This window comes from Trichomycterus rosablanca, chromosome 7, assembly GCF_030014385.1.
Source record: "Trichomycterus rosablanca isolate fTriRos1 chromosome 7, fTriRos1.hap1, whole genome shotgun sequence".
In the NCBI taxonomy this organism is placed as follows: domain Eukaryota; kingdom Metazoa; phylum Chordata; class Actinopteri; order Siluriformes; family Trichomycteridae; genus Trichomycterus; species Trichomycterus rosablanca.
In genome coordinates, this window is record NC_085994.1 from 40,425,343 (window position 1) to 40,569,521 (window position 144,179).

The following is a 144,179-nucleotide window of genomic DNA, read 5'->3' on the forward strand; positions in this document are numbered from 1 at the left end:
TAATCTCCATGTGTCATTCTGCTCAGTTTCCCACTCGTTTGGCTGCCCAGATAAACAGGCTCACCCCAAACGGAGGAAGCCAGCAACAGAAACGAGAGCACGTTGTGACCCGCCTGGCACCTCGAAAAAAAAAAAGAAAAAAAAAACACGTCTATGGTGGCATGTGACGTCGGTTGAAGCCTCCTCATGTACATCTCTTCTTCCCTTCTGCCTTTTTTTAGAGACTCCGGAAAACCAAAAGCCCGCCTGCGTTGCACAATGTGGCTCAGGCATGAGCCGAGGAGCAGAGCTGTGTGGTTGAAGCTGACAGGGTGAAGCAGATGGAGGGAGGCAGGGGCACCAAGAGGGAGAAATTCAGACGAAAACTGTTGATACTCATGTCCAACCGGCGCTTTATACTCGTGCCAGGTTGATGCTCCTGCTATTTGTACTGTTTTTCCATGGAACCAAGGATCTTATAGACCTGTCGGAGCTGCCCAAAACATCCTGATCCCAAGATGAACGACGTGAGACTAGTAAGATAAAAATGAGACAATCAAGCTTGCATGCACTAAAGTACCATTTCTATCCACTTCTTCAACTTAGGAGTGTTTGTTTTATAAATTTCTGGACATTATTACGGAATGGAAGAACTTTCCAGAATGTCCCGCTTCCTTTCTTACATTCCAGACTCCGCACTGTGGCCCAAATTATTCTGCCACACAAACACAGGCAGCTTCAGTGACATTTCAAACATGCTTAGATTTGTTTTTCAGGTTTATAAAAATACAAAAGACACGACGTCGAACCGAGGGTCAGGAGGAGGCACGATGCCACAGCGGGTCAGTTTCGGACTGCGAATGCATCGTGACGCCAGGCCTCATTCGTAGGTGCCAGTTGCACCCGAGTTCAGGACCAAGGACAGCTTCCAGCGCTGTACCAAGGTCAGGTAGTCCACACTGATGTGAAGTGATGCCCACGACTGACCCGCGAGTAAAAACACTGGTGCTTCTTCATCAGAAGAACTTCTGCCATAGTGATGTGAAGGCTCTTATAGCCACAAACAGTGTGTGTGTGCATGTGTAGGTGATATTAAAACCGGTTTGTCAGCAGTATGGTGTATAATACGGTGTGTATAATACGGTGTTGTGTGCTGCTTCACTGTAGTGGTTTCAGTCCTACACAATCGTCAGTGTGACCGTAAAGCCACAGATTTGAATCTGACGCTCCGCTTCTCGCCTCCACTTTATGGAAAGTGATGAATTTGCATACACAGTCTTCACCAAGTGCAGTGTGAGCAATTAGACCTTAAGCTCACACAATGGAGCCACAGACCGAACAAACCACAACATCAGGAAGGAAAAATAACGTTGGACTTGTGTCCTGGACCAGCGATGAAGGTTTTATTTACACGACCGTACAAAATGTCCCGAAACGTCCCAACGAGCTTCGTTACTGATTTGTTACTGAGTGTGTGTAGGAGGACAGTAAAAACACAGAAACTGGGTTCATGTTCAGCGTTTGCATGGTGAATTCAATCTGTCAGGTCTGAATACAACCTCAGATCAGAAAAAGTTGGGACAACAATGTTTAATTTGCTTTGACTTTTATTTTCAGTGCAGATGTTTCATGTTCTGTCTGGTCGACTTCATTTCAGCTCTTGTTAAACATCCAGTCCTGCATTTCAGACCTGAAACACATTCCAAAAAAGTTGGGACAGGGGTAATTTAGGGCATTATTCACAAAAGCCTTTGAGAAGCAAAAGATCCAGAAACACTGCATTTATTTATTTGGATTTTCCGTAACAGTAACGATGTTTTCTGATTCTGGGTTGTACTATTGGTGTATTATTGAAAAGAGTGCATCATGGCATGATGGTGTGAATAAGCCACACTTATTCTTAACAGTACAATTACTCTTATCCAACCGCTTATTCAATCAGGGTGGTGGGGGAGCCTATCCCAGCTTTTCAATGGGCACAAGGCACACAGTAACACCCTGAACGAGGCACCAGTCCATCACAGGGCAGACACACACACACACACACACACACATTCACCTATAGGGCAATTCAGTGTCTCCAATTGACCTCACTGCATGTTTTTGGACTGTGGGAGGAAACCGGAACTCCCGGAGGAAACCCACGCAGACACGGGGATTGAACCCAGGACCTTCTTGCTGTGAGGCAACGGTGCTACCCATCGAGCCACCACCCACAGTACAATAAAATATATAAAGTCAGTAAAACGCTGCAGTGAACGTTGTGGCAGAGTTGAATGCGATGGTGCTTTTGTGCACAAAGCGACCTCCATAAAGACTGGTTTTATTCAACCGGAGACCTTTGGGATGCATAGTAACACAGACTGCAAGGCCTTACCACCCAGCATCAGTGCCAAACCTTACAAATTCCCACAGACAAACTTCTCAGATGAGTGAATTCTGTTATAGCCACAAATAACTGGACTAAACCCACTTTGTTTAATCATTACCTTTATTAAAATAAAGTACATTTGTAAGTTTACACCTTCAGTCGATACAAAAATCATTTCTTTCACATTTCACATTAGAGCAAATACAAATACGACTAAATTAAAACTGACAGAATACAGGAAATGATGTTCACAGATCTAGTACATGATCCGGGTGGTGCAGAGGTAAACTATGCTCGCTTACTGCTGCTGAGACCTGTATGCCCAGGGTTTGAATCTCAGCTGTGCTATTGACCGATTGGGCGTTTGCATGGACATGATTGATGTACTTGACAGTGCACTCACAGTGCTGGTCCCAAGCCCGGATACAAGAGCAGAGGAAACTGGATCATGCAGTGAACAGCACTGGGGTTCTAAACTCTCAGAATCTGAATCTTAGCTCTGCTACCGGTTGGCTGGGCGCCCCCAGCGGGTACAATTGGCAGTGCAGACAGTGCAGCAGACAAATGGGTGGAAAAAGACAGGACTAAAAGGGGGCGGGGTCTTCGACGCTGTGTGAGAACCCTGGTTAAAGTACGGGTCGGTGGACCACAGGCGTGTCGGAGGGAGGGCGTGTCAGGCGAATATACCCTCCTCTGGTCTCCAGCAGATTAGACTAATTGGCTGCGATAAATTGGGAGACAAATAATACAAAAATAATAGCCTTCATGTCGGCTGGCATCAATGAGTCTTGAATGCCATCATTCGTGGCTCGTCCCTCCACTGACCAGCGCCGGTGTCGCCCAGCAGTAATGGTTCAAGTCTCTCTGTCTGCTCAGATCTTCTGCATTCAACACGTAAACTACGAGGAACCACCATCAGCCCGACGTGTAATATATAGATATATCGTTATGCATGATGGGTGGTCCTAATGTTTTGGCTCATCTGCGCACATATAAATACAATAGGATAAATTCACAGTTGGCACATATTCAGTCAAATCCACAGTGGTGCCCCGTCCCACTGGGTACACGGGCACCAGAACGGCAGAACGATTGGTTTCATTCGTCACATTTAGTCATAACCGCATGTCCGTTTGTTAAACCATGCCGGAGAGGATGACGGCGGCCGGGTGGTATGAGTACGGCAGGTGAGGGGGGGTGTGCAGGGTGGCGGCGGTGCCTGTCGGGTGGGCGCTCTGACTGTACGCCGGTGCCACAGAGAAATAATCCAGAGGCTGATCACATCCCATCAGCTTCGACTGATCCGAGTACAGGTCCAGTTCTGCACCGGCGCCGCTTTTCCTCCCCTTCCTGTTCTTACTGGAAACTTTTCTGTTCCGCGTCTGGATTCCTTCCTTCTTCATCGTCAGGGGCCGGTTCACCTGCAGGAGTGGCGAGGGGCGAGAGGCAAGGGGTGAGGGTCCAAAATCTGAGTCCAAACTGCTCTACACAAATATACACACACATACACACACAGCTATACACATATACACACATTGATACACACACAGCTACACACACTGATATACACATACATTGATATACACACGTACACACAGCTACATACACACATATACACACGTACACACAGATACATATACACATATACACACACAGATACACACATTGATACACACACAGCTACACACACTGATATACACATACATTGATATACACACGTACACACAGATACATACACACATATACACACGTACACACAGATACATATACACATATACACACACAGATACACACATTGATACACACACAGCTACACACACTGATATACACACACATACATTGATATACACACGTACACACAGATACATACACACATATACACACGTACACACAGATACATATACACATATACACACACAGATACACACATTGATACACACACAGCTACACACACTGATATACACACACACACATTGATATACACACGTACACACACAGATACATATACACATATACACACACAGATACACACATACACACAGATTTAGATACACACACTGATATACACACACAGATACACACACATATATACAGACAGATACACATACAGACACACAGACACACACACAGATACACACACTGCTTTATACAGAGATACACACACAGACACACAGATACACACACAGATACACACAGATACACACACTGCTTTATACAGACAGATACACACACAGACACACAGATACACACACTGCTTTATACAGACAGATACACACACAGACACACAGATACACAACAGATACACACAGATACACACACTGCTTTATACAGAGATACACACACAGACACACAGATACACACACAGATTCACACACAGATACACACAGATACACACACAGACACACACACAGATACACACAGATACACACACAGATACACACACAGATACACACACAGATACACACACAGATACACACAGATACACACACAGATACACACACAGATACACACACAGATACACACAGATACACACACAGATACACACACAGATACACACAGATACACACACAGATACACACACAGATACACACAGATACACACACAGATACACACAGATACACACACAGATACACACACAGATACACACAGATACACACACAGACACACACACAGATACACACACTGATACACACACACACACTGATATACACACCGATACACACACAGCTCTACACAAATATACACACAGATACACACACACACACACACACACAGATACACACACACACAGAAACACCTCTCCCTGTGTGTAGTATGTGAATGAGAGGAGCTCTTACATTGTGTAGTTTGAAGTAGAGACCGCAGGCGTTACACACGGGCTCCCCGCTGGCGTTGCGTCTCCACAGCGTGGTGGTGCTGGTCTGACAGTTGGCACACTGGGTGCCCGCCCGCTTACTGACCACCTGCAGAGAGGAAATGGACAGAAAAAAGGAAAACATTATTACTGGATTCTATCAATCGGAAGGTTGTGGGTTAAATCCTGGCTCTGGCATATAGATACACACACACACACAGTGGCTGACGCTGTGCTCTGACCCCAGCCCAAATGGCTATAGACAAAATGTACGCATAATGTACGGTGATGTATGTTCGCTTTCTGAACTTCCAGCTTCTACACATTTAGACGTCTGATCTCCTCACCTGTTGCTGTAGTTCCTATCCACTACAGAATTTTGTACATAGTGATATTATTATTGTTATACAGTATACTGTATAGTGTTATACAGTACGTCACACTACATTATGCAGCTATGAGGTCCACAGCATCACCGGTGCTGCTTATAACTAGCTTATAACTCTCTAGCCGTACCAGTCTCTTCCTGGGCCGGATCAGCGGTCGGTTTTGTCCATTCATTTTGTGGTAGAGTCCGCAGGCGTTGCAGAGGTAGTGACCTGTCCCATCACGCCTCCACAGGGGGGTCGCAGTGGCCCCACAGTTCACACACTCACGGGTTTCTAGGACCAAAAAAAGAAAAGTGTGAAGCAACACATTATTTAATCCAGATACAGTCTGTTACTGAAGGTCCTGAAGTTCTGACCTGTGGGAGAGAAGCTCATCTTGGTCCTGAGGTCTCTTGGTGAGAATGGTGGTGAGTAGAAGCCGGCGGTGCTGAACTCCTGAGGCAGGCTGCTGTACGAGCTGTAGTGTCCCACAGGCTGGGCAGGAGGGTGTGTGAGCCCCTGCGGGAGGGTGTGGTCGTGTACACACACACCACTGATACCGTGATTGATGGCGTAGGCTCCCCCTGTGCCCTCTGTGCCAGTTTCGGGACTGGCACGCTCCCCCTTCACGTCCTCTTTACAGTTCAGGCTGGAGAGCTGGAACTCGGAGCGGGGGGCTTTGATGGACGACACGGGGAGCGACGGCTGGAAGGGAGACGAGGGGCAGGGGGCGTGGGGCAGCACCGGGGTCCGGTTAAAGCTGGTACTGTGCCAGGTGGAGGGGGTTGATGGGTAAGGGGTGGGGAGAGAGTGGGTGCTGGTGCCCTCCAACCATGGCAGAGCGCTCAGAAAGGGAGAAGAGTAGAGCTGTCGTACTGCAAAGGTCAGGGGAGACGCGGGACACGAGATTAATCATCCAACTAAAATAATCATACACAAGCAAACAGAACAAACTGTTCTTATAGCAAACTGTTCTTATAGCAAACTGTTCTTATAGCAACCTGACTGTTCTTACAGTAAACTGTTCTTTCAGTAAACTGTTCCTACAATAAACTGTTCTTATAGTAAACTGGGGGCTTGGGGGTTCTTGGTGATAGAAACTTGTGGTGATCAGGGATGTTGGGTTGCTGTCGTTCTGCCTCTCTTGCCCGATCACTCAGGTTTGATGATGGTGGGGAGGTGGGCGCTGATGTCCTGTGAAAGCCTTCATGACCTTGTTACCTGCTCGCTCTGCCTTTTAGTTATGCTGTAATAATTAGGGCTGCCGGAGTCTAAAACTCTCTGTAAAACTGATATTTTACTGAACTAGCATTGTACATTATTGACTGCAGTGCCAACGATGCTGCTCCTGCCTGATGTGACGGGTCTGGAGTAATTGCACCAAGAATGACAAGAACTCACTACAGACTATACTGAAGACTAGGCCGAATAATAACTCTATTATTATTTATTTATTTATTTATTTATTTATTTATTGCCAGTTATAACTTTTAGTTCATTTAATTCTGTGTTTGTATGATTTGTGTAAATCCTATTTATTTAAAGTTTCCTCCAGGCCACCCAAGAAGGATGGGCCCTGCTGAGTCTGGTTCCTCTCAAGGTTTCTTCCTGTAATTTAAGGGAGTTTTTCCTGCCACTGTCGCCCTCGGCTTGCTCAACAGGGGTTTTTGTATCTGTTGGTCCTGGATTTTGTAAAGTTGCTTTGAGACAATGTCTATTGTAAAAAGCGCTATATAAATAAAGTTGACTTGACTTGACTAAACTGTTCTTATAGTAAACTGTCCTTACAGCAAACTGTTCTTACATTAAACTGTTCTTATAGTAAACTGTTCTTACGTTAAACCGTTCTTACGTTAAACCGTTCTTATAGTAAACTGTTCTTATAGTAAACTGTTCTTATAGTAAACTGTTCTTACAGCAAACTGTTCTTACAGTAAACTGTTCTTATAGTAAACTGTTCTTACAGTAAACTGTTCTTATAGTAATCTGTTCTTACGTTAAACCGTTCTTATAGTAAACTGTTCTTATAGTAAACTGTTCTTATGGTAAACTGTTCTTATATTAAACTGTTCTTACAGCAACCAGAATGTTCTTATAGCAACCAGAATGTTCTTGTAGCAAAAATGACTGTTCTTACAGCAAACTGCTCTTATATTAAATTGTTCTTACAGCAAACAAACTGTTCTTATAGTAAACTGTTCTTATAGTAAACTGTTCTTATACTTAAACAAACTGTTCTTACAGCAAATTACTCTGACACTGTTCCTGTTAGATGAGGACAGAAATAAACCCCTGATGCTAAAACAGTGGTTACGTTTCTGCTGTAGCGATCAGAAGGTTGTGAGTTTGAACCCCAGGAGTGTCAGAAAGCCACACGTGGACAGGTTTAGTCCTATTTTACTGCTCGGTTCATAGTTGACCGTGTGTTCCTCCTGGGTTGGTAGGGGTGCTGTGTGTACGTGGACTGACCTGGACTGTGTCGGTACCCAGCGGTGCCTCGGCTCTGGACGGCGCTGGAGAAGAGAGAGGGCAGCCCACCGAATTCGGCCTCCATGCCGGAGAAAGCTGATTCCTCCTCAGAGTGGGAGACGTAGCTGGAGTCTGACGGGTACACGGGCACCGCCTCACCCGGCATCAGAGACGATGCCCAACGGGAGTCCATCGTAGCCTCCATGAACAAAGTGCTTCAGCTTTAGTCCCTCAGTGGTCAAGAAAAGCTTAAAAACAGAGAGAATTGTTTTAATTCTACAATAATGAAGCACAGAGAGAAATTAGTGTTAAAATGAGTGTTCAAGTAACACATAGATAATATTTATTATTTATTATTATAATTAATAATATTATAATATTTAATATTTATTATTATTTCATTATTTAAGAGCAGATAGGGTCCCACAGTTTTTTTTTCAACCAAGAGACGTTGGTGGTCGTGTATAAAATGAAACTTAATGTATTTAATTTGAAATATATATATATATATATATATATATATATATATATATATATATATATATATATATATATACAATTTGATAATTTTTTTCAGGATTAAATTCCAATTATATTAAAATAAATATTTAGACCCTGGTAACATTGTGAACTCTTCGCACCTGCTGTAGGAACCACGGCTATATGGGGTCTGAGACAGATTTAAGTATTCTCCGCTTACCTGGTATAGGTACCTGGGCTGTAGTTTCCCGGCGGTTGAGAGTCTCGGGTGTGACGGCGGCTGAAGTGAAGACGAATGTGAGGAGATCCTTCGGGTGACTGAGGGTATCGAGGGCCGGCGGGTAAAGAGAGGGGGGCATGGTGAGGGAGCAAAGTTTTAGGAAATGCTGTTGTGTGGGACACGCCCCCGACCCTGAGTGCTTGAGGAAGTGACCGCCCCCGGAACTAAGCTTATATACGTATATATATACATACAGTGTATCACAAAAGTGAGTACACCCCTCACATTTCTGCAAATATTTCATTATATCTTTTCATGGGACAACACTATAGACATGAAACTTGGATATAACTTAGAGTAGTCAGTGTACAGCTTGTATAGCAGTGTAGATTTACTGTCTTCTGAAAATAACTCAACACACAGCCATTAATGTCTAAATAGCTGGCAACATAAGTGAGTACACCCCACAGTGAACATGTCCAAATTGTGCCCAAATGTGTCATTGTCCCTCCCTGGTGTCATGTGTCAAGGTTCCAGGTGTAAATGGGGAGCAGGGCTGTTAAATTTGGTGTTTTGGGTACAATTCTCTCATACTGGCCACTGGATATTCAACATGGCACCTCATGGCAAAGAACTCTCTGAGGATGTGAGAAATAGAATTGTTGCTCTCCACAAAGATGGCCTGGGCTATAAGAAGATTGCTAACACCCTGAAACTGAGCTACAGCATGGTGGCCAAGGTCATACAGCGGTTTTCCAGGACAGGTTCCACTCGGAACAGGCTTCGCCAGGGTCGACCAAAGAAGTTGAGTCCACGTGTTCGGCATCATATCCAGAGGTTGGCTTTAAAAAATAGACACATGAGTGCTGCCAGCATTGCTGCAGAGGTTGAAGACGTGGGAGGTCAGCCTGTCAGTGCTCAGACCATACGCCGCACACTGCATCGACTCGGTCTGCATGGTCGTCATCTCAGAAGGAAGCTGACGCACAAGAAAGCCCGCAAACAGTTTGCTGAAGACAAGCAGTCCAAGAACATGGATTACGGGAATGCCCTGTGGTCTGACGAGACCAAGATAAACTTGTTTGGCTCAGATGGTGTCCAGCATGTGTGGCGGCGCCCTGGTGACAAGTACCAAGACAACTGTATCTTGCCTACAGTCAAGCATGGTGGTGGTAGCATCATGGTCTTGGGCTGCATGAGTGTTGCTGGCACTGGGGAGCTGCGGTTCATTGAGGGAAACATGAATTCCAACATGTACTGTGACATTCTGAAGCAGAGCATGATCCCCTCCCTTCGAAAACTGGCAGTTTTCCAACAGGATAACGACCCCAAACACAACCTCCAAGATGACAACTGCCTTGCTGAGGAAGCTGAAGGTAAAGGTGATGGACTAAACCCAATTGAGCACCTGTGGCGCATCCTCAAGTGGAAGGTGGAGGAGTTCAAGGTGTCTAACATCCACCAGCTCCGTGATGTCATCATGGAGGAGTGGAAGAGGATTCCAGTAGCAACCTGTGCAGCTCTGGTGAATTCCATGCCCAGGAGGGTTAAGGCAGTGCTGGATAATAATGGTGGTCACACAAAATATTGACACTTTGGGCACAATTTGGACATGTTCACTGTGGGGTGTACTCACTTATGTTGCAGCTATTTAGACATTAATGGCTGTGTGTTGAGTTATTTTCAGAAGACAGTAAATCTACACTGCTATACAAGCTGTACACTGACTACTCTACTAAGTTATATCCAAGTTTCATGTCTATAGTGTTGTCCCATGAAAATATATAATAAAATATTTGCAGAAATGTGAGGGGTGTACTCACTTTTGTGATACACTGTATATATATACAGCAAATGATTCTTTAGAATTTGACTCTCTCTCTCTTACTTTCTCTCTATCTGAGATGGGCGGCACGGTGGCTCACAGCAAGAAGGTCCTGGGTTCGATCCCCAGGTGGGGCGGTCCGGGTCCTTTCTGTGTGGAGTTTGCATGTTCTCCCCGTGTCTGCGTGGGTTTCCTCCGGGTGCTCCGGTTTCCTCCCACAGTCCAAAGACGTGCAAGTGAGTTGAATTTGAGAGACTAAATTGTCCATGACTGTGTTCAGTATAACCTTGTGAACTGATAAATCTTGTGTAATGAGTAACTACCGTTCCTGTCATGAATGTAACCCAAGTGTAAAACATGACGTTAAAATCCTAATAAACAAATAAACTCTCTATCTATGACACATTTAGGACTTTATTTGATGTATTTGTGTGTTTTTAATGTATTTGGTATTTATTTTTTGTTGGCTTTCAGCTCTTCTGTAAACGATTTATGTAAATCCGGATCATTTCAGTAACTAATTTTAACTCATCAAGAAGCTGTAACACAGGACATGGTGTGAAGTTCAATTCCCTCTTTATGGTCACCACTTTCACTTGTATCTTATGGTACGTTTAATTCTTTATTTAATCTATCAAAACAAAAGCCACTGTTTTAACTTTAGGAACCCAAAAACTGTTCACCCTGAGCTAATCAAATTATTAAAGTCATTAAGTAACAATAAAAGATGCAAAACACCCACTTTCTATGTAACTGAAGCAGTTATGTTGATGGATGGGATGCAAATAATAAGAAAGATAGCATTTATGAGGAGCGATAGAGTCGTGTCACACCTACACACCTCTGAAAGTTAACAGTGTGGCTGTGTGTGGATAATTTGTTTATCAAAGTGAACTGTTCTGGCTTTTGTTCATTCAGTTCTCAGGGAAATTACAGCTGCAGACAAACTGAACCACAGACACAACCTGAAATATAATAATAATAAAAATACTACTACTAATAATAATAATGATATAATAATAATAATAATAATAATAACTAGAGAGTGCATTTCCGGAGAAAATGCGAGTGTGATTGCCGTGTGCCAGTCGGGCAGGCGTGCGTATCCCAATGTTTTATCCAACTCGGGGTGTCATCAGTGGGCTTTACGATTTAGAGTTGGAACGGAGTCAATATCTTGAACTCTCAAAAAATAAATGGAAGTGAATAAGGCCGAAAAACGGGCGTGGCAGGTGGGTGTGGGTTCGAATCCCCATGCTGTACCCAAGTCGGGGTGTCATCAGTGGGCTTTATGATTTAGAGTTGGAACGGCGTCGATATCTCGAACTTTCAAAAAATGAATGGAAGTGAATGGAGCCGAAAAACGGGCGTGGCAGGTGGGTGTGGGTTCGAATCCCTATGCTGTATCTGAGTCGGGGTTACATCAGTTGGCTTTACAATTTAGAGTTGGAACGGCGTTGATATCTCGAACTTTCAAAAAATGAATGGAAGTGAATGGGGACAAAAAACGTGCGTGGCAGGTGGGTGTGGGTTCGAATCCCCATGCTGTACCCAAGTCGGGGTTACATCAGGGGGCTTTACAATTTAGAGTTGGAACGGCGTTGATATCTCAAATTTCCAAAAAATGAATGGAAGTGAATAGGACCAAAAACCGGGCGTGGCAGGTGGGCGTGGGTTCGAATCCCCATGCTGTATCTGAGTCGGGGTTACATCAGTGGGCTTTACGATTTAGAGTTGGAACGGTGTCGATATCTCAAATTTTCAAAAAATGAATGGAAGTGAATGGAGCCGAAAAATGGGCGTGGCAGGTGGGCGTGGGTTCGAATCCCCATGCTGTACCTGAGTCGGGGTTACATCAGTGGGCTTTACGATTTAGAGTTGGAACGGCGTCGATATCTCGAACTTTCAAAAAATGAATGGAAGTGAAAGGGACCAAAAACCGGGCGTGGCAGGTGGGCGTGAGTTCGAATCCCCATGCTGTATCTGAGTCGGCGTTACATCAGTGGGCTTTACGATTTAGAGTTGGAACGGCGTCGATATCTCGAACTTTCAAAAAATGAATGGAAGTGAATGGGACCAAAAACCGGGCGTGGCAGGTGGGCGTGGGTTCGAATCCCCATGATGTTCCCATGTTGGGGTTACATCAGTGGGCTTTACGATATAGTGTTGGAACGGTGTTGATATCTAAAACTTTCAAAAAATGAATGGAAGTGAATGGAGCTGAAAAACCGGGCGTGGCAGGTGGGTGTGGGTTCGAATCCCCATGCTGTACCCAAATCGGGGTGTCATCAGGGGGCTTTACGATTTAGAGTTGGAACGACGTTGATATCTCGAACTTTCAAAAAATGAATGGAAGTGAATGGAGCCGAAAAATGGGCGTGGCAGGTGGGCGTGGGTTTGAATCCCCATGCTGTACCCAAGTCGGGGTGTCATCAGGGGGCTTTACGATTTAGAGTTGGAACGGTGTTGATATCTCGAACTTTCAAAAAATGAATAGAAGTGAATGGAGCCGAAAACCGGGCGTGGCAGTTGGGCGTGGGTTCGAATCCCCATGCTGTACCTGAGTCGGGGTTACATCAGTGGGCTTTACGATTTAGAGTTGGAACGGCGTCGATATCTCAAACTTTCAAAAAATGAATGGAAGTGAATGGGACTCTTATAGGTTAAATAAACGTTATAGAAATAACCATTCAACAACCATTCAAAGAAAATGAATGGAAGTCAATGGGACCAAAAATCGGTACAAAAGCGGGCGTGGCGGGTGAACGGACGGGTGGATCAAAAAACTTTTTTTCAATAAGTGACGCCAATAACGGGCCGGATGATCTAGAGTTGGAACGGCGTCGATATCTCAAAATTTTTTTGAAAATGAATGGAAGTCTATGGGAAAAAAAACGCTACAAAAGCGGGCGTGGCGGGCGAACGGGCGGGTGGATCCGAAAGCTGTATACAAGCCCGCGTCGCACCAACAGGCCGGACGATTTGGCGTTGGAACGGCGTCGATATCTCGAAAACTGCGGGGCGAGATAGCCGGCGACGAAAGTGGTGGAATAATAAAAAGAAAAAAAATAATAATAATATGACTAACGGATAACAATAGTGTGCTTGCATTCTGCAATCACACTAATAACAATTATGATAATGATAATAATAATGATGATAATAATAAAAAGTATGATAATAATAATAATAATAATAATAATAATAATAATAATAATAATGATAATGATAATGCTAATAATAATAATAATAATAATAATAACAATTATGATAATAATAATAATAATGATGATAATAATAAAAAGTATGATAATAATAATAATAATAATAATGATAATAAAAATGATAATAATAATAATAATGATAATATAATAATAATAATAATGATATAATAATAAAAATGATAATATAATAATAATAATGATAGTAATAATAATAATAATAATAATAATAATGATAATATTAATAATAATAATAATAACAATAAAAATGATAATAATAATAATAATGATAAAGATAATATAATAATAATAATAATGATAATAATAATAATAATGATGATAATAATAATAACAGTAATAATAATAATAATAAAAATCATATTAATAATAATAAGACTGAAATAATAACAGTACTGTAAAACTGATAATAATAATAAATAATAATATAATACTGAAACTTTTTATTACTGATTATTGTCATTAATATGATATGTGTATATCATATTAAATATTATAATTAATTAATTATTAGTAGTAGTAGTTGTAGTCTTACAACCTGTTCATTACATTATATTGTATTATATTATACGTAGTTTTATTATTAATTATTAATATTATTAACAATATACAGTATAACACTTTTCATGTCTTTATAATCATTTATTTCCAGTCCAAACTAGAACGGAGACGTCTCATTCATGGTGGTGAGATTGTAGATCTTGTTTGTAAACGTATCATTATCTTTTAAACCCACATGTTTCTCAAGAAACTGCTTATGTAAATGAGGCCCTGTCAAAACAAAGCCCAGGTGATCCCATATCAAACGTTAAGATCTTTTAAACTGGAACTGGGTTAGGAAGTTTCCTGCAAAAATCACACCAAAAAACACCGCGAGGTGAAAATATCCCAACAGCTAAAAAATCCAGAGATCAGACGAATCGCAGAGGTTCATCATACAGTCCTGTCGTTACTCCCTATAGTACTGAGTGTAAATAACACCAAGAGAATGAGGACTACTGACAAAAACTAAAAACAAAACATCACAAAGGTAAAACCGTGATGGACCAGCATCAAGTCTCAGTGTTCATTATACAAATAAACACCACAGGAAAACAATCAAGGATTTCAAGGATTTTCAACAACAAACACTACTTAACATGTAAAAACCCATTTTCCATGTAACAAACACCACTTTATATATAATAAACACCACTTTACATATAATAAACACCACTTTATATATAATAAACACCACTTTACATATAATAAACGCCACTTTATATGTAATTTATATGTAATAAACACCACTTTATATGTAGTAAACACCATTTTATATGTAACAAACACCACTTTATATGTAATAAATACACTTTATATGTAACAAATACCACTTTACATGTAATAAACACCACTTTATATGTAATAAACACTATTTTATATGTAATAAACACCACTTAATATGTAATAAACACCATTTTATATGTAATAAACACCACTTTATACGTAACAAACACTACTTTATATGTAACAAACACCACTTTATATGTAATAAACACCATTTTATATGTAATAAACACCACTTTATACGTAACAAACACTACTTTATATATAACAAACACCACTTTATATGTAATAAACACCATTTTATATGTAATAAACACCCCTTTATATGTAACAAACACCACTTTATATGTAATTTATATGTATGTAACAAACACCACTTTATATGTAACAAACACCACTTTATATATAATAAACACCATTTTATATCTAATAAACACACTTTATATGTAACTAACAACACTTTATATGTAACAAACAACACTTTATATGTAACAAACACCATTTTCTATGTAATAAACACCACTTTATATGTAACAAACACCACTTTATATGTAATAAACACCATTTTATATGTAATAAACACCACTTTATACGTAACAAACACTACTTTATATATAACAAACACCACTTTATATGTAATAAACACCATTTTATATGTAATAAACACCCCTTTATATGTAACAAACACCACTTTATATGTAATTTATATGTATGTAACAAACACCACTTTATATGTAACAAACACCACTTTATATATAATAAACACCATTTTATATCTAATAAACACACTTTATATGTAACTAACAACACTTTATATGTAACAAACAACACTTTATATGTAACAAACACCATTTTCTATGTAATAAACACCACTTTATATGTAATAAATACTACTTTATATGTAACAAACACACTTTATATGTAATAAACACTACTTTATATGTAACAAACAGCACTTTATATGTAATAAACACCACTTTATATGTAATAAACACCACTTTATATGTAATAAACATTATTTTATATGTAACAAACACACTTTATATGTAATAAACACCACTTTATATGTAATAAACACCCCTTTCTGTGTAAAAACACCACTTTATATGTAATAAACACTACTTTATATGTAACAAACACCACTTTCTGTGTAAAAACACCACTTTATATGTAATAAACACTACTTTCTATGGAACTGAAGCAGTTAGGTTGATAAATAAGACACAAACATCAGGAAAGATAGCATTTATGAGGAGCGATAGAGTCGTGTCACACCTACACACCTCTCACAGTTAACAGTGTGGCTGCATGTGGATCATTTGTTTATCAAGGTGAACTGTTCCACTGGCTTTTGTTCATTCAGTTCTCAGGGAAATTACAGCTGCAGACAAACTGAACAACCGAACCACACACACAACCTGAAATAACCTGGAATAAGACTGAAACCTTTTATTTCTGATTATTGTCTGAGATGATTGAGAGCTGCACCGCCGTTAGAACCGGTTTATTATACAGTACATATAGGCGTGATTGATCATGTCTAAGGGGCGGGATGTGATGGGATGTGATACATTGGGGCCCTGTTCAGGGTATTCCCGCCGTTCACCCAGTGTGTCCTGTGGAACCGGAATCGCCTCGACTCTTACCAAGATGAAGCAGTTAATGAAAATAACATTAAAAACACAACAAATTATTATTTTTAGTTCAAGCTGGAATAAACCATGTAACCACTGGGGCTAATGAGTTCTGTATCTGACAGTGTGTTTAATTACTGAGATTGTATTGGAGTGTGGGTTGTAGAGGTTCCCTGGAACTGCTTTTTATGGGTCCCTTCATGACCCCAACAAAACACGTAAGAGGACAAATGAACTGCACAGGATCCCTAAAGCTGTAATGAACTACATTTCTCAGAACCTCCGTGTTCATGAATCTTCAAAAACACAAACTGTCCACAAAGGGAGGAAAGTCCATCCTGCTGCTAATCTTCTTAGAGCTAGGTGCCCTGCGAAGATCACACCAAGAGCACAATAAATGATCCAATTAGAACAGCAAAGGACCTGCTTATGTCTTTAGAACTTCTAAAAGTCTGAGTTTCACAAAATAAAACAGGCTCTACACATCAAGAGCAAACGTTTATCCCGACTGTGAAGTATAGTGGAGGGATTGTTCATTGTTTAAATGGCTTGCAGTCATTATGGAGACACTTTTCTGGTTATTTTTGGAACTGGAACTTTAAAATTATTCTTCTGCATTAAAAATTCAGCGTCAACGTTTCACAAGACCCAAAATCAGACTCCTGATGCTCTTATTGGTGGCATTAACATGATAAAATCGAGAGACTCTATTCATAGTAACTGGCACAACCAAATTGGTCACGGTTTGCATGTCACAGATAATCGAGGGCCGTTTCCTCCCTGGCTTTTGAACAATGGGATGTTTTTCCAGTGTTGCTAACCACAGGACAGACATGGACCATGAACAGTTCGAGCTCTCTGTCTGACTTGCACGCCTCTGAACTTATTTTTAGACATTCAGATGTGGACTTTTGTGTTTCAGCTTTAACTCACAGACTGATGATCTTACATACTCCTCAATACATATATTGTATTCATGATATTGTATATAATTGTTAACCCTTGTTGTCCAGAAGGTTCCAGTTTTGCTTGTCTGTAAGTTAAAGCTGATTAAGGATTAGTGGGTCCTCCAGGGTTGCAAAGCCAGTCGACCGCTGACGTTTCCACTGGTGATGTTGTTTCCTCCTTAAGTCATGAACACTGACTGTAGCTGAGGATGGGGGAACCGGCAGTTCTTCAAGTGGGATCTTTAATTTGATTCTGGGATCTTTTGTAAATCTCAGTGAGCAGAGCGGTCACCCCTGAGCAGATTCATCACAGGTCCAAGTTTTTCCATTTGCCGATAATCGCTTTGGTTCAGTGGAGTCCTAGAAGTCAGGTGACCTGACTTTGAAACTATAGGGAGGGGAGGAATTACATTTGGTGGTATAGGTGTTGGATAACTTTGCTTGAAAAATTTGTTAGTTAAGGATCTGAAATAATTGTGTGTTGATATACAGTAACAATCAGAAACTGACCAGTGACGTTTTCACACCAGTGTATGTAAACAGATGCACTTTTATTAAATCCTTATATGTGAAGTATACCAGTTGTAGCCTAGTGGTTAAGGTACTGGACCAGTGAACAGAGGGTTCCTGGTTCAAGCCCCACCACTGCCAGGTTGCTGCTGTTGGGCCCTTGAGCAAGGCCCTTAACCCTCACTTGCTCAAACTGTATACTGTAACTGTAATGTAAGTCGCTTTGGATAAAGGCGTCCGCTAAATGCTGAAAATGTAAATTACAAATACTTTTGCAAAAAGAGTAAATAAACAGATAAATTACGCTCAGGTGGCCTATCATACCCGAGCTGTAGAGAGCTGTGCTATTGACCAGCCGAGCATCTACACAGACATGACTGACTACGTCTGAGGAAGGGAGACAAAGCCCTGCGATGAACTGGTGCCCAGTCCAGGGTATTTATTCCTGGTGGAACCAAACGTGCTGTGACTATGACAAGAATAAAGCAGCTGATAAAAAAGAAATAATAATAATAATAACAACAACAAAGAAGCAAACCATGAATACAATTTAGTGTTTTTAAAAAGTTTATTGAACATATTAATGAAATGTCGTGCATCACTTTGCCTTCAATAGTTTTATCTTTCTTACAACAAAAACAGTAATTGTTAGTTTGAAGTTAGTTTGCTGTTGTTATTATGGACACTTGGGTGGCAAAGCGGGAAAACATGCAGGCTCTGGGGTTCAAACCTCAGTCAGGTGTCTACACAGACAGGATTGGCTTTGTCTGAAAGGGTAGATAAGTGGAACAGCCTAGTCAGTGGAAGGTGCACTAGTCAGTGCACTTGCTGTGCCGGCCCCAAGCCCGGATGCAATGAGAAGACATAAAAACTGAGCCAAATTAGGTTTGTGGACCAGAATGATACTGAAAACATGGGAGTAAAAAAATATATAAATATTATTATTATTATTAAATTGGTGATAAAATTTTTACTTAAAAAGTAAAGTAGTTGGTGCCATGATTGCAAAAGCGCTTCCTAAAGTGTCTCCTGCAGTTACCAGAGGAATGGATGTGATTCCACAGCACCCTGCTGGGTACAACAGAATTTATAGAAGGTTTCGGGACAAACACACACGGTCAAATAAATATCATCAAGAAGCATCAAGAGCACAGAACTGAAAGAAACACTTTACACTGAGCCACTGGGAATATATAGATGACATAATTATCTATATATTTACATAGATTCTAAAGAAAAAGCCCTGCACCCAGCGGTTCCCAGTGAAACCGCACCCACCACGACCCTGATCAGGATAAATCAATTGATGAAAATGAAATGTCATGATTAATCACGTGTGAATTAAACACACTGATGATTTAAAGTCGGGGACGTTAAGCAGCTTTGCGCCGGCGGTTTAGTGGAACCTCCGTGCGTGTTGTTGGATCAGGCTGGGATCCACCAGGCTCTCGAGCAGAGGTCGATCCACAGAGAACTCGCAGGGGGCCTGCAGGCGCTGGCGGGACGCTTTCCCTCCGCGCTGTGGGATGGGGAGCTCCGAGTGATGGGCTGGGAGCGGCTCTGTAAAGAAGTACGGGTGCAGAAGCGCCTTTAAAGAGAGAGAAAAGCATATGGGAGAGTGACAGTTAAAATATATATACTGCCTAAAAGTATGTGGACACACTCTTACTTACTGGGTTCAGGTGTATAGTTACAGTGTATCACAAAAGTGAGTACACCCCTCACATTTCTGCAAATATTTTATTATATCTTTTCATGGGACAACACTATAGACATGAAACTTGGATATAAGTTAGAGTAGTCAGTGTACAGCTTGTATAGCAGTGTAGATTTACTGTCTTCTGAAAATAACTCAACACACAGCCATTAATGTCTAAATAGCTGCAACATAAGTGAGTACACCCCACAGTGAACATGTCCAAATTGTGCCCAAAGTGTCAATATTTTGTGTGACCACCATTATTATCCAGCACTGCCTTAACCCTCCTGGGCATGGAATTCACCAGAGCTGCACAGGTCGCTACTGGAATCCTCTTCCACTCCTCCATGATGACATCACGGAGCTGGTGGATGTTAGACACCTTGAACTCCTCCACCTTCCACTTGAGGATGCGCCACAGGTGCTCAATTGGGTTTAGTCCATCACCTTTACCTTCAGCTTCCTCAGCAAGGCAGTTGTCATCTTGGAGGTTGTGTTTGGGGTCGTTATCCTGTTGGAAAACTGCCATGAGGCCCAGTTTTCGAAGGGAGGGGATCATGCTCTGTTTCAGAATGTCACAGTACATGTTGGAATTCATGTTTCCCTCAATGAACTGCAGCTCCCCAGTGCCAGCAAAACTCATGCAGCCCAAGACCATGATGCTACCACCACCATGCTTGACTGTAGGCAAGATACAGTTGTCTTGGTACTTCTCACCAGGGCGCCGCCACACATGCTGGACACCATCTGAGCCAAACAAGTTTATCTTGGTCTCGTCAGACCACAGGGCATTCCAGTAATCCATGTTCTTGGACTGCTTGTCTTCAGCAAACTGTTTGCGGGCTTTCTTGTGCGTCAGCTTCCTTCTGGGATGACGACCATGCAGACCGAGTTGATGCAGTGTGCGGCGTATGGTCTGAGCATTGACAGGCTGACCTCCCACGTCTTCAACCTCTGCAGCAATGCTGGCAGCACTCATGTGTCTATTTTTTAAAGCCAACCTCTGGATATGACGCCGAACACGTGGACTCGACTTTTTTGGTCGACCCTGGCGAAGCCTGTTCCGAGTGGAACCTGTCCTGGAAAACCGCTGTATGACCTTGGCCACCATGCTGTAGCTCAGTTTCAGGGTGTTAGCAATCTTCTTATAGCCCAGGCCATCTTTGTGGAGAGCAACAATTCTATTTCTCACATCCTCAGAGAGTTCTTTGCCATGAGGTGCCATGTTGAATATCCAGTGGCCAGTATGAGAGAATTGTACCCAAAACACCAAATTTAACAGCCCTGCTCCCCATTTACACCTGGGACCTTGACACATGACACCAGGGAGGGACAACGACACATTTGGGCACAATTTGGACATGTTCACTGTGGGGTGTACTCACTTATGTTGCAGCTATTTAGACATTAATGGCTGTGTGTTGAGTTATTTTCAGAAGACAGTAAATCTACACTGCTATACAAGCTGTACACTGACTACTCTAAGTTATATCCAAGTTTCATGTCTATAGTGTTGTCCCATGAAAAGATATAATGAAATATTTGCAGAAATGTGAGGGGTGTACTCACTTTTGTGATACACTGTATAGTAAATCCAAGTTTCTCTGTACCCTGTTTAACAGCTTTAGGAAGAACTGGAAGGGCAATTTGTAAAGATGAAATGAGGGCAGTTGTAGCTCAGCGGTTAAGGTACTGGACTAGTAATCAGAAGGCTGCAAGTTCAATCCCCACCACTGCCAAGTTGCACTGTTGGGCCTGCATGGGCGCTTTGAATAAAAGCGTCTGCTAAATGCGACAAATGTAAATATAAAAGTGAATGTCACCAACAGAACAAGCTTATAACCAGGTGTCCACATACTTTAGGTGATTATAGTGTATTATACATGTTAATTAAGCATCATAATTATTCCAATACAGTTACAGGTATGTACAGCAATAATGTACGCTGCTCCTTCGTACCTGAAATACAGTCAAGTCGAGACACGGTTGGGGGAAGTGTGTGTGTGTGTGTGTGTGTGTGTGTGAACACCATTTACACATGGTGAATTCTGAATGCTTCAATCAGGCTTTTATTAAACAGGGTCTGGCATCCCTGGCAATCACTGGACGCAGTGTAGTAACACACCCCAGACAAAACGGCAACCCCCCCTCAGACACAGCCAATCATGTCTGTATGCCGTATGTAGACACCTGACCGGCCGGTAGCACAGCTAGGGATTAGAACCCCAGATCCCAGTGACAGAAGGGCAGTTGTAGCCTAGTGGTAAAAGTACTGGACTAGTAATCAGAAGGTTGCCGATTGGCCACTGCCAGGTTGCCACTGTTGGGCCCTTGAGCAAGGCCCTTAACCATCAATTGCTTAGACTGTATATGGTCACAACTGTAAGTCACTTTGGATAAAAGCGTCTGCTAAATGCCGAAATGTAAACGTAATTTACCGCCGCGCCCACCCGAGCGCCTAGAACTATAAATGTACATTTATTTAAAACAATAGAATGACTTCTAACTTCATGAAGTTCTGACAGAATCACATAAGCGAGTCTGCACCAGATCTTCCACTCTAAACGTGTCTGCGCCTGTTTAACTGAACCCAGCAGTTTCGTTCTGAGCTCTTCCAGGAGAACCAGGTGGAAACATACCTGTCTGGCACTGATCCTCTGCTTGGAAGGATAAACGAGAAATTTCTTCAGCAGGTCGACGGCCTGAGGTGACGTGTCGGGGACGATCTCCTCCAGAGGGATGGGCGGGTTGTCCTTAAATGTGATCTTATTGTAATCTGGCAGCTCTGTGATCTCCTGTAAATCAACAATAATCGAAGTCTTGACCATGTTTGCTCTGTATTTACTGATTCACAAAAGGTCCGTCTGTAGATTAACCATAACTAGCAATGAAACATCCCTACTGACAACATCCTGACTCGTTCAATCTTAAATAAAAATGTGATATCAGACAGCTGCCCACCTGAACTTTCGAAATTAGACCTCTAACAAACTCACGGTCAAGTGTCCATATACTTTTGGCCATATAGTGTAAAATTTCACCCTGCCCACCGAGCAAAGCTGAAGAAGGAAGGAGCTTACCGGCCACATTTTCTGGTTCGGAGTACCCAGGACTCGGAGCACACAGCACAGCTGCTCGATGTCATTCTCTCCAGGAAAGAGAGGAGAGTTATTTAACAGCTCCCCAAAGATACAACCCACCGCCCTGCAACCGACACACACACACACACACACACACACACACACACACAGGTCAGAAGTTAGTAACAATCTGCAGCAACCAGCACAAGGCGCTTAGATTCACGGTCATACCACTGCTGCCATCTAGTGCCATCCACTTGTATATTTTTTTGACTTATTTTAAACGTTTTATAATGTTTAGTGTTGCAGTGGGTCTAGTGCCCCTTGATCACTGGCAAGGAATACACCCTGGAATATATACAGAATATAATCTTGGGTCTGGAACGAGGTATGAATTGAGAATTAGAATACCAGAGATCCACTCCTTCATCATATTTCCTCGCACCATACAGTAGCTCTGGGGCTCGGTACCATCTGCAAGACAAAACAATAATAAATAATAAAACAGTTTAACAATAATAACGGATGAATTTTAGGTCTCATACCAAGTCACATTCACTTCCACTGAGAGCCCCGATAGTTATGCTGTTTCGACCAACCACCCCCTCACAGACACAGCCAATCTTGTCTGTGTAGTTATGTTATTTATTAGGATTTTAACTCAAGTTTTTAATGTCATGGACAATTTTGTGTCCGACTACCCACCAAGCCACCCACGTCTGTTTAGCCTGATTAGCCAATAGCACAGCTGAAACTCAAACCTTGAATCCCTGGATCTCAGCAGTAAAGAAAAAAGCCGAAAGCCGAAAGCAAAAAATGCATTCGTCATTGAGTAATGAGATATCAATAACTGTACTAGTAAATGAACCTGATATTCACCTTGTAGCCACCTGATGACTGTAAAGCCTCTCTCCGTCGTTGGAAAAAAGCCTGGCCAGACCAAAATCTGCTATTTTCAAATGACCGGTCGAGCTTATTAGAAGGTTTGCAGGCTTAAGGTCCTACATAAACAAACAACAACTTTATGTTGTAAGAATTTAAGAGACGATTTACATGAATTGATACACACACACACACACACACACAGAGTAATTAATACACAGCAGTCAATTTTCTTTACATATGATCCATGGGAAAAATTATTCCCAATTGTTTTACATTCTGATTGTCACCATATTTACATTTAAATCTGACATAGATATGCACAAACGATGAGTTACGGTAACTCACCCTGTGCATGATGGAGTTCTCATGACAGAAGGCGACTCCTTTAAGCAACATCATCATATAACCCTTGACCTGAGACTCAGTCAGGGGTCTCTGAGAGTTACGTATCACCTCTGACAGATCTGAAAGCATGTACTCAAAAACCAGGACGAAGCCTGTGCCATGCGGGAACACGTCCTTCAGCTTTACTACCTAAAGGAAGAACATATTGTGTTAAGACTGTCTGGTAATATGTCAGCAGTAATGTTTTATGTCACAGACAACATTGGGACCGATAGGACATTAATTAAACACATTATAAACATAAATGTAAATATAAAGACTTACACAAAGTTCATCAGCTGATTATTATTATAACAAGAATTAAAGAAAATGTAAGAGACACAGTTTCCGTGATGGGACGGTCTGTAGAATTAAATCATTATAGCTTTCACCAGACTCACATACGGATTGTCTTCAATTTCCTGAAGTGCTTTGATTTCTCTTAAAGCTTGGTTGGGAATCCCATCTTCCAGTTTTCGAAGGGCCACTTTCTTCAGAGCCACCGTCTCTCCAGTCTGAGAGTAAAACAGTAAGATTACCAGGGAGAAACAGTGTATGTACATTTACATTTACAGCATTCAGCAGACGCTTTTATCCAAAGCGACTTACAGCACTGTGACAGTATACAGTCTAAGCCATCCATCCATCCATCCATCCATCCATCCATCCATCCATCCATCCATCCATCCATCCATCCATCCATCCATCCATCCATCCATCCATCCATCCATCCATCCATCCATCCATCCATCCATCCATCCATCCATCCATCCATCCATCCATCCATCCATCCATCCATCCATCCATCCATCCATCCATCCATCCATCCATCCAAATCCAAATACCTCCACAATGAAATAAATACTAATCAGTATAATTTTTTCAGTGTATAATTATTTGCATTCTAATGTTTTTTTTCTTTATTAATTTTGTATCATTCTTTTATCTTTATTAAACCTTTACAATTTTTATACTAAACAATCAAGGTGTTTTAACTGTTCTGTGCAATACCCCTCCAACATTTCTCCATGCACCAGACACTTTATTATTGTCATAGATACTATATTTATATTCTTATTTATAATTTAGCTAGTTTTTGAAGTTTATAAGTGATGTACTTTTTATATAATTTACCATAATAAAGCATATACTGGCTTGCTCCATATAGCATCTCATTGTACTTGAACAGTTATAGGTGTATGAAAACTTTTGACTCACTGCACATCTAGCACGATCCGTGTGATATAGTATAGTTAATAAATATGTTATATATTCTATATCATCTTTACCTCGATGTGTTTGGCTTTAAAAACAATTCCATGAGCTCCTTCGCCGATCCTGCCCAGAATATTGTACTGATCCATCACATCAACCAAAACAAGCCGTCTAAGATTAGCCAGCTAGGCTAACCTAGCTACACGGCTAGCTCAGAAAGCTATTCAAATAAAGAAATAAACGTGTTAAAATGTCGTCAAAACGTCGTTTTCTGTTGATATTTACGCAAACCTCGGCAAAAATGTGTTAAATTATGACAAGCAGTATTAGCTTAGCAGCTAGCGCAAATGCAGTTTCCATGGAAACAAGGGACTATGGGAAGCCAAAATGTACGATATCAGCAAATCTGTGGTGATTAGCCTGTATTAGCCGTGCCATCACTAGCAACCATTAATGCAATAAAACTATCATTTTCATTTAGTATCAAAAGTTAAATGTGTGTAATATGAAGAAGTAAGTCACTCAAGTAAATGTATCTCGTATTATTTATACATACAGTGAATGTAAATGAGCATTTAAACCATATTTGGTAGATTCACTTCATTCAGTGCATATAACCAATTAAAATATACACATATTGTTATTTAACTTCGTATTCACAAATATACACAGAAAAGTGTGTGTTTATTGGCACAAATAAATAAGTTTACTAACTAAAACTCATGTACGAGTTGCCATGGTGATGGTGGACGCTGGCGCATCTGGCTGCCGCTACCGTTATCGTATTTTATCATATTTTATTGTATTTTTATCGTATTTTCTTTTCATTTTTATCTTTGTACATACTCATGTTATTGCTACCGCTCCTGTTGCTTTATTTCTTTTTCATCGGATAATCTCAGCGCCTGTTGGATACTAAAAGACTGTGTGTGTGTGTGTGTTGGATCATTTTAAAAGACGCGGACGCTGGTACGTTTTCTTCACATCCTAAAACGGTCTGGATTACAATTTACAGTTACGTGGTGAACGGTGGGTGAGTTTTCCTGCGATCGGCACAATGTTGAACTATTCTGCTGACCAGCTGATGAAGTTCAACAATTACACTACTCCATCGTGTATTCTAGTCATCAAACAGCTTGGACTCCTTCGCCGGCCTCGTTATATTCACAGGGGCTCCCGGAGAAAGCTTGTCCCAGTGAGAGTAAGGAACTGCTCGGATGGTAGAGTGGGGTTTTCTAGGCATGCGCCGTATACTCCCAATGGAGTATCTCCGTGTAGTCTCGAACCGCGTTACACCTGGCTGGTACCTGTGGTTCCTGATCAGCCCGCTACACACCTCCAGCCACGGCAGAGACTCCGAGCCAGAAACAGAGGAGTTAATACTGTCAATCTCAGAGCACTGGAACACACACCGTTACTGCAGTCTCATTCTGTGTCAGTCCATATGGCACTGATAAATGCGCGCTCTGTCCATAATAAGACGTTTATTTTAAATGACTTTTTCACTTCTCATGGTTTGGACCTGTTGTTTTGAACTGAGACATGGGCTACAGGTGGTGAATCGGCTAGCGACTCCGCTCCCTTCTTGGAACTTTGCCCAGTAGACTGCGGTTTCTTCAGTTTACCTCGGAATACGGGTAGAGGCGGAGGAGTTGCGGTGGTTTTTAAACAGCGTCTGAGATGCCAAATGCTGAATATTGGGACTTTTAAAAGTTTTGAAGCACTGGTTTTTAAATCTCACTCTGTTCTTCCATTACTCTGTGCAGTAGTATACAGACCTCCAAAACCAAACAGCGACTTTATCACTGAGTTTGCTGAATTCCTTGCTATGATTGTACCTATGTCTGACAGCATTCTGCTTCTTGGTGATTTTAATATTCATGTCTGCTGCCCTGATAAATATCAGGTGAATGATTTTAATCAGCTACTGGACTCTTTTGGTTTTATTCAACATATTCACAAGCCCACCCATATGCAAGGTCACACACTTGATTTAGTGTTTTCATCTGGTTTTGATATTGACAAACTAGATATTGAGGAGGCTAGTTTCTCTGATCATATGCCAGTAGTCTTTAGCTCAACTTTAACTGCGCATTTCCCTGCTCCTGTTTTAGGGCACTGGTCAAGGATTATCACTTCGTCCACATCTAACGATTTTTCCAGAGCCTTTTCTGACATGTTAAAATTGCCCAACTATGGTCAGACTCATGCTAATGTGGATGAGTTAGTTACTTTTTTTAATTATAACTGTTCAGCTGTTCTGGATTCTCTTGCCCCAATGAAATTTAAACGCTTAAAACCAAAAGTTCAGCCCTGGTTAAATGCATCCACACAGGAAATTAGACAGGCTTGTAGAAGAGCGGAACGGAAATGGAGAAAGGACAGATTGCAAGTAAGTTTGGATATTTTTAAAGGTTGCCTGGAAGACTATCAGCTAGCTGTTAAGTCTGCTAGAGAGGCATACTTTTCAAGCATAATTGCCAAAAATTATAACAGACCTAAAGTACTGTTCAGTACAATAAATTCTTTACTTAAATCATCACCCGAAGTTGGAAATGTTCCTTCTTCTAGAGTATGTGAAGAGTTTTTAAACTTTTTTGTGGAAAAAACTGAAACAATTAGGTCTGGCATTACTTACTTGGGTATAGATTCTCCACTTCCACCGCCGTGCCCAGGTATGTTTGAAAAGTTTGAGGCTGTTTCAATCTCCGAATTAACAGATTTAGTGCTGAAAACAAAGCCAACAACCTCCCCACTTGATGTGATGCCCCCACAGATAGTTAGGGAGACATTTGATATATTAGGACCTTTTGTCCTGGATATCATTAATACTTCCCTTGCCACTGGTACTGTTCCAGCATGCTTTAAACATGCTGTAGTTACACCTCTGCTCAAAAAGCATAATCTTGATGCTACAGTGGTTAGTAACTATAGGCCGATTTCTAAATTACCATTCTTGGCTAAATTGCTGGAAAAGGTTGTATATTCTCAGCTTTTACCATTTTTGAGTAGAGATGGTATTTTTGAGATTTTTCAATCTGGCTTTAAGTCTATGCACAGCACTGAATCTGCTCTTCTGAAGGTGACAAATGACTTGCTACTTACTGTTGATGAGGGAAATTGTGCCATCCTCATTTTATTGGACCTTAGTTCTGCTTTTGATACTGTTGACCATGACATACTTGTTGGTCGCCTGGAAAAGTGGGTGGGGTTACAGGGAGAGGCCCTGAATTGGTTCATATCTTATTTTAAGAATAGAACCTCTTCAGTGAATATTAGCAGCTATTTCTCTTCTTCTGCTGATGTCTCTTGTGGTGTTCCACAAGGGTCCATACTAGGGCCCCTCCTTTTTTCTCTCTATATGCTGCCATTGGGTCAAATAATTAGGAAGCACAATGTCAGCTTTCACCTGTATGCTGATGACATACAGCTTTATCTTCCCATTAGACCGAATGACAATGGCTCGTTAACATCTCTTAGCAGTTGTCTTGAGGACATAAAGAGGTGGATGGCTGACAATTTTCTTCAGCTGAATGAAAGCAAGTCAGAGGTTATCGTTTTTGGGGGTCCTCATCACATCAATAGTGTCTCCAATAACCTTGGTCACTTGTCTACATGTGTCAAAACATCTGTGAGAAATCTTGGTGTTATCTTTGACTCTGACCTCCGATTTGATAAACAAATCAACTCTGTGGTAAGGAATAGCTTCTTCCAGCTCAGAAATATTGCGAAGATTAAGCCTTTTCTCTGCTATTCTGACCTGGAAAAAGTTATTCATGCATTCATTTCTGCAAGAATTGACTACTGTAATTCTCTGTATTTTGGGATTAGTCAGTCTCTGTTGCGGCGCTTGCAGGTAGTCCAGAATGCAGCAGCAAGGTTACTGACTAATACCAAGAAAAGAAACCATATTACACCAGTCCTCGCCTCACTACATTGGCTGCCTGTTCAGCACAGGATTCAGTTTAAAGTGCTTTTATTTGTTTTTAAAGCGCTTAATGGTCAAGCCCTGGCTTATCTCAGTGGTATGCTTTCTCCCGCAACCGCACAGCGATCTTTAAGATCAGCCACTCAGAATTTGTTGACTGTTCCTAGGGCTGGTTTGAAGCTAAAAGGTGATCGTGCATTTGCAGTTTATGCTCCGAGGCTATGGAACACTCTACCTCCTAATATTCCACAAGCACCTTCGGCCGCTGTTTTTAAATCACTCCTAAAAACATTCCTTTATAAGCTGGCATTTGAACAGTGAGGAGCTGTGTTAATTTTAATTGTTTAGTCTATTTGTATTTGTTTTATTTTGTCTCTTACTCTGTATTTTTATTTGGTTCTTACTTTTTTAACATAATGTTGTGTTATGTATGCTTATTCGATGTACAGCACTTTGCTCAACGTAAGTTGTTTTAAGAGTGCTTAATAAATAAAATTTACTTACTTACTTACTAAAACTGACATGGGAAATGTTTTTAACATGTTAATAACATTAGTCATTGTTGGCAATTACAGCCTGATACTGACTAGTCAGAAATAATTCACATTTTGCTTGGTTTTAATTTTTTGCAGATTTCTCTTTACTAAGAGTCTGTAATTCTGATGGATCTTTCTGACGTATTATGTGTAATGTCTCCACAAAAAGAAAAGTTTATTAAATAAGTAAGTAACAAATGTTTGGGAAAACTTGGCAAACCACAAGCAGCCAGTTTCCTGAAAAGAATTAAGAATTACATTTAAATCCAAAATGTTTTTACTGTTAATACAGCTATAAAAGTCTTCTTTCGTTCCTATCATATGTTAAATAAACATTATAGACTACATCAGTCTGTTTCTCAACATTTTGCTGAGATCTTCAATCCACAGCTATGTAAATAACCCCCCACATCTCTCCTCCTGGCAAGGTTGCACTACAATCCTTTTTATCCTTTTTCTGCTAGGTATATCATTGGTACATACCTCATACCTCATTTGTACATAAATTCCATATATACCGTATACATCTGTTTACCATGTTATATACTGTATATACATTCCTCTATCATGTCCAAATTGTACTGGTTATTCTGTGAAAATATGCATATGTTTATGTAAATACTTTTTATCTTTCGTAGAGTGTCAAACTAAATTTCGTTGTACGCAAGTATAATGACAATAAAGGTTCTTCTTCTTCTTCATAGCACCTTAATTTTAATCTGCACCTTAATCTGTATATTGTTAATCTGTAGATCTTGTTTATACCGCTGCTATTTGCCCACTGTAAATAATGTATTTCATAGATACTGCATATCCTGCACTTTCTGCTTATTGCACTTCTGGTTAGATGCTAAACTGCATTTCGTTGCCTTGTGCTTGTACATGTGTAATGACAAAGTTGAATCTAGTCTAATCTAATCTAAAATTGTATGCAATGGGCACCCCTGGGCCCTGGCACAATGACATGTGATGGTGTTTTTGACAATAAGTAAGCGGCAAACAAGTTCTTTAAAAAGCCCTGGTAAGTTTAGTAAACATACTGTATAGTTAGTTATATTTCCTATGTGTCCAGACTTCAGGGACACCCTGCAGAACACAGTAAAGCACACTACTATTGAACCCTGGAGCTGTAAAACTACTGCTTCTTTATAAAGTATTTCACATGACTGGTCAACTTTTTTGGTTGAATGCATTTAGACATGCTATTAAAATATTCCAATGATACAATGTTGGTACATGTCCACTATTCTCTAAAATTATGGCTTTGTTATACTTATCAAAGAGCACAAGTGTAGGTGTTAGTCACACCTAATGTGAACAGGTGAATACAATTAATCATGATGAGTCCTGACCCAAATCCCATTGAAGCCCCATGCAATGAAGTGAAATGCTGATTGGAAGGCAGGTCTTATTTATCAGTGCCTCACCACACTAATGTTCTCTCTAAATGGGCACAAATTGCCACAGATAACTTTAAAAACTTGTAGCCTCCTAAGAAAAGTGCAGGTTAAATCAATGGTGGGAAGAAACAGCGACTCCAAAATGCCTGGAACCATTTTTGTTTTAATTCATCCTGTTGTTGAAGCACTGGGAGCAATAAATACTCCTGAACACTAATGTGTTCACATCTAAAATGTATTAGTGGTGAGGGATCCTGTCCTCTCTGACCAGACAGGGTTAGGGTTTCCTGCGTCTTTCGGTTTTGATGGATTAAAACATTGAGGTAGACGTACGGAATAAACGGCAGCCGAGAGTATACCAGGAGCCCAACTCGAGAAACCAGTGTTCATTCTTCTCTAAAATGATTTATTATCCTTGGTAAGTAGCCTTGTGTAGATAAACATGTTTAAAATCCTAATGCAGTTTCTATTTCTGATTAAAAAGACATTTAATTTTCTTGCTGGTCTTTATAATGTACAATATCAGCAACACAAAAAAGAAAAAGAAAAACAGCAGGCAACACCACCAACACACAGACAGATTTCCATTACTTTTATATGTCAAGACACAAAAGCAATCAATAGATGACAACATGTAAAAACATTTGTTACAGATAATTATATAAAAAGGCGGAGTTTTTTTGTTTGTTTTACTTCTTGCTACGTGAAATAACTAATTTACAACTGAGTTTAAACGCTGGCGGTGCCAATAACCCATTCACAATTTTTTTCAACCGACAGAAAAGCAAACCAATGTTTCTCATTTCCATTCCAACACAGACCCCTCCAGTTGGTGTAAACGACCATTTGAGAGACCGGGGCATCAAACAAGGCATCACGTTCCTGATCCAGGATCGGTTTCGGGCCTCCTCGTTCTACCAAAGACAGCGAGCGAGGGAGGCCGTCCTCGTGAAATCATCCATGTGTATGTACCCTGCACCTCAGACCCATCTGCAAAATCAACATCTACAAGATGAATGAAAATGCGTCTCGTCGTTCGTCCCACTATGAGAAAAATCCCAGTTTTGCCTTTACCAGCTCACAAACAAGCACAGAAAAAAAAAAATCCACAGAAACTTTAGAAAGTAAAAGCTTACATAAGCTATGGACTAGTAAAGTTTAACAAGAGGGAAAAAAGAACCGAAATAGAACAAATATTTTCCTGCAACAGGCTCCTTTAAATGATCAACAATATACAAGTTGGGAGAAAATGAACACAAATGCAAAAAAACAAACAACAAAAAAAAACTAGATTCGGTTTCTTCTCAAGTTTGTTTCGAGCGGGTACTTTCTCCAGAGTACAAAAAAGTTTACTTCAATCTTCGAACCACCGTGTGAAAGTATCCTTAAGGTGGGATGTAGAAAACTCGGCGGCGAAAACTCGAGCGGCCGCAGGATCCCACGTGACGGACTACAGGAATGAGCAGGAGACGAGTTTTAAAACGGCGCAAATGCGAACACACGAGGAGGGGAAAAGGGTTGGATTAAAAAAAAAATAATAATAATAATGAACAAAAGAAAAAATATATAGAAAAATAAACCACACACAGCGAGCTTCTGCGTCACCTCTTACTATTTTCTCCCTCTTTCTTTGTACACGACGTATTTCAATGCAATTCTGAAAAGTCTCCCCGTCTCTGCAAGGATCGGAGTCTCTACATCTTCAGTACAAAATAGTACAGTTCTGAAATCTGTCCCTCTCTCCGCTATGTATGAAGACACAGTGATGTAATAACAGGCTACTGGACTGGATTAAATGTACAATTACAGATGTCTTTAAAATGAAAAGTTTTCTTCTGAAGCGTCACCAAGTGCTGCGTTGTTGCTTCCCCCCCCCACACACACATACACACACCTTTCGTCAGGTTTTCCAGGTGAAACTTCGTTGTCTGCTCTGCCTCCGTTCTGTCCACCTCCTCCTTCCGTCTGCGCCCGGGTGAAATTTACAGATGCGTACAAAAAAAACGGGAAAAGAAAAGCCTCGGACAGAAAAGCTAATCGGTTTCTCTTTTTCTATTGCTTGTATCGAAATAAGGTAAAAGAATACAAAGGATAACTGAACTACTGAAACGATACAGCCGACTGAATGAACGCCGCCGTCGGAAACATCACACACATTTCCAGGAAAAAAAGGAAAGAAAAGCAAACGAAAAAAAAAAGTAATAAAAATAAAATGTGCTTATTTTTAAACAGGTGTCTGAAGAAACATTTATAATACGTTTTTCTCTGAACACAGTTGAAGAGATAAGGCGTCCATGGCACCAGAATGTCCAGTGATGATCGGGAAAAGGGCACGAGTAAGATTACCTAGATTTTTTTTCCTTTTTCTGCCGTCATTTCATATAAGTAGGAAGTGATGGGGGTGTGATTTCATAAGGCCGGGGAGGGCATTCAGCAGAAAGAGGAGTTCAGTCAGGGGACGTGGTCTCGGAGGGGAAGGGGGGGACATGGCAAGATCTCTCACTGGTCGGCTCTGGCCTTTTTTGGACCGATACCTTTCCTACAACGACAAGAAAGACACCCAAACATTTTTAGGTCATTCAAAACCTACCATACACACACACACGACATTTTCTCCCAATCTAGCTTAGTCGATCTGTCTTCCACTGCTGGTGGATCCCTGATTGCAGTCAAGTAGAACCCTATTTTTATATATATATATATTTTCTACCTTTTTAGAGCGTCCAATTGCCCGATTGCGTCACGCTTCCTCTCCACCAATGCCGATCCCCGCTCTGATTGAGGAGAACGAAGCTAACCCACGCCCCCCTCCGACACGTGGGCAGCAGCCGTATGCATCTCATCACCTACACTTTGACGAGTGCAGTGCAGCTCAGCGTCGTGTACGGAGAGACACACCCTGAGAGCGCTCTTTTCCCGTCTCTGTGCAGGCGCCATCAATCAGCCATGAGAGAGCGACCCCATCCGGCTTAGTCCCGCCCATATCTGAACAACAGGCCGATCGTTGTTCATGTGGCCGCTCAGCCTCAGCCGGCAGGCTGAGCCGAGATTCGACACGATGTATTCGAGATCCAGCTCCGGTTCCAGCGTGCGTTTTTACCGCTGCGCCACCTGAGCGGCCCGACCCTATTTCTCCAGGCGCCTCTCGATCTGCTAATCAGGGTCCTTGCACAGCGTTTGAAGACCCCACCCACATAGTCCAGTCATTCCGCCCTAGCAGAGACGTGTCTGCTGCAGGCACTGCCCATTACGCCCGCTAGTTCAGAATCTCGGCACTGGTCTCGCCACCTGGGCGCCTGCCATGTTTACTTCTACAGCAGGAAAGCTGGATAACACCCAATAGGAGCTTACAAATCAAATCCACTGATAAACAAGCACCAAATGTAACGTATAATTCATAGACATGATGTACAAATACTCACACATCAGGAGACGGGACTGGTCTCTTCGCCGCAGGTTTCGCGGCAGATCCGTCTTTACTGGTTTCTAAAGAGACCAACAAGACGTTACATCGATAAACAGTCCAGTCCAATAACCAGACATTAAATTTGAATTCACGCTCTTACTTACCTTGCAGCCACCTGACTTGCGTGGCGGGGCCGTAGCCCTTCTCGTTGCGGGCGGCGATGCGGAAGATGATGGCGGGTTTGGTGGTGTAGTCGATGTGAGCTTTGGCCAAGATATTGGGGCAGACCAGGCAGGACGGGCTGGGCCCGCAGCTCACGCGCAGGAAAGCCAGCTGAGCCGGCGCAGACGCTTTGGCCTCCGTCGTCTGAGAACTCTGTATGGCCAGGTAGACGGAGTACTCGATGATCTTCCCCGACGTGACAGACGGTGGTTCCCAGGTGAGGTGAGCGCCGTCGGGGCTCTGAGGAGGACGACATAAAAAGGTCATCGATAAACCAGGCTAATTTATTCAGTGACCCTTGCTGGCCCAGAAAGCAAAAGCAAGTTCCCAGGTATCATTAAAAAGTGTTTTGTTCTCATAGATCGGTATCTTTGGAGTCTGTGGACCCACCTTGCTGATTTTAATGGCACACGGCGCACCGGGGAAGCCGGGTAGACAGGTCTTGAACGCGGACACTTCGGAAAACGTCCCGCGGCCGCACGTGTTGATCCCGGCCACGCGGAACTTGTACGCCGTGCCGGGAGAGAGCTCCACTTTCTTCATCTGATTGTAGTCCGGGACGTTACCGGAATCGTCCTGAAACACAGCAACAGACAGGTTAACTCAACACACGCGGTTCTCTAGGCAGAAGAACCTCCAGACCTGGGCATCGTACGGCCCGCGGGCCATCTCCAACCGGCCCGCATGAGGTTCGTGGCAATTAAAAATCAGACGTAAATAAATGTACATGACACGTCACATAACAGGATTGTTTTTGACGGGAGCGCTGTGTCTTTAACCGAGTGCGATTGACGGTGGAGTTTTTAAGACATGAACTTCTGAAGTATTTATTTACTGAAGTCAGACGTAAAGCTATTTAAGGATCACAATTTAGGCTTTAAATCGCCGTTACGGTACTAAACAGAGAAATACAAGAACATGAACGATGCGGAGCGTCACACCTTGAAGCTTCACTAACTGAACTACAAAAGCAACAAGGACTTTTATAAAGTTTAACACTTCCAGAAATGAAGCAGTCAGGACCAGCTTTGTGATTTTAAAAAGAATATCCAACAATAACAAAGGACTGAAAAACAGCAAATGAGGTAAATAGACTCCAATCAAATAAAAACCTGCACATTTTGTTCACATTTGTTTTTAAAAAATTAGTTGATTAAATAGTGAAATAATGTTGATGTTTTTACTCTGCCTACTTCTTCTGATTGTAACATCTAAAGAGTAACAGATGATCAGAACTGTACAATTTACTGCTTTTTATAAAGAGATAAAATTAATATTGAGCAGAATTAAGTTCACCCTATTGGTCCGGCCCTCCACAACAGTCCCACTTTCTTATGTGCCCCTTTGGAAAATTTAATTGCCCACCCCTGATTTAACTGAATGTAATCGTCTGCTAGGCGGTGCACGTCTCTCCGTTTAAATGATTATTTTGGTGGGAGGCTCACTCTGTTCTCGCCTTTTTCTCGGTGAGTTCTGGTGCTCAGTTATGGCTTCGAAAGATGAGAGAAAGAGGCATCGAGGTATTGCTGAAAAGTTAGAACTTATAAAGAAAGTGGAAAGCGACGTTTGTGGCTCACGCATGTGAGGAATACGGTTTTACATGACATGTACATATCTATTTACATTGTTCATTGTACTGTTGATCATATGTGCATGTTAAGCACGTTTACGGACCTTAGTGCTGCGTCTTCGTGTGAAACCTTGGTGTTTTTTTTGGAAAATCCCCCCCCCCCCCCTTTTAGTCCGTTAAATCGAGGTTTCTCTGTATATGCAGCACTAACGCTGGAAAAAAAATACTTACATCTGTAACCTCTGAATCATCAGGCGGAACGTAATAATGTGTGACCACCATGTTGGTCACTTTTACCGCTCCGACATCAAACCACTGATTCTCTTTCTTCACCGGTGGTTTGGCCACTGCAGCAGGAATTCCAGGTTTCTGCTCATAAAACACAGTAGAAAGAGCGTCGTTACATCGTGCACCATCAGGTACCGGTACCTGCGTGCCAGCGTGTAGGAACTGGTGAACTTACCCCGGCTGCAGACTCGATGCCATTGGCCACCTCAGCGAGCGCTGTGGCTGCCTGCATCTTGGCGGGACTGGCCACCACCATGGGCTGGGACGGGGCGAGCGTACTCGACGGAGCCAAAGCTGCGAAGAAAAAGCAAGCAAATGAACTTCAGGACTTCAGGTCATAGCCTGTTTAAGATCGAATCAAATGAGAAAGGGAGACAAAATATTAAACGCCGTGTTTATGTACGTGCAGCGTCTGCCTACAGGTAGATGGTAAAGAAAGGTGAAGCACTTCTTACTTTCAGCAGAAGTGCTGGGCAGGAGTTGAGCCACGGCTCCGGCCACCGCGGCGGCGGCCAGTTCGTGACCGTTGCTCTCCATCGTGGGGTCGTTCAGACTGTCAGCAGGGGCCAGGCCCTCGGTGGGCAGGGCGGCCGCCGCGGCATCGGCCGCCAGCTGTTGTGCGGCGGCCACGGCGGCCGCTTGGACCTCCTGGAGCTGCTGCTGCTGCTGGACGAGAGCGGCCAGCTCCTGTTGCGTCAACACGATAGGGATGGTCGTGGTGTGCTGGCCGACGTGTCCCCCATCTCCTTCGTCTGTGGGAGAAGAGGATGATAGAGTGTGAGGCATCGACACGGAGCTAAAAACGTCTTTCCTGTCGTCGAGGCGTTTACTCACTGAGTACAGCCTGTTGGGCTGCCTGGAGCACAGCCTGTATGGCGAGGGCCTGGGCCTCCTCTGTGGCCGCGGCCTGAGCAGCAGCCTCTGCCGCGGCGGTTACGGCCAGCTCCTCCGGGGTCAGACCGGTCACCATTAGTGTGGTCTGCTGTGCTTCGGCTGCCATCAGCTCCTGAGGCAGTGCCAAGGCCTCGGAGTCCTGGCCTGCCAGTGCCACGGCTTCCGCGCCCTCTCCACCCTGCTCCATCTGCAGGGTCACACAGATCAGGACAAATCACCAAATAGCAAAAGTGCTTTTAATGCATTATTAAAAGTGCTGCTGATTTCGTTTCGGCTGGTGCACATACCTCAGCCTGCTCGCCCAGTCCGGGCTGCGCCTCCATGGCAACGTGAACCTGCAGCATGGCAGCCGCCTCGCCGGCGGCGCCCTCTCCGACGGCGACGACTCCTACACCCAGCACTCCTTCCGTCTGCATGGGCTCGTCGCCGACCGCCACCGCCTCCGAGTCTCCCTGCTCCATCGCCTCGGCCTCGCCGGAGCCCTCGACCACGGCGACGGAGACGGCCATGGATGAGATCTCCTGCGGAGAGAGCAGCGGCATGAGCGGAGTTGTATACAGTGCAGGTTCGAATCGTTCCTAACGACGATCGGATCGAGACTCACTGGGACGGAGGGTCCTGGGGTAGGCGTGGCCTGTGTTACCGTGGTGATGGCTCTGCTCTGAAGCGTTGGATTGGCAGGTTCCGTAGACGAAGTGGCCTCGGCGCTGGTGCCGCTGTCTTCGGTGCCGCTCTGTTGAGCTGAAAATCACATTTTTAATGAGATAGAGATAGCAACTAGACCTCTTATGGTCTGGAACCAAACAAAAAACTAAGGCTTGTTCGATGGACATGAGTTATCCTACTTATTGACATAGTTTTCCAGCCAAGGATAAGATTTAATCCTGGACTACGTTGATTTTTAGATGTTAGTTACACTTATGTCCATGTACTTATGGTATTAGGTCTAGTATTTCAGAAAGAGCTGGGTATAAATAATTATTCATTATGTGTAACAGTAGCTGGAGCCTAATGACATTTTCTTCTGAACTAGTAGATTACAAAACAAAATAGTCAGTACCAATCACCCAGTGCAGCAGTAAAACACACTAGCCCACTACTGCCGATGTCCGAGGTTCAAATCTGCAGCCAAGCGTCTACACAGACATCAGACAGACACTGACGGTCTGTGGGCCTCGGTGACCAAAGCAAGGTTCCAGCCAGGAAGGGCATCCAGAGTAAAATCTGTGCCAAATACAGGAGCAGCAGCCAACTTAACTGGATCTCCTCTAGATTTAGATGCCTCGTAATTCAGTTATAGGAACATAAATGTCTTATTTACAAGACTAAAGACTTGATTTGTTTATTCTACAGTCTGTTCCAAGCTTATTAATTATTTGCTGGACACGGCAGGCTGTAGTTACAGACGTTATAATAATAATCAGCAGGCATACCTGCGCCCTCCCCTGACTCTAGGCTGCTGGTGGCGGTGGTGGCCGTGTTTGTGGTGCCCGTTTCGTGGGTCTCGCAGGGCGGATTGGAACACACTCTTTGCACCATGCCGTTCTGTCCGGCTCCCATAGTGGACGAAGCCTGTGTAGCAGTGTTGGTGGTGCCGGTCTCGTGGGTCTCGCACGGTGGGTTGGAACAGACTCTCTGTACAGTGTTTGTTGTGTCGCTACCCATGCTCGAGGACGCCTGCGTGGGCGTGTTGGTGGTGCCCGTCTCGTGGGTCTCGCACGGAGGGTTGGAACAGACTCGCTGGACGGTGCTGGTGGTGCCGCCGCCCATGCTCGAGGACGCCTGCGTGGGCGTGTTGGTGGTGCCGGTCTCGTGGGTCTCGCACGGAGGGTTGGAACAGACTCGCTGGACGGTGCTGGTGGTGCCGCCGCCCATGCTCGAGGACGCCTGCGTGGGCGTGTTGGTGGTGCCGGTCTCGTGGGTCTCGCACGGAGGGTTGGAACAGACTCGCTGGACGGTGCTGGTGGTGCCGCCGCCCATGCTCGAGGACGCCTGCGTGGGCGTGTTGGCGGTGCCCGTCTCGTGGGTCTCGCACGGCGGGTTGGAACAGACTCTCTGTACCGAATTGGTGGTGCCGCCGCCCATGCTCGAGGACGCCTGCGTGGACGTGTTGGTGGTGCCCGTCTCGTGGGTCTCGCACGGCGGGTTGCTGCACACCTGCTGCACGCGGCCCATGCCGGACGAGGCCGTGGTCGTCGTGTTCGTGGTTCCGGTCACGTGCGTCTCGCAGGGTGGGTTAGAACACACGCGCTCCGTGCCGATCCTGGCGGACGCCGTGGTGGCCGTGTTGGTGGTACCGGTTTCGTGGGTCTCGCATGGGGGGTTGGAGCAGACCAAAGTCACTTCGGTTGGCGCCTCGCCGGATTCGACTCCGGTGGCGGAGGGTTGTTCGGAGGTGGGGGAGGCCAGAATGGAGACGGGGAGGTCCTGCTGGGCCTCTACACCACTAGGGGTGCTAATCAGGGTCACCTGAGTGGGCTGTGCAGCTGCCTACAGGAGGAAAACAGCAACAGATCAGTGAGGATTGCGTATTCGCTTATTGTTAGCAGTGCTTACAGTCACAAACGACAGCTAGCTTATCAAGAACAGCATTTGCACTTTACCTGAATGGCCACGGTGGGTACAGTGGTCATGTTGGTCTGGGCCGGAGAAACTGTGATAGCTGTGGGATTAAGCACCTGACTAGAAAGCGTAGAGATTGTACCCAGGGTGTTGATGGAAGTAGCCAGAGTGGCATTAGGAGTGGCGACATTGGCTCCTGCCAGGCTGGTGGTGTTGGAGCCGGTCACGGTGCCAAGAGTAGTTACTCCTGCACAAAGATACAGACATTAGAAGGGATCCCATCCTAGACCAAGTGCTGATGATTTAATGTAAACATACTGTACACAGACGCATGTTTCGCTGTCGTTACCTGTGGTGCCTTTAACCACTAGTGTGGTGACTGTGGGTTTCACCCCAGACACGGTACCCGGAGAGACCAGGCGGACGCCACTCATGGGAACCGTGCGCAGAATAGTGCCGGGCTGCCCTGGCGCCCCCTTCAGGACCACCTAAAAATAAGCACGAAGCAAAATCAGCATCTGATTCAGTAGTAAATGTCTAAAGTGAACATAAGTAAGGATATTTCATAGTGGATAAGCTCATGCGCACTGAACTACTGATCTAAACTACATGAGTTGAAGCCTCAGCACTACCATGATCTCACTGTAATAGCTTGTAATGATTTTTTGCTTTAATTGTAAACTACAGTTCCTGCTGTATAAAGGATTATAAATGTGAAAGAAGTAGGAGTGCAATACGATCGGGTAACTGGATACGAAGGAAATTTAAATGTCAGATCTGCAGAAGAGCAAAGGGATCATTTGATGGGGTGCAGGATCTGAACCTTCAATTACGCCAATCTAGGTGCACCTTACCTGAGTCAATCCTTGCTGTCCAGCTCCTGTGGTCAGTTTCGGTACTGCTGTGATGATTTTCCCTGGTGTACCTGTTCCAGACGTCATCATCTTGGTGGTGATTAAAGTGATGGGAGACTTTAGACCAGTAGCACCAGCACCTGCAAAGTGTCACACAGCAATAAGAAATATTAGAAACATGAAATCTGGACGACACAGTTTAAAGTAAACCAGAAATTAAAGTATTGCTTTCCACACAAGGTCAGTAGGTGTGTAGGTGCAGTAATTAAACCTGTTTGGGTGCAAGCATCCCCCCTATGGTGAACCACTATCGGTGTTGTCTGGGTCAGAAGCTGAATGGTTTTAATTAGGGCTGTCGAAGTTAACGCGATAATAACGCATTAACGCGATTAAAAAAAAAGTGCCGTTAACGTGACTGGTAGAACCAACGTTTTTTTTGTTTGTTTTTTAAATTTTTACCCCTTTTTCTCCCCTTTTTAGCGCATCCAATTGTTCAATTAGCATCGTGCTTCCTCTCTGTCTATGCCGAACCCTGCCCTGACCGAGGTGATCGAAGCTAACCCGTATCCGTAACCCTCCGAAACACGAGCAGCAGCCGGATGCATCTTTGCCACCCGCACATCGACGAGTTTGGCGCCACCTAGCGTCGCATGCGGAGAGACACACCCTAAGGGCACCCTCTCCCATCTCCGTGTAAGCGCCTCCAATCAGCCGGCAGAGAACGCGATCGCACTCCGACAGAGAGAGACCCACATCCGGTTCCTTGTCCCACCCCCCGCATGAGCGACCGGCCAATCGTCGCTCATACAGCCACTCGGCTTCGAACCGGTAAAGCAAGGCTGGATTCGATACCACGCTTCTCAGAATCCAGCCCCGGTCGCAGCGCGTCTCTTTGTACCGCTGCGCCACCCGAGCGGCTCAGAACTAACGTTTTAACGTCGGACTTGCCACCGTTTGTTTCATTTGCGGTTTGTTAACATAATGTGACCGAGCGTCGTAGTGATGCACTCGCTTAATAAAGAAATAAATACACGCTATATTCACAAGTTGTCGGGAGCAGAACACTTTCATTACTTTTTCTGTTAGACCATAGAGTCATCGCGTTAGCCAAGCACGTTATTACGTGAACTATGGAAGCCCCAAAGGGTCAAAACGCACTCACCGTGTAGAAACGTCCATCAAAGCATCGTCACGATACAAGCACAGAAAAGTCTGTTACAATAACTACACCTTATCCCACCTAAAGCACCGCTGATCTACAATGTTTGCTGATGGAGAAATTCTAACCTACAATCTGACATTTATACGAAGTCAAGGGTCTCTGCTGGATAGTATTACTGCCTAGTATGTGAGTGAATAAAACTCCCTTACAGTTTTCTCTTGTCCCAGCAGTTTTTAACATCAGTACATTTAGCATAAAATATGTTCACCATTTTAATTGTAACATTTCACTTAAAAATCCTTGTTTTCTATAACATTTACACAGATTTTTTTTTAATGCGATTAATCGCGATTAACTATATGAAATTGAGATTAATCGCGATTAAAATTTGTAATCGTTTGACAGCCCTAGTTTTAATATATTATAAATAAATCATATCTCGAGTTTGGAAGACTGAATCTCAGTCCTGATAATTGGCTCGTTCCCCATAACTGCTGGCTGATCATTTACGCTTACATTTCCAGCATTTAGCAGACGCTTCTATCCAAAGCGACTTACGGTACAGTTACAGTATACAGTCTGAGCGATTGAGGGTTAAGGGCCCAACAGCGGCAACCTGGCAGTGGTGAGGCTTGAACCAGCGACTTTTTGATTACAAGTCCAGTACCCTAACCACTAGGTTGCGGCGTGCAGCATCTCGATGCTGATCGATGGCACATGCACAGTGAGACGGGGGATGACGGAGATCAGGGTGTGGACTCTCCATGTGCGACACGGATCTCCGCACGAACCCGTATGGTGCAGGTTTAAAGAAGAGGTCAGTACCGCACACGTGTCGGAGGGGGGCGTGTTATGTACGACCCTCCATCGTCAGGAGTGGACCAGTCTTCACCAGTAGAAGTGAAATAGGACTGGGTAACTGGATATGACCGGAACGGAATGAAGGAAACTAATCCTATTCCACATAAAACTACTGTTAAACACAAACCTGCAGTTCCTTGCTGAAGAGCAGACATGGGGATGGTCTTAATGATGGTAGTGCCGGGCTTGTTAGCAGACGTAGGCGAGACTCCGCTGATGTTCAGTATAGTGGGTTTGGTGCCAGTGGCACCTGACTGTGTGGTCGTGATGATGGTGGTGGGTTTACCGTCTGCGGAGGTGACCAGCTTGAGGATAGTGCCTGCAGGCAGAGGACCTTTCGTCTAAAAAAACAAACAAAACAAATGTTCAAACGGTCGTGAGTGACTGATAGTGATAAAAAATAACCAATGAGCCAATTCGGCTGCGCTCACCTGTATGATCTGAGTGAGGGGGCTGCCGGCTTGGCCAGTCACTGCAGAGCTCTGTACTGGTTTGGTCTGGACCATGGTCATTACCTTCCCCAGGCTAGAGAGCTAAACAACAAAAGAATTCAGGTGAGTCGGAGTGAATAAACAGTGTTGATTTTATTTTAGCAACAACCACTTACATCATGTTTTAGGGTTTATAGAATTAAACGAGCCAAAATGCCACATGATTTTGCTTTCCAAGCATCACAAATGCTAGACAGCTGTTTACAACCGAAATAACTCCTAAACCCGGTTTATTTTTGGTGAAAATGTGCTAAATGGGTCAAAATTAGGTGCATGAACTGGAATGGAACCCGTTAAGAGGTACACGTGACAGACATGCGAGTACTGACTCACTATTATGAGAAGGCAGGCTGAATTCTGCTTCCTTTTCTATGCAATGTCACCCCATACCCCCCCCCCCCAACCCAAAAAAGAGACCCAACAAATAACATCGGTTCCAGACATTAATTTACATTTTCGGCATTTAGCAGACGCTCTTATCCAGAGCGTCTTACAGAAGAGCTTCCATAGTAAACATTACCTTACTCTAGACTACAACTACAATAACTTAAAAACATAGAACGACACTCATTTCCAAACACAATCAGCAAATTCAGAAGGGTGTTGGATCCTTACCAGAGTGCCACCGCTGCCCATAGTGAGCGGGCTCTTTACGAGGGTGATGGTCTTGGTGACCCCTCCGACCACCGTGGTGACCACCTGGGCCTGCTGGGCCACGGTCACCGTTCCAGACTTGTGCACAGTGATGATGGGGCGTGTCGGCGTGTTGGGCGTAGAGATGGTCGACGCCTGGGCGGCGGCCGTCTTTAGCATGCGCGTAGCCGAATTGCTAATCTGGGTTCGGTAAAGAAGGGAGACAAGTCACGACCTTCGTAGCAGACACTTTGACAGTATATTGTCTAAGCAACTGAGAGTTAAGGACCTCGTTCAAGGGCCCGACGGGGACAACCCGGCAGTGGTCGATCGATTACTAGTCCAGTAGCTTAACCGCTAGGCTACGACGGCCCTAATATTTTGCTCTAATGGTGCTTACCGTCACCGGCGAGGCGACTTTCAATGTACCCGGCAGAGCTGCGGACCCTGAAGTCACAGCTAACGTTTTTACCATGGTGGCTCCTGCCGGGACGTTCAGCATGGTCGCCGCGGAAGAGGGAGGGATCTTCTGCGTGGCGGCCGCGGCGGCAGCCAGGGCGGCCATGCCGCTCATCTGAGGGCTGCTCCCGATCGGCTAGACGGAAGAGAGAGACGATTCCGTTCAACAAGCAGCGCTAAAAAGGCGTGCGACCAAACAGCTGAGGATTCGACGCCGGACGAACACTTACCGTGCCATGGGCGCTCTGTACAGGGACGACCATGCGCACTCCGGCCGGGAGTGACGTCACCGTTACTGGGGATTTCCCCACCTGATTGGCCTGACGCACGGTCACGATGGACGTCCCAGGTGTGGCCTGAGGTGCAGCTACTTTCAGAATAGCTGCAAAACGAAAAGAGCAAATGACAGAATAAAACTTACAATGACGACTAAAACCGACAACCTTAAGATTACTAGTCCAGTACCCTATCCCACTGTGCTTACCCGGGCCACGTGGCGAGGCTGCAGCTAGCGGGCTGCCGGGCATGGAGGTGGTCGGCGAGGGCAGCTGGGGTATAAGCGTCAGTCCTGTGATGGGCATGCTCTGGGAGGCGGGCGCGGCGGCCGCCGGGACCGGGCTCCTGGGCGAGTTGGTGGGCAGAGAGGAGATGGGAGTGACGCCGGGGGACGAGGCGGCGGTGGCTGCCGGGATGTCGTATTTCTGCAGCTGCAGCAGGTACAGGTCGGCAGTGGGCACGGTGCCCCAGCTCACCTCCAGGGAGTTGGTGTTGGCTCGGACCAGCTGCACGCGGGACGGCGCCACGGGACGATCTGCACGAAAACAGTCACGGGAAAAATGAGGAAGGCCGACGCCACGTACCTCGTATATACGACATGACACGGACACCCACCCGTCTCCAGATACCAGAGGTCTTTACAGCACACTTGGTTGTTCCAGGCTTTGCGGTAGCCGTCCCTGCCGCTCCACACGTACAGCCGGGAGTTGATGGCGACAGAGCAGTGCCCCGCCCTGGCTCTGGGGATATTGTCTTCCAGGGTGTCCATCAAAATGGTCTCCCATGTCATCGAGTCTAAAAACACAAATATGAAGCGGTTCATGAAACACCACACGATCGATCAGCCGAGCGCAAACAGAATAATTCACGTATTTTTAGGGACGCACCGAGATTGAGGCATGCCAGTGTGTTCGTACACTTCCATTCTTTTTCATGTGTAGCCACTTTCACATCATCCATGACCAAGGGCACCCAACCGCCAAATACGAACATCCTAGAGGAAGACAGAAGATGAGCTTAGAACACAGAGATACCATACCCGTACCCACATAGGAAAAAAGCTTTATCCTATTTATCCACATCCTATTTTTCCCCTCGTTCTCTCAATTTAGTCGATTAATCTAAACGATTTAATATAGAATCTCATTTAAGCTTCTTTTATTTTGACAACAAAGTGTACATCATAATAATACGGCGCTAAACTAAACGTAAACAGGGTTTATGCCCACGTTATCAAATTCTCAAGTGCTCCGTATTAAACACGGTGCAGCACGTGCTTATGGTGCTCCGTACACAAAGCAAAGTGCTTCAACTCATGGCGGAAATAAAAGTTAGATGTAGCCGCGTCTCATCACGTCTAACGTACGGTAACGGCAGAACGAGCCCCGATTCCAACCTCCACATTCAAGCGTTACGGTGTGCGCTGCTTCTCACGTGAATGCGCCCTAACTGAACTCACTGATAACACGGTATTAGGAAGCGTAACGAAGCGATATAGACGTGCAACACGGCGCTGGTGCTGCTGTGTAGTACGCAGCAGGTAGTGCTGAGGGAATCGTATGAACGCTTATAGGAATGAAGACGTTGTAGAAACTAAAATGGATCATTTATAAACAGTTTTGACCATCGATTTCGCCACCGATTAGGTCGACCAGCCCGACCTCAAACCCCGATCGAGGGGGCCGTACCCAACACACGCCCTTTCCGAATTAAGTGCAGTTTGCCATGACATGTGATCATGTATTTTAGTTTCTACGAGAAAGCTCTGCAGGAAAAAAGCAACAAAAAAATAAAGCGCCTTCATGAAACTTCATAGTTTTGCTAATCTAAGGGAGAATTAAATAGTATTAACGAGCTTTAAAGCCACAACAAGCTGTTCAAGGACCAGGAAAACGATATAAAATGCAAATCCGGTCTTTGCTTCACTTCTGTTTACGTCTTATAGACGGTTTTTAGTCAGGCTGAACTTTGATGTTAGGTTTTAATTGCTTGTTACTGCGCTTAAAGATACGAATCAACGGCACAGCAGCGCAAAAAGTGGCATCATGTGCACGACATACTACTATAGTACACATATTAAGGCTAGTGATGTTGTGAACTCGGGGTGTGTAACGTTTTGACTCACTTGTTAGAAATCGTGGTGGCAGAGTGAAGACTGCGAGGAAGGGGCGCTGTGCCACTGATGGCCGGCTTCTGCCAAGTCAGGGTATCTGCGAGACAGAAAATGCGTTTAGGAAATAATCATCCCAAGTTGCCGGGCAACAGATGCCTGAATATAATCGAGTCCAATTTAGACCTTCCATCTGAGCTCCTCACCTATATCTAGTGTCCAGAGGTCTCCCAGGCGGCAGCCGCTCATGCCACCGTAGATGACGAGGCGGGACTTCTTGGAGGTTTTCTCCGTGTAGACCACGGCGGTGTGGCTCTCGCGGGGAGGGGGCAGCACGCCGTACGTGATGGGGACGTCCCAGCCCACCACGTTGGAGCCGGGACGCAGTTCGAGCGTGTACAGATCATTCAGGTATCTGCACGAGGGAAAAAAACAACAACAAAAAACACAATTTTGCCTTTAATGGTCTAGAAATCAGACCTTTAATTAGACATTTTTGATGTAAACAACAGCAAACGGTTCATCACCGACCTTGGAATATTGTTTTTGGGATCCTCGCTGTCATTTGCGAGTCCACCAAACAGGTAGCATTTGTTTCCCACGAGTGAGAAGCTGTGGCCCAGGCGCGGACACGGAGGAGGGCCGTTCTTCGGAGCTTTAGGTTTCAGCCGTTTCCACTCCCATCTGCTGGCCTGGAATAAATAAAACGACAATCGTGACCGATTATTGCCGCAAAAATGCATTTTTACGCACAATAAAAAGCAAATCAAGACGCGTCTCATCTATTTTGGTACTTTTGTAGGCAATAAATATACAATTACACCCAAAGTGCTTAAGGATTTAAGTGCTCTACTGATTTTGTTGGCATCTATAAGATGAGATATTCATGGTTATATGATGATACTACATGCTATCAAATCCCAATCTAACCCCATGTGGGTTTCTTCAGTGTTCAGCACAAGCGTACCTGTAGTTCATAGAGATCGTTGCTGTATTTCCCATATTCGACCATTCCGCCAAACACGAGCAGTCGAGTGCCATCACACACAAATCCGTACGCGGCACAGCCGGGGGGTATATCGCCCCGGACGGCTGGGATAAACCACTGATTGGTTGCTGAAGATAAACAAAATAAGCGAGAATTTAATAGTTATGTTAAACAAAACATCCTCTGTTAGATCGCTGTTGTAATTAGATGCTCATTTATATTAGTGTGTCTAGAAAACAACACACAATCTAAACCAATTATTCAAGCTACTCTCTTCATAACATTATATGTGTAAACGTTAGTATAACAATCAATATATTAAAGAAATGATGAATATAGGTCTTATATTATAGTTCTCTTGTCGTGGCTTATATTAGGTTTCATGGATAAGCACTCAGGAGCGTGCACTGATGCACACATGCAAGCTTTGTGTGTGTATTATACATTATAGCAGGTCAGTGAGGAGCAATAAAGAACACGAAAAGTACTAAAACAGTATTAAGTGTGTGTGTGTGTGTGTGTGTGTGTGTGTGTGTGTGTGTGTGTTCCGATGCCAAACAACCAAACCTGGAAAGCAGTGCTTTACTGAATAGAGCCAACTGCCCTGACATTAGCATATAAGCCGAACGCATACCGGCGCCACCATCTGAACGACTGGACAAAGTTTGAAGTGTTTAAGAACTGAGCAACGCCCCAGAAATACTCCACAGACCGATTATCTGAGCCCCGGCTCCAAGCAACCGTAGAACATACCCTGTTCTGTCTGCAGTATGTGGACATTCATATCATAATCATTACAGCACAGACATGCCGTTCGGGCAACGAGACGAGATTATTCCGGGATGCACAGAGCACAACGGAGGAATCGCAATCACACAAACAGGCACCGAATGTCAAAACATCTTTTCCCCAAATTTAGTAGCAATATTCAGGAGATTTATAGATTTGAGTCATTACAAACTTCAGTCTGTACAGACTTCAACTTAACCTATGGCTAAAAAGAAAAAGGCACAGACATTTGTATACATCCTTAATATGTCGTGTCCTGGAAGTTTTTATGTATCCAAATTATTAAATAAGTAATATTTTAAAAGCCCAAAAGTTGGACGGTACATTTATTATGTCATATTACAACGTAAGAAATCATATAATCCATACTAGCCTTGCAGTGTTAACTGAAATAACACCTTCATATGTATCACATGTACCATATGTACCCTCAGGTCCTGTTTTGTTGTGTGTTGTCCGAGTGTTGTGGTTATACAGATACTTTTTTGTATAATGTAAATCTCTGTAGTGTGTACTATTACTTACTTTTTGACTTTGATTTATGTAACTTGCTACTGAGGCCTCAATTTCCTTCAGGATTAATAAAGTATCTATCTATCTATCTATCTATCTATCTATCTATCTATCTATCTATCTATCTATCTATCTATCTATCTATCTCTAAAAAGGACAAAATAACTATTGATTATCTGTATTCATACAAATTAGCATTTTGTACCAGTCCCAACAGTCAAATCAAATCAAATCACCTTTATTTTGGCTCGGAGATACAACCTCAATTTCAACACAGCTGAGAATTTACATTTTAAAGGGATTAAAAAGGAAAATAATTCAATTGAATGAGGTTAAACTTGAACAAACAGAACTATATAAACATATAAACAATAAAAGCATAAACGGGAAAACCGATAAAATGTAATTAAGGGGCGGGAGGGGGTTAATAAAACCAACAGAACAGAGTAATAAATAAAATCACAAAGTATGTTAAACCTTAACCAACTACCCAAGCTAATCTCATCATCACGTTAAGTGTGTAAACATTAGTGTGTAAATTGCATTGCAAATCAATACATTTAATAAATTATGAAAAATCACAAAAAAAATGATGCACAGCATCAATTAAATAAATAAAATAAACAAATAAAAACACTACAAATGAATAAACAGTCGCAGAATTAAAAAACCTGACCGTAATCCAGTCACTAGAGTGTAATCATTACTGTTACATACCGTTAGGTCTTATTACTTACCGCATTTCGTCGCCTATCTATCCATCTATCTCTATATAGACGCTCATAGGTGAGATATAAACTGTATATGAATGTTTGTGGATACTAACAGTTGAAGTCTTACATTGTTTATTAGTATGTTAATGTCAGGTTTAACACCTTGTTTACGTTCATGACAAGAAGTCAGGTCACGTGTTGATTCGTTCAGGTTTTGACTATTTTAACAATGGCTATGAATATGTTTTAAATATTCCGTTTTGTGTTTTTTAGAAAGCTGATAAGTGATTTAATGAGGTTTCTGTTGTCCGTGTATTGCTAGTTTTCTTGGTTCTTTGTGGTACTATAGTCACTCTTGTTACTAGGTGCTAAATTTTTATAGGTATTTGACATCACACATTATTGTTATAAGTTATAACTTGTAAAATAATAATAATAACAATATAAAATCCTATTAGAAACACACGTGCAGGCTATGACGCTGCTGTGTAAATATTCACTCAGCTCGGAGGAGGTGGAGGGGGCGGGGCTTGTGGGCTTGATGACGCGATCGCTGTGTGCTCCCGCCATTTCTCTTTGCATTTTTTCCCTCCATTCACTGTTAGCCGTGTAGCATTAGCAGCCTAGCTCTAGTTAGCCATGTGTGTGTGTGTGTGTGTGTGTGTGTGTGTGTGTATCTTAGCCTAAACGTTAAGCCTTACATGCTTGTGTTTACAAATCCATAATCCTGACCAAACACCTTCTTCTTTTATCACCACCACTAAAATGTGCAGCTTCTACCTCAGCTCCACACTTCCACACTCTTACCTGTATTGTAGACGTGCAGCTCGTCCACTATTCCTTCGTTTCCACCCCCGAACACCACCATCAGCTCCTTGATGGCCACGGCTCGGTGTCCGTGCCGAGGACGAGGGACCGGGCCCGACCAGCCCAGCACTCGCTTCCATCTGGGCTGGAGGACCGAGCCTGAAGCCGCTGATGTAACAGATGAAGCCATTTGATCCGTCTGTAGTGAGAAACACACAAGAAAAGCAGTTTATTACTTTACATGCACAAATAAATAGAATACAGACTTCCAATTTAGAGCTAATCACTCACTCAGTGTTTAGAAATATATTTTTCTATTTATATTGCCACTTGAACAAAACCCTTCTTTGCACCCTAAAACAGCAGGTTTTTGGGGGTAAAGTGCAGATTTGTGCCCATTCAATATACACGATAACACTAAGTGTAAATACGTTGCAATTACAAATATAACACATTTACATTTCCAAGATTACATTCAATGTAGTGATTTTTTATTTGTTTTATATCTATTAAAGATCCATAAACAGGTTACTGCACCATTACTACTCATTTAAAACCTGTATTAAGATTTATATTTATCTAAGTATCCAAAGTATTCAATTAATTTGGTAAACAAGTGCACAGTGCATGTTAAATTCAGAACTAATTACTCACTTATTAACTACACTAATCAATATTAATATAAAAACCAGGTTTGTGTGTGTTTTTTAATTTATTACTCTATTTATAACTGGTTACTGAAACAAAACCCTTCATTTCCACCCCAAACAGCAGGTTTTTAGGTTAAAGTGCAGATTTGTGCACATATGTTAAAAGCTGTGACCCCCTTTAATCCTAATTCAGAACGAATGATTCACTTACTAATGACACTAATCAATATTAATACCAAAACCATGTTTACATGTTTTTTAATGTATTTGTTTCTACTTATGTCTTCTAAATGTGGCCACCGGAACAAAACCCTTTATTTACACCTTTAAACAGCAGGTTTTTGGGTTAAAGTGCAGATTTGTGCACATATGTGACCCTTTTAATCCTGCATTTAATTAAAGTTAATCAAAAAACTGATTTTTTTTTTTTTTTACTATATAACAAGAAAGCAAAACAATGAAGAATGAAGGTGGACTTGTGTCGATGTTTAAGCTTTTTTCTAAATTAAAAGCTCATGTTTATAGTTTATTTGGGCATTTTTGTATTCCAGTGAGTGTATTAATTAATGCATCACGATAGAACACAATTATTTAAAGCCATATTTAATTATATCCACTTAAAATGCCTGACAAGCTCTTAAATTTCACTATTTATTAACTTTTTAATTATTCTACAAAGCAGACTTTAGGGTTTTTAGTTCCTATAACAATTAAAATGCCAGCAAATATAGTTTTTTAATATAAAATGTAAGGTTTATTTTTATATTTATGCATAAATCGGTCGTGTTTTTTTAAAAATCGTGTCTTAAAATACCAGGGATTTGTTGATCAGTGCATTAAGGGAGCTGGGATTAGATTTGGGACGCAGCCTTAATTCGTTCACATTAGCATGAACCGATTAGCTCCCAAAAACAAGCCATGCAAATAACAGAACAAATACGTTCATCTATCAAATAAAGTGAATAGAACATAAAGTGAAAATTACCTAGATTGTTTATTTAAGCCTGTTTTAGTCACGCCGAGCGATAACGAGTCCGTTTAGATTTGGAATAAAATTGAATATGCGTTAGCTTGTTAGCCGGTTGAGACAAAAAACCTAGCAAGCTAATGCTAACGCTAGCTCGCCTTAAAAGCCACACAAGCGCAAAACACGAGATTTTTTGTCTCTAAATTAAATCCCACGTCGAATGAAAAATTCAGTTCAGTTTCAAAAAACACGAGTAAACAATCAGCTAATATATTTATATATCTCGCAAAAACAAAAGAAAAGAACGTTCGCGCTTCTCGCAGATTTAGCCGGTTAGCTTAGCTTAGCTCAAATCCATTGGAAGGCGCCATTTCAAGCGACAGAAGCTCCAGTAAGAAAAGCAGCCGGCTGATAAACCGCGTTATAATTCCGATCCCGCTCCGGGTTTAATGCATCAGACGCTGAGTGACTTCCAGACGCGACCCGCTCAGACCGACACGGAGGAAAGTTCCCATCCTGCAGGGGGAGAAGAATCTTCAGCAGAGAGAAAAGCGGAGCGGAGTCCCAGCGGCGTCCGCCATCTTGTAGCTTCTGCTAACCGCTCACACAAAACCAGCGGCTAACAGTCAGCACGTAGCATAGCAGCACTGACGGGGGCTACAGAGCTAAAGCTAAAGCTGCTAATGCTCAAAGCTTCAAAATAAACACCGACCTGCACACCAACCCACCTACTTACCTACCAAACCACCTTCCTACCACATTATTCTCTCAAAATAATAATAAAAATAAAAATATATACGATTATTACCAATCAATTCAACATACACAACTCTAATTATTTAGATAAATGTATATAAACAATACGTGTGTACTTTAATACTTTTATCTTGAGCTGCTGTAATAACTGACTTTCCCTGTGGGATTAATAAAGTGGGATTTATCTAAAACAAACATAAAATTATTTATATATTTATATCTAGTATATATTGTGTTTTCTTATATAGTTGTATTGTTTGTACTGCTGTATAATAGTATTGCATATATTGCAATAATAATTGCATTGCAATGATTCCTCCATGGGAATCAATAAAGGAATCTTATTTATTATTAAAAACAAATACTTCACGTTTTAGCTAGGTTACAATTACAAATATCAAACTTTTTTTTTTTTATTATAGATCCATGAACATGTTACTGCACTATTACTACTCATTTAAAAACTGTATTTTCATTAACATTTACGTTTATCTAAATATCCAATATATTAGATTTATTTGCTAAACAAACAAATAATCGTCATTTAATTAAATTCTGAGAAAAACTGAGCACTAAAACTAAAATAATCGATCTGCTTCATAAAGCAAAACCAAAGATTAAAACATAATACATAATATATTAATAATCATAATCTCTGTTTTTAATTATTTAACAGTAGTTTAAGAACATTTTAATAATGTCTGATGTCTTTTTTTTGTTTGATTACTAAATAAATCTGTTTCATTTTTTTTATCTATAAATATTTCACAAAAATATCCTAAATGTCAATGTATTATATAAATAAAATACACTGACCAAAATAATTTGACATTTTAAATAATACAATTACAATAAAATTCAAAGTAAATGTTAGGAAAATAATAACAAATCATAATAAATAATCATTTATTTATATAACTATATTAAATAGAATAAATTAAATCTTATTCACAGGTCAAAAAACAGCAGAAAATGTTAAGATCATGATAGTTAATCGTTAAAAACGATTAGAAATAAATGTTTTTCTGCGAAAAAGAATTATAAACCGTGTTTAAACAATAAAACACCAGTAATTACAAGAGATATAAACATGTGAACGGATTACTGTAATCTGTGTTATTTCATTACTAACTATTTGTTTACTGACTCATTATATTCATTACTAATAGTTAATAAAGTGTATTTTTTGTTTGTTTGTATTTTACATATTTTGTTTAATAAAAGTGGTGTTAAGTTTGGGTGAAGACTGAGTTGTAAATAGAGTAAAGTCAGATCTGCTGGTGCACTCGTTTCGCACACTAACTAGTGAGTCAAAATGCGGTTTGGGACGCGACCGCACCTTCTTCCATAGAAGCCGCCATCTTGACAAAACGAAAACCAAACAATCAAATTGCGCCTGTATGAGCAGCGAGCATGCTAAACTGCTCCGATCTTCAGATTCTGCTGTGCAAATAATCACACAACACGAATATAATCAGGGAAATAAAAACACAAAATGTGCGAGTGGAATCTCTACAGCGACGTGCTGCTAAACAATGCAGTGCAAACCTTCTCGGGCTAGCCTTATTAGCACACTAGGTAAATACTTCAGGGCTGCGTCCCAAATCACATCATACGGGTCTGTGAAGCATGCTACAATAGCGCGCTGCCATTATGGCTACGCACACTATTTAGGACGTGTGTATATGATTTGGGACGAAACCCACAACAGCTACGCTAGCACGTTAGCACAAAAAGCAAACAGCTTTTAAAAAAAAACTAAATTAAAAAAGCCACGCATAGGTCATCAGCACGGCCGAGAAACATCAACTTTACTTTTTATCTGTGGTTTTATTTAGATTTATTGTAAAATAGCAGCATAATTCGTATTTACTAGTGTTTGCTGTGCTATGGCTAGCTAGCTTCCCTTAAGAAAAATGGCGGATGTACCGTTAGAATGGTGCACAAGAATTCACACTGGCTCATCTCGTAGCGTAAAAATACTTACTCGTTCCGAGCTGTTATTTTAATACTGAAAGGAATCGAGGCAGAGACTCAGAAAAACAAAGTAACCCGAGTTTAGTCTGATTTCTCCTGTAGATTTTGCTAACGCTACATCCTTTCATGCCGCCCAGGAAGCCGCCATCTTCTTGACAAGCCCCTCAGTACTGAAGCGCCACTGTTTCTGCCTCAGCAGCGCCCAAACCGAGCTGGTCAGATGTAGAGCAGCACCCAAACTCAACACAGTCTGATGTAGAGCAGCACTTAAACTAAATACAGTTAAATGTAGAGCAGAACACAAACTCAACACAGTCTGATGTAGAGCAGCACTTAAACTAAATACAGTTAAATGTAGAGCAGCACTTAAACTAAATACAGTTAAATGTAGAGCAGCACTTAAACTTAATACAGTTAAATGTAGAGCAGAACACAAACTCAACACAGTCTGATGTAGAGCAGCACCTAAACTAAATACAGTTAAATGTAGAGCAGCACTTAAACTAAATACAGTTAAATGTAGAGCAGCACTTAAACTAAATACAGTTAAATGTAGAGCAGAACACAAACTCAACACAGTCTGATGTAGAGCAGCACTTAAACTAAATACAGTTAAATGTAGAGCAGAACACAAACTCAACACAGTCTGATGTAGAGCAGCACTTAAACTAAATACAGTTAAATGTAGAGCAGCACTTAAACTAAATACAGTTAAATGTAGAGCAGCACCTAAACTAAATACAGTTAAATGTAGAGCAGCACTTAAACTTAATACAGTTAAATGTAGAGCAGAACACAAACAACACAGTCTGATGTAGAGCAGCACTTAAACTAAATACAGTTAAATGTAGAGAACACAAACAACACAGTCTGATGTAGAGCAGCACTTAAACTAAATACAGTTAAATGTAGAGCAGAACACAAACTCAACACAGTCTGATGTAGAGCAGCACTTAAACTAAATACAGTTAAATGTAGAGCAGCACTTAAACTAAATACAGTTAAATGTAGAGCAGCACTTAAACTTAATACAGTTAAATGTAGAGCAGAACACAAACTCAACACAGTAAAATGTAGAGCAGCACTTAAACTAAATACAGTTAAATGTAGAGCAGCACTTAAACTAAATACAGTTAAATGTAGAGCAGCACTTAAACTAAATACAGTTAAATGTAGAGCAGAACACAAACTCAACACAGTAAAATGTAGAGCGGCACTTAAACTAAATACAGTTAAATGTAGAGCAGAACACAAACAACACAGTCTGATGTAGAGCTGCACTCAAACTAAATACAGTTAAATGTAGAGCAGAACACAAACTCAACACAGTTAAAATGTACAGCAGTACTCAAACTAAATACAGTTAAATGTAGAGCAGCACCCAAACTCAACACAGTTAAATGTAGAGCGGCAGACAAACTGAACACAGTTAAATGTAAAGCAACATAAATGTCAACACAGTAAAATGTACAGCAGCATTCAAACTAAATACAGTTAAATGTAGAGCACAACACAAACTCAACACAGTCAAATGTAGCGCAGCACCCAAACTGAACAGTTAAATGTAGAGCGACATCAAAGCTAAACACAGTCAAATGCAGAGCGACAAACAAACTGAATACACTCAAATGTAGGGCAGCACTCAGACTGAATACAGTCAAATACAGAGCAGCATAAAGTCTTTACACAGTCAAATGTAGAGCGGCACCCAAACTCAACACAGTTAAATGTACAGCAGAACACAAACTCAACACAGTCAGATGTAAAGCAGCACCCTAATTGAACAGTTAAATGTGGAGCAACATCAAAGCTAATCACAGTCAAATGTAGAGCAGCACTCAAACGGAACACGGTCAAATGTACGTAGAGCGGCACCCAAACTAAATACAGTCAAATGTAGAGCAGCACCCAAACTGAACACAGTCAAATGTAGAATAGCATAAAATCTCAACAAACATAGAGCAGCACTCAAACTCAACACAGTCAAATGTAGAGCAGCACACAAACTCAACACAGTCAAATGTAGAACAGCATCAACTCTCAACACAGTCAAATATACGGCATGTTATTACTACCTCACTTTTGAACCACTTTTGTCTTTATTATTTTACTTCCAGCGCACATTTTCACTTTAAACGTACACACGACTCTGTACACACAAGTACTGAAAGAGGGAGAGGGGTTAGTAGACACGAATCCTTTAAATCCTGGCTTTGCTCAGCCATTGTTGGGCCCTTGAGCAAGGCTCTCGGGTCCAGGGGCGCCGTACAGTGGCTGACCCCGACTTCTGACCCCGACTTCTGACCCCAACTTCTGAACAATAGTTGGATTATGTGGAAAAAAATCATTATGTTGTACGTGTATGTAAATGTATGAGGAATAAAGGTGTTCTATCTGACTAAGTATTATTATTATGTTTATTATTATTATTTTTATTATTATTATTATTATTATACCTTGTAAAATTTACAGAGTAAAATTAAAGTAAAATCATTCCCTCCAAAATATTTAAACCAGTCAGTCAAAAACACATTTATTAAAGTAGAAAAACAAAAAAACAACAATAAGAGCAGCAGTCAGGCATGAGTGGAATCTGTTTATCATTGTTTCATTAGTATATATAATATATATATATAGATATATATTGTGATTACTTGATTCATACAGGTACCATTTTGCATGGATTACGCAGCACATATGACTTGTCTTGGTCGAGTAAGTAAATGTCTGTAGTTCGTTAGTACACAACGGTAGTAAAATGAAGCTGTAGGTCACCAATTGGTGCTGAGAACTCTAATAAAAATCCCGATCAACTCCTGATCTGAGCACCTTCAGTCTGATTCACTCTTAGGTCCCGGTCACCTAGCCCAAATTAAGTAGTGAATTCATCACTCTCTTCTGGTTCCCGTGACCGAGTCCTCAGCGCTCCGTCTACAACAGAAAAATAAAATAAAAAGTATTACAATTTTGCACAGCAAACAAATCTGATCGATTATTACATTTACAAGCAGCTTAAAAATCTGTTACTTATTTAAGCGAGAGCTCGACCGATTTTTAATGTTTTCTCTCCAATTTTTCTCCCAATATACACCGATCAGCCATAACATTAAAACCACCTCCTTGTTTCTACACTCACTGTCCATTTTATCAGCTCCACTTACCATATAGAAGCACTTTGTAGTTCTACAATTACTGACTGTAGTCCATCTGTTTCTCTGCATGCTTTGTTACCCCCTTTCACCCTGTTCTTCAATGGTCAGGACCCCCACAGGACCACCACAGAGCAGGTATTATTTAGGTGGTGGATGATTCTCAGCACTGCAGTGACAATGACATGGTGCTGGTGTGTTAGTGTGTGTTGAGCTGGTATGAGTGGATCACCTCACTGTCACTGCTGGACTGAGAATAGTCCACCAACCAGAAATATCCAGCCAACAGCGCCCCGTGGGCAGCGTCCTGTGACCACTGATGAAGGTCTAGAAGATGAGCGACTCAAACAGCAGCAATAGATGAGCGATCGTCTCTGACTTTACATCTACAAGGTGGACCGACTAGGTAGGCGTGGACAGTGAGTGGACACGGTATTTAAAAACTCCAGCAGCGCTGCTGTGTCTGATCCACTCATACCAGCACAACACACACTAACACACCACCACCATGTCAGTGTCACTGCAGTGCTGAGAATGATCCACCACCTAAATAATACCTGCTCTGTGGGGGTCCTGACCATTAAAGAACAGGGTGAAAGTGGGGTAACAAAGCATGTAGAGAAACAGATGGACTACAGTCAGTAATTGTAGAACTACAAAGTGCTTCTATATAGTAAGTGGAGCTGATAAAATGGAATGAGAATGTAGAAACCAGGAGGTGGTCTAAACTAGTAAAGCTAATTTAATAATAATGACATTTTACATTTTCAGCATTTAGCAGGGCCTTGCTCGAGGGTCCAACAGCAGCAACCTGGCAGTGGTGGGGCTGGAACCAGCAACCTCCTGATTATTACTCCAATACCTTAACCGCTAGGCTACAACTGACAACTACTATTACTACTACTACTTTAAATAATAATCATAATAATAGATTATTAACTGACATAGATTGACATAAAAACCCAAATGAATTTAATTCTGGCTGTTCAGATTGAAGTTGGATGGCTGTGGAGCAGAATTTCAGTACAAATTGGCTCAAACAGACAGCAAGACGGCAGTACATGCTTAACCAAATTAAAACAAGCCTTTGTTTTAGAACTCACGTCTGTGTTCGACCATAAAAAAGCTAATTTACTTAAAAATGCTGATCGGTGGTTAAGTGGGTAGCACTGTCGCCTCACAGCAAGAAGGTCCCGGGTTCGATCCCCAGGCCGGGCGGTCCGGGTCCTTCTCTGTGTGGGTTTCCTCCGGGTGCTCCGGTTTCCTCCCACAGTCCAAAAAACATGCAGCCAGGCTAATTGGAGACACTGAATTGTCCTGTAGGTACCAGCCGCTAGGATGCACAAACCAGTGCGCTGTAGTGCCGGTCCCAAGCCCGGATAAATAGGGAGGGTCGTGTCAGGAAGGGCGTCCGGCGTAAAAACTTGCTAATCAATAATGCGGATCACGATCCGCCGGCGACCCCTAACGGGAGCGGCCGAGGAAATAGACCTAAAAAATCTGATCAAATCTGATGAAATGAAAAGTAATATTTCTGTATTGTGGATGAGGAAAGGCTGGCATGTGTCGTTTGGTGATAAGCAGCCTAAAGCTTCGATACAGTTTCCTGTGGCTTTGGCGTTGTGATCTTGGTGCTATAACAGTGTTGTTCTTACATACTGTTTAGTGTGTAGAAGGATATTTGGGACCTGTGACTTGGTTCAGAATCCTGACTAAATATCACGACCATTTCGTGAGCATTTAAAAGAAATAGAAAATATGCATGTGGATTGTTTTGGATTATTAATTAGACTGATTATTCAGTTTCACTATAAATGACATCTCAGGCTCATGAGTTTCAATCTCAGATCTGCTAATGGCCGACTGGGCACCTACACGAACAAAATTGTGATTGATAATCTCCGAGTTAGTTCTACGTTTGACTACATTTTAAATGCCGTAACAGTAAACCGAGCGTGTGCAGCTACTGGCGAGGAGTCTGAGGACGGCAGGACGGCAGGACTTACATGACGGAGCAGCAGAAGAGAGAAGGTCTGAGGTCTGGATCCTGCCGTCCTCATAAAGCTCCATTCTGTCAACGAGCTGCTGCCTGACCGCGTTAACGACCACCTTCTCATCTGCAACATCCCAGAGAGGAAACATTACTTATATACTGGAACGTACTGATCTTATTCTGTACAACTGACTGGAATGGATTACTGGTCAGACCACACACTGTATAGCCGAAAGTATGTGGACACCGGACCATGAGCTTGCTGGTAGGGCGGCCACTAATGACTATTTTTCTACCGATTAATCTATAGACTATTTTATCGATTAGTCGATTAATCCAAACGATTAATTTTTCTCCAAAAAGTTTAATTCAGAATCTCATTTAAGCTTCTTTTATTTTACAAACTGTACGGCATAATAATTTAACACAGAACCAAATGTAAACAGGGCTATCAAATTGCTCCATATTAAACAAAGTGCAGAATGTGTTTATGACGTTCCGTACACAAAGCAAAGTGCTTAAACTTATAGTTAGATGTAGCCACGTCTCATTAAGTCCTACGTACAGTAAGGACAGAATGAGCCCCGATTCTAACCTGCACATTCACTCAACACTTACTTCACATTCTAAGCGGCGTAAACAAAGTGTTGAGTGTTGCGGCGCGTTCACATGAGAAGCTTTTTGCGCTTTGAGCGCTAACTGAACCAAGATCTGCTGTGGTACCATCAAAGCTTTACACAGTGAACAAACCAGCTTTTAGTTCTGTGCCAGTTTTAAGTATCACCGAACTTTGGATGATTTGGGTCGTGGAAAACTTGGAGCTTTTATTTGAAAGCTCTACAATCGTCCTCTGATCTGCTGCAGACGGTGTTTTTTAATACTGCGCTTAATCCTGCCAACCAGTGACTGGACCAAATACGACTGAGGTCGTGCACGCAGCGAGTAGTGCTGAGGGAATCATACGAACGCTTATATGAATGAAAACGTTGTAGAAATTATAAAGGATCATTTATAAACAGGTTTAAAAATGATGCATCGACTTAAAATATTGACGCTGACGCATTTTTAGCGTTGACGCATTGACTAGGTCGACCAATCGCGGCAGCCCTACTTGCTGTACATGTACATGTTATTTCTGATACTAATCCAAACACATGGAGTACTTGCTAAAAATTATTTCTATATTATTACTAAATATTTGACATTTTCAGCATTTAGCAGACGCCTTTATATAAAGCTACTTACATTACTGTGACGGTATACTGTACATTCTAAGCGAGCGAGGGTTAAGAGCCTTGCTCAAGGGTCCAACAGTGGCAACCTGGCAGCGGTGGGGTTGAAATATGATTATCAGTCCGATATCTTAACTGCTAGGCTACAACTACTGCTACTACTAATAATTATAATAATAACCCACGCCTTTTACGAGTCAAACTGTGCGTTTTAAATGTGGTGTACAGATAATTAAGGACTTAAATCTGTTACCTGAGCTGGCACCGGACGGCATCGGCGTAGCCACCGACTGCACGGTTTTGAGCTCCCTGACGTCACTCTGGGCGCTACACGTGGGCACCAGGTACTGAGAGAAGCCCTGACTCTCGTCCGATTCACACGGGGCGCGGAAGGACGAGCACCGAGCGTCCGACGATCGGAGGATCTCAAAGTCCGTCTCCGCGGAGGGGAAGCAGCGATTGTCCGGGCAGCAGTACGTGTCCTCCCGGGGGCCGAGCCTCGAGAAACGATGGGCGAGAGAGTCCAGAGAGCAGTTATCAGAGCGCAGAGGCTGCGGGGTGAACGGATGCTGAGAGACGGCAGGGGATTCCACAGGCGTGTCTGATCTGCTCGGAGCTCGCCCCGCTGTGAGAATGTCCTGCAGACTCGTGAACACCTGGTGAGGTGGATCAAACATAAAAACACACGTTTGAGTCGATGCAAATATAAAAAGATATTGATTGATTGATTGAGTACTTTATTGATTGACTGATATATTGAATATGATATATTGATATATTTGAATAAATAAGTAAAGAAATCAATCATACAATGCTCTGTATATTCAGGTGGAGCAGCGTGAACGTAATAAATCAACTATATAAAGGGAATGATATGCTTTAGACTTTGCAGCAACAGTTTAGGGAAGGTCCTTTCCTGTTCAAGCATGAGCGAGCTCTATAGAGACATGAAGAAAAGCTCCTCAGCCGCACTCAACAGCTCGGGTAAGGTACTGGACTGGTAATCGAAAGGCCGCTGGTTCAAGCCCCACCACTGCCAGGTTGCCACTGTGCACTGGGCCCCTGAGCAAGGCCCTTAACCCTCAATTGCTCAAAGTGTATTCAGTCTGAATTGTAAGTCGTTTTGGATACAAAGCATCTGCTAAATGCTAAAAATGTAAAAAGAGAGCAGGTGTAGTGAAGTGATTAGGGTACTGGACTAGTAATCGAAAGGTTGCTGGTTCAAGCCCCACCACTGCCAGGTTGCCACTGTGCACTGGGCCCCTGAGCAAGGCCCCTAACTCTCAATTGTTTAGACAGTACACTGTCACAGTACTGTAAGTCGCTTTGGATAAAAGCGTCCGCTAAATGCCGAAAATGTAAACGTAAAACGCTGCCATCTTTTGACTGAACGGGCACAAATTCCCACAGACATAGTCCAAAGCCTTGTGAGAAGCCTTCTCAGAAGAGCGGCTGTTATTAAAGCTGAAAGGATCGCACAGAGGTCGCTCTATTTTAATACCTGAGCTTGTCGGACAAACACAGACAAGCTCATGGTCAGGTGTCCGAATACTTTTGACCATATAGTGTGTAAACATTATTTTTAATGCTCTGGTATTTCTCATTCTTTACTGCTTGTTATAAATAACCAGATGTGACCGCTCTGCTTCAATTCCTCCTTCAGATAAATCGAAATAAAACGTAGTCCCACCTCGGTCATCGGCGGTCTCTTTTTCCTCCGGCGCTCCAGGCAGCGACACGCGAGCAGAGCCATTTCTCTGGAGCCGGTAGGCCCCGACGTGCCCTCCGTCATCAGCCGGGAATCCAGATGCTTCTTCCAGATGTTTTCCGCCGCCTGCGTGTCCCGAGAATCCTTCCCTTTGCTAAAGCTTTTCCCATCATCCTCCACTTCAGACACCAGGTCTTTCTGCACGACAGAGGCGGCACGTTTATTGATTTATTGGGTTTTATTTCTCGCTATTTAGATGCGATTGGATGGTATCTGCTTACCAGGTAAACGCTCCTCGACTGGCCGTTAGTCTGTAAAGCTCTTCGGCCCGTCAGCACCTCCAGCAGCACCTGCAGGTGAGAAACGTACATTTCTGATCCGTTATCTGCAGATCCAGATGTTTTCTGTGCAATAAATGTATTTGTAGTTTCTTTTATCTTCTATTTATTTCAATCCGGTCGTGTCCGGTTGCAGCCATGATCTGTCTGGTCACTGCCGTCACCCCCAATCGAGGAGGACCGTGGCCGTCACCCCCTCCGAGCAGGCGCCTCAAGCGCCGTGATGAATAAATACATTTTTTATTTGATATTCTGGTTTTTGCCACAACTGTATACTGGTCAGGGTTCTCCAGAATCACTGGAGGTGATACCCACAATGCGGCCTCAGCAGCCTCAGCTGTAATGAAACGGATTAAACTGACTGATAAAGGACGAGTATGGAATTTTTAAAGCTCGTACCACTCCGAAGCTGTAAACGTCGATTTCCGTGCCCAGCTGTCCGTCCTTCACGTACTCATCGGGCAGATACGCCAACGTGCCGCGTACCGTAGAGGTCTGGGCCACGGTGCTCGTCTTTCCTGGGCTCCTGCTGGGGTTACGGCGCAGTCGTGCCAGGCCGAAGTCGCCCAGTTTTGGCTCCAGATGTTCACCTAGTAGAATGTTTGAGCTGCAAATCAGAAAGGTTTGTTATCACGCTGTTAAACGCACCTTACAAAACGCATACATTTGTTCTCCTGGATTTCTTCCCCTTTCTGAATTTAGGACGGCCCTACTTATGATAAATTTGAATGCCTAATTTTATCAATGCAATTTATCAAAGCTGAAATGATGAGATAGAACTTTCTACATGGCAGAGCTGGTCAGATTTCGGACAAGCCACTCATTGTCTGTGTAGGCACCCGCCCGGCTGATAGCAGAGCTAAAATTTTAACTTCTGGTGGGCTAGCGTGCTTTACCGCTGTGCCACCCAGGTAAGTGCAAATTATTGGGCTGTACAGCTCCAGCACAAAATCAAAAACAGGATTAACGGACTACAAACTGAAAAGTCTAGTCAGATCAACCCCATCTACTTTTATTTTTTGCCGACTAATTCTAATAACAAGCTGATGCCAGCAGGTTTTGATATCACTAAACTGCCTGAACGAAGTGAAACCACAGGTCTTGACCTTTTGACGTCTCCGTGGATGAGTGCAGGAGAGCAGGAGTGCAGGTACTGAATGGCTTTGGCTGAGCCCAGCAGCACATTTACACGCTGAGACCAGGAGAGGGCAGAACCATTCTGAAAGAGACCAGAGGAAATAAACAAGGGGTTTAATCATGAGAACTAATTACACTGCTGTACTGACCAGTGCTGGCTTGTCTGAACAAAGCATCTAAACAAAACAAACGAGTGAACACTTTAAAATAAATTAGGAACGGTTATCCAACACCTATATCACTCCTGTGTTTTGTTGTCTGTTACAGTGTAGGCGCAGGTTTCGCCTAGTGGTTAAAATACTGGACTAGTAATCAAAATCTCTGTTGGGTAAAAGTACAGGGGGGCAATAATTCCTCTTTCATGATGTGTGTCATTTAATGTCAATCTCAGGGTATAAACAGTTTTACATGGTTAATAGGAATTTTCTTTCTTTCGGCTGCTCCCGTATTTAAAGGTCGGCACAAAATGACATTAAAATTTGATGACAGTGGATAATAGTGAAATTAATTACATGACGTCTGTACAGTCGACTAGATATTAACAGCTTGTGGGAATTTACAAGGCACTTGGATTTATTTCTCTAGATTACCATATATAATATTAGTCAGATGTATATAAGAGTATAAAATATATATACACTGATCAGCCATAACCATCTGTTTCTCTGCATGCTTTGTTACCTGCTTTCACCCTGTTCTTCAATGGTCAGGACCACCACAGGACCCCCACAGAGCAGGTATTATTTAGGTGGTGGATGATTCTCAGCACTGCAGTGACACTGACATGGTGGTGGTGTGTTAGTGTGTGTTGTGCTGGTATGAGTGGATCAGACACAGCAGCGCTGCTGGAGTTTTTAAATACCGTGTCCACTCACTGTCCACTCTATTAGACACTCCTACCTAGTCGGTCCACCTTGTAGATGTAAAGTCAGAGACGATCGCTCATCTATTGCTGCTGTTTGAGTCGGTCATCTTCTAGACCTTCATCAGTGGTCACAGGACGCCGCCCACGGGGCGCTGTTGGCTGGATATTTTTGGTTGCTGGACTATTCTCAGTGAGGTGTTTAAAAACTCCAGCAGCGCTGCTGTGTCTGATCCACTCATACCAGCACAACACACACTAACACACCACCACCATGTCAGTGTCACTGCAGTGCTGAGAATCATCCACCACCTAAATAACACCTGCTCTGTGGTGGTCCTGTGGGGGTCCTGACCATTGAAGAACAGGGTGAAAGGGGGTAACAAAGCATGCAGAGAAACAGATGGATTACAGTCAGTAATTGTAAAACCACAAAGTGCTTCTATATGGTAAGTGAAGCTGGCTTTTGGTCCATTTTATAACTCTCTTAAATAAATCTAACTATTTTACAAAATCTGTTTTTTAAACATAGTCATTTCCATTGTGTGATATGTTCTGTATGTTTTTCTTTTGGCTGCTCCCATACAAAGTTTGTACCCCGGCGGCCCTTTCTCCTACTTCTATCCAGGCTTGGGACCTGCACTGAGAGCGCACCGACAAGCGCGCCTCCCAACGGCTCCCAAATATGCGAAAAACCATAACAAAAAAAATCCCTCGTACCTGACAGTGCAGCCGGTCCTCCAAAGAGCCGCTGGGCATGTAGACGTATATGAGACAGTATGAACCTCCTCCCACGCTGTAGCCAACCAAGTCCATAATGTTCGGGTGTCTGTACCTATGGAATAAAGAAACAGGTTGACATACATGCAGCAGCACGAATGTATAAAGATTCCAGCGAAAGTGACCACAAGTGCAAAGCAGGTAAAGTGTAAAAGCCCCAGAGACCATCGAAAGGAAACTAACCACAACAAGACGAAGACAGGCAGAAGACTTTGTTTTTCTGGGTCGCTCCATCATGTGGTCTTTAGTGAGAGCAACAGAAAATGTCAGGTGGGAAAGGCCCTCGGTGTGTTTCGTTAACACTGAGGACAAAAAGGTTCACAGAAAGGAGAGAAAAGAGCCAGACACAGAAAGCAGCTGCCAAAGAACGCATGAGAAATAAAAGCCCCCTTACTGCGAGAGTCTTTCCACCTCTGTCCTAAAACTTTCCTTCACCACGCTCCAACCCATGTGGGAATCCTGCTCAAAAGATTAAGGAATGCACATTAATGCACAAAACACACACGCTGCCCATCACAATACATCACAGACGAATACTCTGGATACAGTCACACTAGAGTCTCCAAGCTCAAATCTGCTGATCGCTATTTTAATGCGTTTTACAGCTCGCACTCGTAGGTACAGGTCACACGCCTCATCAGAACTCAGCACACCAGACCTCACATTGTGCACAGGCATAGCAGAACAGAAAAGGGCCAAGATTTTATATCGTGTGTCTGGACCTCCTGAAGGGTGTCCACATACTTTTGGCTATATCAGGTATGCATCCATCAGCCACTTGCCTCTTTCAGTCTCTTGACCGCGAAGTCGGTGTTCCTCATGGAGGCGCGGTACACGTGGCCGAATCCTCCCTCTCCGACCTGCCTCACAGCCGAGAAGTTATCGGTACCTCGCTGCACCTCCTCCAAAGGCCAGCACATGACGTTGGTGCACAGGGACGGCTGGACTGGGCGGCACTCACAGGTACGCTGCCAAGATCGTTCCATTAATCACATGAGGTTAAGTACTGTACATGATTATTATAATTGTTATTGTAATATTATTTTAATATTATTATTATCATTGTTAATATTACTATTATTATTATTACATTTATTATTACTATTATTATTATTACATTTATTATTATTATTATTATTATTACATTTATTATTGTTATTATTATTATTTTTATTATTATTATTATTGTTACATTTATTATTATTATTACATTTATTATTATTATTATCATTATTAACATATTATTGTTTTTTATTATTATTGCTATAATAATAATAATTATTATTATTACATTTATTATTATTATTATTATTATTATTACATTTATTATTGTTATTATTATTATTATTACATTTATTATTATTATTACATCTATTATTATTATTGTTATTATTATTAACATATTATTGTTTTATTATTATTTATATATTTTTTATTACATTTATTATTATTATTACATTTATTATCATTATTACATTTGTTATTATTATTATTATTACATTTATTATTATTATTACATTTATTATTATTATTATCATTATTAACATATTATTGTTTTATTATTATCGCTATAATTTTTATTATTATTATTATTACATTTATTTTTATTATTATCATTATTAACATATTATTGCTTTATTATTATTGCTATAATTTTTATTATTATTATTATTACATTTATTATTATTATTATTATTATTACATTTATTATTATTTATTAATTATTTATTATTATTATTATTGTATGTTATTATTATTATTAACGTATTATTGTTTTATTATTATTGCTATAATTTTTGTTATTATTAATATTATTATTTCATTACTATTTATATCATTATTTTTACCATTGTTATTGCTATATTTATTGTTATTAACATGTTATTATTGTTACTATTATTTTTATTACTATTATTATTATTTTTATTGTCATTAATATTGTTATTAACATTGTTATTACTATTACTACCATTGTTCTTACTATTATTATTATTTCTATTATTTTTATTACTATTATCATTGTTATTATTAGTTATTATTGTCATTATAATCATTAATTTTATTAAAACTATTGTTTTTATTACCAATGTTATTACTATTTTTATTGTTAACATTGTTATTATTCATTAATTATTATTATCGTTATTGTATTACTATTATCATTATTACTATTATTGTTATTATTATTCTCATTATTATTATTACTATTATTATTAATATTATTATTATTATCATTGTAAGTGTCACTAATAATAATAACAGCATCATCATAATCATTATTATTATTATTATTATTCCTGCGTGAACTGAACTGTAACCTGTAAGTTGGTTAAACAGAGCTAAAAGTGGATGATGAATATTTAGGTGAATCTAATGTTTCTAATATGATAATCTAACTGTACCTCTTCTTCTTTCTTTTCTTCTTTAAATTCTGATTCCAGTGGAGCAGAAAATGACGACCTGAGGTCCGGAGGTGGAGGTCCAGGTTTGGGCAGCAGTTTGCTCTCTGCTAACACAATCAGGAACCAGATATCAGCAGGAAATCGTTTCTTTTTTGCATCCCGTTTATTTATGTTCAGTTTTCATCGTTTACAAAAGTTAATTAATACATAAGTAGTTTACCAGGACCGGGGAGGGTCTGGGTGACGTCCTTGCAGGGGTCGAACAGAGACGACGGGGGAGAGCTGTAGTGGGGACGGCCGGGCTGGGACACAGAGCTGGAGGAGGGTGAGGTTGAGCTCGGCTGTGGAATACGTCTCCCTAAACACACACACACACACACACACACGCACACGCACACACACACACAAAAGAAGCATGTTAGCAGAGTGTGTGTGCAGCATTTCTAGGTCATGAGCCACCAGGAATATTTGACTTCATTTTTTTTTTAACCCAATTTGTCCTCCCAGTTCAGATTTCCCACCCAATTACTGCAAACTGGTTTCCAATCAGAGAGATACACATTACACCAGTCGTCACATCAACTTCCATCAAACTAATGCTGATGTAAAATCAATTCTCAGTACACCAGGGGACGTGTAAAACACTTTTAGAGAGCGGATTCACTCCCAGGTAAAAGCGAGCGTCAGAATGCGGCTCTTGGCGCTCGGAATGCAACCCAAGCGGGCGTGGTCAGGCGTGAGATTTTAACCCCGATCTTGTCCACCGTTGGAACTCAGTGTGCAATTCTGAATTTATTCTGATTGTTCATTTAATTTTCATCCCGGTCAGGGTCGCTGCGGGTCCGGTTCCACCTGAAATACTGGGTGCAAGGCAGGAATTCACCAGATAGTGCGCAGATCTGTCTGTATTTAAGATAAGATAAGATAAGATAATCCTTTATTAGTCCCACAGTGGGGAAATTCACAGTGTTGCAGCAGCGAAGGGACAGTAAAGCACTCAGTACAAAAAATAGACAATAAAAAGTACAGTGTAATAACAATAATAACAATAAAAAGTCAGAAAAAACTCTGAAAAACTCTGAAAAAAACGAAATATTTACAAATAATTACAAATAATAATTGCACATGGGAAAAAATATTGCACATATTGCAAATTGTAATAATTACACGTGGGAAAAGTTGCACATTGTTCTGAATAATGAATGTTTTAGAGTGTGTGTGTGATCTGTCTGGAGCAGTGCTGGTTATACAGTCTAACAGCAGCAGGAAGGAAGGACCTGCGATACCGCTCCTTCACACATTTGGGGTGAAGCAGTCTATCACTGAAGGAGCTACCCAGTGCTGCCAGAGTCTCATGCATGGGGTGTCGTCCAGATCTCAAAGGTGCTATCCCATTAAAGACATGATGTCCAAGGTATTCCTGCCCTGCACTCAGTTTTTCCCGGTGGAACTGGACCCGCCGAGACCCTGACTGTGATGAAGCGGTCGACGAAAACGAGACACAAAGGATGAAATAACACATTTCTCTCACATTTGAGGATGATATCTCGCGGCCTCAACAGCTCCAGGTCCTGCAGGATGTTGAGAAGTTCTCCCACCGTCCCGTTCCTGCACCCCCACTGGTGCATTAGTGTTTCCGTCCGTCTGCTGCCCTGCTCCACCAGCCGGAGGTCCGTCTGATCACAAATTACTCGAGAAGCTGGAAACAACCAGTAAATCTTTATTAGCTGCACGGAGACACGAGGAAACAGACACGAGGAAACGAGGCTAAAACATCCTAACAAATGACTTCATTATTCTTTAAACAGTGCTGGACTTTCTCATGTTCTTTTAACCTTTAAAAAAAATCACCCATGACTCTTTACAAACCCCAAAATAATGTACATGAGGCTGTAACACTGCAGGACTATCAGCTTTTCTTACTAGTAAAGTACAGCGTCCCTCTCGGACATTCGGCCCATTATGTCCATGCAGACGCCCGACCGGTCGATAGCACCGCTGAGAATTGAACCCTGGACCCCCAGATCTCAGCAGACAACAATATATTGTTGTATATATTTGGGTTTGTTTGTTTGTTTATTAGGATTTTAACGTCATGTTTTACACTTTTACATTCATGGCAGGAACAATAGTTACTCATTACACAAGATTCATCAGTTCACAAGGTTACATCAAACACAGTCATGGACAATTTAGTATCTCCAGTTCACCTCACTTGCACTGTTTTTGGACTGTGGGAGGAAACCAAAGCACCCGGAGGAAACCCACGCAGACACGGGGAGAACATGCAAACTCCACACAGAAAGGACCCGGACCGCCCCACCTGGGGATCGAACCCAGGATCTTCTTGCTGTGTGCCGCCCATATATTTGGGTTAATGTTGATTCTATGAACAATATAATTATTAACAATATACTGATGTTATTCCTAACTTGTATGTGTATTACACAGCTATAAATAATATACATTTCATAAAATACACTATGAAATTTTATATAAATATATATATACACCACCCACCCAGCTGAAACAGCCTACACTGTTTTATGAAGACTTTTAACCCAATTTACAAGTGTGTCTGTGGAAATTTGTGCCCATCAGCAGGCACTGATGCTGGATGAGAAAGCCTCACAATCAATATTTTCTGCATGTTTTTTGGAGATGGAACCAAAAGTAGAATTCTTTTTTCATTTGTTTTTAACATACTGTATCTGCCAGAAATCCCCAAATCCTTAAAGGTTACCTACTGCACCTTTAATACAAAACTCCAGCACACAAGTCCACTGTGATGATCGAGGTAAAGTACAGAACACTGTGACCTCAGACAGCAAATATTTCCCTGACACTGGATACACACAGCGTTCAGAAGGCCACAATGTTAGATCATGTTTCATTAAATAAGGTTATTTTATTACGTTATTACTGAAGAAGAAAGAGAAAAACCTGGATATAAGTAATATAAATGTACTAATACCTGTATGGAACCATGTGATACGCTGTGACCTTTATACCTGGGATAGTGATCATTCAAACAAACTGACTGGTAAGAATAAAACACTTTCCTCTGCAGTTATATTATTTACAATTTATATTTATATAAAATTTAATGTTCTTTTAGTGACCAAAAGTAAACTGATCAGCCAAAACATTAAAACCACCTCCTTGTTTCTACACTCATCAGCTCCACTTACCATATAGAAGCACTTTGTAGTTCTACAATTACTGACTGTAGTCCATCTGTTTCTCTAAATACTTTGTTACCCCCTTTCATGCTGTTCTTCAATGGTCAGGACCACCACAGGACCACCACAGAGCAGGTATTATTTAGGTGGTGGATGATTCTCAGCACTGCAGTGACACTGACATGGTGCTGGTGTGTTAGTGTGTGTTGTGCTGGTGCTGCTGGAGTTTTTAAACACCTCACTGTCACTGCTGGACTGACAATAGTCCACCGACCAAAAATATCCAGCCGACAGCGCCCCGTGGGCGGCGTCCTGTGACCACTGATGAAGGTCTAGAAGATGAGCGACTCAAACAGCAGCAATAGATGAGCGATCGTCTCTGACTTTACATCTACAAGGTGGACCGACTAGGTAGGCGTGTCTAATAGAGTGGACAGTGAGCGGACACGGTGTTTAAAAACTCCAGCAGCGCTGCTGTGTCTGATCCACTCATACCAGCACAACACATACTAACACACCACCACCATGTCAGTGTCACTGCAGTGCTGAGAATCATCCACCACCTAAATAATACCTGCTCTGTGGGGGTGCTGACCATTGAAGAACAGCATGAAAGGGGGTAACAAAGCATGCAGAGAAACAGATGGACTACAGTCAGTAATTGTAGAACTACAAAGTGCTTCTATATGGTAAGTGGAGCTGATAACATGGACAGTGAGTGTAGAAACAAGGAGGTGGGTTTAATGTTATGGCTGATCAGTGTACAGTGTATCACAAAAGTGAGTACACCCTTCACATTTCTGCAGATATTTAAGTATATCTTTTCATGGGACAACACTGACAAAATGACACTTTGACACAATGAAAAGTAGTCTGTGTGCAGCTTATATAACAGTGTAAATTTATTCTTCCCTCAAAATAACTCAATATACAGCCATTAATGTCTAAACCACCGGCAACAAAAGTGAGTACACCCCTAAGAGACTACACCCCTAAATGTCCAAATTGAGCACTGCTTGTCATTTTCCCTCCAAAATGTCATGTGATTTGTTAGTGTTACTAGGTCTCAGGTGTGCATAGGGAGCAGGTGTGTTCAATTTAGTAGTACAGCTCTCACACTCTCTCATACTGGTCACTGAAAGTTCCAACATGGCACCTCATGGCAAAGAACTCTCTGAGGATCTTAAAAGACGAATTGTTGCGCTACATGAAGATGGCCAAGGCTACAAGAAGATTGCCAACACCCTGAAACTGAGCTGCAGCACAGTGGCCAAGATCATCCAGCGTTTTAAAAGAGCAGGGTCCACTCAGAACAGACCTCGCGTTGGTCGTCCAAAGAAGCTGAGTGCACGTGCTCAGCGTCACATCCAACTGCTGTCTTTGAAAGATAGGCGCAGGAGTGCTGTCAGCGTTGCTGCAGAGATTGAAAAGGTGGGGGGTCAGCCTGTCAGTGCTCAGACCATACGCCGCACACTACATCAAATTGGTCTGCATGGCTGTCACCCCAGAAGGAAGCCTCTTCTGAAGTCTCTACACAAAAAAGCCCGCAAACAGTTTGCTGAAGACATGTCAATAAAGGACATGGATTACTGGAACCATGTCCTATGGTCTGATGAGACCAAGATTAATTTATTTGGTTCAGATGGTCTCAAGCATGTGTGGCGGCAATCAGGTGAGGAGTACAAAGATAAGTGTGTCATGCCTACAGTCAAGCATGGTGGTGGGAATGCCATGGTCTGGGGCTGCATGAGTGCAGCAGGTGTTGGGGAGTTACATTTCATTGAGGGACACATGAACTCCAATATGTACTGTGAAATACTGAAGCAGAGCATGATCCCCTCCCTCCGGAAACTGGGTCGCAGGGCAGTGTTCCAGCATGATAATGACCCCAAACACACCTCTAAGACGACCACTGCTTTATTGAAGAGGCTGAGGGTAAAGGTGATGGACTGGCCAAGCATGTCTCCAGACCTAAACCCAATAGAACATCTTTGGGGCATCCTCAAGCGGAAGGTGGAGGAGCGCAAAGTCTCGAATATCCGCCAGCTCCGTGATGTCGTCATGGAGGAGTGGAAAAGCATTCCAGTGGCAACCTGTGAAGCTCTGGTAAACTCCATGCCCAGGAGAGTTAAGGCAGTTCTGGGAAATAATGGTGGCCACACAAAATATTGACACTTCAGGAACTTTCACTAAGGGGTGTACTCACTTTTGTTGCCAGTGGTTTAGACATTAATGGCTGTATATTGAGTTATTTTGAGGCAAGAATAAATTTACACTGTTATATAAGCTGCACACAGACTACTTTTCATTGTGTCAAAGTGTCATTTTGTCAGTGTTGTCCCATGAAAAGATATACTTAAATATCTGCAGAAATGTGAGGGGTGTACTCACTTTTGTGATACACTGTATATCTATAAATTATCACGGGTCAAAGATATACTGGGGTCCACCTGTAAAGGGTCGATTTTGGAGAAGCGGGTCCTAAATTGCTCACATCCTCTCATTATTGAAATTTAAAGCTTGCTGGACTGTGGACAGTGTCACCCATGTTCCTGCAGATCTGTTTTCTTGAGTTTGTGGTCTTGGATTACTTCTGAACACCTGAACATGAGGTCAGATCGTTTGGCTTTTCCATGTGCATTTTAAATGGGTGCAGTTTAGTCGTATCGTTGATATGGGCACAGAGAAGTCACCACCTGTTTTCAATTCTAGTTATTATATAAGTCCATGCCACGAAGTTAGATTAATGATATAATCTGCTTCAAAATTAATCCTATAAACTGCTGTATTTTTTTGATCCAGCAGATTTTTAGAAGTAAACTGAAGATTTTAAGTCATTTCAGATCGTTCAGTCTCAATACAGAAAAAAAGTAGTTCCTTGTGAGTGTACTTGCGTACTAAATAGTGCGCTTGCAGTACCAACAACGTTGGTTGCGTACTAATCTACCGTACTATCTACGCGGTTTACGCGGATTAATACACAAGCATAGCCTAGCCAGGTTAGCCACCGAGCTATCGGGCTAATTAAGTAAATAAATTTCACTCAACTTTACGACATAAATTTGTGTGTGATTATTCTACATCAAGACAAAATGCAGGGGTTTTAAGCTATTCGAACCAACGACTTCATATAAATAAAGAGTAAACAGGATTTAAATACGGTTAATCTTACCAAATCTGAGCCAGTCTGAATCCGCCAGGGAATCCATAACCCGAGAAAATTCGTTCACAGCAGCAGCCGGTAGATTATACAGATATTTAGCGCTCTCCAAGCTCGAATCCGACATGTCTGATTATAATAAACGAGATTAGAAGTTTAGAATCGGATATCGAGCGGACATGAGCGGTTTAGAAGCTAAACAGAGCGAACAGATTGAGCTCTAACAGCAGGTTTCAGTAGAACTGTATGTAACTCCTCCGGGCTGAATCAGAAGTGACTAACTCATCCAGGTTGATCCGACTCACATCAGACGTCTTATCGGATTTCTTTAGTTCGTCCGACCTGCTGCTTTAAGATGTTCACATTTCTCAGCGTGTATTTGACGTCTCGCTTCATGTTTGAAGGATTTTTTTTAGCAGTGGCTCACACTTCTTCACACTTCCCCTTTCCTCATCTAAAGGCCATGAACCTGTTTCTCTCTCTCTTACAACCAAGTCTGTCAGATCCAAATGTCATGTCGTGTTATGTCATGTAATGTCATGGGTAGAATGCGTTCATGAACTCATCTTAAGTGACTTTGTGGTCCTGATCATGTTCTCGGTGGTTTCTGGGGAGTGGAGCCCACCCACCGCCCTGGGGAAATCCACACAGACGTGAAGAGAACATGCCAAATCACTCAACGTTACGTGATCCCGTTAAGGGTCGCCAGTGCAGATGATTCAGTTAAACCGTATCTCTTGATAAGGGCACAGAGAAGTCACCATCTGTATTTAATTCTAGTTACTAATGATAAATTAGAAGTCCATCTGTGGGCATCGCACTCCCTGAGGAAATCAACACATATGTGAGGAGAACGTGCCAAATCGCTGAATGTTACTTGATGATTTCTTTACGGAGGGTCGTGATTTTCGCATTTTCGATCTGGCACAGTTGTCTTCCTGACCTACCCCTCCTATTTATCTGGGCTTGGGACCCACTGATATGTGCCCCCTCCTTCCCCAGTGGCTATGTTTATGTAACACTATGTTAGCCCAACTTGGGATTCGAACCCTGGAACTCAGGTGTCTAGACAATGTTTGAGGTGCACTTACTTTTACATTTTCAGCATTTAGCGGACGCTTTTATCCAAAGTGACACTATACAGTATACAGTCTAAGCAATTGAGGGTTAAGGGCCTTGCTCAAGGGCCCAACAGTGGCAACCTGGCAGTGGTGAGACTTGAACTGGCAACCTTCTGATTACTAGTCCAGTACTTTAACCACTAGGCTACAGCTGCACTTGTCAGTGCGCTCTCATCACCAGTCCCTAAGCCTAGATAAAATAACAAGGGTTAGAAATCAGAAACAGCCATACGGAGTCTGGAATGCAGAGCAGAATGATCCGCTGTCGCAACCCCTAATACGGGAGCAGCCGAATGGAAAATTAATTGGATACATAAATAATATTGGATCTTTGTGATGGATAAATTATAACCATTATTTAATATTGTGTAAGCTGAACTAGTTAAATGAGACACTGGACTGTTGTGTGCTGTGTGCCACAGACAAATTGGCACATGTAACAAATTTTATCCATATTTTTACTGTATTTATGTATTAATTTGTTGTTTTTTCTGTTTGTAAATGTTAAATAAAGCCGTATTTTAATAAAATGGGGTAATTTGTCGGATTTATTAAATACTATCTGTTCCATTCATTAAAAATGGATTAAATGATTCATTAAAATCTTTAATGAGCTGAATAATAAATATTGTTGGCAGGTTTTAGCCATTCTTGATGTATCAGCGATTGCATTTACATAAACATGCAATATGTTGGGTTTCAATTCTGGTTCCTAAAGACACTTCGTCCACAGTTGGACCTCGATACTCCTAACATGAACGTGGATGAAATCGGGTTCTGGATAAAGTGAGCTGGTCCAGTGAGCCATAAGTTCTGCTGCTACACCAGAACTCGGTTTAAATCTGTAACAAACCAAAGGTCCTTAAAGATTTACATGTACAATGTTTCTACACTCACTGTCCATTTTATCAGCTCCACTTACCATATAGAAGCACTTTGTAGTTCTACAATTACTGACTGTAGTCCTTCTGTTTCTCTACATGCTTTGTTACCCCCTTTCACCCTGTTCTTCAATGGTCAGGACCACCACAGAGCAGGTATTATTTAGGTGGTGGATGATTCTCAGCACTGCAGTGACACTGACATGGTACTGGTATGAGTGGATCAGACACAGCAGCGCTGCTGGAGTTTTTAAACATCATGTCCACTCACTGTCCACTCTATTGGACACTCCTACCTAGTCGGTCCACCTTGTAGATGTAAAGTCAGAGACGATCGCTCATCTATTGCTGCTGTTTGAGTCGCTCATCTTCTAGATCTTAATCAGTGGTCACAGGACGCTGCCCACGGGGCGCTGTTGGCTGGATATGTGTTTGGTCGGTGGACGATTCTCAGTCCAGCAGTGACAGTGAAGTGTTTAAAATCTCCAGCAGCGCTGCTGTGTCTGATCCACTCATAAGAGCACCATGTCAGTGTCACTGCAGTGCTGATAATGATCCACCACCCAAATAATACCTGCTCTGTGGTGGTCCTGTGGGGGTCCTGACCATTGAAGAGCAGCATGAAAGGGGGTAACAAAGCATGCAGAGAAACAGATGGACTACAGTCAGTAATTGTAGAACTACAAAGTGCTTCTATATGGTAAGTGGAGCTGATAAAATGGACAGTGAGTGTAGAAACAAGGATGTGGTTTTAATGTTATGGCTGATCGGTGTATATTGTATATTGTAATAAATGCTGGAAGAATCAGTACTGAGGATGTGAAACATGCAGTGGAATAACTTTATTATTTTATTATTCTAAACGTACAGCAGCTGAGCAAGAATCTGATCTGAACATCTGATCTGCTGGATGCTTTTATTTAAAGTCCAGGTTAAACGTTTTCTTTACTTGTGGTATAAACTGTCCTGTTTTTGTAGTGTGTGTGTGATAAACATCAGGATTATCGTTTGCTGGGTCAGCGGTCTTAAAAACATCAACATAAGGGCTCCGGTAAACTGAGATTAACCAGCGTCCTCACAGATCAAGCTAATATCAAAATAATTCTTGGATGAAAACGGTGATCGTTCTACTGATAAATTACTACTGATATTACCACAAAATGACCTGATGTATGTGTGAATTAATAAGGTTCATTTATTCATTCTTTGTCTGGTTTACCACCTTTTATCCTGGTCCGGTTCACTGGTCAAAAGACAGGAGATGGAAAAAAAGAGGTCAGGTACCGCACACGTCAGAGGCGGCGTGTGTGGGCGAGTTACAGCTCCCCTCGGTCAGGTCTGAATATTTTGGAAGAGAACCATCCGTGATTAATATGCATCCATATTCCAAATATTTCAGCTTAGTAGTAGTCAGAACAAACTTCTGCATTAATAATAATCATATTTTATATGTCCTAAACTAATGGCTGCATGTTGTCAAAACCCAGTGGTCATCTAAAAGGTCACTAATCAGGTTCCTTGGTGGTTGTACCATGTTTTATAGAGCTTTATATCTACTATCAGTCACTAATAACCTAAAATCTCACCCACGGACTCCACAGGATCCCTCAGAAATGCTCACACGGCTGTAACAGACTGGTTCATTTCACCAATACTGGATCTGAACGTTCAGGTTACTGCTGTTACAACACACCATCGACTTCCATCGATTACAGCTCGCCGGATGACCTCAGGTCACAGGACGGATGGGAATCTGACCGCTCAGGGACAGTAACTGATTTATATGCTTTAGAACGGAGCTCATTAATGACGCAGGAATGTTTTCCACCCCGAGAGGTTTAAATCATGTTGCTCATGCTTCAATTATTCCTGCAAGAGAAACACACGTCTTATCTTCTGAGGTCAGCGTGACATGGTCAGCAACTGTAAGACGTGTACCGGTGTGTCTCAGGGCATTAAAATATCAAGGAAAAAAGTTTCTTTTTGTTTATTTTTTCATTTAAAGAGAACTTATATATTTTATATTCATTACAGTGATTTTCATGAGCTATAAACTTCTACAAGTTCTTGAAATGTCACATAGCGTGTAATGAATCTAAAATATAAGATGACTTTTTTATAAATAAAATTATAAACAAAAATCAACTTTTTCTTGAGAATTTACGACTTTGAGTGTCTCACATAGTCGTACGACCGCTCACGACAGGTTTATGACATTTATAAGTCAGTGTTGTGACTAAAGTTTCCAGACTGACTGGGTACATGAAGCTTCCTGTGCAGTAAAGGAAAAGAAATGAGAGCAAACCGGAGGAAAGTGCCGACACGGCGGTTCTGGTCCCGCCGATACGGAACAAGAATGAAATAAAAGGTTTTAGACAGGCAGAAGGTAAATGTTGTTTACTGTTGTGTATCTGTTACATACGGCAAACAAAGAATACAATAACACAGTACTAGAAAAGTAGACACAAACTCTAGTTTTGTTTTTTTTGTTTTTTTACTGTCAGGAAGGCAAAGGACTTTTAGCTCGGCAAAAAACGGTGAGGGGGCGCCGCCACCCAGGCTGCAGGACTGACTGTGGGGTGATTAAAACGACGTACGGTTTGGACACACGCTTCGTTTATTAGGACTGAAAATCAGAACATCGTTCGGGAAAACGAAACAGCAAGCTCAGACGACAGTAAAAAAATACATACAAAACACGAACGTCCGTCCCCGCCGAGTCACAAACTTCATAGTAAAGTGCAGGTCTCGGATTCGTCGCCGCACCGCGTGGGCGCGTGGTTGGAAGATGTCGTTGGAGGCAGGCGGAGGACACGCCGGCTCCGCCCGAAAAGGGAGACGCGCCCGGGGTTAATAAATAGGGATGAGAACGGAACCGCTAACCGATTCCGCCGCAGGAAAAGTAAAGACGCGTTACAGAAACGTTACAGCTGATTTCTACAAATCCTTAACACACCCCGAAGCGCTGGATATCGACGAGAGGCGAACGTGGGACCGGGAATAAAAATACACCTACAGTAGAAAGTTCTAGTACTGAAACTTCAAGGCACACGACTATGTCAAATAGACCATGAAAGTTCTACCGATGAAGACTGAAACCTAGCGAGCTTCTTCTCACTTCCGTTACCTGCCGACTCGAGCGCTCGATCGATTATAATCGATATTCCAGGCACTCCTCATAACTCAGCATGATCCTTATTATCTCCTTCTTCAAATATATAACATACACAATCTAAAGACACCGGAAAATTATTCAAAAATATGCAAATCAGATCTACTAAATAGATAAATTCCTATTGCTCTTAAGATAAAATAGTCTAATCCTAACATCTGCTTCTTCTCCTCCTTCGCTCTCCTTTTTTTGTATATATTTATATAGAAAACATTAAGATCCACAAATAATAATTTAAATCTGTTTCATTTCAATCGCTCAATCGGTCTGTCACGGCATCGGGGGGAACAGCTCCCGAGCTCCAGGAGCGAAAAATAAGTGCAGAAAGTAAAAACGGTTCCTGTTCATGGGTGAAGTTTTATGGGGTTTTTTTTGTTGACAAACTTCACAAGTTGACAAAATGTTCACAAACTTCCGTGTACAGCTTTTAGGAATCCGCTCAGGTTTTTTGGCTGGTTCGTTTAAAGAGGAGCGTTCCCCCAACAAAAAAACAATTAAATAAATAATAAAAATAATAATCATATATATAAAAAAAAAAAAAAAAACATTATTAGGAAGAGTAGTAAAGGGCAAGCAATGTACTAAATCCTAATGGCATCATGCATATTGATACATGTTCACGTACATAGCATGTAAGTTTGGCTACAGGGACACAAGGACATTCCATACAGCATAATTCTTCATAGACACAAACAAACGTGAGTTTTTATCTTTTCTTATAGGTCGTTTGTTTTTTTGACAGTGGGCATTAAGTGCTACAGAAAGCATCGGACACTGTTCGTTAAATAGAAGCTCACGTGTTACACGGACAATTCTGACCGGCTGATCGATGAAAAATAAGAAACAGAAAACGAACACAAATACGGCAAATAAAAAAACAAAAACAACAAATTTACCAATCAGCCCAGCTCGCCCGGAACAGAAGTGCCCCCTTTTTTTGAATGAAAGGCCACCTCGGCGGTCAGTTTCCCAAAATAAAGGCACTGCCCCTTCACACACACTCTGCTTCTCTGATATCCCCTGCTTTACGTATGCTGTTGGCATCACGCCGCACCGCTCGAGCCTCGTCGTCCAGCCTCCGTCCTGGATAAGTCAGACCAGAGACCACGGCGTCAGATGCGCCGCAGCCGTCTGGTTTAGAACGCTCCGTTTAAGCGGGTCGCACCTATCAAACGCCAGATTAGCCGCCTCGGACTGGTTTCAGACCAGTTAAGGAGGAACTGGCGCAACCCCTCCTGTTTCTATCCGGGCTTGGGACCTGCACTCAGAGCGCACCCGCGAGTGCACCTCCCAATGGCTCAAGCTGTTTCAGACGTCCACCTCTCAGACATTAACCAATCATGTCCATGCAGACGCCCGACACCGCTGAGATTCGAACCCTGGACTCCCAGATCTCAGGAGTAATAGGTTAGGTTACCCAATTTACACCACTAAATCCCATTACACTCCAAAACACAGAAGCACAGGGGCGCTGCGTGTGAGGTGAAGTGCTGCGTGTTAAACCGCCCACTGCAGTTACTACACGGCGTATTCAAAACATCTGACTGTCTTGACTGTTGGAGCGGTAATTTAACTCAGGATGGTCGGTGCAGCGGTAAAACACGCTAGCCCATCAGTGCTGAGACCTCAACCTCAAGCTCGTGAGTTCGAATCTCAGATCTGCTATCAGCTGGCCAGGCGCCCACACGCAGACTTGATTGGCTGACGTCTGACGAGAGGGAAAGCTGAAGGGATTCCTTATTACTGCTGGATAATAGAGGCGCTGCGTGACTCTCCGTGCGCAGTACGGATCTCCATGGTGCAGATATAAGAAAGCGGTTACTGCACACGTTAGGGTTGCAGTATCGTATCGGAGGAGAGATATAACCAGGGGAATTGGATACGACCAGATTGGGAGAAAAAAGGATGCAAGACTTTAAGCAGCGTTAATACTGACGTCGGTGAGGAGGTGACCGGTCCACTTTAGCACGGGCGGAGCCTAGCGCCGGATACGTGCGACCCGCTGGAACAGAGCACGCTAGTGGGATGGTTGAAACCTGTTTCAGAGTACAAACGATTCGTTTCTCTTTCTCCTGTTCTGTTCTGTTCTGCTTTGAGGATATTACGTAGCCCTTTGAACTAGAGCGCGAGCACCCTAGTGTCCCCATGCCCCCTTCCCCACTGGCGAGGGTCGAGGTCGACGGGAGGCTGGAGGACGAGGACGAACGAGAACAAAAATACTAACCATAGTACGACCAAGTACGAACTGAAAACACTGAGACGACACGTCTACCCGGTGATTGTTGCGTCTAAATCTACTGGAATACAGAACAATGGGATTTTATATTTTATACATTTGAGACTCAAGTGTTTGCTCTCAGGTGCATGCAGTTTAAATACCAATAAAAATACATCATGGTTCTACTCCTACAGATTTAAATCGGCTGGATTTGATGTTTGATAAGTGCTCAGAGCATGTTGAGATCCCCTTCAAATCATTAAGATTAAGAGCAAACATATACGTACAGCATGTCGCCGGTTCCTAACCGACAGCGAGATGCTGACACCAAAAATTGAGGAGCATGCTCTTCTGACATGGATACGTCCAAGACTAACGAACGTCCACAGACGGGTCACGGTCCGGTTCACCCGGGAAACACTGAATGGGAGCGAGGCACAAGACAGAATCTTATTATGTAAACAAAGCGTTTATAATTATATCTATTATACCCTGCTGCTTAACGCCTATACTGATAATAACTGGTTTGTCAAAGGCTAGGAGGGCCGTACGAATGCTCATAACTGCTGCAATTACGACCTCTGCTGGCTGATCGACGCTGGCGCTGCACTGAACAATGAGACGGGGAGTAATGGAGGTCGCGGCCGCTCAGGTGGCGCAGCGGTAAAAACACACGCTGGAACCGGAGCTGGGATCTCGAATACATCGTATCGAATGTTAGCTCTGCCTGCCGGCTAAGGCTGAGCGGCCACATGAACAACGATCGGCCTGTAGTTCAGATATGGGCGGGACTAAGCCGGCCCATGACTGGTGCAATTACGACCTCTGCTGGCTGATTGATGCCGCCTGCACAGAGACGGGAAAAGAGTGCTGTCAGGGTGTGTCTCTCCGTACACAACGCTGAGCTGCACTGCACTCGTCACAGTGTAAGTGATAAGATGCATACGGCTGCTGCCCACGTGTCGGAAGGGGCGTGAGTTAGCTTCGTTCTCCTCAATCAGAGCGGGGATCGGCATTGGTGGAGAGGAAGCGTGATGCAATCGGGCAATTGGACGTGCTAAAAGGGAGAAAATGCTTAAAGAATATATATATATATATATAAAAGGACGTTGAGTGCTATTTAAGTTGGGAGTTGTGATCACCGGCCTGTACGACCGACCCTGCTGCTTAACGCCTGCCGTCCAGTGCGCAGGGCACCGACGGAAGAAGGAGGAGGGCAAGAGTCACCCCAAATACGGAAACGAAGAAAGGGAAGTCACACATACGCCGTGGTCTAAAATAATCGAGTGAAAAAAACCGTGTGATCTCACCAGTGGTGAACCAACACGAAAGCAAAACTCCACCCTGTAATGGAGCGTCTTTAAATATGTGGTGCTTATTTTATTCCCTCTGATAAATAAACACGCTGAAAAAGGTTCATCACACCTTCAGGTGCTACACTGCTTCAAAGATTCATTCATGTATTCAGATTAAAAGGTCGTGTTCACAGAGACGGCGTGAAATTCTGTGTGTGAGGTGATTCCTTTCTGCTGCTCCCGTTTGGGGTCGCGACACTCCTATTTATCCGGGCTTTGGACCTGCACTTACTGACACCAGTATTGGGATACATTTCTGTCTCACTGCAGCAGCACAGTGTTTGGGGCATGAGTTCGAATCTCAGCTGTGCTACCAGCCGGCTGAGCGCCTATACAGGCAATGGAGGGACACAGTGAATCCTCATAACTGCTGCAATAACGACCTCTGCTGGCTGATCTACGACTCACTCACTATCCCAGCTTTTCAATGGGCGCAAGGCACACAGTAGCACCCGGGACGGGGCGCCAGTCCATCGCAAGGCAGACACACACACACACACACACACACACACATTCACCTATAGGGCAATTCAGTGTCTCCAATTAACCCGACTGCATGTTTTTGGACTGTAGGACTGGACCGGAGCTCCCGGAGGAAACCAACACAGACACGGGGAGAACATGCAAACTCCGCACAGAAAGGACCCGGACCTTCTTTGTGTGAGGCGACTGATCTACGACTCTCCATACGCAATACAGATCTCCATATGAGATCCACCTGCCCATGCAGGTGAAAAGAAGCGGTCTGTACTACACACGTGTCGGAGGGGCGTGTGTTAGTTACAACCCTTCTCGGTCAGGAGTGGAGGTCAGGTGCCTGGATATGACTAAATTGGGAAGAAAACTGGGGGAATAATGCATTTATAAAATAATGGACTATTGGTTGGTTCCATTTTGATGGATGTCGGATTGATTATCAATTTTTACATCACCATGCATCCTCGTTTCAATCAATAGTGAAAGTCAACACACGTCCTTGTGGATGCGGCTGAATTCGTTTCTTCTATTTATTATTTATTTATTTATTCAATAAATCTTAAGAGTCTTAAGAGGCTCCACACAACCAGAAATTGAACCCATCAGTAAACTGTCCTAAACTGTGTTCTATCCCCAATGATGCCTCCAGGTACAGCCCTCATCCCTGCCCTCGACATTGTTTTTGGGTAGGAGGGACGATAGAGAGGAAAAATGCCAACTTTGGGCGTCAAACGATGGAAGAACGGACTCTCGTTCCGTCCTCCAAGCGTGCACGAGCTGCAGTTGGAAAAAGGTGGCGGATAAAACGTCTCGGAGAACGTACGTGCCGGCTCTCACCGGCTCTCACCGGCACTATGTCCGTTACGCAAGACAGAAGCGCTGAGGATTAAAATGAAATCTAAACTAAAAACTGAGCACACTGGTACAGTGAACGAATGAAGCAGCTTTTTTTTGTTTTTTTACCGCGGTGACACATGAATAGGGTGTGAGAACTCTAGCAGCTGTGGAGTGAGAGGAAGTAAATACAGCAGTGGCACGTCTACAGTGCCCACCGTTCATCTCGACTTCTCCATTCCATTACTTTACAACCACGACATAAAAACCCTGAACGGCTGCGTTTCCACCACCGGTTTAGACCCGACTGAACAACAAAGTGTGTGTTCAGTTCTAAGTGTCACTTCAGTACAGTTCTAGAGCTTTATAGAACCTATACAATTTATAGAATTTATAGAATCAATATAGAATCTAGGCCTTCCACCAGATTTCGGGAGTGTGAGCATCGCTGGACGCAGTAATCAGGAGTGGTGCCGCATCACGTGCGACAATATCGAATCGAAGGTGCTCTGGCGGTGGCGCCTCATGACGACATAAAACCTCACATAAAGGAAGCTTGATGCCGTTCGCATGCCTCCCTGCTGGTGGCGGACTAGCACGCGCCCCCAACACTTCACTCTCGATCATTCGGCGTCATACTGCACACGACGTGCCATCTGTGAATGATCCGACTCCCCGATCGCAAACGGAACCCCTGTCGACCTTTGGTCCCTCAGGCACGGACAATCGTGCCTGTCAGACAGCCGGTCAGGTCGAAAGTGGCCAAATTGTTCATTTATTTTAACGAGGTTCGGGTTGTTTACGGATATTCATTTGCTGAGGAAACGCAAAGGGAACGAGGAAATCAGAATGAAACTGCACGATGCTACATAGGCATAGCTAAAGTGCTAAATCGCAGCTAATTTGCTATTGGAACCACAATGGCAGACCATTTCTGGCCACGTATTCGGCCTACCCTGAGAGCGCTCACCTCCCAGGACAGCCAGTTCCTAGATTTTGGATTTTGGGATGCTATTCTTTAACTTTAGCATTTAGCTCTTTTGTTTCTATGTAAATGGCGCTCGGACTACATCAGACTGTGCTTTCAGCGTTGCTTCCCTAATCTATTTGTGCTTTTCATCCAGAACCAGAGCGAAACTTTCCAGAGCGGACTCAGGGGTCCAACAGTGGCAGCCGGGCTTAAACTGGCAACCTTCTGAATACTAGTCCAGAAGCTTAATCATCTTAAGCCTTCTGCTCCTCAGACTTCATATTTGTTCGTTGATATCTCCAGTTCACCTCACCTGCAAGTCTTTGGACTGTGGGAGGAAACCGGAGCTCCCGGAGGAAACCCACGCGGACACGGGGAGAACATGCAAACTCCGCACAGAAAGGCTGGGAATCGAACCCAGGACCTTCTCGCTGTGAGGCGACAGTGCTACCCACCGAGCCACCCAACTTACAGTTATGACTGAGGGGTCCAACGGTGGCAGCTGGGCTTGAACTGGCAACCATCTGATTACTAGTCCAGTACCTTAACCGCTTAATATTTTTTCTTCAATGTCAGTCAATTTTGTATCTCCAGTTCACCTCACTTGCACGTCTTTGGACTGCGGGAGGAAACCCACACAGACACGGGGAGAACATGCAAACTCCACACAGACACGGGGAGAACATGCAAACTCCACACAGACAGGACACGGACCGCCCCGCCTGGGAATCGAACCTTCTTGCTGTGAGGCCACACACACACACACACACACACACACACACACACACACACACACACACACACACACACACACACACACTCCAGTGCTGAAACACTCGCTCGTTTCTAGTAGCTACGTCAGTCTGATCAGGGTGTCGGTCACTCTGGTACCCGTCTGGGTGCGAAGAAGGAACACAGGAGCCAACCCTCCCCCCCCCCCCCCCAAAAAAAAACAAACAAAAAAAACCCACTAAGTAAAGAGATGCGGAGAGGACGCGAAGCCATCATGGGGTCGCTCACATTAGTCTGTCTAGTTTTAAAAACGTGATCAACGGGGTTTCAGTGCTGCAATGTAAACACGTACATTGCGTTCATTCGTTGATCTTTAGTGCCTGCTTTATCCTGATCAAGGTCCTGTAACTGGGCACACTGGGCACAAACTGGTTCATCAGTGGGGCACGGGGTTTAACCACCCAGGACGGGGCACCACGTGCCTACGCAATCCTCACTTTCAGACCAGAACACTGAGAATAGCGAGCTGTCCTGCTAGCAACGTGGCTCTGGAGCTGTGCACCACCCACACCTACCCGCCTAACGAGCACATAACAATTAAGGACGAACCCGGGGCGTCTCCGGACAGCCTTCGCGAACGATCCGCTACTTTGCTACTGCGATATAAAGAAGGATAAATACTCTAGCGACATAAGTAAACCAGGGGATCCTAACAGGACTCTAACGAACGACTGTGCGGCTTCGGTTCGCTTTGAATCCAGGCCCAGACCGGAAGGAAGATCCGTCTGAGACGAGCCTCCCTCGCGGTGTTTATTATCTCTATAATCTCAGTGCCGTGCTATTTCCTAGAAGCACTAACAACGTAGAAAAACATAATTCCTAATATTCTGATATTAATGTACCGAAATAAAAACGGGTGAATGGAAAAGAAAGAACCGTGAAGAAAATTCCTCCAGAAGCGGCACGCCGGCGGAGGTTAAACCGCCCCGCGTCCGTCCCGTAACACTACACACGACAGCTGCCTTTTGTTTACGTACATTAACATCTTAGTTTTTTATCTGCTTCCCCCCTTAGAATAAAAAAAAAACGGAATAAACAAAACAAACAAAACTCCTCCTCCCCGTGTAAGTGCCTCTATTCCTGCGCACGAGCACAGCCGCCACTGCCGCCGACCCCGATCGGTCAGTTTAGTCCGTCCGCGGGTCAGGTCCTTCAGCTCACGCGTTCGCTGACGGGCGTCCTGGACTCGACCGTTTCCTCGCGGCTCGGCCTGGGGACGGCGGAAGGCGGAACGATGTCTCTCAGTTCCTTTCCGTCCCCGGTCGGCGCCTGAGGCCGCAGCTCGGCCGCGCCGGGCGCCTTGCCGGGCGTGTCCCTGACCTGGTGGCTGTCGGTCCGGGCCTCCTCCCGGCAGGCCAGCGGCTCCTGTCGGGGCCTGGAAGTGCTCAGGTCCTGCGGTTCGTTCTCCAGCGGGGGGCCGCCGTGCATGGAGTGGCCCAGGGAGAGCTGGTGCGCCTGCTGGGTGAAGATGGACGGCTCAATCAGAGGCAGGTGGTGTTGGTGATGGTGGTGGTGGTGATGGTGGTGGTGGAGGTGCTTCAGTTGCTGCTCGCGCTGATCCCGCTTCTTGTGGGCCTTCGGGCTGCCGCCGCCGCTGCCGTTCCCGGGGTCGGGCGGCGTCTCCCGATGCTTCCGGCTCGAGTGCTTGTGTGGTTTGTGTACCGTTTCCGACTCCGCTTCTGTAGAGGGCGCCGGTTGGGAGGCGGGCCGCTTCGGTACGACGATCGGCGACTCGGGCGCGGCGGTAACGGGGCCCTCGGGCTCCTCCATGGTCTCCCGCGTCTTGCGCTTCTTAATGGGAAGCGCTTTTTCCTGCACGGGTTTGGTCACCAACTCCTTCTGGACTTTTTTCTTGGCCTCCGATGAGACCACGGTCGCCGCGGCGTAGGGTGCGGCCGAGCCAGACGCCCCGGGTGCAGACTGAGGGGCGGCCGCCGGCTTCCTGCCGCGCTTTTTCGGCGCCCCCCTCGGCACCTTCTCCGCTTTCCGTTTGCGCCCCGGGCGCATCTTGGCCACCTGCACCGAGGGCAAACCGGCTTCCGTTTTCGGGACCACGAAGGGCATCTTGACGAGGAGCTTGCCCGGAGTCTTTTCTACAACGCGTTTCACCGCGACGCCCTCCGTGGCCTGCCGTACTTTGCCGCTGCCCTTGGGACGGCCCCTCCCTCTGCCGGTGGGCTTGGGCACTTTGGGTTTCTTCGGCGGTCTCTTCTCCCGGCGCGACGGGCTGCCGCGCCCCGTGACCGTAAAGTCAAAGTCATTCGGGTCGGTGGTGGTGTCGCCCACCTTCTGGAAGTACGCCATGAGCTCCACTTTGGAACGAAAGGCTTTCCCTTCTGGGCTGGAAAAGAAATAAAAGGAGGTTTATTACATTCGGGAAAATGAAACTCGGCGTGAACATAAATCTCACCGAGCTGCCGGACCTGAAGAGCAAATCTAAAAATGAAAATAAATCAATCCAGCCCCGTTTCCTGCTGCTTTACAAACCTCCAGAAAGGCGCTACTCACTTGATCAGGTAGACATCGAATTTGCCGGCGGACCTGCCCGACTTGCGCTGCTTGAGTTTGCGCGACCAGCCCTGAGGCAGCGACGGATCGTCGTACAGCGGCCCGCGGTCCCGGATGACCGAGCGCCGCTGCTTGGCCGAGGAAGAAGCCTCGGCAGCGGCCAGGGAGGCACCGGGCTCGGACTGTCCGGCCTCCGCCCGCCGTCCGTCATCGCCCTGTGCCGCGGGGGCCTGGCTCCCCTCCTCGCCCGGCTCCTGCTCGTTTTTGCTTTGCTTGGGTTGTGTGGTTTCTTTGGAACCCTGGTCCTCCCCCTTTCCATCGCCTCTGCGGGAAGGACGACAAGAGAAAGACGTTCAGAGGGCGGATGACACAGGGCGGACGTGAAGCGTTAAGAAAACCACAGTAAATCTCGATATTGACAGGTAAAATTTGGCACTGGGGGTACTGGGGGCACTGGCAGCTTTGGTTAAAGAGTTCCTTAATAGGATTGCTTGTTCCCGAGCGCTCCAGGTCAAATAAAGACGAAGGCTCTGTCTGAAAACCATCTCTCTCTCTGCACAGACACATTCTACATCATCATATGTGATCTCCCGAGAAGAGGGTGTGTCTAAATTCCTAGATTCCCTAAAATGGTCCTACTGAGGCGCCTTCATTCTGAGTGAAACATCAATCTGACTGAATGAATGTGCGGCACGACTTAGCGCAGCAACCAACAGAGTTCTTTCAACTCTTCAAATGTAAATAAACTCTTATTGATGTTTAATGTGTATAAAGGTGGAATTATACAAGCGTCAGGGACAGTTTAAGTGTTTTCGGTACACAGAGGGAGACTAACTGTGAGCTAAAACTGCGCCGTTATCTCTGTCTAAGTAGAGCGTCTAAATAATCTGCCGTATGACCTCCAGGTCCAATTAGAATCCTCTCTACTGAGGCAGCTGATCAGGTAGGAAGTAGGCAGCAAGGCAGCTCACTAGGTTTTCGAACAGACCCAGAACAGAACCTGGTTTGATATGTGGACCAGACCCCTAAATGATTTCTTATTTAAACCTTTATAATAAAACATAATGCATAAAACCATATGTAAACTATTAAAGCAACACATGTGGATGAAATGAATGAAAATGGAACTGCAGGGTAAGTGTAATATTCAAACACTATTTGTTTACCAAAATGTTTATCCAAAAAACACCCGTCCCGGTCACTAGTGCGGCTGAAATCGTTTGTTAATCCGCTACGTCCGAGTGCAAAATGGAAAGCAGGTGAAAAAGCCGTCTGGCTACTAAATTCAGCATCTATTTACTTCATATTTACCACCACAGCTGTCAGTCAGGAAGTCAGATGTGGCGTCAGACGTGGGTTACCCGTCCATCCAGACAATAAAATGCACAGCAGTGCAGTCTGGGGAAAGTTTAATTCGCCGAGAAACTTTCCCTTTACGAGAGAAAGTGAAACCCTGACACGGCATTCGGTTACAGAGAGACGCAGGAAAGCCACCAGCGGCGCGGCTTCACTGAGCTCTGGAGGAGTGAACACTCCCCCGCTGCTGTGCAGGGGCGAGACTGGTGCACTTTCAGGGGGGTGAAACATGCCAGCGGAATCTCCCTCAGGTTTACCGCCGGTTCCCCGACGGGCTTTAATCGATCACGTTTAACGTCTGCGCCTCTGTTCTCTGCCCCCGAAAACCACGAGGATGCAAACAGTAGCTGTGATGGAAGAGAAACTGTACTATATACTGGTGAACACACACACACACACACACACACACACACACACACACACACACACACACACACACACACACTGGTGCACGTTCACACTGAAGACTCGTTCAGTCAAATATTCAGTGGTTTGACACACAGCCAGTGAGCTGAAGACGTGAGTGAAGCTAATACAGAACTGATGTTCAACATTCTGATCACTGTAATAGATAAATAGATGTTTTATTTATCCCAATTATTTTTATTCATATACATTTTAGAATGTTGAAATAAATTATATATTATTTTTAAGTTTAAGTATATATATATATATATATATATACAGTGTATCACAAAAGTGAGTACACCCCTCACATTTCTGCAGATATTTAAGTATATCTTTTCATGGGACAACACTGACAAAATGACACTTTGACACAATGAAAAGTAGTCTGTGTGCAGCTTATATAACAGTGTAAATGTATTCTTCCCTCAAAATAACTCAATATACAGCCATTAATGTCTAAACCACCGGCAACAAAAGTGAGTACACCCCTAAGAGACTACACCCCTAAATGTCCAAATTGAGCACTGCTTGTCATTTTCCCTCCAAAATGTCATGTGATTTGTTAGTGTTACTAGGTCTCAGGTGTGCATAGGGAGCAGGTGTGTTCCATTTAGTAGTACAGCTCTCACACTCTCTCATACTGGTCACTGAAAGTTCCAACATGGCACCTCATGGCAAAGAACTCTCTGAGGATCTTAAAAGACGAATTGTTGCGCTACATGAAGATGGCCAAGGCTACAAGAAGATTGCCAACACCCTGAAACTGAGCTGCAGCACAGTGGCCAAGATCATCCAGCGTTTTAAAAGAGCAGGGTCCACTCAAAACAGACCTCGCGTTGGTCGTCCAAAGAAGCTGAGTGCACGTGCTCAGCGTCACATCCAACTGCTGTCTTTGAAAGATAGGCGCAGGAGTGCTGTCAGCATTGCTGCAGAGATTGAAAAGGTGGGGGGTCAGCCTGTCAGTGCTCAGACCATACGCCGCACACTACATCATATTGGTCTGCATGGCTGTCACCCCAGAAGGAAGCCTCTTCTGAAGTCTCTACACAAGAAAGCCCGCAAACAGTTTGCTGAAGACATGTCAACAAAGGACATGGATTACTGGAACCATGTCCTATGGTCTGATGAGACCAAGATTAATTTGTTTGGTTCAGATGGTCTCGAGCATGTGTGGCGGCAATCAGGTGAGGAGTACAAAGATAAGTGTGTCATGCCTACAGTCAAGCATGGTGGTGGGAATGCCATGGTCTGGGGCTGCATGAGTGCAGCAGGTGTTGGGGAGTTACATTTCATTGAGGGACACATGAACTCCAATATGTACTGTGAAATACTGAAGCAGAGCATGATCCCCTCCCTCCGGAAACTGGGTCGCAGGGCAGTGTTCCAGCATGATAATGACCCCAAACACACCTCTAAGACGACCACTGCTTTATTGAAGAGGCTGAGGGTAAAGGTGATGGACTGGCCAAGCATGTCTCCAGACCTAAACCCAATAGAACATCTTTGGGGCATCCTCAAGTGGAAGGTGGAGGAGCGCAAAGTCTCGAATATCCGCCAGCTCCGTGATGTCGTCATGGAGGAGTGGAAAAGCATTCCAGTGGCAACCTGTGAAGCTCTGGTAAACTCCATGCCCAGGAGAGTTAAGGCAGTTCTGGGAAATAATGGTGGCCACACAAAATATTGACACTTCAGGAACTTTCACTAAGGGGTGTACTCACTTTTGTTGCCGGTGGTTTAGACATTAATGGCTGTATATTGAGTTATTTTGAGGGAAGAATAAATTTACACTGTTATATAAGCTGCACACAGACTACTTTTCATTGTGTCAAAGTATCATTTTGTCAGTGTTGTCCCATGAAAAGATATACTTAAATATCTGCAGAAATGTGAGGGGTGTACTTACTTTTGTGATACACTGTATATATATATATATAAATTATTATATAATTGTTTATTGACATTTATATGACATTTGACATTATTTTTTTTATTTTATAATTCTATTATTATTTTTAATATTATTATTAATTTATAATTCTATTATTATTCTTATTTTTATTATTATTTTATAATTATATATTTTTTATTATTATTATTATTATTATTTTATAATTACATTATTATTTTATTTTATTTAACCTTTATTTAACCAGGCAAGTCATTAAGAACTGCTTCTTATTTACAATGGCAGCCTGGCAAAAGGCAAAGCCTCTTGAGGAACAATCATACAAACAAATTTACATAAGACACTGAAAACAAACAACGATGATCACAATACAATAACACATAGTCGAATCATCCAGCAATAGTATAAAAGAAAAATCAATTTGTCATACAGCTGCATGTATCTCTTAAGATATCTGTCATTTGTTTTTTTAAAAGATGTCTTAGAAATAAATTTATCCAGCCTTAGAGTTTCTTGCAGTTTGTTCCAGTCTGTGGCTGCAGCCACTTGAAATGATGACTGACCAAAAATGGTGTTCGTTTTAGGAACCTTCAGTGAAATACGATGAGCAGCGCGAGGATAATAAACTGAAGATGAGGTTTGCAATGAATGACACAAATAGGGAGGAGACAAACCATAAATGCAAGTATCCAAAAAAAGTTGCTTATTTACAAGTTTTTCAGTTATTTTTGATATACAAGGGAGAATAAAAATTGGTCTATAACAGTCCGGGTCCGTCTGATCTCCTCCTTTAAAAGAAGGTCGTACTAATGCTGCTTTCCATACCTGTGGGAACTCTGCTGTATAGAAGGACCGATTTATAAGGTATGCAATGGGGGCAGCAATAATGGGAGCTGCTATCCTATAAAAGAAGGGGTCCAGCTCATCAGACCCAGCTGGTTTTTTAGTGTCTAACTTTAGCAATTCATCTAAGAGCTCGCCCTCTGACACAGCCTGAAGAGTGAAAGTGTGTTTAGGATCAGGACGTTTAATGGGTGCAGTCAAATTTGGAATTTCATGAGTCTTGGAAATGGAGTTTGAAGAAGATGGAATACTGATCCCAGTTTACGTAAAATGTTGATTAAAAATATCCACCATGCGCGCCTTATCAGTAACTATACCTCCATCAGTCTTAAGTGGAAAAAGGGAGCCGAGGAGAGGGTTTATTTTCAAGATCCTTTATCGTCTTCCACAAAGAGAGAACTGTTCTTTAAAATAATCAACTTTGGCCTTCCGAACAGCCTGCGTAGATTTATTTCTGATTTGTTTAAACGTTAAATATTCGATTGGGGATTTAGGCAACCTAGCCCTACGCCAAGCAGCATTTTTTTTGTTGGAGAAGGCTTGCAAGCTCATGGTCAAACCAAGGGCTATATCGATTTTTTTGTTCTTACTTTCTTAAAAGGGGCATGCTTATTAACGATAGCACCAAACATGTTACAAAATAGGCTCCATGCATCATTAACAGAGGGGATCAAACTGACTCTAGACCACTTCACATTTGCTAGATCGTGCAAAAAAGCTTGAGTATTAAATTTTCTAAAATTTCGCCTACATCTAATCTGTACAGGCTTTTTGACCGAACAGTTTGTTCGAATGCAAGCAGTAAAGCAGTGATCACTAATGTCACTGCAGAACACTCCTGACTGATACATATGAGGAGAATTTGTAAGAATGATGTCAATCAAAGTGGCCTTTTCAATATTATTTAGAACAACCCGAGTAGGATGGGATATAACTTGATGGAGATTTAAAGAATCAAATTGTTGTAATACTCTATCTATCAGGTGGCCTTGACATATCCCAATTAAGATCCCCTAAAAGAATGAATTCAGAACTAGTAAATGACGATAAAGTATTACTTAAGGCTTCAAGAGTACTGGCTGTGGCTGAGGGAGGGCGATAACATCCAGCCACTGTCAAAGAATAATTATTTGAAAGCTTGATGTTAAGAACTAACAGATCATACTGTTTTGGGATGGATTTTGCCAAGGCCACAGAGCATTGAAGATCTTCTCTTATAAAAATCACCACTCCTCCACCCTTAGAGGATCTTATTTTTATTATTATTATTATTTCATAATTATATTATTATTATTGTTTTATAATTATATTATTTTATTATTATTATTTTATTATTATTATTTTATAATTATTCTGCTAGCACACCAGCGCCGAGATTCTGAACCCCTCGGCTCGAAACTCGGTCAGCTGGACACCATCTAGCATGCATAATTGGCAGTGCCTGCAGGGAGGGATGACCGGACTATGTGGGCGGGCCCTGATTGGTGGATAGAGGCGTCTGTGCAGGGTGCATGGGTGGAAAAGGGTTCCGCTTAGGGCTGCGCGTGGGTCGGAGGAGGCATGAGCAGCAATATACCCACCTAAAATGTATGCACAGGTTTGTGTTGAAGCTTAAACTGACAATATGAATTAAAAACGCATCTTCTCAACGTACAGGTACAAAGTCGGCGCCCAAAATCTCACTACCAAAAACAGATGCCACAAAAACAACTGCCTGCCCAGACGAGAGAGAGACTGTGGGGTCACTGCATGGCACGAGACGTCACGACAGAGACGAACTTTCCCCTTTACTGCAGACAAGAGATCAAAAACACTCAGAAACACCGCAAACATAAATGCAAGTAACCTGAGAAAAACTTCACCTACACAGGAGGACACATAATGATTCATAATGTTAGAAAGAACATCACTGGCTGAAACAGTGGGTAACACCCCACCCCCAGCCTTACACCCAAACCTCAACGTCTTCCCCACAACTCCACCACACCGAGTTTCCATTGCGGTCGTCTACTGCTGAGATCTGAGGATCCGGGGTTCGAATCTCAGCGGTGCTATCGGCCGGTCGGGCGTATGAGGCTGAGGGGAAGCTGAAACAGGCTCTCGAGGGCTGATCTCACGTCTGGTTTGATCCCAAAATACGGAATCAGCCAAAAATAATTAGGGATGCACCGATCCAACATTTTCAGTTCCGATACCCATCCGATACATATACTTTGCATATCGGCCGATACCCGATACCGATCCGATACCATTGTTGAATTAATAAACCGTATACTTTATCATGTGGGAAAGACTTAAGGCATCAGGATCGACTTCAACATTACTAAGTTTGCAAAACAAAATATAATTAACACAGATATAAATGTACTGAACTGCTATTTATTTGTCAATAAAATAATAAACAGGCATCTTAATATTTCAGTGTTATTTTCACCAAAGCAGTCCCAGCATTCATTGCGGGATGCTGACGGGGCGGAGAAACGAATGGAGTTATTACCAAACGTAAATAACTTTTTCAAATAAACGTATCCGTAAATATTTAGTGCAAACAGTAATTTAAAATAAAATATAGCAGCTAAACCTGAGTAATAAACATGTTGCCATCGAACTTGTTGGCATAGCAAGCGTGAAATACCTCCATGCAGCTGACTCTTTGGCTCGCTCCATGTTGCTGTTTTTGTTTGTGTTCCACGCTACACGTCAGCAGCGCGTCCTGTATGGGCTTAGCACGCGTCGCAAACGAACTAAAGTGAACGTATATCGGACCCATGGATCGGCTTAATTATCCGATATCCGATCCATCTCATTTTGGTAATATCGGGCCCGATATCCGATATTAATATCGGATCGGCGCATCCCTAAAAATAATAAATAAAAACGAAAAACGAACTAATGGACAGATTTATTTCGGAAACCTTTGACTACTATAATATCTAAAACCAAAGATTAACAATAAAAAGTGTACTTCATATGTGGACTAAAACTGCAAGCACCAGCGCATTCAATCTCACTCAAAGCTCAACATCTTCCCCACAACTCCACCGCACTGAGTTTGCGATAAACTACTGCTGAGATCTGAGGATCCAGGGTTCGAATCTCAGCTGTGCTATCGACCGGTCGGATGTCTGGGGATGAGGGGTGGCTCTCGGAGCCGATCCCACGTTTGGTTTGATCCCGAAATACGGATGCAGCCAAAAATAATAAATAACAACTAATTTTTTTTATTTTAATTTATTTTTAGAAGCTTTCAACTATTATAATATCTAAAACCAAAGACTGTAACAATAAAATGTCTTATTTATATTAGGAATAAATGTATTTTTTATACCAGTAAAAGCCTAAAATCTCCTCACAAGCAAATCAGGAGTCTGTGCACAAAACTGCAAGCACCGGCACATTCACGTCAGCAATCTCAAGCACAACCGAACAGCGAGTCCCAAACACAGAACTCCTTCCTGAAGGTAAATACGAAGCTCCGATTCAAACCCATGAACCGTGACCTATTCGACCGACGATAGAAACGGCAAACTGTTACCTGATGAGCAAAACTGAAAGCGTATTGAAACGGGAAAGCACCTCATTTTCCTACAGAGGGCCGATCGACAGGAAACCGGCGGTTCGTCCGTACTGACACACTTTTAAAACGCGTACCTGCGACCGCCGCGTCCGGGTGCTGACGCTAATCTAATTAAGACGAGGGGTGATCTGGATATCGGGCTGTAATGAACTTAATGCCTCGTTTGTCTCATTAGTGAGAAATAGAAACGTGCGGCGCTTCCTCTCGCTCTCGTCTTCTGCTCTGCTGTGAGCGTTTAGAGGAAAAAATAAAGCAGAACGACGCGCGCTGGACTGAATAGCTGTAAGCTACAATATTAAAGAGTCCGGCAAACCGAGCAACACTGTGGTGCCTGTTGTCAGACGTTTAAAATACTGTACACGCGTGACAGTGTGTCATTTGTTTGTTTATTTGTTAATTTATTTATTTATAAGACATCCTTACATCTTCATATGGTCATTGTGGTAAATAGATCCCTAGGTGTGTGGAACCGGCCTTTAACTTCACATGAGTCAGAACTATGAATCACAGAATCAGTGCAGAAATGTATTAAATGTTTTTTTATAGACGTTTTGTGAACCTGCCAAGGTTTAATACATATGCGGACGATGATCGGCTCATATTAAGGTGGGAACGTCGGCGGGGATTCCTCATAACTGCTGCAGTTATGACCTCTGCTGGCTGAGTGATATATAACATACACCGATCAGCCATAACATTAAAACCACCTCCTTGTTTCTACACTCACTGTCCATGTTATCAGCTCCACTTACCATATAGAAGCACTTTGTAGTTCTACAATTACTGACTGTAGTCCATCTGTTTCTCTGCATGCTTTGTTACCCCCTTTCATGCTGCTCTTCAATGGTCAGGACCCCCACAGGACCCCCACAGAGCAGGTATTATTTAGGTGGTGGATCATTCTCAGCACTGCAGTGACACTGACATGGTGCTGGTGTGTTAGTGTGTGTTGTGCTGGTATGAGTGGATCAGACACAGCAGCGCTGCTGGAGTTTTTAAACTCCTCACTGTCACTGCTGGACTGAGAATCGTCCACCAACCAGAAATATCCAGCCGACAGCGCCCCGTGGGCGGCGTCCTGTGACCACTGATGAAGGTCTAGAAGATGAGCGACTCAAACAGCAGCGATAGATGAGCGATCGTCTCTGACTTTACATCTACAAGGTGGACCGACTAGGTAGGAGCGTCTAATACAGTGGACAGTGAGTGGACACGGTGTCTGATCCACTCATACCAGCACAACACACACTAACACACCACCACCATGTCAGTGTCACTGCGGCGCTGAGAATCATCCACCACCTAAATAATACCTGCTCTGTGGTGGTCCTGACCATTAAAGAACAGGGTGAAAGCGGGTTAAAACGTATTGTAGAACTACAAAGTGCTTCTATATGGTAAGTGGAGCTTAATGTTATGGCTGATGGGTGTATAGAGTAAAGCTTTATATTAATATTAATATAGAATGATATGAGTGGAAGGTAGTGATTGAATAATTGAACATGTGTGTGTATAAGCACAATCACAGCGTATTTACAGCGCCAAGCTATAAAAGTAAAACTTCGGATACGGTTCGTTGACGGGCGGTACTTTCCCAAAATACGCCACAGCCACCGGCAGTACACGGACAGTCAAGCAGCGAGCGCAGAATTAAGGAGAGAATTCATGCAGAACGACCTAATAAAATATAATAAATATGCATTTTTACTTTGTGTGCTTTTAAATAGGCCGTTATAATATGTATTAATTAATAATTACTGCCTCCCTTGAAGTGTTATTGCACTTGTGGGCAACCAGCACTAACAAGAACACAAACATTAAACTTATTATAATACTACATAACACAAAATAAGGTGTTTTAACGAGACATCTATTACATACATCCCAACAGTTACTTGAGCAGCAAGTTCCAGGACTGTATTTTGCTGTGTTATATGTAAGGCTCTAGCTAATTCAGGGCCGTGAAATGAGCCGTCTCCCGTGTAATATGCAATTTAATTCTGAAATATTACACGCAATATGAGGCGGTCCTAGCAATCATAGGTTAATTAAGTTAGTGTAGGAGACTTTTCTGTGGTGTAGTGTGCTGACACTGATGTGTGTGTTTACTATCGAGTGCTTTTTGTCCCTTTGGGGATTCTATAACGTGTCCCTGCTCTTCACACCTGATCATCTCGCTGTAGTTTGTGCTCAGAAGAACAAACCCGTAAAGTTTTCTGCTCCCGACAGTTCGTTCATGTACAGTTTATTTCTCTCTTCATAAACTCGGCAAACTCTAAAGACGCTCGGTTACGCTCGCAATCGGTTAGACCAGGGGTCTTCAACCTTTTCGGACATGCGCCCCCCTCCGTGTGCCAACCGCGAATATGCACCCCCCCCCAACCATCGCACAGAAACCATTGAGAAAGCTCTTGACAAGCTAAAATAACATAATACATCGTACATACGATGCAATTTTGCTGACTGAAATATTTACTTTGAAAAGGTAATCCAGCCCGATCCCATCTGAGCCGATTCTATCAGCGCGTTATATAAATTCGTTGTTCACTTTGGTCAATCGTAAGCGGTTCTTGCTTTTGATGAAGATGAGAGCAGAAAACGTTACTTCACAGAGCCGAGCAGAGGCAAACGTGCACCAGTTGCTAAGTTCGTTCGTTCAGGATCATCTGCGCTGACTGACAGAAAACTTTTAGCTCCGCAGGCAGAACGAGTCCGACTCGGTTACCGCTCCGTGGTAACAGCCAGTTTAATTAAGCCTGAGCTTTTTAAGGTAAACTAGTCACACAAAATGTTCCAGTATCTGGTGTTTATTTAAACCGCGACATTCATTAATAACAGTAAAAACGCAGAGATAACTGAGAAAAGAAACTTACGATTCGGTTCAAATGAATCGACTCGTGACTCACTTATAGCGACACTGTGAACAGAGCGTCTCTTACACCTCTCTTAAAGACACACACACGTCCTATAACAGCACTCATTGTTTTGTCCCTTATCTTCACTGTTAGCCCTACTTTTAAAGTTTTTTTTCAAACTGAATTGGATAACATTAAACGTGCGTGTGTGCGTGGTCAGCAAGACTGATCAAATATGTCTCCTGTGGGTGAAAAATGAATTGTTTAAGTTTTAGAAGTAAAAAAAATCTTGTAATGCCACGCCGTTGAAGACCCCTGGGTTAGACAAAATGTCCAAGCTGTGGAGTGTAAAGAAGCTAAAAACACGACGGGTCACTGAGTTTGGAAAACTAACAACCAATTTGAGAGGGAGCTATTAAGGTAGCTGTGCTGCGAATCGTAGCTTCCATTGATCCTATTATTCAATTTAGGGCTGAAACGATTCCTCGAGAAACTCATCATCGATGCAAATTTTTTTTGCATCGAAGCATCGTTTAATCCATACAACTATATACAGCTCACGGTGTTTCACATGGACGACTTTTACTTTTGCACGACGCGTCCGAAATCACATACATAAACAGGACTTTTCGCGTACAGTTTAATGAACGCTACGTATCTGGACACGCTCGCCGCTCCCGCGTACTGTTCAGTATGAAAGTGCGATTTCGTATGCAGCCGAGATTTGACCGCGCGGACTGAAAAACGCAGAAAGAGAGAGAGAATATCGAGGGTCGAACAGACGAGACCGGACAGAAAGTTTTAGATCATTTTCGGCCGAAAAATCTAAAACTCAGAACAACATCCACACCATCAGCGTGTCGTGTTGATACGCCGACTTTTCTTCATTGCAACCACCACAGGATTTTTTGAAGGCTCAGGCAAACACACACGTACACACACACACACACAAACACCAGATCTACCTCATCTAGGAGATACAATCCTGACAGAACCTCCTACAAACGCCACAAAACCTCCCGACTAAATATTAAAGCTTAATGTCCTGCGTGAGCTGTAGCTGAAACTTTTAGTTCTGAAAGCTGCACAAATTAAAGGCTTATGTTTATGTATTATTGTTTATTATTATTTAAGCCTTAGTTTTAGGTTGCCTGTATACATTTTAAAAGTAATTTGAATTAGATTTTATTTTGATTTATTTGTTTTTGCATTTCAGAAATGTTATCTTTAAACTTGTACTGTATGTAAGGAATAAAAATGTGCAGTTTGTTTTAAGAGACGCGTCTTATTTTATCTTATATGTGATTGTTTTTGATTACTCGATTAATCGCTGGAATTATCGTTAGAATACTCGATTACAAAAATAATCGATAGCTGCAGCCCTAATTCAATTTATGAGTGTCATTTAATGACTGCTATGAAAAATGAGGTCCGTGAAATTAAGCACGTGTCAGTATGTGTCAGTAGATGACTGTTTATCAGTGTCAAAATAATTTAAATGTTTATTCTTTTTCTGGACCCTATTTTGTAAGGGTACAAGTTTTATTTTAGCCCATTCTGATTTCTTTACAGTCAAATTGGTAGATTTATTTCACCTCTTTTTATCACCTTTCTCGTTGACTAAATAAATGCATGAAACATTTTATAAGCAATTGTTATTTATATTTAACAAATCAAAGTAGGAAATCTTTAACCTGACATTTTAGAGAGATGTGAGATGTGCACGAACGCAGATTTAATATTTGCGATCATAATTCTGTCACTTTTTACCACTTTTTGTAGATTAATAGAATGCATGAAACATTTTATAAGAAATTGGTATTTAAAACAATAATATTTGTCAAAGTAACAGATCTTTAATCTGACATTTTACAGAAATGTGCACGAACACAGATTAATATTTGCTGATATTGTATCTGCAGCTAAATCTGCTGATTCTGATATTTCTAATGTATTTCTGATAACACAGATTTCTAAACTACTTTTTTACCTCCCAGGAGTGTCAAAACTGGGAGAGGAGGGTTCGATATTCAGGTGTGTTTTTAAATTCCCTGCTTCCCCTTTTTGTTGTTGAATTTTGTGCACAGATTTCGAATTTGCATCAAGACAAGGGCGGAAAATTCTGTGACTGAACAATTCGACGTCCTTGTAATAACAGTCCCTTTTTATCGTGTTTTTTTGTAGATTAAATGAATGCATGAAACATTTTATAAACAATTGATACTTATATTAAAAAAAAAACACAACAACAACGTTTGTTTTTTAACTACTCTAAGTAAGAGATGTGCACGAACACAGACTAATATTCGCTGATATTGAATCTGTAGCTAAATCTGCTGATCCATTTTTATTAACACAGGTTTACAAGCTACTTTTCCACCTCCCAGGAGCGTCAAAACTGGGAGAGGAGGGTTCGATATTCAGGTGTGTTTTTAAATTCCATGTTTCCCCTTGAATTTTGTGCACAGATTTCGAATTCGCATCAAGAATTTTGGCAGAAATGCCAATTTTGTGACTGAATCATTTGACGTACTTGTAATAACAGTCACTTTTTTATCACCTTTTTTGTAGATTAAATGAATGCATGAAACATTTCATAAGCAATAATGTATGTTTTTTAACTACTCTAAGTAAGAGATGTGCACGAACACAGACTAATACTCGCTCATATTGTATCTGCAGCTAAATCTGCTGATTCTGATATTTCTAATGTATTTCTGATAACACAGATTTCTAAGCTACGTTTCCACCTCCCAGGAGTGTCAAAACTGGGAGAGGAGGGTTCGATATTCGGGTGTGTTTTTAAATTCCATGCTTCTCCTTTTTGTTGTTGAATTTTGTGCACAGATTTCGAATTCGCATCAAGACAAGGGCGGAAAATGCCAATTCTGTGACTGAACAATTCGACGTCCTTGTAATAACAGTCCCTTTTTATCGTGTTTTTTTGTAGATTAAATGAATGCATGAAACATTTTATAAGCAATTGTTATTTATATTTAAAAAAAAGCAATAATGTATGTTTTTTAACTACTCTAAGTAAGAGATGTGCACGAACACAGACTAATACTCGCTGATATTGAATCTGCAGCTAAATCAGCTGATCCATTTTTATTAACACAGGTTTACAAGCTACTTTTCCACCTCCCAGGAGCGTCAAAACTGGGAGAGGAGGGTTCGATATTCGGGTGTGTTTTTAAATTCCCTGCTTCCCCTTTTTGTTGTTGAATTTTGTGCACAGATTTCGAATTCGCATCAAGACAAGGGCAGAAAATTCTGTGACTGAACAATTCGACGTCCTTGTAATAACAGTCCCTTTTTATCGTGTTTTTTTGTAGATTAAATGAATGCATGAAACATTTTATAAACAATTGATACTTATATAAAAAAAAAAACACAACAACAACGTTTGTTTTTTAACTACTCTAAGTAAGAGATGTGCACGAACACAGACTAATATTCGCTGATATTGAATCTGTAGCTAAATCTGCTGATCCATTTTTATTAACACAGGTTTACAAGCTACTTTTCCACCTCCCAGGAGTGTCAAAACTGGGAGGGGAGGGTTCGATATTCGGGTGTGTTTTTAAATTCCCTGCTTCCCCTTTTTGTTGTTGAATTTTGTGCACAGATTTCGAATTCGCATCAAGACAAGGGCAGAAAATTCTGTGACTGAACAATTCGACGTCCTTGTAATAACAGTCACTTTTTATCGTGTTTTTTTGTAGATTAAATGAATGCATGAAACATTTTATAAGCAATTGTTATTTATATTTAAAAAAAAGCAATAATGTATGTTTTTTAACTACTCTAAGTAAGAGATGTGCACGAACACAGACTAATACTCGCTCATATTGTATCTGTAGCTAAATCAGCTGATTCTGATATTTCTAATGTATTTTTAATAACACAGATTTCCAATTTACTTTTTTACCTCCCAGGAGTGTCAAAACTGGGAGGGGAGGGTTCGATATTCGGGTGTGTTTTTAAATTCCATGCTTCTCCTTTTTGTTGTTGAATTTTGTGCACAGATTTCGAATTCGCATCAAGACAAGGGCAGAAAATTCTGTGACTGAACAATTCGACGTCCTTGTAATAACAGTCCCTTTTTATCGTGTTTTTTTGTAGATTAAATGAATGCATGAAACATTTTATAAACAATTGATACTTATATTAAAAAAAAAACACAACAACAACGTTTGTTTTTTAACTACTCTAAGTAAGAGATGTGCACGAACACAGACTAATATTCGCTGATATTGAATCTGTAGCTAAATCTGCTGATCCATTTTTATTAACACAGGTTTACAAGCTACGTTTCCACCTCCCAGGAGTGTCAAAACTGGGAGAGGAGGGTTCGATATTCAGGTGTGTTTTTAAATTCCATGTTTCCCCTTGAATTTTGTGCACAGATTTCGAATTCGCATCAAGAATTTTGGCAGAAATGCCAATTTTGTGACTGAATCATTTGACGTACTTGTAATAACAGTCACTTTTTTATCACCTTTTTTGTAGATTAAATGAATGCATGAAACATTTCATAAGCAATAATGTATGTTTTTAAACTACTCTAAGTAAGAGATGTGCACGAACACAGACTAATACTCGCTCATATTGTATCTGCAGCTAAATCAGCTGATTCTGATATTTCTAATGTACAGTGTATCACAAAAGTGAGTACACCCCTCACATTTCTGCAAATATTTCATTATATCTTTTCATGGGACAACACTATAGACATGAAACTTGGATATTACTTAGAGTAGTCAGTGTACAGCTTGTATAGCAGTGTAGATTTACTGTCTTCTGAAAATAACTCAACACACAGCTATTAATGTCTAAATAGCTGGCAAAATAAGTGAATACACCCCACAGTGAACATGTCCAAATTGTGCCCAAATGTGTCGTTGTCCCTCCCTGGTGTCATGTGTCAAGGTCCCAGGTGTAAATGGGGAGCAGGGCTGTTAAATTTGGTGTTTTGGGTACAATTCTCTCATACTGGCCACTGGATATTCAACATGGCACCTCATGGCAAAGAACTCTCTGAGGATGTGAGAAATAGAATTGTTGCTCTCCACAAAGATGGCCTGGGCTATAAGAAGATTGCTAACACCCTGAAACTGAGCTACAGCATGGTGGCCAAGGTCATACAGCGGTTTTCCAGGACAGGTTCCACTCGGAACAGGCTTCGCCAGGGTCGACCAAAGAAGTTGAGTCCACGTGTTCGGCGTCATATCCAGAGGTTGGCTTTAAAAAATAGACACATGAGTGCTGCCAGCATTGCTGCAGAGGTTGAAGACGTGGGAGGTCAGCCTGTCAGTGCTCAGACCATACGCCGCACACTGCATCAACTCGGTCTGCATGGTCGTCATCCCAGAAGGAAGCTGACGCACAAGAAAGCCCGCAAACAGTTTGCTGAAGACAAGCCGTCCAAGAACATGGATTACTGGAATGCCCTGTGGTCTGACGAGACCAAGATAAACTTGTTTGGCTCAGATGGTGTCCAGCATGTGTGGCGGCGCCCTGGTGAGAAGTACCAAGACAACTGTATCTTGCCTACAGTCAAGCATGGTGGTGGTAGCATCATGGTCTTGGGCTGCATGAGTGTTGCTGGCACTGGGGAGCTGCAGTTCATTGAGGGAAACATGAATTCCAACATGTACTGTGACATTCTGAAACAGAGCATGATCCCCTCCCTTCGAAAACTGGGCCTCATGGCAGTTTTCCAACAGGATAACGACCCCAAACACAACCTCCAAGATGACAACTGCCTTGCTGAGGAAGCTGAAGGTAAAGGTGATGGACTAAACCCAATTGAGCACCTGTGGCGCATCCTCAAGTGGAAGGTGGAGGAGTTCAAGGTGTCTAACATCCACCAGCTCCGTGATGTCATCATGGAGGAGTGGAAGAGGATTCCAGTAGCAACCTGTGCAGCTCTGGTGAATTCCATGCCCAGGAGGGTTAAGGCAGTGCTGGATAATAATGGTGGTCACACAAAATATTGACACTTTGGGCACAATTTGGACATGTTCACTGTGGGGTGTACTCACTTATGTTGCCAGCCATTTAGACATTAATGGCTGTGTGTTGAGTTATTTTCAGAAGACAGTAAATCTACACTGCTATACAAGCTGTACACTGACTACTCTAACTTATATCCAAGTTTTATTTCTATAGTGTTGTCCCATGAAAAGATATAATAAAATATTTGCAGAAATGTGAGGGGTGTACTCACTTTTGTGATACACTGTATTTCTGATAACACAGATTTCTAAGCTACTTTTCCACCTCCCAGGAGTGTCAAAACTGGGAGGGGAGTGTTCGATATTCGGGTGTGTTTTTAAATTCCATGCTTCTCCTTTTTGTTGTTGAATTTTGTGCACAGATTTCGAATTCGCATCAAGACAAGGGCGGAAAATGCCAATTCTGTGACTGAACAATTCGACGTCCTTGTAATAACAGTCACTTTTTATCGTGTTTTTTTGTAGATTAAATGAATGCATGAAACATTTTATAAGCAATTGTTATTTATATTTAAAAAAAAGCAATAATGTATGTTTTTTAACTACTCTAAGTAAGAGATGTGCACGAACACAGACTAATACTCGCTCATATTGTATCTGTAGCTAAATCAGCTGATTCTGATATTTCTAATGTATTTTTAATAACACAGATTTCCAATTTACTTTTTTACCTCCCAGGAGTGTCAAAACTGGGAGGGGAGGGTTCGATATTCGGGTGTGTTTTTAAATTCCATGCTTCTCCTTTTTGTTGTTGAATTTTGTGCACAGATTTCGAATTCGCATCAAGACAAGGGCGGAAAATTCTGTGACTGAACAATTCGACGTCCTTGTAATAACAGTCCCTTTTTATCGTGTTTTTTTGTAGATTAAATGAATGCATGAAACATTTTATAAACAATTGATACTTATATTAAAAAAAAACACAACAACAACGTTTGTTTTTTAACTACTCTAAGTAAGAGATGTGCACGAACACAGACTAATACTCGCTCATATTGAATCTGCAGCTAAATCAGCTGATCCATTTTTATTAACACAGGTTTACAAGCTACTTTTCCACCTCCCAGGAGCGTCAAAACTGGGAGAGGAGGGTTCGATATTCGGGTGTGTTTTTAAATTCCATGCTTCCCCTTTTTGTTGTTGAATTTTGTGCACAGATTTCGAATTCGCATCAAGACAAGGGCGGAAAATGCCAATTCTGTGACTGAACATTTCAACGTCATTGTAATAACAGTCACTTTTTATCATGTTTTTTTGTAGATTAAATGAATGCATGAAACATTTTATAAACAATTGATACTTATATAAAAAAAAAAAACACAACAACGTTTGTTTTTTAACTACTCTAAGTAAGAGATGTGCACGAACACAGACTAATACTCGCTGATATTGTATCTGTAGCTAAATCAGCTGATTCTGATATTTCTAATGTATTTTTAATAACACAGATTTACAAGCTACTTTTCCACCTCCCAGGAGCGTCAAAACTGGGAGGGGAGGGTTCGATATTCGGGTGTGTTTTTAAATTCCATGCTTCCCCTTAAATTTTGTGCACAGATTTCGAATTCGCATCAAGACATCAATGCCAATTTTGCATCCATAGTCACCTATATATATATATATATATATATGTTTTTTTTTTCATCATGTCTTGTTCCAAAAAAAATGAGGTCAAGTGGGCCTGCTTGGCATTTCCATCACTCTTACAGAGCATTAGAGGAATGAATCCCTTGACTATCTTCGTGTAGTGTATTATTTGCCACCCTTGTGTAGATGCCAGGCAAGAAAACAGTGCAAACTGAAGTTGCATGCATGTGCAAACTTAAACTTGGATTGTGTGCAGCTGCACATACAGAAGAGAAACACACACAGGCCACAAGACAACAATTATTCAGAGTATTTTGCATTCAGGTTGGGTAAAATAAGCAGATTTGTGGTACGAAATGTGCTAAATCTGATGGCTTGTTTGGCTTGCACTGGCAACTTATAATATCTGCAAATAATAAATAATATCATCAGGATGTAAACATGGGCGTGAGTGTGAAAGGGAAGCAGCCATGTGTGTGTAGTGCTACAGAAATGAAATGTATGAAATGATTTAGGTTTAAATCTACAGAGTTCAGGCTAACGTCAGAAAATGACAAACACAAACACACACACATACACACATACACACCTCCTCCTACTAGCCTTCTAGCTAGCCGATTAGCAATAAGCTAAAAGTCTTCATGGATGATGTGGGAAAGCAATGGAGGGAAATACAAGTGACGTTATTCCCACCGCCTATGCTAAGCTAAGGCTAAAGCTAACGGGCTAGCCAGCGCTCGCGACACACAATAATGGCAAACCAGAATAAAATACGCCACAGCGAATTCGCAGCCCGCCCTCGGAAAGCGCCTCGACATTTACAACGTGAACAGAACCATTCACACTTACAGTCTCTCCTCTCCGCTCTCTGCGGCGGCCATTTTTTTTTATTTAAATAAATAAATTTCCAAAAAAATCGCGCAACATCTTTGTAAGTTCCCCTCACTCCCACTCCCTCTACTACACCATAGCTCCGGCTCCAAGTCTCGCGAGATCTGCCTCAGCGCTGAACGACGGGGCCCGGGGTACTCTCGCGAGATCTTCTGAAAGGTGATAATCATCAGAGAAGAATGTCTAGGCCGCTGCAGCGCATCAGAATAAAAACACTCCAGCAGTGATGCTGGTGCCAGTTTATCAGTCTGTGTTATCGCCCTGTCTGTCCAAACTGTGTCCAAACGTGTCAGAATAACTCACACCTGTCACTCATTTTAATATTTAAGTTCTTATTGTAAGTAAGTAAAATGTATTTATATAGCACTGTTCACAGATAAGAATCACAAAGTGCTTTACAAAAAACATTCAGTGACACAAAATATACACACACAACTACAGTATATAATAAACACACAACAATGAAAACATCAAAAACATTCAACATCACACAATTGCCTGCTTGAAAAGATAAGACTTTAGCTGTTTTTTAAAAGAATCTACTGAATTTTACGTTTACATTTTTGGCATTTAGCAGAGGCTTTTATCCAAAGCAACTTACAGTACTGTGACAGTGTATATAGTCTAAGCAATTGAGGGTTAAGGGCCTTGCTAAAGGGCCGAACAGTGGCAACCTGGCAGTGGTGGGGCTTGAACCAGCGACCTTTGGATTACTAGTCCAGTACCTTAACCATTAGGTTACAACTGAATCTGCGGATCGTAAAAAGTTGGGTAGTGCGTCCCATAATGTTGGAGCGTTGACCTCAAACGCACGATCCCCACGAGTCTTTAAGCGAGAGCGTGGGACAGACAGCAAGTTCAGCCTGCTAGACCTAAGAGAGCGCCCCGATACATATGGGTGGAGTAGCTCTGATATATACATGAAAGGTACAGAAAGACCTTGAGAGGGTAGACAGACAGTGTATTACCTTTTTGGCATTTAGAGGACGCTTTTATCCAAAGCGACTTACAGTTCTGTGACAGCATACAGTCTAAGCAACTGAGGGTTTAGGGCCTTGCTCAAGGGCCCAACAGTGGCAACCCGGCAGTGGTGGGGCCCAAACCAGCAACCTTTCGATCACCAGTCCAATACCTTACCTGCTAGGCTACTACTACTAACTGCACTTATTAATGTGTGTGTGTGTGTGTGTGTGTGTGTGTGTGTGTGTGTGTGTGTGAATATATTTACACCGTTTAGCCACAACACCAAAACCACCTCCCTGCCTCCACACCTACCGTCCACCCCACCAGCTCCTGCCTCTCCGCATGCCCTGCCAGCCCCAACCCCCCACCCCCCCCACGCCGCTTCCCAATGGCCAGGACCCCCACAAGACCACCACAGAGCAGGCACCACCTGTATGCGTCTAGTCTTCCCTGTATGGACACTAAACAGTTAATCAAGTCAAATTAGGGCAGCACAGGGCAGTAGTGTAGCAGGTATATTTCACACCATACAGCTCTAGGGGCCAGGGTTCAATCCTTGCATCTGGTTACTGTCCTTCCGTCTTCATACGGTCATTGTGGTAAACAGTGTAAACCGGCCTTTAGCTAGAAATGAGTCTGCCCTATGAATCACAGAATCATTCATTTATTACCTTTAAGACAAATGAGCTCTACTCATTTCTCTATACAAGTCCATTATAGAAGTTTTGTGGACCTGCCAAGGTTTAATACAAATTCGGACAATGATTGGTTCGTATGAAGGTGAGAACGCTGGAGGGGAATCATTATAACTGCTGCAATTCCGACGTCTGCTGGCTGAATGATATATAATGTATATCAGTGCGTAACTCTCCGTGCGCGATACGGATCTCCATATGAACCCGCCCAGTGCGGGTGGAAAGAAGCTGTCGATACGGCGTGTGTAGTCTAGCGGTGGGGGGGGTGTAGTCTGTGTGGGTGTCACGGTGGCTCACTGGGTAGCACTGGCACCTCACAGCAAGAAGGTCCTGGGTTCGATTCCCAGGTGGGGCAGTCCGGGTCCTTTCTGTGTGGAGTTTGCATGTTCTCCCCGTGTCTGCGTGGGTTTCTTCCAGGAGCTTCGGTTTCCTCCCACAGTCCAAAGACATGCAAGTGGGGTGAATTGGAGACACTAAATTGTCCATGACTGTGTTTGACAATAAAACTTGTGTGATTAATAACTATCATTTCTGTCATGAATGTAACCAAAGTGTGTAAAACACCTTAAAATCCTAATAAATAAATAAATTACTGTCTGTGAAGAGTGACGTGTGTTCCTTACATTCCTGTTGTCTTCTGGGTACTCTAGACTTCCCCCAGTGTAAGAGGGAGAGTGTGTAATGTTCTGTTTAGGTTTTATGTTCTGCTTCTGTGCATTGTTTCCTGGAAAAGCTCCATACCAGGATAAAGAAGTTCTAAAAAATAAATAAAAAAGCTAATAAAGATGAGTAGTATCACCTCCTTTCGCCAGGCAGTGTGCTTGCACAGCTTATAAAGTGAGTGTTGCATGGCACCCTGGGACCTGGGTTTGATTAGAGACACACTACTCCTGATAACAATAAAACATCAGCAAAAATGAATGAATAAATGAACAACCACCCCATAAACACTCTATCTGACTTTAAAAAAATCAATATTTACCAATTTCAGAGGTACAAAAAAACAATCATTAATTTTTCAATGGTATTACATTCACTCTCTCAAGCTGCATTAGGAATTGCTCATTCATTTTTCTCCCTCTCCATTACTTTAATATTTCCTCCCACGGGACCATTATAGTCCCACAGGTTTGTGTTTATGTTTACACAATTTGACCAGGTCAATGCAAACATTCAATATCTAAATCAAACAGGTTGCCCATACACTCTTTAAATGCATACAATAAATTGTACAGTATGATTGTGGCTATTGAATAAGTCATGGTTGAATAGTATGTCTCATCATTAATGCCACTTCTGTTTTTAGTCAAGCTTAATCTTATCCGACTGAGGTTCCCCAAAGCACCATAGCACATTGATCAGGTGTAAGCTGATACTGAGCTGGCATCTTGTAAATGCTACAACATACACAGCCCTGATCATCCAGATCTCATTTATTAGTGTATTTGATGGCTACTGAATGTCACCTGCATTTTGGATAGTCTTTTCATAGAACAGGGGAAAATGGTATAACATAAAGCTCCATTTCTTTTACTAGTCCCTGGAGGCAAGTGCATGATGTGTACACTGTCGTTTCTAGATAATGTTCACCTAGTACAATGTAAAAATGTCAATAACTAGCTAAATAAATCCTTTCACGTCAGCCGTCATTAATGGATGAAGATCTAAACCAGCTTTGTGTTCCATTAATATTAAAAATATATATTTTCTGGTTACCATGTCAGGCTGCACAATATTGCACAATACACTGCTAACTGTATATCAGAATTTTTTTTTTTACCTCACCTATCATTTACTCAGTACCATGTACTGGCAATCACTACACTTGTCTATAGTCTTGTCTCTTTTAATTACTTTTTGGATTAGAAATGTTTTTATGTATTTATTGTACTGTTGTTTATCTGCACTGTATATATTGTATCGTCTTGCACTTTTTGTTCTGTGTTACACCCTGGTCCTGGTTGTTTAACGCTGTTTAATTTCAATATGTACTCGTATAGAGATTAAATGACAATAAAGCCTCTCTTGAACTCTTGAGGTGGCATAATTGCAGAAAACATTTCAAACAAAACATTACAATTGTGTACAATTTACAGAATAAACAACAATTTGCAATGCTTAGGCAGTGCATGGAATACAAATATTAGATTTAGTCGATTTAGTGGACAGAAAAGTGGATAGAAATTGCTACAACACGCACAGCCCTGATAATCCAGATCTCATTTATTAGTGTATTGATGGCTACTGAATATCACCTGCATCATGGATAGTCTTTTGATAAAACAAAAGAAAATATAAATAGGTTAAACCAAAAGCCAAATAGTAGACTCTCCTCCACTACCCAACCAGTCTCAACCAGTGGCTTTTAACCAACAGTTAACCAGTCTCAATCAGTGGCTCTTTTCCAGTACCCAACCAGTGGCTTTAAACCAATAGTTAACCAGTGACTCTTTTCCAGTACCCAACCAGTTTTCACCAGTGGCTTTAAACTAATATCCAAGTAGTCCCAACCTTATTTTTAAAGCCTTATTTTTCCCAATAGGAAAAACTACTCTTGTCCCTGGAGGCAGATAATGTTTCCCTAGTACAATGTAAAAATGTCAATAGCTTGCAAAATAACGATCCGAATGAGCTTTGTGTTCCAGTAATATTAAAAATATATATATTTTGTGGTTTGAATGGTACAGTTTACCATGTCAGGTGGCATAAGTGCAGAAACTTTTCAACAAAGCATTACAATTGTGTACAGTTTATAGAATAAACAACAATTAGCAACGTTTAGGCAGTGTATGCAATACAAATACAGATTAATTATATTGATTTTGATTCAATCTTATTGTTTAGTGGATGGAATTTGCACAGTTTGGTGCCACAGTAGATTTAGACTTTTAGCCACCGAAGCTAATTTGGTTTTACCTGACCAGCCAAAGCCAAAGCCGAAGCCGAAGCCAAAGTCTGCCCCCTGGACATAATTAATGGAATATGTTTGGTGGTAGAAGCTCCTGCAGGACTTTTACGTTTCGAAGCTCTCATTAGACAGGTTATATTCTGTTCTGAACGGGTTTACTGGTTGAAATTGAAACACAAACACACAGATAGCAGTAGTAGCAGCAGCAGTAGCATGGCGGCCTCCTTCACCCTCTGACTTCGGCTTCATTTGTATCGAACTCGCTGTTATTTTCGACTGTGTCGTTAATTCGTTGTATTTATTTTATTTTAAGTGGGGAGATGCGGGTGTTTGGGGTGTTTTATGTCGCTTTTAGCTGGATGTTGTGCAGCACAGAGGCAGATAAAGGTTTACAAGAGAAAGGACGAGCCGAACTGCACAGGCTGAGGGAGTTATCCGGGCACTCTCGGTACGGCGCGTGCTGGTCTCGTGCGCTGGAGAAAGTGCACGCGAGCTGCAGGGACTTGAACGATGATATGCAGAGCATGATGGCGCTGGCCTTCACTCACTGCCATCTGAGAAGGTCAGAAAATCACTTATTCATTCATTTACTCATTCATTCATTCACTCACTGCTATCTGAGAAGGTCAGAAAATCACTTATTCATTCATTTACTCATTCATTCATTCACTCACTGCCATCTGAGAAGGTCAGAAAATCACTTATTCATTCATTTACTCATTCATTCATTCACTCACTGCCATCTGAGAAGGTCAGAAAATCATTCATTCATTCATTTACTCATTCATTCATTCACTCATTCACTCACTGCCATCTGAGAAGGTCAGAAAATCACTTATTCATTCATTTACTCATTCATTCATTCACTCACTGCTATCTGAGAAGGTCAGAAAATCACTTATTCATTCATTTACTCATTCATTTATTCACTCACTGCTATCTGAGAAGGTCAGAAAATCACTTATTCATTCATTTACTCATTCATTTATTCACTCACTGCTATCTGAGAAGGTCAGAAAATCACTTATTCATTCATTTACTCATTCATTCATTCACTCACTGCCATCTGAGAAGGTCAGAAAATCACTTATTCATCCATTCATTTACTCATTCATTCATTCACTCACTGCCATCTGAGAAGGTCAGAAAATCATTCATTCATTCATTCATTTACTCATTCATTCATTCACTCACTGCCATCTGAGAAGGTCAGAAAATCATTCATTCATTCATTTACTCATTCATTCATTCACTCACTGCCATCTGAGAAGGTCAGAAAATCATTTATTCATTCATTTACTCATTCATTCATTCACTCACTGCCATCTGAGAAGGTCAGAAAATCACTTATTCATTCATTTACTCATTCATTCATTTACTCACTGCCATCTGAGAAGGTCAGAAAATCATTTATTCATTCATTTACTCATTCATTCATTCACTCACTGCCATCTGAGAAGGTCAGAAAATCACTTATTCATCCATTCATTTACTCATTCATTCATTTACTCACTGCCATCTGAGAAGGTCAGAAAATCATTCATTCATTCATTTACTCATTCATTCATTTACTCACTGCCATCTGAGAAGGTCAGAAAATCATTCATTCATTCATTTACTCATTCATTCATTTACTCACTGCCATCTGAGAAGGTCAGAAAATCATTCATTCATTTACTCACTGCCATCTGAGAAGGTCAGAAAATCATTCATTCATTCATTTACTCATTCATTCATTTACTCATTCATTCATTTACTCACTGCCATCTGAGAAGGTCAGAAAATCATTCATTCATTCATTTACTCATTCATTCATTCACTCACTGCCATCTGAGAAGGTCAGAAAATCACTTATTCATTCATTTACTCATTCATTCATTCACTCACTGCCATCTGAGAAGGTCAGAAAATCATTCATTCATTCATTTACTCATTCATTCATTCACTCACTGCCATCTGAGAAGGTCAGAAAATCATTCATTCATTCATTTACTCATTCATTCATTCACTCACTGCCATCTGAGAAGGTCAGAAAATAATTCATTCATTCATTTACTCATTCATTCATTTACTCACTGCCATCTGAGAAGGTCAGAAAATCATTCATTCATTCATTTACTCATTCATTCATTTATTCATTCATTTACTCATTCATTCATTTACTCACTGCCATCTGAGAAGGTCAGAAAATCATTCATTCATTCATTTACTCATTCATTCATTTACTCATTCATTAATTTACTCACTGCCATCTGAGAAGGTCAGAAAATCATTCATTCATTCATTTACTCATTCATTCATTTACTCATTCATTCATTTACTCATTCATTCATTTACTCACTGCCATCTGAGAAGGTCAGAAAATCATTCATTCATTCATTTACTCATTCATTCATTTACTCATTCATTCATTTACTCACTGCCATCTGAGAAGGTCAGAAAATCATTCATTCATTCATTTACTCACTGCCATCTGAGAAGGTCAGAAAATCATTCATTCATTCATTCACTCACTGCCACCTGAGAAGGTCAGAAAATCATTCATTCATTCATTTACTCACTGCCATCTGAGAAGGTCAGAAAATCATTCATTCATTCATTCATTCACTCACTGCCACCTGAGAAGGTCAGAAAATCATTCATTCATTCATTCATTCATTCACTCCCTGCCACCTGAGAAGGTCAGAAAATCATTCATTCATCCATTCATTTACTCACTGCCATCTGAGAAGGTCAGAAAATCATTCATTCATTCATTTACTCACTGCCATCTGAGAAGGTCAGAAAATCATTCATTCATTCATTCATTCATTCATTCACTCACTGCCACCTGAGAAGGTCAGAAAATCATTCATTCATTCATTCATTCACTCCCTGCCACCTGAGAAGGTCAGAAAATCATTCATTCATTCATTTACTCACTGCCATCTGAGAAGGTCAGAAAATCATTCATTCATTCATTCATTCACTCACTGCCACCTGAGAAGGTCAGAAAATCATTCATTCATTCATTCACTCCCTGCCACCTGAGAAGGTCAGAAAATCATTCATTCATCCATTCATTTACTCACTGCCATCTGAGAAGGTCAGAAAATCATTCATTCATTCATTTACTCACTGCCATCTGAGAAGGTCAGAAAATCATTCATTCATTCATTCATTCACTCATTCACTCCCTGCCACCTGAGAAGGTCAGAAAATCATTCATTCATCCATTCATTTACTCACTGCCATCTGAGAAGGTCAGAAAATCGTTCATTCATCCATTCATTTACTCACTGCCATCTGAGAAGGTCAGAACATCATTCATTCATTCATTCATTCACTCATTCACTCCCTGCCACCTGAGAAGGTCAGAAAATCATTCATTCATCCATTCATTTACTCACTGCCATCTGAGAAGGTCAGAACATCATTCATTCATTCATTCATTCATTCACTCCCTGCCACCTGAGAAGGTCAGAAAATCACTCATTCACTCATTCACGGTTGATGAATCAGTGGTGCACGGTTGTATACTTAGTTGTATTGCAGGCTTAAATTAATACAGCAGTGTTTTTAAACAATAACTAAAAAGCTAAAACAAACTTCAAGATTCCGTGATTGTTCACATTCTGAGTAATGCACAACTGTTACATTTGTGTGTTTATTACAACCCCAAATCAGAAAAAGTTTGGACATTATAACCAGTACTGAAAAAACACATTTATTAGGTGTTTCTGACACTAAAACAGCCAGTTTATTAGGAACATTTGTACACCTTCTAATTCATTTAATTATCCACCATGTTCAGGCATCTTGTAATGGCAGTGGCTGCATCAAACACCAAGTTACCGCTATTGGACCCCTGAGCTAAATCTTTAACCCTTAATTGCTCGAAAAGCATCTGCCATAAATGTGAATGACCATGACGGAACATTAAATCATCAGGACAAAAAAAGCGTCTGGAGACGAACTACTGACGTGGGGTACTGAAGCTTTGCATTGGATTGGAACCATGTCCAGGGTATTCCCAGTGGAACAGGGCCCACTGTGGCCTAGACCAGGATAAAGCGACTATGGAAAGTTTAAAAAAGCTTAGTGCGCTTTAATTGTTTCCCTACTCACCAGTTTGGACAAACTGATTATATTCAGTGGGCGTCCTTAAACTCAGTCGATTAAAGATAAACCTTTGTTTGTAGCATAGCTTCAGTGCATTTTTTGTAAGTGTGTGTTTTTGAATGACGTTTGCTGTTTCCAGGTCTGGCCGTAGCTTCCCGGAGTGCCCCGAAGGCAGCAGTGTTAAAACCTGCACACGAGACATGGACCCTGTGGCGTTCAACACCTACACAGAGTTTTTCACCCATGCCCACAGCATCTGCCATTACCTGCAGAGCGAGCAGTGGCAGCACCGGGCCGAAAACACTATCCACAGGTACGTGGAATCTGACCACTGAATGAGGCTTGACTGACTGGTTTATATTGATCATGTATACGTCAGGTGCTTTAGTAGAGTTTACACACAGTAGCTTAACGTAATGCACTCCTGTAAAGTGAACCTGCTCCAGCATACAATGTGCAACATTTGTTGATGGTCTTTTATAATATTAGTATAAACATTTTAATATCTTTATACTCTTAAAGCTCCTGTAGCATTGCGAAATTCCCCCATGGGATAATATCTTATTTTATTTTACTTTACATAAAAATATCATAAAGAATAGTGTAGATTTTACTTTTTAAGCATTATCTGTGTCTCAGACTGACTGAAAGTTCAGCTGGTGTGGCGGAACAGCTCGCTTCCACCCAGAAGATGGCTGAGGATCTTGTAGAGGCCCAGAGTATGGCATTAAAATCTCAGGAAACCATTCTGCGTAATGGAGAGGAGCTGAAGAGCACTTTACAGCACTCCACAAAGGGTAAGCCGGTCCTGATCTCTGCTGGGGGTTTTCATGGGGTGCTTTATTAATACTGGCTGAAGTCTTTGCTTTATAAACAACCTCAATTCTCCATGACCTGCAAAGAAAAGTGATAACGAATGTTTGGCTGCAGGTCTGAAGGACGTGTTCTCTGAGATGAAGACGTCGGTACAGGAGCAGCAGGTGGCATTTGCTGAGATCTTTAACCGTGTAGCCTTTCTCCAAAGCTTCATCATGTCCGAGTCTCACACCCTCAGCTCTCTGTTCTACAACGCGCTGGGATTCTGCGCCTCCTTCCTGCTGACCTCCACCCACCGTACTGCGGGAGCCAGGTGGGCGAGGATTCAACAGGCCTCAGGTCGCTGGTCTGGACGGGTCCACGTTTACGTTCTGATAAAACCTTTCACTAGTCCTGTAAACAAACTGCATAATTAGTGCTAAGGTCTCACATTATTTGTTTGGTTTTAAAAACAAATCTAAACACAGTATTTATCCACAGCAAAGCTCTTTATAAATACAAATTGGTCAGGGCAAATTATTTAGACACAAAATGAATAACTGGGCAGCACGATAGCACGGTGGGTAGCACTGGGTTTGATTCCCAGCATCATTTCTATGTGGAGTTTGCATGTTCTCCCTGTCTCCACATTGGTTTCCACCGGACGATCCGTTTTCCTCCCACAGGTCCAAAGAGATGTAGTTTTTAATTTTCCTCAGTTGCTTTATCTTGGTCTAGGCCACAGTGGGCCCTGTTCCACTGGGAATACCCTGGACATGGTTCCAATCCATTGCAAAGCTTCAGTACCCCACGTCATTAGTATCCATTCGTTTCTTTTTTCTGATGATTTAAACTCACATTTATTCTGTTCAAAAAGCCAGAGAAATGTCCTGCTCTTTTATACCAAATAAAGAGATAAACATTTAGTAATTGAATAATAGAGATTTCACTGCAGTCTCAGTGAACAGGCCGGTAAGGTGAAGCTGACCCTCAGATTGCAGTATTTTTAAGGGCTCAGTGATTTTCATCTTAGGCTTGATAATTAGCTCATGAGCCACATCCTGAATGCTGGATTGCCCGTATCTCCTGTCTCAGATGCTAAACCGAGTGTGAAATTATGATCCCAGAGTTATTTTCAATCACACAGATGTTGGATTGTGAAGTAAAACGTTTAATCTATTCAAACTGCAGCTGTAAAAGTTAAGAAAAACTGTCTTTGTGTTTAAGGTTGTTTCTGTTTGGGCTGGTGGCTCTGAACGTTTACCTGGAACGACTCGTCTGTAGGATGGTGCTGGAAAATGATGATCCTGGATATCAACAGATGGTGAGTATTTAATAATGTGGTAGTAACGAGGCTTAAAATCAAGGTGCCGATATTCATGTACACAATATTCAGTCAAAACAGTATTGTTGTAATGTCTCGGTTTTGCCCTATGATGCACGGCAGCATTGGCACAAATGCTTGGCCATTAGATAGACACAGACAGACAGACAGACAGATGGATAGATAGATAGACAGTATTATAGACAGACAGACAGACAGACAGACAGACAGACAGACAGACAGACAGACAGACAGACAGACAGATAGATAGATAGATAGATAGATAGATAGATAGATAGATAGATAGATAGATACACTAGTATTATAGATAGATAGATAGATAGATAGATAGATAGATAGATAGATAGATAGATAGATAGATAGATTAGGATTGTAGATAGATGGATGGATGGATGAATGGATAGATAGATAGACTAGTATTATAGATAGATAGATAGATAGATAGATAGATAGATAGATAGATAGATAGATAGATAGATAGATAGATAGATAGATAGATAGATAGATAGATAGATAGATACACTAGTATTATAGATAGATAGATAGATAGATAGATAGATAGATAGATAGATAGATACACTAGTATTATAGATAGATAGATAGATAGATAGATAGATAGATAGATAGATAGATAGATAGATAGATAGATAGATAGATTAGGATTGTAGATAGATGGATGGATGGATGAATGGATAGATAGATAGACTAGTATTATAGATAGATAGATAGATAGATAGATAGATAGATAGATAGATAGATAGATAGATAGATAGATAGATAGATAGATAGATAGATAGATAGATAGATAGATAGATAGGAGATATAGTTCCAATACAAAATTAGACTTTAATTAGTAATTAAATTATTAAAACTATATTAAATATAAACTATTTAATATAATATTAAAATATTACAATAAATAAAATAAAATAATATTTTAATAAAACAAGTACATAAAATATTAAAACATAATAACAATAAAACGTGTTGTTTTGGCATGTGTCATGACTTTTTAAGTATTATAAGACTTTTTTTCCTCTTGTGGTACTTAATTTTGATGGTTACTGTTATTGCCGTACAGGAGAGGATTGCCGTCCTGGTTGGGCTTCTTAGAAAAGCAATGATGATGATCGGCTGTGTTGTTCTGTTGTACTTTGCTCTGCGGTTCTGCAACGTAAACAGAGAAAGTCTGGAGATTCTGAGGGAGCTGAAAGAGACACATACTAATCTTCAGCACAGCTTGCGCAAAGCTGGTGAGAATAAAGTCGAATAAAATCTGTTTTTGTTCAGTTTTAGAAATTTTTAATAAATGTTCTGGTGTGTTTTAGAGCGTCTTTCTGGTTCTATGAACGACTGGACGAAGCCTAGACAGAAACAGTTGGACGGCATGTGGCATAAGGAAGAGGAGAGCAGTCTGGTCATTCTGCATCCCAGCGGTGCCATCCAAACCACTCTGCCGTCACTTTCCGCTCTACACAAGAGTAAGCGAGTGTTTTTCGGGTCAGACTGTAGCAGCAAGCGTTTGCTAGCTCTGTGTTATGAGTGTTTTTGTGGTTGTGTTTATAAGACAGACAACAAGAGCGCTATGCTTCACCACCGGAAGCTCCGAGCAGTCTGGAGGTCTCGAAAAGACGGCGCCGTTCTTCAGGCTCTCGCGTCCGTAACTCCGCAGTCGTCTACAGTGTGCTAGTGGAGGACGATCAGGTACGAATGCTGACCTCGCTTTTTTTTTTTTCTTTAGACTACCTGACTTTTATATACACGTGTATTGACTTGCTGCTTGTAAGTGTCAGATCTGGAGCTGCTTTCCATATTTTTGCCCTGTAGTATCACATACTGCAGCTTCAGTTTAATAAAAAAAGAGTACATAAAAGTAAATAATCCCAACAAAAATGTACATGGAACAGTGGTCTCTTGCAAAATTAAGGGGTGAGAAACTAAAGAGTCACCTTAAACAGATTTACTGCTCAGATATAATCCAAGACCAACCAAAAACAGGTCTGGCATGACTAGTCAAGCAAGCTTTTATGCGGCCATGAGCTTAAAGTCTTCTTCAGATGAGAGCACTGTTGCCTTACATCAAGGAGATCTTAAGTTCAGTTCCCCTTGGGTTTCCTCTGGGTGCTCCAGTTTCCTGGCCAACTGGAGCTAGTAAATTACCCCAAGTGTGTGTGTGTGTGTGTGTATAAACTAGGGTGACCTGTCTGGGGTGTTTCCTATTTTCAGCGTAATAAATCAGACCCACTGTGACCCTGACCAGGATGAAGCAGTGGTAAAACAGACAGTGAATAAATGTGAAATCTACAAACGCAACTTAGAAAAATAATACAGTGTTCTTAGTCTTAAATTGCTCCTGTCCCATCTTGTTGTAGGCATTTATAATAATGAAAAATCAACATATAAACAGTTTGGTCATTCTGCACCCCAGCTGTGCCATCGAAACCACTCTGCCGTCACTTTCCGCTCTACACAGGAGTATGTAAGTGTTTTTTTGGGTCAGATTGTAGCGACAAGCGTTTTCTAGCTCTGTGTTATGAGCTTTTGTGGTTGTGTTTATAAGACAACCACAAAACAGACAACACGAGTAGGGCTGCCACCAACGACTATTTTTCTATTGATTAATCTATAGACTATTTTATTAATTAGTTGATTAATCTAACGATTAATTTGTTTTAAAAAATTTAATTTAGAATCTCATTTAAGCTTCTTTTATTTGTATTTTTTTGAACTGATTTTAAGCTTCTTTTATTTTAACAACAAACTGTACGACATAATAATATGGCACAAAACTAAATGTAAACAGGGTTTATGTCCAAATTATCAAATTCTCAAGTGCTCCATATTAAACAAAGTGCAGAATGTGTTTATGGTGTTCTGTACACAAAGCAAAGTGCTTCAACTTCTAGCAGAAACAAAATAGAGCTGGGCACGTCTCATTAAGTCCAACGTACAGTAACGACAGAATGAGCCCAGATTCTAACCTCCACATTAATTTAAAACTTACTTCACTTAATTATTGCTTAATGAAACAATATAGACGTGCAGCATGGTGCTGGTGCTGCTGTGGTACCATCAAAGCTTTACCACAGTGTACAAACCAGCTTTTAGTTCTGTGCCAGTTTTAAGTATCACCAAACTTTTGATGATTTGGGTCGTGGAAAACTTGGAGCTTTTATTTGAAAGCTCTACAATCGTCCTCTGATCTGCTGCAGACGGTGTTTTTTAATACTGAGCTTAATCCTGCCAACCAGTGACTGGACCAAATACGACTTAGGTCGTGCACGCAGCAAGTAGTGCTGAGGGAATCATATGAACACTTATATGAATTGAGACGTTTATTAGCACAGTTTTAAAAACGATGCATCGACTTAAAATATTGACATGCATCGATGTCATCGACTAGGTCGACCAATCATGGCAGCCCTAAACATGAGCGCTATTCTTCACCACTGGAAGCATTAGAAGCACTGTGACCCCGACCAGAATGAAGCAGTGGTAAAACAGACAATGAATGAATGTGAAATTTACAAAATCATCTTACAAAAATTGTACAATGTTCCTAGTTTCTATTTCCCCTGTCCCAACTTTTTGGAACGTGTTGTTGGTATATTTATAATAATAAAACAACATTGAATCTGATAAGGTAAGCTGTAAAGATCTTGTCTTTGTAATGCTTTCTAATGCTTTCTTTTAGTTGTGGATCAAAGCCAAGTTTGCTTTCTGTGTTTCTGTCCCGTACGTAAGTACATGATGGTTCAGGCTACCTGCTTATCATCTCACTTCCACCTCATTCTACTGGCACAATGTAAAACATTCCTACATAATTCCCAGGCATGTCAAAAAATTTCTTTTCAATTCCTGCTCATTCTGTTCACATGGATTCAGCTTCCAGATGCTGATTATAGGTCTGTGAGACGTGATTATCGTTTCTGCTGGTTTTACACTGCAGCTGCTGTGAAGCCGTTCCTTCTCTAATCCGCTCTAATTGCTCCTTCACAGCCGAGGTATAGCCTGAGGAGCAGGAAATCCTTATGTGCTCTGGAGCCAAAAGAGGAATGAGGCTGATACACATCTCTGTGTGTGTGTGTGTGTGTGTGTGTGTGTGTGTGTGTGTGTGTGTGTCTTCTACCTCATGCTAAATGTACAGTATGTGCTTGTCAGTGTTGTGACCACATTGCTTTTTGATGGATTGTAATTGTGGATTATTTAAATAAACAACATTTTAATAATTAGGACTCTTGTTAAGTCATTTGGTTTCATATCCATGTAATAGTAGTTTTATTTGGTTTTAACAGACTCGTTTTGCATGACTACCACCTTCTGGTCAGATGGATTTATTACTGTTGTTTTGTTTTGTATGAAATCTGAAGCTTATTATTACGTATGATAAAGTAAAAATTTGTTTTGTCATCTGCTAATTTGTTTTTATTTTATTTTACGTTGCACATTATCCTAATGTAGGATGTATAAAATAGGTTTTAAATACACCAATACAGTCAAATCCAAAATTATTGACACTTTTAATAAGGATGAGGAGATAGAAAAGTAAAAGTGGTGGAGCAGTGGTAGCTGAGCGGTTTAGCTCCTGGACTAGTAATTAGAAGGTTCTGGTTAAAGCCTCTCCACTGCCATGTTTTTCTGGATTGTCCTTTTTAATATCCCGTCCTGGAAAATGTATTCTCTCCTCGGGACACTAAATCTCCCAGCTTTTTTAATAGGCTGGAGTTTGTTCCATCCCAGTGTTGCTTTCCATGTATTTTTTCATCAGGCAGTCAGCTTCCCAAGGGTCCTTATGGAGTGACGAGTTAACCAAAGGGCGGCACGGTGGCTAAGTGGGTAGCAATGTCGCCTCACAGCAAGAAGGTCCTGGGTTCGATCCCCAGGTGGAGCGATCATGGTCCTTTCTGTGTGGAGTTTGCATGTTCTCCCTGTGTCTGATCCGTTTTCCTCACAGTCCAAAGACATGCAAGTGAGGTGAATTGGAGACACTAAATTGATGAATGTAACCAAAGTGTAAAACATGACGTTAAAATCCTAATAAACAAACAAACAACCAAAAACAAACGAGTTAACCAATGGATAATTGCGCTGTATCTATTATTGGTGAGACGGAGGATGAAGACTGTCTTCTAAATCTGGCAGGCCATTCAAAAAGAAATGAAATGTTCATCTTTCTTCATTAATGACAAAAATTGTGAATCAGAATCGTGTTCGAATAACCTGACAAACCAACATACATAGTACAAAGTATGTTTTGATGCGTCCAATTCTGGCCACATGAAGTTGTTTCCATATATGACATATATGTGTCCTGTTTTTTTTGGTCAGACATAGGTGGCAACCCTAGCCCCTGACCAAGACCCACTTTGGATAAAAACATCTGCTAAATAGAAATGTACTCCTTACATTTGGGCTCCTTAGCATCAATCTTAGCCTTTATTCTTCTGGAAAGGCTTCAAAATACAAGAGTGAATTTGTGCCCTTTAAAAAAATAAAAAAAGGCATTTGTAAGGTCAGGCAGTGATTTGCAATCGAAGGTCCAATTTATCTCAAGGCTCTGTGCAGGCACCCCCCAACAAATGTACACTTTATGTGAATCTATGGTTAATAAGCTCTCAGGGGTGTAGTGCTGGTTTGAGAGAGCCTGTAGTTCACTGTAAGCTCTGGAATCATAATACTTTCTAATTTTATATTACCAAGAAATAGCTCCTTCAGCTGCTCACTGTGAGTGAGTTAAGGTGCTTCACAGCCAAACTACTGTCAAGACAGGAAGCTGATAGGAATCAGGCTTTTTCTGTACTTGCTTAATGTGTAAAAACAAACAATGTGTGGTGATTACGTTGTCTGGTGAAACACACAATTTATTTATCCTGTTTGTCCGGGATACCTGCAGAAAACCCACACGTGCGTGGGGTAAACCATACCAAACACCTCTCAGACAGGGACCAGAGATGGAGGTTCGAACCCGTTCTACCCACAGCGCTGTCACTCAGCCTAAACGTTTAACATCTCAAGTTCTGAAATCTGATATCCTCACTTTCACTCCAGGGCAAACAGAAGAAAGGAAAACTTTGGCTAGCTGGTCGTGTTTGATTCAGGAGGAATATTGTGTTTTTCTTTAAGGCTACGCCGAGGCGTTCCGTAGAGAAACGGAGCTTCGTGCATGTGTGAAATAACAGCCGTGTGTCAGACGTACACATCAGGAATCCTGGACGTTCCGCCTGACCTTTCCGACCTTCCGAACTCACATCAAGGCGGCGGAGTCGTACTCGACTCCCATGGTGCTCTATGAAGTGATGGACTACATGCTGTTAATGCGAGCTACTTACTTAACCTGTACGAATCTAGCTCGGTGTAAACATTTTCAGGAAATAGCGCTGTGTTTGGTTAGTCTGTTTCACATCATTCCGAGGGCCTGAAGCCGCCCGTCAACATTTAATATTGTGTAACTCATCAGACATTGACTCATAACTTTTTTTTCCAAAGCTGAACCCCCTCAAGTTTTATTCATTCTTGATTCCTGATCAGGGTGGGTCCAGGGCTAGTCCTACATAATAGGTGACAACAGGCCCTGCACAAGGCAATAAATCATTGCAGGGTGTCACACTGTAAAATATTTACGCTCACACTTTATTTTTTGGGGGAGGTAGGAAGAAACCCAAGCAAACAGAATGTGCTTTGACTGCTCCAGAGTCCAACTGGAGTGTGCTCTGTACCATCTGTACCAACTGCGAGAGAGTGTTGCCATCGATGGCATCGTCCAAGGCTTTGTGCCACCTGTTTTAGATGAGACTCTACCTACCATTACCACCATCCACTGCTAAGTTAATAAAGTTGGTAAACAATAAGTGAATCAAAACTAGAATATGCCAATAAGATAGAAACTAGTTCTGCCTGAGATAAGGTAAGATTTTATCCCCGAGTTTGGAGAATGGTCTAGGGTCCAAGAGATGCATTTAAATTGGATTCCTCACATTCCTGCAGTACCCCTTGTCCCTAAAATTGCATTTAATCATCGAAACTCTGAGAAAAATAAGACATTATCCCATTATAATGAAACCATTAGATTAAACTTGTGCAGCATGACGCCAACCAACATGTCATGAAGAAAAAATTAAATTAAATTATCTTGGTCAACCTGTTTGCACTTGTTTCCTTTTGGGAAAATCCAGACCTAATTGTGATCCTGACCAGGTTGGTTTGTTTGTTTGTTTATTAGGATTTTAACGTCATGTTTTACACTTTTGGTTACATTCATGACAGGAACGGTAGTTACTCATTACACAAGATTCATCAGGTCACAAGGTTATATCAAACACAGTCATGGACAATTTTGTATCTCCAATTTACCTCACTTGCATGTTTTTGGACTGTGGGAGGAAACCGGAGCACCCAGAGGAAACCCACACGGACACGAGGAGAACATGCAAACTCCACACAGAAAGGACCCGGACCGCCCCGCCTGGGGATCGAACCCAGGACCTTCTTGCTGTGAGGAGACAGTGCTACCCACTTAGCCACCGTGCCGCCCCCTAATTCAAGTTTATTAAATAATAAAAATAAAAACTGCTGTATTTGTTACCTCTTTACTGTATTGTATACCTCTTTCCCCTGCACAGTACCCTGTGGTTCGTCATTTAGTGCTTGTTTCCACTGTCAAATGCCCCTTGCTGTATATAAGTACCTGGGCTAAATTTGGTTATCATTCCTGACCAGGGACCAAGCATACTGAAGCAGGCTAAATGGACAAAGTGAGAGGAGTGCTCAAACAGAACCACAAAAGATAGATTACAGAATATTACACATTTATATTATAACATAACCACAGTGGAGCAAACTGAAAATCCTGAAGTTGCTCCTAGTATCTGGTGGAGATGTGATAGACTCACCTTTTGCAGACTCCTCCTCCTTTCACAGGTACCCTGGTGCAACTGGAAACAGACAATAACACAATCTGTGTGATATGAATAGTTGTGGATTTGATGCATACTGCACTGTAGAATAGTGTGTGGTTGAAAAGAGGCAGTCGATGATCTATTTTTAATTTTTATGTAAAACACTTTGCCCTCAAAATGTATTAGCATATTTTTATTTTGCAGACACTAAAGCTGGTGGACGTTTTATTTAAGCAGTTTTCGTTGTTTATTTATTTATTTACTTCTGTACTGTAGTTTCTTCCCATCTATGTCCAGTCTGAGAATCCGGAGCAATCTGAGTCACATCAGAGAAGGCCATGACCTCTCCTGTTCCTGTCTCAGCCTTACCATTCCCTCCCCTCTCACTTAGCTTAGCTTTTATTTTTCTTTCAAACCCACTAGATGTTTCAGCTACTTTATGTGCACCATCACCTCCCCTGTTGGGATGTGCCTTAAGAAAGTGTTGGGTTCAGAGAAATTTTTAGGGGAATATATATAAAGAGAGAGAGACGCAGGGAGGAAGAGATTCTTTTAAATCCCTTCAGCGTTTTCCTTCGCATCAGATTTCAAGCCCAAAGCCATAGACGGGGGAGGAACAAAAAACCCAAATGAGAAACAGACTTTGGAAAAAGCGGAGACGGAGAAGGAGGGGGTAGGGTTAGCCATTTGGTTTCATGTGTCAACAAAGTAAGGTTGTGTCCCAAACTGCCTAGTGCTGTATAGTACTATAGAGCCGTCCTCCTTTGTGGCATTGTGCTGTACTGTTTAGTAAGCATCGTGCCCTTTGATTTAGGAGCATACTGACTCATTTTACTGAATCAAATCTTTCAAACAAATTAATTTAATTGAATTAAATATTGTGGACTCATTTACATGATATTAATTAGCCTATTGAATTGTTTTAATCCCTTTTACCTAACCCTGTGCACAAGACAGCAGTTCATTGCAAAGCATCATTCACCAGCAGTTGAAACTAGCAAACCCACCTTGTGGTATGTTTTTTTTGGGAGTTCAGAGAAAACAAAAGTACCTGGACACCACTGACCTTTATTTAGAGACTGCCCTTCTTTCATACAGGGAATCTGGATCCATCCTTAGTCTAGGTTGAAGTTCTGAAGTTGGACCAAGATCCCAGACCCATATCTACATGAAGTAAGGCTCTTAAAAACAGAACCAGACCTATACTTAGGAGCTGAGGTTTTAAATGATGGACCAAGACCTATACTTAGGAGGTGATGTTCTGAAAAATTAACCAAGACCCATATTTATAGCAGGCGAGGTAAAGTTTTAAAAGACAGTTCAAGACAAATAAGGACACATTCCTGGGAAAACTCAGATATGGGACCTGTACTTATCATAAGAGATGAGTCTAGGTCCATCTTTCACCCCCTGTGGCAGCTTGGAATGTTGGAATGTGTTTCCCTTCTTCAAAGGGTTAATTGTGTCCTTAGGAATGATTTTGTTCTTTTTTTTAAATACATTTAATAGTTTTTGTGCCGAATGCCCTTCCTGACACAACCCACGTGGGCTTGAAACTGGCATTGAGAACACACCTCCTAATGGCTAGGCGGGTTCAGCCATCCCAGTGGTACTCATCCCAATGAATGAATGAATGACCATGACCTTAGATCCCCTTAGATCCCTCAGATGCTTCTGTGATGGATATCATCACATGGGCTTAGATGCTTAGATCCAAAGCAATGTACCACTGTGGCCAAATTAAGGACCTTGCTTAGGTGATACTGGAGCTTGAACCACCAACCTTCTGATCCACAGACCTGTGGTCAAGTTGTACAGTGGAGTTTGCAAACGTTATGTTAGTCATTAAAGGTAGAGCTAAGGGTAATTGTACAATACTTAAATATTAAGTAAATAATAAAAATTGTATTTATTGGAACTGTTTCATGCGTACAGTTTCAGGGCAGTTGTAGCCTAGCAGTTAAGGTACTAGACTAGTAAGCAGAAGGTTGCTGGTTCAAACCCCACCACTGCCAGGTTGCCTCTGTTGGGCCCTTGAGCAAGGCCCTTAACCCTCAGTTGCTTAGACTGTTTACTGTAAGTTGCTTTGGATAAAGGCGTCTGCTAAATGCCATGAATGTAAATGTACTGATATTGTGTCCATCATATTTTGTGTGGCCATGCAAAGCTTATAGTCCTCAAAACCTTCATTATATACATGGTGAAATTAAAACTTTTTATTTTCTATGTACTTATGACAGTAGAATAAGCCACAGACATATAAACTGAAACTTTTAGAATCTTAAAAAATACCGTGATACACATTTTTAATCATACCGCCCAGCTCTAACGCCTGCTACAAGCAGAGAGAGTCAATATGAAGCGCTTAAGAGTCGGTTAAAGGAGTCGATTATATGAATCGACTCCGTTTTGAATCCTTTATCACGGTGAAGTCAAGCACACGGGATTCAGGGGGGAAAAGGAGCCGCCGCGAGGACGGAGCTGGAAGTCTGTGGGTTCCGTTAAAGTCGGGATCCGAACGGCTACCGGTGAGCAGCACCTCGGGACTAAAACACCTGGATTTTGAAGAAGCGGTTCAATTCGAATTCGAGACACTTACGGTTTCTTTGTTGTGAGTGTAAGAAGAGACGCACCGGCGGGTTGGATCGGATGGGGGGTGATTAGATTCGGTATGAGGCGGCTGACCGAGCACTTTTCGGTTGAGAGACGGTTGGAAGTCCAGCACGAGCCAGCGATACAGTTTAAATTTAATTAATAACGGTCGTCCGTGCGCGAGCGTCTAATTCAAATTTGAAATTAGTAACGGTTACCTGATGAAAGTTGGCCAACTTTTTATATGCGTGTTGTTTTATTTTCTCACTTTTTAATCGGTTTTAAGGGATTATTTTGAACAAAGACGTGGCTGAAAGATGGATAAAGAGCGTTTAATGGACGGGACGTTGATGTGTCACTCGGTAGCTGAGTGATTCCACTTTTCTTTTTTCCTTCAGGAGTTTTTTTGTCTGACACGACGGCAACAAAAGTGGCAGAAATGTTCATGTTAACGCAAGTTTATCGATTTTCGAGTCAAAGTTGGTAAAATGAGCGTTTTCCTTACGTTAAATATTGTATTTCGGACCAATATGTTGCATTAAAGAGTAAAGAAAGCAGCTTCAGATTCGAACTGTTAGCCCTGAGCGGTACTGTTATTGTTTAGCTTGACTTACAGTAAGTGAGCGTTTGAACTGCTCTTTGATGGAGTTTTCCGCCGGCTGGAGGGCCTTGGATGGGATTTTCTTTACCCCGCAGCTGAATGGCACACCGGCGGATCGCCACCGTTTGAGCTTCCAGCTCCTGAACGACCGACCAGGAGGACCCGGTCTGCACGGGCAGCTCAGCAGAGCTCCCGCATTCGGAAACGGACCCCTGGATCGTGTGCTGTAATTTCTCGGATTAGACCAGAAGTGTGAACGCGTGTGATTTTGCAGGCATGCAGCTGAACCGACCGAGGAGTGCGGTGATCGGTTTCACCCCTCCGTCTCCTCCGCCGACAGACACGCACCCGAGCTTCTCCAGCCACTTCAAAACGATGCGATTTTCCTACCATCTCAGCCCGCAGCCTGGCTCCCGCAGAACCGGTAAGCTCGCCTCATCTCTGTGCTTGTGTGCTCTCATCTCTATTCATCTCAATCTGCTGCACATGTTTAATAATCAAGCACACACACATTGACTATCTGTAAAATGCCATCTAGTCTTTTCTGCTGGATTGGGGATTCATTATTCAGCTTGATCGATCAGTTATCTCAAGGACACTTAAATACAGATGTAGTGCAAGGTCATACAAGCTGTTTTACCTGCAACGAGATTAGGTATATTTTGCCCTGGTCTGGTTTGCACGTTTGACTGTTGGACATGCAGCATGCAGACTGAATGCATTAGGACAGTCCATGCAAATGAGTGTTACAGGTCACACAATGCTTGTCAGTGCACATTTCCTAAAGCCTCTTCCTAACAACAGAAATGAGCTTCATTTCCATTTGCACAGATATCATCAAATCAGAGGTGAAATCTGTCCTCTGTGTAGTATATACTGTGTGAATGTTATAGTAATATTGGGTCGGATGAATATTTGTCCTGCATATGCTCAATGCTGGATGTTATGGTTGAATTTGTATTATGCAGAATGCATGCACTACTGCAGTGCCAGCCTTTCTCTATCACCTGCCTTACAAGGTGGTTTGAATGTATTCTAGCATCTTGCTGACCACAGTAAATCCTCCACTGAGTCTGACACTGTGTATGAATACATTTCACGTGACTGCAATTGGTCTGGTTCCACCGGGAATCACTGAGCGCCACTCACGAATACACCGAGTAAGGCGCCAATGCAGCACAGGGCTTTCCAAGAAACATATCCTATGGTGTCTGTGTCTGTGTCTGTGTAGATGCCCGACCGGCTGATAGGACAGATAGTGCCACCTAAGCGCCCTGTGAAGAAATTCTGTTTAGGACAATAGGCCATGTTGTTTAAACATGCATAATCCGGATTAATCTGAATCTGCTACACAGTTTAAACTCTGTGGGGTAAAATATATTGACATTATAGGCTGTTCGAACCCCAACATCAGCTAGATAGACAGCTGCGCCACCTGAGCAAGAATCTAATGTTTTGTCTGGCTAAGTTCTGTAAATCCAGCATTAAAAATTTTGTCTAATCAGATTACATGTATTCAAATTTTTTCTAATCTAGTCCTGGGACCAAGCTGTGGCTCATCTGTACTTATCTGACTTTTGTCTCTACTGTATTAAATGTTTAAACAAGCAGTATGAATAATACATCGATAAATACATAATACATACATTACTACATAATGCATGCATTAATATGTAACACATTCACATCTGGCATTTTGAATAATCAGACAGTACTTGACAGTACAGTATAAAAAGATAAGAAATATTAGCAGTAATTAGTGAATTGCGGCCGTGTTAGACACACGCTGTGAACAATCTTTTCGAGTACGATTTTAGAGCTTCTCCTCTCCGCCATCTCGGCTCCGTCTCGCCTGCAGGAAGATCCGATCATCACGTTTCTGTTCTGTCTTGATTAAATCCTGGGCACCGTGAAATTCACTGGTTGAAATTGCTGTATGTTGTATGCATGAAGGCGCCGCATACAGATGAGTTTTTATACAAAACAGTGTATTTAAATAGAATTTTAGTGCCACTTGTGCAATCTTTTATGAGACTTTCTTGAGCCGGCAGGCTTTCCTTGTCATATCCATAGCCCACAGGTCTGATCTTCATGCTCCATTTGCATAGACATAATTTTAATAATTTGGTATGTGTTGCAACATTTAATGCAACACCTGTAGGCTTATCCAGTTTAGCAACTGGTCTGGTGTTCATGTGTTTTCTTTTGCTGAATCCTGTAAATTTAGCATCAATCATTTCATTTAGTCTTTCAGGTCTTGTGTTAACAGCACAGACTGTGAATTCTTTTGACACCGTCTTTCTTCCCAGCTCTCTCTCTCTCTCTCTCTCTCTCTCTCTCTCTCTCTCTCTCTCTTACGGGAAGGTAAGATCAGTGCATTTTTCCTCTGGCTTACTGAAATCTTGCACTAGAAAAAATTCCTCGGTTTGTTATGCAGGACGCAACATACAGTGCATACGGATTAGTCCTAAAGGGTGCACAGTATATTTTGATATGCTTTAGTGCCTCTCTTGACAGTCTTCAGATGTGTCTCCTGCAGAACGTTCAGATCACTGCGTTTCTCTTTTGCCTTGGTTAAACCCTACACAAATAATCCACATCTGAATGTAATGTTTGGGCATGTGGTTTGCAGAAAGCATGCGTAAGGGCAGTACATTGAGATTAGCCACTTCAGCTTATTTCTGTCAAGATCTAAAATAAGCAAATGTTAATTTAAGGGTTTTAATCCAAGCTCAGATGATCCGTTATCAACCAAAGGTATTGTAAGTGGTTTGGATGCAATTACAGCGATCCTGGAGAATGCAGCATGGTTAAAATGAAAAGTATGTATTTCTCTGCACCAGCAAAAAACATAAAATGGAGCAGCGTTGACGCGTTTCTGTCCATAATCCTCAACCGGTGCTACACTGCAATGTTTGTGCTTTTTAAGCAAGTGTCACTTTGGGCTATTTGTTCAAGCACTGCACTGTGAAATCCAATGAAATCTCAGAGGAACAGTGCACGCATCTAGTGTGCAACTGTGCTGACCAGCAGATACAGGGCTGCCTGTCAAAAATATGAGCTGCTTTACAGCTTCAGCTTAAGGGGAGGAAGAAACCATGTAGGGATTTTCTTTAAATTGGATGCTCATACTGTGACACGTTGAATTGTAAACGTGTGTGCACGTGAGCACACATGACCAGATGTAGAACAGCTGTAACACAAGGCATAATGTTTACTTTTACATGTACGGCATTTAGCAGATGCCTTTATTTAAAGCAGGTTACAATACTACAATTACAATGCAAGGAATTATAGGGTCAAGGGCCCAAGGGACTGCACATTTATTTATACATTAACAGAAAAGTTGGGACATTTTGTAAAATGCAATCAAAACTCTACGTCCATCAACAAGCTGAAGCTTGGACTCTTTTGAGATGATCTTATTTGATCTTATCTTTGCATAGTCTTTAGGTTGCATTTCTTGATGCGGTAGCAGACTGTTAACTGACGATGGTTTTCCAAAGCACTGGTTAAATTTATCACAGTAGCATGACTGTTTGTCATGCAGTACTGTCATAGGGCTTGAAGGTCACGCACATTCAACACTAGTTTCTGACCTTGGTCAACACAGACTGAGATTTCTCCAGATTCCCTGAATCTTTTCACAATATTATGTATAGTAGATGGTGAAAGACCTAAATTATTTGCAGTGTAATTTAGAAATAGGGTTTTAAATACACCAGTGATGTCTAAATTGTCTAAAGTCTACAGTCATGTTTGCATTAAAATCTATGGAAAAGAAGTCAGGGAGTAAAATCCAAACTCGAACGCTCATTTCAGTGTTCAGTTGTGCCTAAGGCATGAGCACTGGTCTGCGGAGATGTAGAAAAATGTTGTGGTTAGATGAGTGAACTCACATTCAAAACCTAGAGGCAGTTTAGAACAGCCAACGTACCTTCTGCATGGTTTTGGGAGGTGGTAGAAGCTGAAGCACTCAGAGGAAACCTCCATGAAGACTGAGAGAAGATGTTAAACCAGAGGTCAAACTAGAGGTTATCCAGGATCCATGTTTCTGTGCAGCAGCCACGCTTTGCTGCTAGAGTATAATCGATGCCAGTCTTAATTCACACTTATTTACTGTATCATATATCATTATTTCTTTGTTTTGTCTAACGTATCTAACAAGATCACGTATTACACTACCTTGGCCAACCACAGCATGGGTGTGTGCAGGGAAACTGGAGCGTTCACTTTCATGGTGGCCTAGCTGTAAAATTTGTCTTGTCCACCCTTGACTTTACTTGATGAAATGACCATACGATGATTACAGGCTTGAAACATGAGAAGTATAGGACAGACATACGAGCTTTGTGGTTTCTGGAGACTATAATAAGAAGACAGCTGTACTTTTGGTGAGTTTTCACTGAAACAAAACGCTGCTCAAAATGTTGCTTACTTCAGCAGCTTCCTTCTGAATAAAACTGAGTATGATGATATTTTCTACTGTATAAAGTGACAGTATCATACATGCTGTGTTGTGGTACACTACTCATTAGTGGTACATGTCCACCCCGACCATAAAAATGTGCAAACTTCGACTGGCTTCTGTAGCCACTAGGAATGGGGAGAGGGCGGCTCTATTGTTCTATGTCAGCTCTAACAGCTTGTTCCCATCCATGCTTGTTTTAACAGAGGCTTTGGGAAATTTTCCTTACTTCTGGGACTCCAGATATAGCACAGCCTTCCCATGACCTTCCCACCCACAGCACGCAGACTCCCCAGCTCAATTTCAAGTGCATGAATTCCGGTTTCTCCCAGAACGCTGGTCTGTGGGGGTGGTGGAATGGGATGGTACCAAAGGCAGATCTTGAACCCACAATTGATAGTGCAAGATAACAAAAACAACAAAAATGCGAAGCAGTGCAATTATGCAGACCATGGCTTTACTTCTACTACTGTTTTTACTTTTTACTTTTCCAGATTTTATAGTTAGGTCGTTTAAATGTTTAACCTGCTTTGTATTTGACATTATTCTGAACAGATTAAAGGAAATCTCAGGTCATTCAGAACAAACTGTAGCTCTTATATTAATACATTTCCTAATAGGAAATTTTCCTTAAACACTAACATAATAAAAGCAAGTCAGGGATTCAGAGAACATTTTAACACCACATTTAATTATTATTATTATCGTTATTGGGCACTCGGGTGGAGCAGCGGTAAATTCCACTAGCCCATTACTGATGGGATCCAGGGTTTGTTTCCCCAGCAGTACCATCAGCCGGTTGGGCATCCACATACAGACATTATTAGAAATGTCTGAAATGGGGTGGCCGAGGCTTGCAATGGATTGGCGTCCTGCATTCTAGAGAAACTGGTCCCCTCACAGCCCTGACCAGGATAAAGCAGTGGTAAAAGATGAAGATAAAAATTGAGATTGAGATAATTGGCATTTTGCTAAACTCATCTCTTTATCTTGTTCTGTTTTGAGTAAATGAATCTGAGAAGCGTCATTATAGCGTCTAAACGTCACATCTGCGTCCCTCAGAACGTTTGTGTGTAGAAGCTCCACACAAGCTCACAACTCCCCCGACTATCATCACATAGCGCTTGGAGTTACTGTGCCAACTGTAAACCAAGCTTATCTCCTCCCCTGATGGAGTAATCTGAGTGTCTCGCCTAGAGAAAAATAGACGTAGTTCAGCCTTCGCTCACACACAGCAGATCACGGAATGTTTTAATGGGCAGCTGTTATGACAGCGCGGGAACTTTGAGCAGCTCGCCCGCGCGGAGCCGGTTATGTCTCGGATGTACAGGAAGTGTGTCTGGAGATCTCTGTAGTGGTGTTATGCCCTCAGAGTTGGAGCTGCGTGTCCATATATAGGGTGGGAATCAGAGCGTCTGCCTCTGGTTTGACTGGCAAACACTGCAAAAGGCAGACCTAAAATGCCCCTTATGTAAATATTTATAAAACAGATTGGGTGCTGTACTTTTTTGGGTGTATTTTACCCTGCCATGTTTTCTGTAGGGTGGCTGGAACTAGATGCAGGTAGTCACGATCTGAACATGCTTATGACTTTTCATTTCTTTTATCCTTCTGCTCATAGAATTAATGTATGTCTAAAATAGCTAAAATATAAAACACTATTCAGTGTTAGCTAGATTATGTTAAAGCAGCATAAAACTCATAGCCAGAATAGGAATGTTTTCAGGTTTTGAAGAAATCTGTATCTTTAATAAATTGAATAATCATTTATAAGCTGCATTTTGTACCCAAAGAAGAAATTGGTTGGGGGTAAATACTTTTTTCCCAGTAGCTCCAGCTACAGGCATTATGTGACCCTCTTGGGGGTCAAATCAGAACTGTAGCTGCGGGACACTTCTCTCCACCCCTGGGTAGCTGCTTTAAACAGAAGGGGGATGGAGGACTGACGTTACCTTCAGTCACACTCATCCCAGCCGCTGGTATAAATAGTATCTTAACCTAACAGGCCTGGCAATCAAGAACATGGCACTTGATAAAACACTAATGATCTTAAAGCACGCTGCTATCACACCTGTTTTAGCACTAGAGAAAAAAAACACTGTGATGATATTTTGGTGAAATTCTAATCTAATCTAATGCTGGAGATGTACATGATTGGTTTATCGTGAACTGAAAAGCAGAACTAAATGATTAGAACCTTGTATTTGTGCAGCAACCTAAAATGACTACCTCCTGCAGCTGAAAGGGTTACAGGATGTACAAGTCATTCATAACAATCAGGACACACAACAAGCTTTTGTCAAAGTTAAGGCTGAACCATTGAACACAGAATATTAATTTTCTCCCGAGCCCATGTGGCTATTTCCATCATGGTAGCATGACAGTCTCTCAAACAGTACCGTCTGAGCAGTAGTTTCTGCCCTTGGCCTTTCCCAGACTCCCTGAAGCTTTTCATGATATTATGAACGGTAGATTATGAAATATTAATTCTTTGCTGTCTTGTGCTGAGAAACATTGTGTTTGAACAAACTGACAGTTCTCTCACCCACGACCCATCCTTGCTTGCAAAGGTCACAAAAATATCATCAAGATATCGCAAGACACAATAAATACACACATGAATTACTCATTTATACCTTTATACATGTTAGAGTGGCCATAACGGACATGGATTGTTGTATTCTCGCCCTGCACCCAGTGGATTTCGGCGTATCCGGCATATTCAGATGAATAAATGAGCTTTAGGGGCTCAGAAAGGTCACTTGCACAGAGGTCATCTGCAAAAAAATGGAAGCAAATGACATTTTTAAGCGCGACACTTAACACTCACTGTAGGTTTGCTGGTTTCACACTAACCTCATTCTGCCCAGCCTCCAAAACCCCCCGGGTCATTTTCTAGAGACAATTCCCAATACACTTCCCTGAAACGTAAACGCGTGTGTGTGTGTGTGTGTGTGTGTGTGTGTGTGTGTGAGACTGTATTTCAGCCTGCCTGGCTGGTGAAAGGCCGTTTAATTGGCTGTGTTTGGGCAGTCTTTAGCAGGTATTGGATGAGTGTGTGTGAGTAGCTGTGAACATGGAAACAAGATTGGAGAAAAGGGTGTGATGACGGTTCTGACACTCAATTTCCTTTCTTCCTGCCTCCTAACTTTATCTGTTTTTCCATTCGTCAGAATGTTCATGTCATATACCTTAGAGAAAAATCTGAATTCTGGGGTCCTCCATTATTGTAAAAATGAACTGGGTGAAATTATTAAGGTGATATATTGATATGTTCATATTCGTTAGATCACAGATGTAAATATTTCAGTTGAAAATATTCTGATGAATTTATCTGCATTAAAATTTGCATCTTTGAGGAATTTGTCTTTTAGACTATAGAAATCTGTCAGAATAATTTAACATTGCTGCCCAACTGCTGTGAATTTGTACATAATTTGTACTCTGAGATATCAATATGACAAAAACCAAAACCATATTTAGGAGTCCACACTAGAACCACAGTAGATCTGGTCTGCATGCCAGACTTTCCTGACCAGTGGCCAGTTGTGTCTATTCAAACCCTGGACCGTCAGATTTCAGTAGCAGTGGGCTAGCTTACGTTACTGCTGTGCCACCCGAGTATTTACACTGTACCTACAATTACAAACAAGATATTGTGCCGCCCTCCTACCTGGCTGACCATCTTGTAATTGTGTATTGTAATTTAGAACACAGTAGTGATTTAAATCATGCAGTGAGATGTTGTGTGTGTATATGTGTGTGTGTACTGAAAAAGACTCGCACTGGACGAGTCATTTAAGCAAGGACGTAAACCCGAATGCTGCAGCAGCTGCAGAGAAAAGGGGGAGGAGAGGCGAGAGGGGAGACGAGGAGTAAAAAACCTGTGGGAGAAAAGGAAGGTTATAAGAAGGACAGAACAGAAAGGAGAGGAGAACGTGGGGAAAAGGGACGAGAACCCAGTATGATTAATTACAGTGGAAAAGAGGAGAGGAGAATAAAAGTATGTCACTGTGTCAGTATGTGGAAATGCTTTTCTATCATCACCACGAGCAACGTGGCAGAGAAGACGTGTGTCAGTGTAGATGAGGAAGAAAACTAAATATATGGTGGTGGAGGCTGACTGCAGAGAACTGCAATAAATCATATTTAGTCAAGTACAAATTTCAGTTCAGCGGCGTTTCAGGAACAGTAATCAGATGAGATCAGTGAGCGGTTAGACAGATAGTGAGATAATCCGTGTCGACTGCAGCATTATCTTTGAAACTGAGTGAAGAAGTTTTAAAAAGGAGTGTGTGTGTGTTTAGTGAGTGCTACAGACATGTAAAGTGGGAGTGTGTGTATGTGTGTGTGTTAAGTGAGTGGTACAAATATGTATAGTGGAAATGTGTGTGTGTGTTTGGTGAGTGGTTCAGATATGTATGGTGGGAGTGTGTGTGTGTATGTGTGTGTATGGGGTGACCATGTCTCATACACACACACACACACACACACACACACGCACAAACTGATTGTTTTACTACCTCATTATTGTAAATATTATACTTTTTATTATTATTTTGCACTGTTTTTATTAATATTTTATTCTATTCTATATTTTTTGCACATGTAACTATTCTATATATTTTTGTTCTTTCTTATTTTTATTGTTTATATTTTTCTGTAACTTGCTTTGGCAATACGAATGTCCTTATTTGTCATGCCAATAAAGCTTCTTTTGAGTTTGAGTTTGAGTTGAGTGTGTGTGTGTGTTTGGTGAGTCTTTCAGGTATGTATAGTGGGAGTGTGTGTGTGTATGTGTGTGTGTGTGTGTGTGTGTGTGTGTATGTGTGTGTGTGTGTGTTTGGTCCGGGCTACAGGTTTTGATAGTGTGAAAGAGTCTGTTTTCTTTGTGTGTGTGTGTGTGTGTGTGTGTTCTGAGGACTGCAGCTACTGATAGGGGGAGAGAGTGTGTGTGTGTGTTTGGTAAGTGCTACAGATAGTGATAGTGGGATAGAGTGTGTGTGTGATTGTGTGTTTGGTGAGTGGACAGATACATATAGTGGGAGTGTGTGTGTGTATGTGTGTGTGTTTGGTGAGTGCTATAGATAGTTATAGTTGGATAGTGTGTGTGTGTGTGTTTAGTCAGGGCTACAGATTTTGATAGTGTGAGAGTCTGATTCTTTGTGTGTGTGTGTGTGTGTGTGTGTGTGTGTGTGTGTGTGTGTGTTTTGAGGACTACAGGTACTGATAGGGGAGAAAGAGTGTGTGTGTGTGTTTGGTGAGTGCTACAGATAGTGATAGTGGGATAGAGTGTGTGTGTTGTGTGTGTGTTTGGTGAGTGGAACAGATAGGGATTGTGGGGGAGAGGTGTGTGTGTGTTTGTGTGGAGAGTTGAAGACACAGTAGGAGAAAGGTTGAATGGTGAATGTGTGTGTGTGTGTGTGTTAGTGGAAACAATAATCACCACAGGAGCAGCAGGAGATTTAAGCTACTCACACAATTCATGGAGTGTTTTTCTCTCTGAGCGAGTAATGAGGGAAGCGTTTACTCCTGAGGTGGACCTTTAAATCACCAGAGATGTTTAGAATGCTTGTTAAAATAAGTCAGTAGTGTGTGTGCGTTGCTTTTGAGAAGCTGAGACTGTATAATCCATTGAGAGCTAAAGCACCGTAACACTTTTCTTACGGGCAGCCTTCAACACATGAGCTCTGGTCAGCAGCGGTCAGCAGTTACTGACTGACCTTGTGCGGCTCCTTGCTGTTCAAACGTGGGAAAAAAATACTAGCTGTAAGAGTCATCGGTGCAGGATGAACAAAACTGTAGCATCATATTCAATAGTAGTAGTTAAGACTACTTCCTGAGTCTCATTCTATACTCTGATAAGGGGAGTAAAATTTACAACTGTGTATTAGGGCCACTGTAAAATAGATTTTTAAGTTTTGGTTTCAAGATCGAAAGTCGAAATGATTATGAGAATAAAGTTGAAAGAGTTCTCAGCCGTCGTAGGCTCGTCAGTTCAGAGAAGCCCGGGTCTCAGTACCTGGATCGGCACCCATGTGCTGAGGGCAGCCTCCAACGTTACTGTGGTTATCCAATAACCCGCGATTATTTTTGGGTGGTTGTTTGTATTCTTCGCTTCCATCCACATGACACGACGACTAAACCCGTCAATGCAACCATTTATAGCGATGCCGTACGGCTCTAGTTTATCGTACGAGTCCATAAGGCTCGGTTGAAGTACCGGCGACGGCGCAGACGTCGAGCGCACCGGTGGCGACGTTCTTCTAAGTAAACACAGTTCGTCGCAAAGCCGTTTCAGCGTCCTGATGCTAATAACACGCTGGTGCTGATGTGCAGGAGATCGAGGATTTCTTTATTTGTGATACAGATATGAAAGTATAACTTTACCAAATCATGAACATCCCTCATTTAACACGAGGAGGTCGCTATTGCCATAAGATTTCCACTTTAATCTCCAAATCATTTCGACTTTAATCTCGAAATCGAAACTTATACGACTGTATTCTCGAAATTACCCACCTCAAAACAAATAAATCAGGCAAAAGCGTATTTTATATGTTTTTTTAACAGTTCAATTAAATCAGAATACAGATGCCATTAATTTTAACTCTAGTCCATTTACTTTCACTGCTATAGTATATTTATTATTATTTTATAAGCTGGTTTGTGTGTGTGTGATTGAGGTTTCTGTGTGTGTCAGTTTGTCTGAATTGGTGTTAACCCAGACTTTAGTGACATATATGGATTTGTGATTCCAATTCAGCATTGAAGCATCTGAACACCTGTGAGATGGTACATCATTCTCCTCCAAGTGTGTTCAGCTTTCCTGTGATGCACAAAAATGAGCAGTAGTCCAAAAAAAAGTCATAAAAAGTAATATTTGAATGGTGCAAGAGGGGCAAAAATGTGGACAAATATTAGTCTGTGGACTTGAATGTAATTCTATAGTAGCAGTTTGTTGTGTGATGTTCAGACGTGACTATTCACCCCTTCATGTCTGTATACGTTCAGTATAACACTTACCCTTTTTACAGGTTTTTCTTTTGTTGAAGTGTGTCTACATTTTGTTGCCCCCCTCGGTATTTAAGCAGCTATACAGAAGGTGTTTGTTCAGGTGTTTGTACAATACAAACGTTAATCCACAGACTCACATGCAAAGGATGGTGCAGAGTAACCTTAAACATGTGACTCTAAATCACAGATAAAACATCAGAACTGAATAAAGCAAATCCGCTGTTACAAAGCCATACAGATATTCATACAGATACAGAGGAATCTGACCTTGATTAAGCTCTCGTGTTCAAACCTGCTCTTTTATGCATTACTGCATAATTAAAAAATAGTTTCTAACCTTCTAACCTCCCTTTTCAAGTCCCGGTATCTTTTTTTATGGAACTGTATTTCTTTAAGCGACAGTGTGATGATCAGAGCTTACTGATCTCTGTCTCTGATAAACACCACTTACTGTCACACTGTCAAAACAGAGAGACCTCTGCACCTCTGACTCCAGTATGGCACTGCCCCGGTCATCCGAGTGCCACCCATTTTTAACAAGATTTTTAGCTCTTGAAGTATTCAGAACGTTTCTGATCGATATTTAAAAGCTGGAATGTAAAACAGGCCGCAGATCCTTTCGAAGGGACGTTATACAAAGCTGCCATTGTGGGATTGTACACTGACCTTGTGAGGCTGAATTCAGTTTCTGGTAGTTGTTGATAATTGGTTGTCGTGCCAGTTTCTGTGCCACATCACGTGGTATCAGTTGTAGCCTAGTGTAGCCTAGTGGTTAAGGTACTGGTCCAGTAATCAGAAGGTTGCCGGTTCAAGCCTCACCACTGCCAGGTTGCCACTGTTGGGCCCTTGAGCAAGGCCCTTAACCCTCAATTGCTTAGACTGTATACTGTCACAGTACTGTAAGTCGCTTTGGATAAAAGCGTCCGCTAAATGCTTAAAATGTAAATGTATCAGAGTCTGTAAGTTTACTAACGGACTGAAGGCCAAAGCTTGTTTTTTTAAATACTGTCCATATATAATTGTGAAAACATTCGCTCATGTCCTGATAGAGTTCAGGAGGATTCATTTATGTAGACGTGTATCACAAGCAGTGTGTTTGGGATGAACTTCAGCACCACATGTTGTCACGTGTAGGCGACTGTTTGTTTGCAAGAGTAAACGGATGCACGTCACACTGCATTTAGGGCTTCTGAAGATCAGACTGTAAACCTGTACTTTTTAAGACCATTGTTATTGTTATTCTGCTGTTTAAGTAGGAACACAAAATGCCTTTCTAGACAGCTACCCCCAAAAGAAAATAATAATGATAATAATAAATACAACTGATATTAAAATGTACTGAACCAAAACAGAAAAAGCTGAAAACATGGGTTTGAACCTTGCACCCAATCCCTGTCTCGGAGGTGTGGGAAATTTCCCTTGTTTCCTTATTGGTTTTCTCCAGGTTCTTCGGGTACAGGAAGATATTTTATATAATAAAGAATTTAATAAATGCATAATTCGATTCAGCAATTACAACAACAGGTCTAATCTATCAGCCAGAGGGTAATTTGTGCTGTTTTAATTGAATCCTCTTCATATGCTTTAGTTTATGTCACTTTTATATTATTACTCCAGACCTTCGGCAGCCTCCCACATTCATTCGGGGGACGATGTTCTAATACTTTATGACATAATGAAAAATAGCCCTTCGGCTTCACTTGATTAACCGTGTTGGTACGAGTAACAGAACCTAAATGGCGGTCCCCATGTGCGACGTGTGTCCAGCTCATTACTCAGAACTAACAT

At 42.0% G+C, this 144,179-nt stretch overlaps 7 protein-coding genes and 2 long non-coding RNA genes across 12 annotated transcripts in view; 2 read left to right on the forward strand and 7 right to left on the reverse strand.

The window, feature by feature from the left end:
- Positions 1–3,486: 3,486 nt before the first annotated feature.
- Positions 3,487–8,246, reverse strand: gata1b (GATA binding protein 1b). The gene is made up of 5 exons (XM_062999534.1): positions 8,042–8,246; positions 5,950–6,447; positions 5,721–5,866; positions 5,188–5,313; positions 3,487–3,771 (listed from the first exon to the last, which is right to left on the reverse strand). The coding sequence occupies exons 1-5, from the start codon at positions 8,244–8,246 to the stop codon at positions 3,487–3,489; spliced, it is 1,260 nt and encodes a 419-aa protein (XP_062855604.1).
- Positions 8,247–18,771: 10,525 nt separating this feature from the next.
- cdk20 (cyclin dependent kinase 20) lies at positions 18,772–26,896 on the reverse strand. 3 transcript variants are annotated; one of them, XM_062999558.1, is made up of 9 exons: positions 26,793–26,896; positions 25,560–25,705; positions 24,672–24,785; positions 24,232–24,420; positions 23,881–24,002; positions 23,413–23,475; positions 23,002–23,125; positions 22,561–22,716; positions 18,772–19,810 (listed from the first exon to the last, which is right to left on the reverse strand). In XM_062999558.1, exons 2-9 carry the CDS (start codon positions 25,632–25,634, stop codon positions 19,619–19,621), a joined length of 1,035 nt encoding a protein of 344 aa, XP_062855628.1. In that variant the 5' UTR covers positions 25,635–25,705; positions 26,793–26,896; the 3' UTR covers positions 18,772–19,618. The 3 variants fall into 3 exon arrangements, with proteins under 3 accessions (XP_062855628.1, XP_062855629.1, XP_062855627.1); XM_062999559.1 differs by lacking the exon at positions 26,793–26,896 and adding an exon at positions 26,332–26,385 and having other exon boundaries at positions 18,772–19,782; XM_062999557.1 differs by lacking the exon at positions 26,793–26,896 and adding an exon at positions 26,332–26,385.
- Positions 26,897–31,926: 5,030 nt separating this feature from the next.
- On the reverse strand, positions 31,927–53,098 carry hcfc1b (host cell factor C1b). The gene is made up of 28 exons (XM_062999433.1): positions 52,583–53,098; positions 50,948–51,146; positions 48,105–48,253; positions 47,669–47,829; positions 47,344–47,552; positions 47,153–47,237; positions 45,915–46,021; positions 45,643–45,822; positions 45,236–45,562; positions 44,982–45,133; positions 44,693–44,887; positions 44,275–44,493; positions 43,600–43,701; positions 43,296–43,509; positions 41,146–41,285; positions 40,641–40,779; positions 40,333–40,538; positions 39,163–40,219; positions 38,334–38,470; positions 38,017–38,250; positions 37,670–37,916; positions 37,291–37,587; positions 37,011–37,129; positions 36,779–36,916; positions 35,368–35,553; positions 34,920–35,217; positions 34,772–34,835; positions 31,927–33,888 (listed from the first exon to the last, which is right to left on the reverse strand). Exons 2-28 carry the CDS (start codon positions 51,135–51,137, stop codon positions 33,849–33,851), a joined length of 5,592 nt encoding a protein of 1,863 aa, XP_062855503.1. The 5' UTR covers positions 51,138–51,146; positions 52,583–53,098; the 3' UTR covers positions 31,927–33,848.
- A 4,679-nt stretch (positions 53,099–57,777) lies between these two features.
- irak1 (interleukin-1 receptor-associated kinase 1) lies at positions 57,778–75,702 on the reverse strand. 2 transcript variants are annotated; one of them, XM_062999475.1, is made up of 14 exons: positions 75,253–75,702; positions 70,430–70,597; positions 69,119–69,256; positions 68,899–69,005; positions 67,279–67,464; positions 66,891–66,955; positions 66,437–66,551; positions 64,824–64,936; positions 64,117–64,324; positions 63,661–63,729; positions 63,362–63,577; positions 61,925–62,327; positions 60,453–60,563; positions 57,778–58,228 (listed from the first exon to the last, which is right to left on the reverse strand). In XM_062999475.1, the coding sequence occupies exons 1-14, from the start codon at positions 75,365–75,367 to the stop codon at positions 58,170–58,172; spliced, it is 2,073 nt and encodes a 690-aa protein (XP_062855545.1). In that variant the 5' UTR covers positions 75,368–75,702; the 3' UTR covers positions 57,778–58,169. The 2 variants fall into 2 exon arrangements, with proteins under 2 accessions (XP_062855545.1, XP_062855547.1); XM_062999477.1 differs by having other exon boundaries at positions 57,779–58,228; positions 68,899–69,002.
- A 12,361-nt stretch (positions 75,703–88,063) lies between these two features.
- Positions 88,064–109,070, reverse strand: mecp2 (methyl CpG binding protein 2). Its single transcript, XM_062999510.1, has 3 exons — positions 108,970–109,070; positions 89,569–89,892; positions 88,064–89,401 (listed from the first exon to the last, which is right to left on the reverse strand). The coding sequence occupies exons 1-3, from the start codon at positions 108,999–109,001 to the stop codon at positions 88,213–88,215; spliced, it is 1,545 nt and encodes a 514-aa protein (XP_062855580.1). The 5' UTR covers positions 109,002–109,070; the 3' UTR covers positions 88,064–88,212.
- Positions 109,071–113,936: 4,866 nt separating this feature from the next.
- LOC134317504 (uncharacterized) lies at positions 113,937–124,047 on the forward strand. Its single transcript, XM_062998204.1, has 10 exons — positions 113,937–114,139; positions 117,818–117,991; positions 118,318–118,475; positions 118,609–118,807; positions 119,701–119,797; positions 120,900–121,071; positions 121,147–121,299; positions 121,386–121,522; positions 123,513–123,557; positions 123,818–124,047. The coding sequence occupies exons 1-10, from the start codon at positions 113,937–113,939 to the stop codon at positions 123,875–123,877; spliced, it is 1,398 nt and encodes a 465-aa protein (XP_062854274.1). The 3' UTR covers positions 123,878–124,047.
- A 274-nt stretch (positions 124,048–124,321) lies between these two features.
- LOC134318603 (uncharacterized) lies at positions 124,322–130,424 on the reverse strand. The gene is made up of 4 exons (XR_010013397.1): positions 130,313–130,424; positions 128,780–128,894; positions 127,708–127,749; positions 124,322–124,806 (listed from the first exon to the last, which is right to left on the reverse strand). It is a non-coding gene; the product is annotated as an uncharacterized LOC134318603 (long non-coding RNA).
- Positions 130,425–130,528: 104 nt separating this feature from the next.
- The window catches only part of fgd1 (FYVE, RhoGEF and PH domain containing 1), a 54,495-nt gene continuing 40,844 nt past the window's right edge, over positions 130,529–144,179 (forward strand). Inside the window, exon 1 of the mRNA XM_062999457.1 lies at positions 130,529–131,330. Within this exon, the coding sequence (XP_062855527.1) occupies positions 131,183–131,330 (148 nt within the window). The 5' untranslated portion in view covers positions 130,529–131,182. The remainder of the gene's footprint in view (positions 131,331–144,179) is intronic.
- LOC134318605 (uncharacterized) lies at positions 138,015–142,813 on the reverse strand. The gene is made up of 3 exons (XR_010013399.1): positions 142,659–142,813; positions 142,401–142,567; positions 138,015–138,151 (listed from the first exon to the last, which is right to left on the reverse strand). It is a non-coding gene; the product is annotated as an uncharacterized LOC134318605 (long non-coding RNA).

Bases quoted from the DNA above. Each gene is read 5' to 3' on its own strand.
- gata1b (XM_062999534.1), bottom strand. From the start codon at position 8,246: ATGGAGGCTACGATGGACTCCCGTTGGGCATCGTCTCTGATGCCGGGT. The intron at 5,867-5,949 runs GTCAGAACTTCA...TTTTGGTCCTAG, and splicing joins GATGAGCTTCTCTCCCACAG to AAACCCGTGAGTGTGTGAAC. The intron at 5,314-5,720 runs GTACGGCTAGAG...TCCTCTCTGCAG, and splicing joins TCCGGCCCAGGAAGAGACTG to GTGGTCAGTAAGCGGGCGGG.
- cdk20 (XM_062999558.1), bottom strand. From the start codon at position 25,634: ATGGATCAGTACAATATTCTGGGCAGGATCGGCGAAGGAGCTCATGGA. The intron at 24,003-24,231 runs GTGAGTTACCGT...TTGTTTATGTAG, and splicing joins AGAACTCCATCATGCACAGG to GACCTTAAGCCTGCAAACCT. The intron at 22,717-23,001 runs GTAAGCTCCTTC...GTTGATTTACAG, and splicing joins CGAACCAGAAAATGTGGCCG to GAGATCACAGAGCTGCCAGA.
- hcfc1b (XM_062999433.1), bottom strand. From the start codon at position 51,137: ATGGCTTCATCTGTTACATCAGCGGCTTCAGGCTCGGTCCTCCAGCCC. The intron at 38,251-38,333 runs GTGAGTCTCGAT...CTCTCTCCGCAG, and splicing joins CCCCAGGACCCTCCGTCCCA to GAGATCTCATCCATGGCCGT. The intron at 37,588-37,669 runs GTGAGTAAACGC...CTTCTCCCACAG, and splicing joins AGCCCAACAGGCTGTACTCA to ACGAAGGAGATGGGGGACAC.
- irak1 (XM_062999475.1), bottom strand. From the start codon at position 75,367: ATGTCGGATTCGAGCTTGGAGAGCGCTAAATATCTGTATAATCTACCG. The intron at 66,552-66,890 runs GTAAGGGGGCTT...TTTATTCCATAG, and splicing joins GAGGTGGAAAGACTCTCGCA to GTACAGACACCCGAACATTA. The intron at 64,325-64,823 runs GTCAAGACCTGT...TCTGATTTGCAG, and splicing joins ATCCACGGAGACGTCAAAAG to CTCAAACATTCTACTAGGTG.
- mecp2 (XM_062999510.1), bottom strand. From the start codon at position 109,001: ATGGCCGCCGCAGAGAGCGGAGAGGAGAGACT. The intron at 89,893-108,969 runs GTAAGTGTGAAT...TCCTTCCCGCAG, and splicing joins GAGAGCGGAGAGGAGAGACT to AGGCGATGGAAAGGGGGAGG. The intron at 89,402-89,568 runs GTGAGTAGCGCC...TTTCTTTTCCAG, and splicing joins TTCGATGTCTACCTGATCAA to CCCAGAAGGGAAAGCCTTTC.
- LOC134317504 (XM_062998204.1), top strand. From the start codon at position 113,937: ATGTTGTGCAGCACAGAGGCAGATAAAGGTTTACAAGAGAAAGGACGA. The intron at 118,476-118,608 runs GTAAGCCGGTCC...GTTTGGCTGCAG, and splicing joins TTTACAGCACTCCACAAAGG to GTCTGAAGGACGTGTTCTCT. The intron at 119,798-120,899 runs GTGAGTATTTAA...ATTGCCGTACAG, and splicing joins ATCCTGGATATCAACAGATG to GAGAGGATTGCCGTCCTGGT.